The 140,000-nt window shown below is 36.2% G+C and overlaps 2 protein-coding genes across 3 annotated transcripts; one reads left to right on the top strand and one right to left on the bottom strand.

Annotated features, from left to right (window-relative positions):
• Positions 1–6,306: 6,306 nt before the first annotated feature.
• Positions 6,307–41,923, bottom strand: LOC140142536 (uncharacterized). 2 transcript variants are annotated; one of them, XM_072164527.1, is made up of 11 exons: positions 41,689–41,923; positions 39,557–39,932; positions 28,698–28,824; positions 22,443–22,630; positions 21,226–21,443; positions 19,317–19,497; positions 18,590–18,681; positions 16,277–16,502; positions 14,843–15,151; positions 13,048–13,190; positions 6,307–11,840 (listed from the first exon to the last, which is right to left on the bottom strand). In XM_072164527.1, exons 2-11 carry the CDS (start codon positions 39,633–39,635, stop codon positions 9,531–9,533), a joined length of 3,873 nt encoding a protein of 1,290 aa, XP_072020628.1. In that variant the 5' UTR covers positions 39,636–39,932; positions 41,689–41,923; the 3' UTR covers positions 6,307–9,530. The 2 variants fall into 2 exon arrangements, with proteins under 2 accessions (XP_072020628.1, XP_072020629.1); XM_072164528.1 differs by lacking the exon at positions 41,689–41,923 and having other exon boundaries at positions 39,557–40,117.
• Positions 41,924–59,007: 17,084 nt separating this feature from the next.
• LOC140142748 (twitchin-like) lies at positions 59,008–117,712 on the top strand. Its single transcript, XM_072164740.1, has 28 exons — positions 59,008–59,113; positions 73,267–73,317; positions 74,525–74,691; positions 75,058–75,175; positions 75,501–75,667; positions 76,607–76,742; positions 79,076–79,462; positions 82,690–82,767; positions 83,627–83,784; positions 84,354–84,489; positions 93,636–93,968; positions 94,800–95,035; positions 95,618–95,767; positions 97,738–97,912; positions 102,025–102,054; positions 103,066–103,362; positions 105,793–105,822; positions 106,155–106,184; positions 107,483–107,779; positions 108,733–108,896; positions 108,986–109,112; positions 109,972–110,135; positions 110,287–110,413; positions 110,752–110,912; positions 111,354–111,480; positions 112,644–112,804; positions 116,028–116,154; positions 117,395–117,712. The coding sequence occupies exons 2-28, from the start codon at positions 73,284–73,286 to the stop codon at positions 117,424–117,426; spliced, it is 4,149 nt and encodes a 1,382-aa protein (XP_072020841.1). The 5' UTR covers positions 59,008–59,113; positions 73,267–73,283; the 3' UTR covers positions 117,427–117,712.
• Positions 117,713–140,000: the final 22,288 nt, after the last annotated feature.

Here is a 140,000-nt window from a genome sequence, read left to right as displayed (position 1 = left end):
TTCTATTAAGTCGGTTGAAACAGGATTCATTTATAGAGGATCAGATGTTTTGCATGTGGACGCAGCAAAGTGTCATCGCCCCGATATCTTCATGGCAGAAATCGCCATGGTAGGTTGAATCCACAGCCACGCATGGCCATTTTGTTCTGACCTTTGAGACGCATAATGAGCCGAGGGACATCCGACTAAGGCTACTGACAATAGCCTGGTAATTGACCTCTCTGTGTGTGAGTGAGCATGTATACGCCATGATGAGGTCAATGGTCATCTGCTCTTAGACTGCATCCACGAGTGAGTGCAGCTAGCCTACGCTGCGCTATAGTTCGGCACATATAAAATCAGAATATTTTCGTCATTTTTGAGTTCAAGACGCAAGCGCATTCTCAAGACACAAGCTAACGACTATCATATCCGTTGAACACATAATGTGACTGGACACTACGAATCAGCCGTAAACTCGGCCCCGGTCAATTTTGTTTTATTTCGTGTTTAGAAAATATATATCATAAGCTTTAAAATAGTATATCATTTGACTTCAAACGATATCCAGAAGCGGAGTTATTGTGTGTTGAACTCTGCTCCTTCAACAAAATGGTACCCTTTTCGGTTCTATATGTGTCTCTTTTTCCACTTTGCTGGTAATAAAGTCATAATTGGCGGTCATTTCAAATCATCCCCGAGTCAACGAGGTACAGGAATTTCCTCTCATTGTTATTATTGTTGGTTATACATACCTAGACAAAATACAATGCAACGCACCACTTGAACAGGATTTAGCCAAAGCAAGCAAAGACTAGAGCTATTTAATGCTTTTATATGTAGAAGATTATTATCCTCTTCAGCAATAAGATTATTGATTGGTTTAAACGCTATCAAGTGAGAAACATGTCGCGCCTAATTGAGACACCTATGAATACGACTTGCGGCACAGTTTGCACTGTATCTCAGAATACAATTTGCCGAGTTTACGGCTCATTCGTAGTGTCCACTATTATATTCAAGTGCAAGGAACAAAATCTGGCTTCTTTAGACTAAATAAATTACGGGAGATATTCATCATTTTCTACCCCGGTATCCACAGATTTATCGTCTGAATATCAAATAGTGCATAGCACATTCACGTGCATCGATCCGGGGTATTCATTTCAGTGTCTCTGCTGTATAATGTAATTATTAACCGAGCGATGTCGGTGTGCGCAGCCCCCGCCGAACACAGCCTAGGACTATAGCCTGCACCGTACCGATTGGTTAAAGCGATGGTGAAATTGATGTCACACGTCCACGTACTATCGCGTTCTGTCTATAGTTTATTTCGTGGACGCAGTACGAGAACGCGTGACATTACTGATATAGACTGCCGCCCTCAATCGACAACACAAATACATGCGCAGTGTAGGCGACAAAGGATTTAGTCTAATGTGTGCATATAGTAGGGTCATTTTTGGACCTCCAGTGACCATTATTTCTGAACAGCAATTTTTTAAAACAAAATAAGCTCCTATGTCCCTCACCAAAGTGTGGGCATTAGCTGGGAGAGGCCAAAATCCAAAATGGCCGCCGGCGCTATTTTGAAAAAGTGAATTTTCGGTATCTTCTGAACGCTTTGGTCGTTTGAAGTCATTAAGGTGTCATTTTCGACTAATTTTGTGGTGAGAAATCCATTAAAGGCATTATTTTACCATTTTTGTCCATCTTCGTCATCAAATCCAAGATGGCCGCCTTTGGCTGTACTAGAAATACATTAAATTATACAGTACATTGAGAAACAACTCATAAAAATGTATTACAAGTGCACTTAATTCATCGCTTGTATTATAAATTGAACACCGATTCAATGTTTGTAACATTTATTCACAAATGAGATCGTCTGCTACTGAAAACAATCCAAAATGGCCGCCCATAGCAACCAAAATCCTCATAGCAACGCATTAAAATAACAAAAAAAATCAACGTTTTTTGACATATATGTGCATTTATTATACCTATATTCTTAGTAAATCAAGGTTGACTGATTGTAAGAAAGTGAAAGAATGGTCATAGGGGGTTGAGGTAAACAAAAAGTTCAAAATGGCTGCCCTTAGCAACCAAAAACATCACAGTAATGCAGTAAAACTACTATAAAATAAGTGATTTTTGACCTTAATGTGTATGTAATTATTCTTATCCTAGCAAATCGAGGCCTATTAATTAAATGAAGATACCAGTTTGATCAAAGGAGGTCAAACAAATCCAAAATGTTCAAAATGGCCGACCAAAGGAGACCATAGCAACCATATTTTACCTAGCAACGCAATAAAATGTCTATAAATCATGCACTTTTTGACCTGGTTGAGTATTCAATGTGTCTTTTTCTAAGTAAATCATATCCTATTGATGGAATGAAGATAACAATTTGGTCAAAGGTGGTCAAACTACTGAAAAAATATCCAAAATGGCTGACTAAAGACGGCCATAGCAACCAAATTCCACATAGCAACGCAGTAAAATTACTATAAATCATGTACTTTTTGACCTGGTTGAGTATCAAATGTGTCATTCCTAATACATGAAAGCACATCGATGGAATGAAGATAGCAATTTGATCAAAGAAAGCCAAACATATCCAAAATATTCAAAATGGTCGAATAAAGGTGACCATAGCAACCAAAATTCAAATAGCAACGCTGTAAAATTAATTAATGAGATTGTCTGCTATACCTCGTAAAAAATTTAGAAAATGTATATATTTTTTATATTTTAAAAGTCATTGCCCGTTTTAACCATAAGGGGTTGTTTCTGACTAATTTAGTGATAAAAAATCCATTCCAGGTACTATTGTTAGGTTTTCTGGCCATCTTCATCATTAAATCCAAGACGGCCGCCATCGGCTGCACTACTAGAAATCCACTGAATTTTGCAGTATGCATTTATTTAAATGAAACCGATAAAACCATGTTTTGAGTGCATATTTCAACTACGGAAACCAATCAGTGCTAGAAGTTTTGATTTAGGGATTCAATCATGTTTCACCGTTGTTCATCACCGTTTAACAACGACGCGGCCGCGTCGTCTGCGTGGTTTACTTCGCGAGGGCAGCTTTAGCTGCCCGAGCGAAGTAAACTCATCTGCAGACGCGCCAGACGCGAGTTGTTAAACGGTGATGAACAACGGTGAAACATGATTGAATCCTTTCAACAACGAAAAGAAGCTAAATATCGTATAATTCACGATTATTTTACGAGGAATGTCAGTTAATCATTGCCACTCAGCCTTACAAAAACTTCGATGATTTCTCTTTTGATATCAGCAATAAAACTACAGAATAAAACGGCAATGTTTAGCCGCTACCTGAAAAATACTGAATTCAACTTGTAAGCTGGCATACGCACAAAGGTTCCAGGCATGACGAATTTTACGCGCTCTCGCGTAACGCGTAGTCTCGCTCGCGTTCGCGTATACGCTACAGTAAAAGTGTGGGTTCATCACAGTTTAACAACGGCTGGCTCCTGTACAAAGGTATAGGAAGAGTTGTTGAATTATATTTCATCCACTTAGGTTTGGCTTAACCCACTAAAAGGTAAAACTTTAAGGCTGATCATTTTAATTATAAATGTAGTGTGTGTGTAAAAGTATATTTCTCAAAAGGGAAGAGAATAAAATAATCTATTTTTAGTATCAAAATTCACTGAAAACGTTAAATTACATTAAAAAAGTGTAAAAAAACACACTTTTTGGCTCAGAATCTTCATAATGGGCTACAAGATTTACTTCTTAATTAGAAATTCTAAAATTTGGTAAAACTAACTTTGGGACAATTGTCTGGGCGTTCAAAAGATACAAAATTGTTTACAAATTTCAAAATTGCCGCCGGCAGCCATTTCGGATGACTTAGCAGACGATCTTATTTGTGGATAAATATTGCAAGAATTGAATATAGCTTTTGAATTAATAGTGAAAACAGTGAATAAGTTGCACTCAAAACATGGTTTTATAGGTTTCATTTAAATAAATGCATACTGCAAAATTCAGTGGATTTCTAGTAGTGCAGCCGATGGCGGCCATCTTAGATTTAATGATGAAGATGGCCAGAAAACCTAACAATAGTACCTGGAATGGATTTTTTATCACTAAATTAGTCAGAAACAACCCCTTATGGTTCAAAACGGCCAATGACTTTTAAAATATAAAAATATATATACATTTTCTAAATTTTACGAGGTATAGCAGACAATCTCATTAATTAATTTTACAGCGTTGCTATTTGAATTTTGGTTGCTATGGTCACCTTTATTCGACCATTTTGAATATTTTGGATATGTTTGGCCTTCTTTGATCAAATTGCTATCTTCATTCCATCAATGTGCTTTCATGTATTAGGAAAGACACATTTGATACTCAACCAGGTCAAAAAGTACACGATTTATAGTAATTTTACTGCGTTGCTATGTGGAATTTGGTTGCTATGGCCGTCTTTAGTCAGCCATTTTGGATATTTTTTTTAGTAGTTTGACCACCTTTGACCAAATTGTTATCTTCATTCCATCAATAGGATATGATTTACTTAGAAAAAGACACATTGAATACTCAACCAGGTCAAAAAGTGCATGATTTATAGACATTTTATTGCGTTGCTAGGTAAAATGTGGTTGCTATGGTCTCCTTTGGTCGGCCATTTTGAACATTTTGGATGTGTTTGACCTCCTTTGATCAAACTGGTATCTTCATTTAATTAATAGGCCTCGATTTGCTAGGATAAGACTAATTACATACACATTAAGGTCAAAAATCACTTATTTTATAGTAGTTTTACTGCATTACTGTGATGTTTTTGGTTGCTAAGGGCAGCCATTTTGAACTTTTGTTTACCTCAACCCCTATGACCATTCTTTCACTTTCTTACAATCAGTCAACCTTGATTTACTAAGAATAGGTATAATAAATGCACATATATGTCAAAAAACGTTGATTTTTTGTTATTGTAATGCGTTGCTATGAGGATTTTGGTTGCTATGGGCGGCCATTTTGGATTGTTTTCAGTAGCAGACGATCTCATTTGTGAATAAATGTTACAAACATTGAATCGGTGTTCAATTTATAATACAAACGATGAGTTAAGTGCACTTGTAATACATTTTTATGAGTTGTTTCTCAATGTACTGTATAATTTAATGTATTTCTAGTACAGCCAAAGGCGGCCATCTTGGATTTGATGACGAAGATGGCCAAAAATTGGTAAAATAATGCCTTTAATGGATTTCTCACCACAAAATTAGTCCAAAATGACACCTTAATGACTTCAAACGACCAAAGCGTTCAGAAGATACCGAAAATTCACTTTTTCAAAATGGCCGCCGGCGGCCATTTTGGATTTTGGCCTCTCCCAGCTAATGCCCACACTTTGGTGAGGGACATAGGAGCTTATTTTGTTTAAAATACCCCAAAGTACAAGAATCCATCAAAAATTGCTGTTCAGAAATGATGGTCACTGGAGGTCCAAATATGACCCTACTAATAGGTAGACATAATTGTCTGTCAAACTGAATTACCGTACACGTATGCTACGAAAGTTCACTAGATAACCCTAATACGTCACATATAATTGACATTATGACGTCACGCGTGTAATCCTGCAATTGCCAAAGTGATTGACTAAATTTGTTCGAGTGGTCTACTCTCTAAATGTAAGAGTGAAAAAATCACTCCACACAAGAGTGACTCACTTATAAAACCACTAAAAAAGGAGTGAAATGTGTTTTTTAAGTTTAAACCCACTCAAAAAGGAGTGAAAACCACTCTTAAAAGAGTGAATTGCAACTCGTTCAAGGAGTAAAATGAAGGACAACATGTTTTTAGAGTTGTCCTTCATTTAACTCCTTGAAAGAGTTAAAATTCACTCTTTTAGTGGTTGTCATTCTTTTTAGAGTGGTTTAAAGTTTAAAAAAAACCCACATTTTACTCTTTTTGAGTTGTTTTATAAGTGAATCACTCTTTGGGAGGGTGGGGGGGGGGGGCACTCTTTTACATTTAAAGAGTTGGGGTTCGGTGCAGCACAACAAATTGAGATAATAGAGATGCAGTGCCCCCACCCCACCCCCAAATAAATGCTAAGTTGAATCGTGCTACAAATGGTACGCTCAATCGTCCGATATAATCATACCCGTGGACAAAACACAAGAAACAAGATTAGGCCTTGTACTGTTAGATGTATAATCATGATAATATTGAAAGTGCTTATAGTGCCCATATTATATCTACTGACTATTACTATTTACAAAAATACACTAAGATCACCATTAAATGCAACACAAACAACAAAGATAATTATGAGAGTATATAAAAAACCATGCATGGTTTCAACCAGAATTTATTGCACGTCTTTTAATGGTATAATATAACCCATTTCTTACTTAAAACATGTTAAACAGGCCATTCTCACAGTTGTCTAAATTGAACTATACTTATGCTCGACTTTAAAAGCACATTACTAGTTATGCATTGCTCAATTCTGATTAAAAAGGTCTTGACACTTCCCTTTAACCTTAGCAAGTGGCAACCCTTTTGCTTCTTTACTTTTTAAGAAAGGTAACTTGATTCTTAAATGTCATGAATGTGGGTGATATGATTTTACCATATGATTTGTTTCTACCTTTATATGGTATAGCCCCCTCCCTTACATGGAGTCCTATCGCTTAAAACAATCTGATTCCAAGTTTTGAGTTACCCTTAGGAGCAAAAACAATCTTATTCTAAGTTTTGAGTTACCCTTAGGAGCAAAAACAATCCGATTCTAAGTTTTGAGTTACCCGTAGGAGCAAAAACAATCCGATTCTAAGTTTTGAGTTACCCTTAGGAGCAAAAACAATCCGATTCTAAGTTTTGAGTTACCCGTAGGAGCAAAAACAATCCGATTCTAAGTTTTGAGTTACCCTTAGGAGCAAAAACAATCTGAATCTAAGTTTTGAGTACCCTTAGGAGCAAAAACAATCTGAATCTAAGTTTTGAGTTACCCTTAGGAGCAAAAACAATCTGAATCTAAGTTTTGAGTACCCTTAGGAGCAAAAACAATCTGATTCTAAGTTTTGAGTTACCCTTAGGAGCAAAAACAATCTGATTCTAAGTTTTGAGTTACCCTTAGGAGCAAAAACAATCTGATTCTAAGTTTTGAGTTACCCTTAAGAGCAAAAACAATCTGAATCTAAGTTTTGAGTACCCTTAGGAGCAAAAACAATCTGAATCTAAGTTTTGAGTTACCCTTAGGAGCAAAAACAATCTGAATCTAAGTTTTGAGTACCCCTTAGGAGCAAAAACAATCTGATTCTAAGTTTTGAGTTACCCTTAGGAGCAAAAACAATCTGATTCTAAGTTTTGAGTTACCCTTAAGAGCAAAAACAATCTGATTCTAAGTTCTGAGTTACCCTTAGGAGCAAAAACAATCTGAATCTAAGTTTTGAGTTACCCTTAGGAGCAAAAGCGTGTATCCCAATAGCCCCACAGAACAATATTGGTGGTAAACATGGTAAACCGTCAAGGGTGATTAGACTATCGCTATTTTGTTTATACCATAGAGGAAATGTATCAGACATAACTATCAGAATTATAATTATCGGCCGTCTTCTGAGGCAAACAATATCTCGGTTATGATCACGCATAGTGGGTGAGAGGATAAGGCTGTCAATCGGGTTACCCACCTTTAAAATGTTATGGTCCAGAGGGAATCGGTCACAGAAATAATACACTTGCAGTTCTGTTATGTACTGTTCTTGTGTAATCTCTCACAAGGGACGAACTGTTTTTCCCATCTAAATAGACCCTTGTATCCAGAATCGCAAAACACGTGAGCTGGAAACACAGCAACAGAATGAGTAAAATGGAACTCAATTTAAAAGTGTATACTCATTCAATTTGACAAATTTTGTTGCTCTGTTCTCTTTTTACTTCACATTGAGTGTATACATTGATACTATATAGGCCTATGATTTTATTTAGAATGTAGGTTATAGGTTTAGAGGCCTACAGCCTCTCAAATAAGAACCACGTGCTTCTTTTAAAAAGCCTCCGAATCTCACGATCATAATCTGATGATGGACCATGGACATGATGATGATGATGATGGCAGATGAAGACCCTTCTTTTTGGATTTCAGAACTCCGAAACACCCATAAATGTGACCAAAATAAAGCTCCGAAAGACCCCTGATTTTGATAAGACACTTAAATTGTTCATTCCTCACATTTCTGTTTGTTTTTTTCAAGCAATTTTCAACAAGAAAGCCCCTTAATTTTGACTTTTCACAGGTCCAAAAGACCCCCCCCCCTTTACTTTTAACCCTTCGTATTCGTACCATAACTCAAGTAACCGTCCGTAAAGTTACAAATACCCAATAATAGGCGTAACTTTACGAAGGGTCCCTGAGCAAATGAAACCCCTATTGTTTACGAAGGGTACCGTTCGTAAGCAAGTTTAGTGAAATGGAACTTACGACTCGTCGTAACGATTTCGAGACTTACGAAGTTTTTTAAAGTTTAGTGAAATGGACCCGGGTACTTCCACGTACGTTAAGGCCTTTCGGAGAAACTAAATCTTGAATGAAGTAATAGTTATTTTTAAATCAGTAACTAACTACACACTAGCTTACGAATTAATTGACTATAAACATGGCACTATATGAATTATAAGTATACACTATACAAACAGTGGAAAGAATAAATCGTGTATGCCAAGTTCACATGATGTATAACCAAACTGAAGGAGGTAAGATCCCAAAACGTCATTCAACAAATAACATGAAGTCAAGGAGACCCCGAGGAGACCCAACAAATTAATTTTCCGGCGTCGGGGGTTCACTCTAATCTGTAAATCCAAGTATTTAGGGTTTCTGTAACACTTTTTAAACACTACGAGGTGTTTAATTTTTCAATTACACAGTAAAGGTATAGGACACCTAAACACCAAAGTAAACACATAAACACAAAGAGTAAACATGAGACACCAAATGTTTACCAAGTAAACACATGTGCATTTACTTTCCGAGCAATATGAAAGTAAACGTGTTGAATGTTTAGAATCTAAATACGCTCATGTGTTTACTCTTTGTGTTTATGTGTTTACTTTTGTGTTTAGGTGTCCTATACCTTTACTGTGAAAATGAAAAATTAAACACCTTGCAGTGTTAAAAAAATGTTACAGAAACCCTAAACATTTGGATTTACATGTGCATATAGGCCTATCTGCTCGAGTCAACATCGTCTGAGAATAGTTTGGTTATTTAATTATAGATCTCTAACGACATGATCGATATGAATTCCTTCAGTTTGTTTTATATAATCATGGAACGATACGAACGTACCCATTCTCACCCGCACATATACCTTCACACACACACCCCCACCCCTCCACACTCATCCACGTACAATCATTCACATATACTGAACTGTATCATAAAACAATAAAAAATACTGCTAAGTAAAAATAACGTTTTGCTGTCCAATTTGAGACACTAAGTACATATACAAGTTGGCATATTTGAGCTAAAAATATTCAATCTTTTCCTGTCACGATCGAGGAACATATCCACCGTTAACAAATGCAGCACCAAGATCCAATCCAACTGGCGGACTCTCTTCAGTTTTTCTATTCTCCTCTTCTGTCTTTACATTGTCCTCAGTGGCACAATCACTACCATTAGGCGCCGTGCCCTCAGTTCTCCTACCTTCAATATCCTCATTTTCATCATTGTTCAACCTATCATTCACTACTTGAATACAATTTTCTGAAGCTGCAGTCGACTCGCTTTGGCTATGGGGTTCTGCGCATGCGTCAGGTTTGGGCGGTGCTGATTTAGAACTCCCGTTCCGGTTTTCATTATGATCCGCGCCATTTGGGACATACCCTAAATCATTGGTAATATTTGTCGGCCTGCGGTTTGATGATGAGTCTAATGACTCCGCATCACTTGTATCTGAATCGGATACGCGAACATCCAAAGCGCGGGAAGGTAAAAGCGGAGAACCGGGAACATGTATAATGGGAACACGTACCGATCTGTACGGAGGATCCGACGCAGAGCGTTCCCTCAAATGTCTTTTGTGTGTAAGTGGGCTTGAAGACAATGACGGTAAGGGTTGAATATTTAAGCTCGCATTACTACCGTCGCGACCTGAAGCGACAGGGTGCATATGTAAGTTCGCATTAGTACCGCCACGGCCTGAAGCGACAGGTGACGAATTCTGTCCTGGATGTGAGTCTGCCGGTGTAATTTGTATAGTTGGTTCTGACGGAACCACATTAGAAGCATCAGCATTTTGTAACGAAGCCTCATTTGAAGATGTACTTGAGTGCCTATCAGGTTCTGATGGCGTTACATTAGAAGCTTCAACATATTGTGCCATAGCCCCATTAAGAGAGGGAGAGGACGCATTTACGTGTCTATTAGAATCTGATGTCACATTTGGTTCTCTCCCACTTAGGGGAGAGGAAGTTCTAACGTATAATGAATGATTCTCTTTTTGCGTAGAGGCCGACTCACTGGTCCGGTTTTGCGTAGACTCACTACAATCACTTGCGCTCTCAACTTGAGGCACACCAGGTGATACTCCACATGTCCCGGATTCTGATGATCCGTTTCTACTTGGTGTTGCACTAGAAGACACCAATGCCGGTGAATTACCATTTAATTCCACATAAGGTTGAGAAACATTATCAGTTCTTGCCTCCCTTGCAACAGAAGGCGGACTCTGATGATTATCTGCGCGACCAAGTTGTGTGTACTCCTCCGTGCCACCTGTGCGTGGTATGTTACTATTGTTTTCAGGCTGCGATATTTGTGGATCATTTCGTTCAGCGTTTGCAATTCGGGAATATGGGTGGATGTGTGCACCATCAGTAGCTGATGGCATTGGTATTGCTGCTGCAAAGTTTACTGGCTGTGCATTTGCCATTTGAGCATATTGAACGGTATCATCAGAATGATCATTTGCATATGAACCTGGTGTATTTGGAACTGCAAAAGGTGCAGCAATCGACGGCTGCGCATTTGCCATCCGCGCATACTGAACCCGATCATCATCATCAACATCAGATTCGTGATGGGCACTCTCTTCAACAACAGGACCAAAGAGTGATGGGTTTATAACATTGATAATTGGTGGCGTACAACCTCCTAGGTCCGACGTTCCACTAGTCTGTGACGCTAAAGTAACGTAATTAAGCTTCTGTTTTGAACCACCCGAGGAAGAGCTATCGGACGAAATAAGTCTTGAATACATTAATGCACCATTAGGGTTACCATTATCAGTGGAACAGTTCGGAATAGGAGTGACTCTTCCACGCACGTCTGCTTCATCGAAATCTTCCGCTTTCGGTAAATCAAATGGATCATCTTCTTCATCGAAATCGGCTTCAAATCCACCAGCTTTCCACCTTACAACACGTGGACTACTACTGTCTCTAGGGACTTCGATAGTCAACATTGGATATCGACGACTTGAACCACCGCTACTAAAAGACACAGGTGTTTTAACAATAGGATTCGTTGTTGTAAGATTTCCACATTTTAATTTCTTAGTTTTCCTTGCAGATATTGGTGAATAGGTAATATTTTCTAGCAAGGCATCTCCTTCCCCTGGTTCCTCCACGTGACTACATAGCCGTGCTGGACCAGAGTCGCTGTGGGAAGCCAACCTATTCCCTACCGATGAGGATGAGTCACTTCGCAGTATCGATCTTGGGTTACTGCTACGACTTGGTCGGAATGACGAGGTTGACGACCTGGATGATCGACGTGACCCCGGAAGTGGATCGTATATTTCTTGTTCGGTGTGCCGGTAGTGAACTGGTTCCGGGTGATAGGCTCGAGCCACTTTCTGTGGAATCAAATCACAAATAAAATTCACTATAAAGGTACGTTAATATTAAATATTATACTGTTTGAACTGTGGGGTCATCAAGAAGTTTTTATGCCATCATATCGTAGACAAGTTAATATGAGTAGGTCATCCACCCAGCTGATCACTTGACCAAAGGTTTCACTAAGGATCACAATAGCCTCATCCCAATAGCATTGTTTAATAACCTTATTTAAACAATCATAGTGCAAAAGTTGACCTCCAGTTGTAGAGTTTTTATATTTTTTGAGTAATATTGTCGAAGGCCATTCAATGAATGTGCAAATGTATTGAAGTTAAAGAACTGTGCAATGATAGATGAGCATGTTGTGGATCCTAGTGTTTTGGTCGCAACGTCGGTGATTCCATCTGGTCAATAAGGAGTTTTCTGTTTGACCTGATTTTAAATCAATCACAATTTGAATATTTGTATGATATGCTTATTCACCACAAACCATGTTATGTGATGTGACGATAAATTTTACGATGAAAGGTTACTTTGCAAAACAAATAGATAAGCATTAGTATTAAATAGTAGGATCTAAAATCGGAAATTGATATTTCTGAAAACATGGAAATAGGAAGAGTTTCAGAGTAGCCATTTGAAAACAAACAAACAAACAAACAAAAAACCTTATTTTCTTAGTCGGTAAACTTTTAAAAACTGCTTTTGTATTAGTATTCATTACAAGCAACTACAAAGTGTTTATACTGGGATTTGTACCAGCGACCTCGTCATTTTCATCACAATGTTTTATACACTGGTCTGGAGTCTGGGTATTTGTGTATGGATACTTCTAATTGCCATGACTATGTTGTGTCAATATAACTGAACTTCCTTCTAATAACAATTCACGAATGAAAACACGTGGGCTGGTGGCCTTAATAAGCTAGGAGAATTATATGTACGAAGAATAGAACCATGACAAACATATTCAGCACACGTCTTTAGTAGCATATCATGGCATTATTATTTCAATCTTAACCCCCTGAGCACTACCTGCCGATCTAACATTGCTTCTGATTGGTCAATTGCGTAATAACGTCACTTTAATCACCAATCAGAATGGAGCTTTGCAAATAAATCACCCCAATTTTTTTGCGTGGTGAAATTATTCTAACATTGTTACTGATTGGTCCATTTGATAATGAAAATAGGCAGGTAGTTCTCACCAAGTTCACTTACAAGAGCTCTGGTTTTCTCCAGATGGAAATCAAACGGTCGTAGTATCCACTTAGCACAGATGACAATGGCTACGAGGATCGCACTAAAGACAAAGCTGAATGTGATGACGAGTGGTAGTATCAGATGGTTGGTAACGGTCTTGTCTGTAATAAACGAAAGTAAATGACAGAGGAAAGAAATAAGATCCCGGATGTCAACCAGCATTGAGGCCAGCACTATTATCAAAGACAGAGATAAAAAAGACTAGTTTGCGTCTGAAATTACTACTGCGCAGTTCCGGCAACCAATCACGGCGCGCCTTTAACGTCAGACACGAACTAGTCTTATTTATCTCTGCCTTTCATTATAAAAGATGTGGATGTGAACGTCTAACTGGTCCTATAATGTAGGCTGTATTGAGTGGCCTGCAGCGTGTGCAGGAAAATCAGACCGTAATTTTCCTGGGAAACAATGATTCTCATTGTGTAGCTTTAATATAGGGTGTCCGAAAATAACTACCCATGAGTTAGGTATAACTTTTTCTGTGGACAATGGTGGATGTGATATAAACCGTTTAGTCTCAAGGCAAAATTTTGTTTGACAATTACATTTCATATTTCATTGGTTGCATTTAATTCAGAAATGACAATGAGGGTTTTAAAAAAAAAACACTGACCCCATGTTTGCCATGTCATTGCGGTGTTATAATTAAAGACAGAGATAAAAACAATTTATTGCGTCTGATGTCACTGTCAATTACGATCCTTGATTGGTTTACACATGTTAATCAGCGCGTAAAAGGAAGACCGATCTATCTGGTGCTGATCGGAGAAAAGGAATAGCAGCAAATGGCTAACAATTCCGTACTTTTACAAGGCAAAAAGCAGCTTTTCTAGGCATTGTGGACGTGGTGCCTTCACCACAGAAAGTTTCCTACTATAAAGAATGTTTGCATGTCGAAAGGTGCAAAATTAACAATAAGGCGCCCGGTTATAAATCCGCGTTCAGCAAATCATCATCACGACACTTGTAAACAAACCGTGCTCGAGTTTGATTGACAGGTGACGTCAGACGCGATAAATTGTCTTTATCTTTGTCTTTCATTATAAAACATGTCACACTGGTCCAAGCAGCATATAACATGCTGTAAATGATTCAGCTCTTATATCAAGTACCTGCAATAATCACATTGCTGTTGATGGTTTTCCTGAATGTGTTGACAAGTGACGAATTCTCACCGAATGAATGTCAAATCTTAAAAATAGAGCTTAACTATTTCAACATGATCTGGTTCAGATAATCTCCATCATGAAATTACCTATTTTCTAGGGTAAACTTTGCATATGTCCCTATCCATTGCAACGCTACATCACCCAAACCTGATCTATGCACTACAAAAACTATGTTTAGCCATTCAACACATTCTTGTATTCACTTTGTAAACATGTTAAGAAACAAAACATTACGTATCAAAATCCCCGCAAAATCCTTAACATCAATGTTCAAAGGTTATACATTATGATTCATCAATACTCTAAACATGTTAAGTATTTAAACACGCTTACAAAGTGAAGGCAGGGGTGTGTTTAGAAAGTGTTTAAATGCTAAACACTGTTTTTGCAGTGTGGTATATTCGTCTCAGATCATAACACTTGCTGTTCAAGATGAATTGATTACTAATAAAAATACATCATATGATTCGAACCAGTATTTGGGGATTCAGTAAACATGTTAAATGCATTACCTCTTTACATCAAAGATGGTCGCCATTTCAATTGTTACTACGCGATACTTACGAAGTCTTGATCCAACTCACCTTCAATAATAAACTCCCCAATAGCCTCATCACCAGGTGCAGCACTATCAAATCCAGAACGAATAAATGTCTTTATAGCAACAATGTAGCTACCCGGAGGCAAAGTTTGATTGACCTGTAGCGATGTGTCTCCGGTAACCATTTCCCTGACAGCTGGTCGTTTGGCGCCATTTTCATCGTCTGTTTGAATGGTGACTAGGTATTGCGTGATACATTCGGTAAAGTTCGCCGGAGGTTCCCATGATATAATAAGAGTTTGGTCATTGCTATGATCAATGCTGATGTTTCTACATTTGGAGCCTTTTCGTACTGGAAAAACAAGCAGATTTTCGAGGATAATTAAGTTATGATTTATCATAATGGTTTATATTTGCAGAACTTGAGAATGAAGATTTAGATCTCAATTGCACGATAATACATTCATACATCGTACACCCCATTTACACCTACGCACATAATAGATCATAATGTTTTAAACCTAGAAACAAAGGTGGAACTCTAGTAGAGAGCACACCTAGGAAAAAGATTCATTATTAGAACCATTTGGGATTCTAAAGTCCATTTGGAGAACCTTTAACTGTTCTTCAAAAACCGTTCAAGGCTACTTCGGATGACAGTTGAAGAAACTTAGGCGCATTAATCAGCTTTTTAATCAATGAATGAGCTTCTCTGATGAACATCGGCGAGTTATGAAGGCGAGAGACAATCACAGAGTATGCCTGATCACCAGTGTACAGACCGTAATAGAAATAAGGTACCGATTATTTTCACCACTGTATATCCTAAACAAAGACAGATGTGTCGTAATTAGAACCAGCAAACAATAGCTGCTTCTTTTTGCGCGGAAATATCACCTCATTCGTTGAAATCGGTCAAGAAATATAGAAACGACGATCCAAAAATCCAAGGCAGGTGCAAATTCAAAAGTTGCAGTTTGCTCCATTGGATGCTCTATTGAATGTATACACGAAGCGCTCTCGTACAAGAGAATTACTAATTAGCATCGTGCTCTCCATAGATTAGACCATTAAAATGCAACTTTTGTTTTCGTTCCTGCATTGGGTTTTAGGTCACCGTTTCTTTTATTCTCAGCCGATTTCAAAAAACGAGGTCTTAACTCTTAACTTAATAATTTTGACATATTTGTCTTTGTTTAGGATATACAGGGGTGTTTTGCGGTCGGTATTTATGTTTTTGAGAATGAATAGGCTGGTTATAGCCTATCATGAGATGAACATGAAGAAAACAGATTAGACTGTGTGTATGAACAAGCTTGTTGTGCATCGATTCTATTCACGTAGTTGTAGAATTCATCAAAAATAAACATTTGCTGTTCATACCCTAATTTAAACATATATTCCTGCGTATCCTAAAATAGGTATGATCTTACGAAAGAACAAAATAATATAGGCCTAAAACTTGTTCATATCTTACATGCTTGTATATTAAACAGTGTCTTGTGGTCACTCTCCGTACAACCAGCAGAATTGCAGACCAGCACGGCGAATTCATAGGCTTGCCATCGCAGTAATTCCAGCTCTAAAGCTAGCATGCCAGCACTACAATTCCTCACGATTGCTTGCGAGAAGTCATACCCTGGGGTGTTATAACGGATGGAGTAATGAGTGATTTTGCCGTTCTGGTTCTCAAGCGACGGTGGCTGAAAACGAAAAAAAAAAAACATTTTAAAATAATTTCATCAAATTGCATAAGAATACCATAATTTATGATCTCAACTGTAGTAGTATGTTCCTCTACCAGTACATCAGTACATAGTTTAACTAAAGTTTGATCAGCTTGCAATCGGCGGGCCTTATACATCGCAGATTAATATCAATATATTTCATTTTCAGAATTGTCTTGTGATAACTCGCCGAAAGTATCACAAATTATTATTTCAATCCAATACTTTGTCTACACACTATTTAACACGCACAATATAGACCAAACAGGTTAACAAAATCACTCTTAACCTGGGTCTACTTTTCGGCGTAACAATTCCCGCCGATTACGAGCGGATCAAACTATAACCTAAATATCCTTGTACTCATGGAATGCATGAATGTGTTGGGTACAAAAACACTCTTGGATTTTAGGCACAAACTAAAATTGCCCTCCCTAAAAATCCTAACAGTAAGCCCTTAATTGGCATATTCAGAGGAGGGAGCTCTATTATTTGTACGTAAAATGTACAATGAGGCAAATCAGCTCATGTGCGCCATTAGGCGACTCTTTACGGTACATCATTGGAGATGACACTTTTGTGTAGGCCTACATTCTTTTTATACGGTATTTATAAACATCCCGTATCAAAATTATTTGGTACCCAACAGTTTTGATGTTTATTACATAAGAAAGCCCATTTCTTCCAAATGCAAGATACTCTTGAAGTGTCCAAAATGTTAATCTTCAAATAACGTGCAAGTACATTACGGATGACGTAACTCAAGTTTTTTTTTGTTGTTGATGTGACAGTCTTATCCGTGATCACAGGAAACGGCGACTCACAACCTTTGTGATAAAACGTGTATCTCTAACTAACAATAACATACAATTGTACATGTTTACACTCTCGGAGACCTCAATAAACATTCATCCAAGAACCAAGACATCACATAAGTGGAATTAAACCGGTGCACGTGGTTAATGGTGATCTGTCCCCTATTCCGGATGCCACCATACCAGCTTCCTTCAATTATTTACTTATAGTCACGAAACTGTTACCCGATATGACAAACCAAGTAGGACCGACAACATGCGTGTCGAATGAGTGACTCCATCGGTAGATATACAGCTTTTTGTATAATAATTATAAATTCCTCATAATTTATTCTTACGATAATTTACATACATTTTACAGAAAATCTGTACGGAACCGTTCCGACAAGTTTGCTGTTCGGACATTACCGTAACCATAGTAACATAACAGTACAATTATTGAGGAACCGTCTTGTGCCCATTATTAATATAATTCATTGCAAGACCGGCGAGTTTTATACTAGGCCTATAATTAATTATCATCTCATTAAGGCTAATTAATTATGACATTGGAATGTCTGACTGATATCTGACTTCGATTCCGGTCATGGTCAGGTCACCGGAACGAACCTTAAATACATGTGCCCACTGGGCTAGAATAGTTAATTACAGTCAGCTATGTCCAAGGCACAGTGGTCATGGTGGTCGAGGGGTTGCCTATAATAATTACAGTTTAAACTAACCCGGTCTCGATTCATTTTCTGCAGTGAAATGCTTCATGCTACTCCAATCGACCCGGCGAATACATCCATTACCACGAATCACGTTTATTAGTCCTACACAATATACATCGTTTGCATTTGAACAACTTTTTATTGCATCGCATTGCATTTTGCATTATTAATGGCACATTCCCGGGGTACATTAACATAACAATACATGCAGGGTACCTTGATTTTTTCGATGTTTATAGCAATAGTATCAATACTGCATTACATCAAGGTTTGCAGATGCTGGCTATTGCCTTTTGCATTTAGTGACACAAAGACGCATGTCCATTTATGTTGTATAATAGCTATACGTGTCTGTGATAGCATTATAGTACACAAGTTAAATTCTTGCAGTGTAGGCATATACCCGGTTTGCATTGCATGAGTGCATAACATTGTATCAGAGAACTCATATAGCTTTCATACACCTGCTAATGGACATACGTCTTTGTGCCACTGAGCCATTGGTATTCTTATAAATGATGTGATAATACTTTACCTCCCATGTCAAGACTACAGGGCTGACATCGGGTGAAGTACAATTTGCCGCTCTCCTCACGATGCTTGTAATGACAGGTCCCTCTGATGGCACTGTGATTGACAATGACATGAAATAAAACTTAGCCATGTATGATATAATGATCGAAAGGGCCTATAGGCCTATATTTTACGAGACTAGAAGCAGTGTGGAAACACTGATTTCATTTTAATCAAGCTGTTGTTGGGTAAAGTTAAAATCAATCAATTTGTTACAAACTGTTTCAAAATTTTAAGTTGCTCTATCAACCGGGCTGTAACTTGCGGAAAATGATCCCTGACAATTGGAGAGTATACAACTGCAATGGTCATCCGCGGTCAAAGGTCAGGATTTAATGATTATCATCACCGTTTTACCATGTTTACTCCGGGTTTACTAACCGCTCCCGTTTACTCAACTAGCGGGGCCCGCACGAAGCGCAGGACCCCGCTAGTTTATATTAAATAGACACATGTTTTAGCAAAAAGTGTCTACAGTTCGATAACAAAGTGTAGCCTACGCATCGCCGCGATATAACGCGCATTATAAACACCAGCAGCAAATAGCTCGATCTCCGTAAATTAACTTAATTCAATTTCCAGTTTCACTTCTTGACGTATTAACCTATAGCCTATACTTTCCTTAAAATGAACTTTGCCCATTTCTAAGTAAACGCCTTAATCCTTTGTGATTTTATAACGCCCCTTACCATCTTCAAGAGTCGTAATATTCACAGTTGCTTCTTCGCCTTTCTTCGTAAAATAAACGAGCCGTCCCCCCGTACGTCCCAACCAACTTGTAACCGCTAAGCGATAACTTGTATACGGATGTAGGCCATCGAATATTATCTCCTCATCGAGGGCAACCTCAGATTTTTCAGATTCCTCGCTCTAGAGATACAAATGAAAAACGTATTCAAATATAAATATATCATTTTATGTTACCAGCTTAAGATATAGAGTACCGAAGTGATGACGTCACAGAAAACTTTTTTTTTGCATTTCAGCGTTTTGAATACCATGTATCGGTGGAGCATGATGAAAAACATCCACAGTCCAAATTTGGTGGAATCGGATCATGAGGGCCCGAGATATGGCCGCATGAATACCTAGTTAGCCCCATTGAAATCAGTGTAAATTGGCCTGGTTCATAACTGTTTGGAACCAGGCTAATTTACACTGATTTCAATGGGGCTAATTAGGTAGGCCTATTCATGCGGCCATATCTCGGGCCCTCATGATCCGATTCCCACCAAATTTGGACTGTGGATGTTTTTCATCATGTTCTACTGAAATATGGTCATGAAAATGCTGAAATGCAAAAAAGAAAATTTTATGACGTCACACTTCAGTACTCTATACATTGACATTATATGAGTATTTCTGATCTGATATCGTCTCCTTGATTTATTTTTGATCATAATTATTAGGACAACTAAAAGTGGTTGTTGTTTTAATTTGCAGCGGGCATCATATCATGCATTTTGGACATTTTCTGTCGATAAAAACATGAAACGACAGGTGGTGAGATCTTGAACATATTTTGAACAATGGCGCAACAAACTGTGCCCAACATACACACTGCACACCTTGGTCTGGGGCGGACATTTAAAAAATAAATTTAGAAGAGCAGCAACGACATCACTTGCATTACATTCCAGATGTTAAATCTACATCATATGCAAAATTTGAGGAAATTCGCACGAGTCCGTTTTATTTTAGGGCCATTTGTCTATAACTGGTGTTTACATGTAGCCCTATGGAGAGAGTGCCCGTTGAGGGCGCTATAACCCCCATTTTAGGAACAAAAATGTGATTTAAAAAACCGGACTCGTGCGAATTTTCTAAAATTTTCAGAGTATGTAGTATGAACATGTAGAAATATAAACAAGTAGTTGCCCTACCTGCTCTTCTCCGAAAAAATAAAAAGTCCTATACCTCAATGATAATGTGGCAGTCCACAACATAGAAATCGGGGACAGATTAGTGTTTAGAACGTTTAATGTTGAGCATTTAAAAACTTTACTGTTTAGATCCTAAACATCTAAACACATAATCATATAAAATGCGTTTAGGCTCTAAACATCAACATGTTTAAAAATGCTAAACATTTTTTTCTAAACACCAATATGTCCCCGATTGTTCTTGCAGTGATGCATTTTACTAGTTTATTGGGAAAGTAAATGCAAATGTGTTTACTTTGTAAACATTTGGTGTGTTTACTTTCTAAACATTCTGAAAGTAAACACGTTGAATGTTTAGAATCTAAATACTTCCATGTGTTTACTCGCAGTGTTTATGTGTTTATTTTGGTGTTTAAGTGAATAAGTGTCCTACATCTAGGCTGTACTGAAAAATTAAACACATAACAGTGTTTAAAATGTGTTACAGAAATCCTAAACACTTGGATTTACAATACAATGAACAATCTATATGAGATGGAGTGAATGCACATTAAATCTGCTCTTTAAGGGGCATTTCGTGATCCACAGCCTCCCCCTTCCCCCCACTTTCACAAAAAAATATGAGATTTTTATACCACTGGAAACCTCTGGCTATACATCATGTACAAATAATTCTTTTAATTTTCAAATACAAATATCCTTGCCGTGAACTTACAATTTCTACCAGCTGGCCGTCAGGTTGAATTGCATACAGTACACTGCTATGTCCAAACCGGAATTGTCTAAACCCTTTCTTGAATGGTGCTAACTCATTTGTGCGGTAGAATTCACCCGTATTCGGATCCACATAAGGTGATAGCGGAGCGTGTATTTTGACTGTGAAAGAGGTGGATTCGATTGTTGTTATATTAACAACCGGGAACTCCAATGTGGCTGAAAAATGAACAAGAAAATGTTGATAATTATAATAATCATTCATAATTATATTAAGCTTTTTTTTTCTTTTTCTTTTCCCATTTTTTTTATTGTTGTCTAGAATGTTAAACCATTCTCAATGGTCTTGACTTCAATGACTTGTTTCAGTATTTTTGTTAGTGGAACATGTCATGTCAACATCGGAGTGGACACTGCGGTGGTGTCCCAGCGGTGGTGGGCCTGGCAGCGGTGGTGGGCCTGGTCCTCGGTGTGGTGGCATAACGACATGATATGACGGGAACACTCCAAAAAAACCTGTTTAGCCAAACACATGGTTGTCTTCACTTTGTAAACATGTTTAGGTCCGTATAAGCACAAAAGAGTTAGACCGGGTCTTACATCTAGTCTAAGTGGAATTTAGTTCCATCAGGAATTGTCCTTTACTATTATTTACTTCTAATAGCCAGCAAAATCTTAAGATTTTAATGCAAAATAGAAAAAATACTACAAAATAACTTAAGCAAATGTTAAGGAAAATGCCATTTCTCCTGAGACTAAATTCAACTTAAACCAGGTCTAACTTAAGACCCGGACTTTTGTACATACGGACCTTAGAGGCTAAACATTTCGTAGCAATTTCTTAAACGTCAATGTTTAATAGCTAAACATTATCCATCACTATTCTAAATATGTTTAGTTTTTAAACGCTTTTACAAAGTGAACATGGTGAAGGCAAGAATATGTTTAGAAAAGTGTTTAAATGCTTAAACACTGATTTTGCAGTGAAGTCAGAAAAAGGTCAAGCAAGTAACGTTTTCTATAGCCTATAGCTTTTATGTTTTCCATGCAGTGATGAAGTTCCTGAAATTGTCAGAAAATGCAATTCCCACACTAGATATGATTTTTTTATGAGGGTGTGCACTGTTTTACATTTTGCATTATTCCGTGAAGGCTTAATAATTAATATTAGGCCTACATAGCGAGTCCAGAAAGACTGGTTTGACCCGTTAGGCCTACCTTTAAACCTGGGAATAAAAGAAGGTTCCACTATGTCACTAGGTTCTCCGTTGACAACAGCCGACACTGCCACGAAATGAATGTCACCAAGCGAATCGATGCTGATGACGGAGACCAGATTGCATTCAGTTCCCCGAATGTTGACGCACGTAGGAATCTCAAAATATGTAGTGTTGTTTGGATCGTCCCTGTGGTGACAAGCGGGAAAAAATTATGTCAAAAATTAGGCAGAATACAACATTTGTCAAAGGCCCATATCTTTAGTATTGTCAAAACTATCAAATCAATAATTCATCAGTTGTCAGTGCTTATAGTCCACTTCGTCAAACTTGGATCCACTTGAAATGACCATCTGATAGTCTTTCGCTTGACCATAATGATGGTCACTATATGAGCTTATATGAACTGGTGTAGGTGTATCATTTTGGTTCAGAGGATGAGTTAAGGAAGCCCCATCATGCACCGTAAAAGTGTTATCACTAGAGTTTCAACTGCCACTTTACTTTTCAAATCCCATTGAACTCTGTGCAAAAGATGTTGTTTTAGAATTGCCCGTGTGTCGTCATTACTTGGTCGATTTTAGATCTAAAGTGATGTATGCATGAAGGATAATTCACACCTTCTGTAGATAACATAAAATGTGAAATCGACCAACCTTTAGAAGGTGTTTTTATTGTAAATATATCTGTCCAAATTCAAATTTAACCATGCACGTGTGTATGCAGTGGGCGGGCAGTGGTGTCATGTTCACTCACACAGCTGTGCTAACCGCAAGACTTCTGGGAAGTGCTTAAATCATCCTCTGATTTTGGTTCAACTGTAAAAGATACTTTACGGACTGTCTTAAATTAAAATCCACTTTTGACATTTTTTTAAAATTGTTATGCCTCTTTTTTTTAGTCGGCAGTACAAAAAATATGCAAGAACATGTAGGCCTAAGCAATCAAGTGACAGCACACAAGAAACAAGCAACCATGTAGCTTGTTCTTAGGGGGGGGGGGGTATTTCCAGGGATATTCCATGCATGTAAACGGGACTTGCCGCCCAAATGAGGTCTGGTTTTAATAGGACATCCCGTTACATAAATGGGGTGGGTTTTTCACAGAAAATCCATGAGTTCGTGTTTTGAAAATCGTTAAACACTTGATTTTCCATTTTCGTCTGGCCACCATAACAACTTAGGCCTACCTTTACTTTCAAAAATTGCATATTTATATTTTAAAGACACAAAACTAGAAACGGTTTTCTTAAATTTTAGAATCTTTCCTCGATTTCATCGATTTGGAAATTTCGGGTAGGCCTATAATAGGTTGTGATGGTAGACATAAAAAATCCTCAAATTTGGAGCTTTTCTCAAAAACCTGCTCATTTTAGTAGAAATCTGTCGTGCTAGTTGGATTCCATATGGCCACGCGTTTTGAACTCGCCACCCAAAAAGGGTGGTGGTGTTACGTATTTTCAAATTGTGATCTGTTCAATTCATCATAACTCGGCTAAACAAAAAGATTATGACATGGTTTTGGTCTCATTTAAAAGCTAAATAATACCACTAAATAACCTGTAAATATGAACAATATAGCTTCTCAACTAACGAAGCTGTGGTCGATTGAATTGCGAGTAGTCAGGGTGGTGGAGGGGGGAAGCGGAGGAGGGGGAAGCGGTACACACCAACTCTATGTGAACGCGACGTTTCACGTGTGTAACTTGAATAAATTCACTGCTACAGGGGCTATAAACTTGGTTTTGGTCTTAATTTACAGCTAAACAATTCTGCTAATTATTTTTAATCATTTTGAACTCTTAATGATTGGTTTAGTCTATAAAATTCAAACTTTCACGTACGAAACCACCCGTTTTCATATTAAACACTGTAGTAAGTAATACGGATGTCTTCAAAATCTCAAAGTGGCTGTAAAAATTTTTATTACTTATCCTATCATAGTCAAAGTATACATTTTCTGATAGGAAATGTGATGAGGAATCTAAATATGGACTTACTTTTCCTGTATGGGTTAGGGGTAAAATGATTCAGTTCAAAATATGATGAATTGTAAAAAATTCTAACATACTTTGGGACACCCTGTATTCCAGATTACCAAACAGCTGTGATTTGTTTATCTTCCAAAGTCTGTAGGCTCCCCCTATCCTCTAACTAAATAGATGTTATTTACTTTCAGTTTATTACTGCAAGTTAGTAATAAGCAATGCATTAAGTAACCCTTTTTGTATCCGCAATTTTTTTATTCCACCCTGTATAACTTCAAGGTCACCCTGTATAATGAGTTGAAATATGTATTGTTACATTCCTTATGCCTTCAGCTTTCCAAAAATGTATACTTTTGCTAGTTTAGGGTTGATAATTGTGGAGATATTCTAATTTGAAACTCAATTGGTGTAAAAATTCATATATTTGTGATGTAACGCTACGGGTGGCGAGTTCAAAACACATGGTGGTCATATACCCTTTCTGAAAATGTATAGCCTATACCTTATGCGTATCATCATTACTTTTAAAGATACAATACAAAACAATGTCTAAAATTTCCCAGTGATCCTGCGTGCCTCCATGAGACATTCTAGAATCTTTAATTAATTGAAAGTGTACATATACACTTATATAATTATCACGATTCCAATCAGCGATTCCAATCAGCAATTCTAATTGCAATAATTGTATCTGTCTGTTGCATAATTCTATTCGTTTGACTGACTGGCCTGACATTTAATTATCATGAACTTGCAGAGTTAATATCAACATACGGCTGATGAGGCTGATATCCTTATACATGTACCAATCACTATGTGGTTCCGAAGTTATGGGCTTTCATTTTGGAAAATTTTTACGTAAATAGTAAATTGCAAAATTGCTCAATATTTTTGCTTGCCGTCTATCGCCTGGATGGAAAAGATTGCATCACATTTACCTAACTAATTCGACTGCTCAGTGTCATAAGTGGGCAAGTGCAATAGCTGCCCAGTGAACATTTGGCAATTTACACACAGTAGGTCTATTGTAGGCTCATCTAGGCCTACACATGGCAGCTACACATAACACATTAAAGCTATTACTGCACATACCCACTTCTGGCACTGAACAGTCGAACCAATATCTCATGTTTGTAAAAACTTAAAAATATAGGCCTACGAGTACGGTAGCTGATAAACTTCCAGATTAAGACTTAAGGGCGTACTACACCCATATATTGGTTTGATTGGTCTAAAAAAATATTTTTTCATTTATAGCTAGGCGATATATGCACGGATCATGTGAAATTAAAAAATTATGAAAAACATCGTTTTTCACCTATTTGTCTTAAAAGTTGATTGGTTGATAAGGACGCTTATTCATCCCTTTTTAAGGGATTTTTTATTTAGCGAGAGTACGTAGTCAATCTTCATAGGGATGGGCGATACCAGCTTTTGGTACCCATTGTCGAACTAGAGCAGTCAGGGGGTTTGGGTCGAATTTGTAGAAAAAATAAAACAAAATGAAAAAAAAATGGCCGCGAAGCGCGCTTGCGCGACGCAGGGGGTTGTCTGAGGGAGGGTGTTCCCCCCTTAGAAATAAAAAAAAAACGTGTGCAAAATGAAGATCTAATTGAAGCGATTTGGTGGACAATTTTGGCACTATTATGCCAAGGCCTATATACTAGTGTAAAATTTTAGTTTGGCGGCCGAAAATTTGTGAGAGCCTTTCGTGGACAAGTTTCGAATTCCCTATTATCGTAGGCCTATAAATTGTTTTAAACATAAATCGGCGAAAGCAGAAGCGAAAATGGCCACTTGTATATCGATTACGCAGGGGAGGGTAAAATGAAGACTAAATTGAAGTGATTTGGTGGACCATTTGGTACTAGTGTGTAAAATTTTAGTTTGAAAAAGCCGCAAATTTGTAAAATGATGGTCCATGAAACCTTCCTTGGACAAGTTTTCCCTGTAAGCCTATACCGCAAATTGGGCTTAAATTTGCAAATGTTGGAAGAAGAGCGAAAATGATCATATGTTTATCCAATATCCACTACGCAAGGGGGAGTCTGAGGGGGATGTTCCCCCCTGAGAAGTTTGAAAAATTTGCAAAATAAAGGTCGAATTGAAGCCATTCGGTGCATTGTTTTTACACTACTATTTGAATCAATTGCTTTAAACAGAAAAAAGGGCCCGAAATCAATTTGCAAAACTTGAGATTGGCAATTACTAAAGCATGCATAAATCGATGAAGTCGTTATGGAGTCCGTCTTAATTTTTGACTTTGGTGGCAAAATGTGAGGGGCCCTGCATATCGGCGGACCCGCAGTAATTTTCACGTGCTTTTAGGACGAGGACCCGCCTTCAAGCAATGCCTAGTCGCAGGCCTCTATAGGACCTACTTCCAATCGTCCCGACTGTGCGGTTATTTACACATGGGCCTACTCAATTACGTGCAATTTAGTTTCTCTCCTCATTTTCTCTTCTCTTTTTCTCCTTTCTTCCCCTTCTCTTCTCTTTATTTATTTATTTGGGGGGGGGGCGTCAGCCACCTGAATCCGCGCCTTAATTGAGTCCATGTGTAGGCCTATGTTGGGGATTGGAGGGGGGTACTGAGGCCTACCACATTTAATAACGAACTTACTTACTCTTTGTGGGATTTCGAATCGCAACACAGGTAATAATAAAACCAGTAGCAAACTTCACTTTACCAACAAGATACAACAACTTTACAACTTTCTTTTTAATTAATGAAACAAAGCTTATTTTTGACTCAGAGTTTAAATTTAAGATGCTAGCCGAAGTCAATAACTTTGCACATTCTTCGGGTTCCTTTGTTTCCACTCTTGTTAAAAGAAGACATAAAACCTGATGATCAGCTGACTCTTTCTGTTGACAATTTAAGTTTAAAACATTATTAACACAATTTTTGTGTTGAAATTAATTGTAAACATTAAACAAAACCAATACATTGGCTATAGTTTCAAATCTTTCATAACATATAACCGTGGTGTTTGTAAAATATTTTGTAAAAGATTTGCAATTAGGCCTACTTTGATTGGATTCGAACATTGCAACTTTACAATGCTCAAGAACACGAAAACTTCGGGTGTGTGAAACATTGTTAAAAATTGTATGAAATGAGGATTCCTAGCGTAAACTAGTTTCTATACACTTTTAAATGTGAATGATAGGAGGTCTGTAGGCTAAAGGGGGCCCCGAAAATTTTTGTGATGAATTTTTTTGCTTCAGCAAGTGTTTGTGAACGGTCGACGGTCCCTATAGGCCTACCACACACAATTTATTCGCTACCTGAAGTCGCTAATAGAGAATGAAAGATTTTTATTTAATATTTGTTTTCAATTTTCGAATAATTATTTTTGTTTTCAATAGGCCTACGTTCCATAAAAATAAAAGTAGGCCCTATTGTATCGGAAATTGACCGATACCAAAATGGTATCGAATCGCCCACCGCTAGAAAAACCAAATCATGGCGTCCGATACAAAAATGTATGCGGAAGTCTTTCGGCAAGCGAATACAGTGAGTTTCATGGATTTATACTGGATATATAATGGATTTTCTTAAAGTGGAATGATTTCAGCATGCGGTACAGGTAAGTGACGAAACTGTTAATACACGTGAACTAGTAGGGTGTCCCATTTAGCTGTTATCATTGTGAACATACCGATTCACATTACAAATGCATTATAAATCATGTTTTGTAAGCTTCCCGTATGTCCTCAGAAAACTGAGCAAAAATTCACCTAATACTGAAAACCAAGGCATTTACTGTTCTTTAATTTCAACCTTATCAAACCTGAAACAAATATGCTGCCTTGCGAACACAAATTTTGCATATCATTGTCAACTAAAGGGGGAAATAAGTTTAATTTCATTGATAACATGAAATTGATGCATATTAATGTTTTCAAAGCTGTGCATAATTAATTAATTTCCCCCAAAAAATAATTTTTATACTTTTAGCGTCTGTCACAAATGCTTAACAAGTGTGAGTGATTGGATTAACGGTATCAATTCTGAAATTCTAAAGAAACTCGATTTTGTGAATCGAGGTCTATGTACCTCTTCCGAGCTTCTACCTTTAAAAGCATGTAAGCTACATTGATACCGATGCCACCAATAGAACGAGAAGATTTGCCCCTTCATTTTGCATACCACTTTGACCAATTTTTTTTCTCATTTCTCCACAAAATGCAGAAAACCCGCAAAAAAATCCAATGGGTGTAGTACCCCCTTAAAAGGTTAGACCATAGACCATTTAGACTTACCAATTTTCATATTCTACCGTGTATGTGACCTCATCTGAACTGGTAATATTTTCTGGTTCGCTCCATGATAACGTGCAGTTGAAGTTAGGGCAGCTCACAACAACATCGGTTGGCACTGGAGCTTGACCTATTGGGAAAAAATACATATAGAAATAAAAATAAGAAAAACTGAAAAAAAAAAAAAAAAAAAAACTGAAAAAATAAATAAATAATACATGTAGGCCTATATGTTATTCGGATAGTACCGTAAAATAACTTCGGTCAGCGGGGTAACTTTGGTCGGTCAAATATATTTTTTTAAATGGTCATATTTTCGTACAGCAATATTGTTTTTAGTCATATTTGGTGTCAATTCGTTAAAAAATATATTTGGAAGAAATAATAGTCGCTCATGTCCAATTTCCTAGATATATACAAAAAAAATCATGATTTTTGACCAAAAATTAGCATTTTTTTACATTTTTTTAGAAAAAATAAAAATCGATATTAATGAGCAAGGATGTGTGCTTGATTAATTTTGCAAGGATCAAATGTCACAAAAACAACAACTTTCCGTATACAACGGAGATCAATTTTGTTGATTTTTTTTTCTTCATGGAATGTATACTCTGACCAAAGTTGCCCCAAATGCGGGGTAACTTTGGTCAGGCTATTTTGAACCACTAGGGCACCCTTACAAAATTATTTTAAAATCTTTTTCAACTTCAAGGTGTAGAAGGAACCCTAATGTCACAAAAAGAGTTAATTAGAAATGTAATTGGTTTTGTTTGGAAGCAGTGATTTAAAAAACTCTGAAAAGTGCCCAAAGTTACCCCATTTTACGGTAATTCGAACGAAATCAAATTGTCATAAAAATGTCAAATCACGCAGTTGATAAACAGATGAGCAGGTTGCTGGGATTTAAATGAAGAAACGCTCCCAATTAAACCGCACATGAATGCAATTTATGCAGCTCAACAATTTTATGCCTTTTAACTATAAACTGGCTATACATTGTGTAACAAGCCTTTAACATGTTCACAATTGTAGAAAAAGACTAGAGTCAATAGATTCTGAGTACAAGCCGCCGGCAGTAAATATAACATTAATGGGTCAATTTTGACCAATTTCAAAATTTGACCTTCGACCCCTAAACTTTGACCGTCACCATTGACTTTTTGTTTTGTCTCACTAAGGTCTATCATATGCAGCATTCAGATTTGCCATACCTCGCTGTTTGACATTTTACACATTTTGACCTTTTGACCCCAAGTACAAAGAGGTCACCATTGACTTTTTGTTTTGTCTCACTAAGGTCTATCATATGCAGCACTCAGATTTGCCATACCTCGTTGTTTCAAATGTTACACATTTTGACCTTTTGACCCCAAAGTAAGCATTGTACAAAAAGGTCACCATTGACTTTTTGTTTTGTCTCACTAAGGTCTATCATATGCAGCACTCAGATTTGCCATACCTCGTTGTTTCAAATGTTACACATTTTGACCTTTTGACCCCAAAGTAAACATTGTACAAAGATGTCACCATTGACTTTTTATTTTGTCTCACTAAGGTCTATCATATACAGCACTCAGATTTGCTATACCTCGTTGTTTGAAATTTTACACATTTTGACCTTTTGACCCCAAAGTAAACATTGTACAAGGAGGTCACCATTGACTTTTGTTTTTCTCTCACTAAGGTCTATCATATGCAGCACTATAACTTGACATATCTTGTTGTTCAAATTTAGTTTGTATCGCATACGGGGTCAAAGGTCAAGCAATGGTCAAGCTGTGAACACCCTGAATACCCATGCCACTAGTGACCAACATGTATTAATTAGAGCTTCGGCGCATTTTGTTTGTAGAAGAAGAGGCAGATTGCCAGAAAGAAAGAAAGAAAGAATTAGCGTAAAACAGAACAAGCCGACTTTGTCGTCGGCTTGTAAAAATGGACAATTTGCCGCTATACATGTTCATCTTTTGCGTGGTAGATTTTTTCCTACTTTAAAATATGTGAAAGTCCATGCTCTTAAGGGCTGGGGTATGAACGTTTGGACAGTATTTATTTTGGGACATTAGAGCACAGCAGACATATCGAATTGCATTCTGAATACGAAGAATGTCATTCTGATATCAATAATTTTGATTTTTGAAATTCGCAATTTAATACACATTTTATGGCAAATCATTAAAATTGATATTTTGATATTTAACAGTACTCGAAGTAAACTTACTAAATCTGATGATTTATACTTAAAGAGTATGTAGGTGGGATGAAAAGCCGACGATCAATTGAAGATTTTGACCTTTCGTATTGAAAATATGGATTTTTTTCCAAAAAAAAAAAAAAAAAAATAGGTCTTTTTGGGAAAAAAATCCATATCTTCAGTATGAAATGTCAAAATTTTCAATTGACCGTCGGCTTTACCTCCCAGCCACATACACTTTAAGAATATATCATTAGATTTATATAATTTACTTCGAGGACTGTTATATATCAAAAATTTGAAAAATATCAAATTTTTATAATTTGTCATAAAATTTGTATTATATTGTGATTTTCAAAAATGAAAATTATTTGATATCAGAAAGACATGCTTCGTATTCAGAATGCAATTCGATAGGTCTGAGGTGCTCTCATGTCCCACAAAAATACTGTCGAAACGCAATAAACGCTCATTCTAGATCCCTTAAGGGTTGACGAGGTATTGTTGGTCGAAACAACCAAAAAATCGATTGTCATTATCTAAATCAATATATTATTGACAAATAACACTTTGATGTTTTGCAAGAGTGCATTCTACAAATCATATACTTTGAAAATGTGCTTAATTTATTGTTGCAAATGAGTTATGTAGGGGAAAGTGGGGTAATGCCGGACTGTGGGGAATCCCGGACACATCGATTGCAGCTAAACGGAGAAGGGTGGCACTATTATACTACCTTGGGGTATTAGCTACCTCAAAGTGTACCTCACGTGTACTATTACCAGCGCTTTGGGTCTCGTCTTTCTTTGTGAAAATTACGAAAAAACAGAAATTGTCATTTTTGACTTTTTATCTGAAAAGTGATTTATAAGCTGGGTGACAGTTAATGCGACAAAGGACACAGATAAAGTATGGATGAAAATTATGTTTGATACTTGATTGTTAGCTGGATGTATGAATTTTGGTTTATTAAAAATGGATTAGTAGAACAAGCACTGAAAAATTAAGTCAGGACCGTGAGGGGTAATCCCGGACACACATGCATTCTCTATACAGATGGGGTAATGCCGGACACTTGCTATTTCGAAAATATAGACAACAATGACAGCCCCATAGTTGTATGCTTGAGGTAACAGAAGTACCTAATACATTCTAGGGGATTATCATCCTTCTCCACTTTCCCTCTTAGCAGCAATCATTGTGTCCGGGATTACCCCGTGTCCGGCATTACCCCATCATTTTTTACCATTTTGTTTTTTAATTATAACTTATTAACTATAGATGTTGAGTTATTAACAACTGGTAACTACTTAGAACATTACTCCTACTTTGCATTGATATGATTTTCACTGATGAACTTTATTTTATCTTGTACCTGTGAAGCCTTAACGAAAGGTGCCCGGGATTACCCCACTTTCCCCTACGTTTTACAAAAGTGTTGTTGTTTCAGCCCTTTTTACAACATAACTCAAGAACCACAGGATCTACAAAAGTATATCTGTGATATTTGAATTCTTCTACACGCTCGTTATAAATTGAGCAATGCAATTTATGCCAAACCTCACTACCATTCGCAAGATGTTGTGAACTACCAAATCGCAACAATTTAAAATAGTTGTTAACCTTAAGGTTATTAATTATTTTAAACTGCTGTGATTTGCTAGTTCACAGCATCTTACGAATGGTAGTGAGCTTTGGCAAAAACTGCATTGCTCAATTCATAGCGAGCGTGTAGAAGAATTAAAATATCACATATACTTTTATAGGTGCTGCGGTTCTTGAGTTACGTTGTAAAGAGGGCTGAAACAACAACACTTTTGTAAAACGTACATACCGTAACTCATTAACAACAATAAATTAAGCAAGTTTGCAAAGTATACGATTTGTAGAATGAACTTTTGCAAAACATCAAGGTGTTAATTTTCAATAATATATTGATCTAGATAATTAAAATCGATTTTTAGGTTGCTTCGACCAACAATACCTCGTCTACCCTTAATACAAAGACTGAAAATCGTATATTTTAATCATACATTCGGTTACCTAATTAAGGCCCTAATCAACTTTTCTGAATAGTGGCCCTACATGTAAGTAAGGCAAAGTAAAAAATAAAACATGTTTCTCGTCCAGGTTTTGGAAAAATAGGAGGAAGAGGGGCCTTTTATTTTTTATTGAAAAAATGCCCTAAATTGCCCAATTTAGACGCTTTTTATCCTTTTTATATCGTAAAGATTAGAAGCTGAAAAACATGAAGAGGCTCTTTTTATTTTGTTGTTTTGAGATGTCAACCCCTCTGGTTATCACAAAACACTTCACAAATGCTTCTAATACTATTGTAAACATGGTAAAGGCTTATAAGAAGAAGTTGCAACTTCTCTAGTATCTTTATGAGTTATGACAGAAAGATTGCAAAAATAAAAAGAAGAATGCAAAATCTTCAAAAAAGGAAGCGGGAGGGGACGAGAAACATGTCTTTTTATTTACTTGGCCTGGAAATTATGCAAATTGACATTTGCAACCGTAATTTTGTTGCATCTTGTGTGAAATACCCATGCACCATGCCTCAGTAGGCCTTCCTTACTTGCATAATTCATTTATAGGCCTACTCGTATAATCACTGGACTTGTCAAAACTATATAGAAAGTCGTCGCCAATATCTTGGTTTTGCGCCACTTTGACAGGCTATATCTCGAGAATCGAAAGTGCGATTGAAACAAAATTTTCAAATTTGTAATCTACATGGCAATAGCTTTAACATATTTAAATTGAAGGAACTTTTAGGGTCACCTTAAGATAGAGTAGGCCTAATGTCAGCAAAATGCTTTCACGAGTTGCTTGACATTAATGAGAACGTGTCATAGATTTGCTTGATCGGTAGCCCTAATTGCTTTCCGTATTTTATTTTTTGCTATATACTCGGTGACGCGTTTATACCGTGCTTCGTACACACAATTTAAAACGGAATCATTTGCCTCCGTTTTCACGTCAAGTATAGGCCTACAGAGAGCAATGCTTACATCACAGTCACACGACATGTACGAGTTTCATTTCCCCCTCCTCACATTCCCTCCATCCATCCCATAAAGAAAACGAAATCTTGGACTGCGAAACTTCCGGGGGGGGGGGGCGCACGTGTAAAAGTTGTAGGGCCTATGTGCGGCATGCAGACAACACCTATGTTTCATTATCATTGAGGTATAGGACTTTTTATTTTTTCGGAGGAGAGCAGGTAGGGCAACTACTTGATAATATTTCTACATGTTCATACTACATACTCTGAAAATTTTAGAAAATTCGCACGAGTCCGTTTTTTTTAAATCACATTTTTGTTCCTAAAATGGGGTTATAGCGCCCTCAACGGGCACTCTCTCCATAGGGCTACATGTAAAGACCAGTTATAGACAAATGGCCCTAAAATAAAACGGACTCGTGCGAATTTCCTCAAATTTTGCATATGATGTAGATTTAACATCTGGAATGTAATGCAAGTGATGCCGTTGCTGCTCTTCTAAATTCATTTTTAAAATGTCCGCCCCAGACCAAGGTGACAAGGACCCCGTTTTCAGGCTCTCCGGAAGTTCCGAAGACCTGCAGAGGGATCATGCTCCAGTTCTTTAGCTTCACTATAGTGAAACTAAAAAAAAATACTAATTTAAAAGAAATTAGACCCCAAATTTGGCTCCAAAATATATTGAAATTTGATGCAGTTTGCCGGAAAAAAAATCAGTTCTTGGCTAGTTTAGTTTCCAAATAAAGTTGAATAACCTTTTCAACACGCTAATTCACATCAGATATTACAAATTCCCAACACGTCTCTCCATGGTTTTCCGCACGTTGTTCCACGAACTTGCTGTTGGATGGATGACAAATAACAAATGCCTTGCCAAGAACGGAAAAATCGTGTTCTTCATTCAGGATAATTTCGTTGTAAAATAAAACAAGACAAATATCATGAATAGCGGTCGTATAAACTGAGTCTTGTTGCATATGTGTCGACGCACATTTATCCCGGACATTTATACCGAATCTTTGAAACAAACTCGCTTTTTTCTTTGCCAGAAAAAAACAAACAGCAATAACAACAACTCCTGCTTCAAGTTACGTAATAAATACATTATCAAGATAAATAAAAATTCCCTTTAAAAGGGAAGGCCAGCCTCAATGCAGAAGAGGTCTTGTAATTAGTAAGAAGTTAATCAATGAGAACATGCACACCGAAATAGCAAAAAACATTAATTCCTATTTATAACTCCTGTCAACTCTGTAATTCATTACTCCAAATTGTTCTGTCTTTTTGTCTTTTCTGCTTTTGCGCATGCTTATTATTAAAATCAAGATATACACTGCAGTTGTTAGTGAATTCGCTATATAAACTCAATTTGTAAAATCGCCTTAATTCTGAATTTGATGTAGACTTTTGTCAATGTGCTTTAATTTTCCTATATTGCTGGTGCTCTTCTTTTAATTAATGGTCATGTGTCATATGATGGGGCACATTTGCGTTACAAGCACTGATTTTGATCATTTGTCTTCCTTTTCACTAAAATTGATGTATATCTAAAACTATACATCTCACACCAGCAAAACTATACATTTTTGGAAAGCTTATGTTCCAAGGAATCCAACTATGCAAAATTGAAGTTGGTATACAGGGTGCGTAAGAAAATATATAGGGTGATATCATGAAAAAATTTAATTTTACTAGTAAATTGATTATTTATTGCATTTGCTACTGATATGGAATACCTCAAATGAAATCTAATTTTGTGACAGGCTACACTATGAGCTTTAATAAAATGTATACTTTTGCTATGTTATGATTGACCAAAGTGGTGATACAGGGTGCGAAAATATACGTAACTTCATGCACAAAATGTTGATTACATTTTTGGAAATATTTTCTTTAGAGTGTATCCTACATTTATTTTAACTGCATATTTAGATTCCTGGGGTAAAATGCTTTCCAAAAATGTATACTTTTCCTATCTTAGGGTGTATAATTCTCAAGATACAACAATTGAAAGCCAAAATGCACGTTGTGACTGAAAATTTTGGCATTTGTGTGTAAGTGAATAGGACAAAATTGTGGGTCTTGTGACTTGCAGTTCTCAGTGAATACTTGTAAACACGATTAGATAAAATTAATAGCTGAATATGAATAATGAATAAACAAGCTTTCATTTGAGGTATGATTTGCATGTATAGCACACAATGTGACAATGATATAATTAAAATTCAAAAAGATATCATGTCTTCAAAGCATTTGCCATAGAGATTGTACATGCTCCTCTACCACTTATCCTCTACCACTTATCCACCAGGTTTACCTTCGTTAACATTTTAATATTTTTCACTAATTAAACGAATTTGAATTCCAAATTGTGAAACATATTTGAAAATTAGAATAATCAAGCTGTATAATGAGCCCAAACTTGATGTATTTGGACCAAGAATAGCTTTGTGACAACAAGTTAAATCAGAAAGGGGAGAGAAAAATGTAACGCCACCAGGTATTTTGTGGTCCCACCATAAGATACATGACCTAATATTGTTGTACATTATAATATAGCTTATAACCTATTTTATATTTTAAACCGTGTCATTGTGTTATGCATGCATGCTTGTTGATTTAGGATGAAGGTGCGCTATGGGAGTAAGATATGGGTGCAAGGGGTGTGTGGTGTGTGGTGGGGTGCGTTTGTAGTGCGAGTGTGAACTTGGTGAATGTGTAAGTGGTATTCAGATATATATGTTGCAATATAAGGTCTAGAACTTTTATTTTATTCTGGTGATTATATTTATCTTCTTGCCTGTTTTCTTAGATTTTGATGTCATACTGAAATGAGTTTTACTGGGTTTTAAAAATTTTAAAAATATTATATGTTCTTATGCTTTCATAATTTTGTAATATACCGACTATTGTTTGAATAATGTTTTAATAATTGTACGTACTAATTTATAATTCTGTTACTTTGATGTGTATATGCCACGGACATGTGGAAGAACAATGACTTTTATATTGAACATGTTTTACCGTGAATAAATAAAGATTACTTACATGTACATTTTATTTTTAAATGATTTTATATTAATTCGCAATGTATAATTTACTATTAAAGTAGATAGTGGCAAGCACATGATAAAGGACTGATCACTACAATCTTCACTTTTAAACTGTATTTTTCTAAATGTGTTGATTGTTAGTCCAAAACTCCTGCAAAGCTATGGACATGGCATCTTACCTACTCCATTCTGTAATAGTCTGCATTGTGTGTTTTCTCAGTCTTCAATCATTTTGTTCAATGTAATTTTATGAATCAAATAAAAAAGATAGAAAGTGGCCTCACTTTAGTTATGTGTCATTTTACAGTATTTATAATTAATAAAGTAAGACAATAATTTATTTATTTTCTATAAGTGCATGTCAAAATATTGTTCAATACTTTATAGGCTTGTGCCCATATTATAGCTAGCCCCTAAAAACTTTAATTTCCATCTGATTTTTCCTGTTGAAAAGACAAAACTGATGTTTATAGATAGCAATGATATCATCAATAACATTTAGAGTCATTTTTATCCATAAAACGATACAGGATATGATAGATAATGACTTCAATCATAAGTCAACGATATAATGAAGATTTTGATTCTACAACATTATTAGATCGGTTATCAACATATCAATTATGCACTCACAGGCAACCAAACATCATACTATGCTCAGTAGTCCACTGGTGTGACCTCATTGGTGATATACCCCGCGGTAATTACCTTGTTGACCATGTTGATAATGCTGATTGCTGAACAAGTTATTGTTATATGTAGGCCTTGCCCTAACCTATGATAAATTTTAAAGTCATAATTAATTCAAACATAACTTTGGCAATACTCAATCGTTTTCGTTCGTTGAAACGGCAAAACATACTTTCTTTTCCTTACAAATCGAATAACAATAATTTTAAAAAATCCACCACAAAAAGTAAAATAAAATAAATCATTCCAATACAATAAGTTAATCTCTTGAGCATACAAACCCGATCTATGAAACAGATACCAGCCCGCGAATGGGCTGGCGAAAAAAACCCATGAGAAATTTTGATATTTCTTGAGCAATTAAAAAAAACCCCATGAAATAAAACCTTAAGGGGTGGGGTATGAACGTTTGGACAGTATTTATTTTGGGACATGAGAGCACATCAGACATATCGAATTGCATTCTGAATACGAAGAATGTCATTCTGATATCAAATAATTTTGATTTTTGAAATTCGCAATTTAATACACATTTTATGGCAAATCATTAAAAATTGATATTTATTTAACAGTACTTGAAGTAAGCTTTATAAATCTGAATATTTATACTTAAAGTGTATGTAGGTGGAATGAAAAGCCGACGATCAATTTAAAATGTTGACCTTTCGTATTGAAGACGTGGACTTTTTTTCCAAAACTCCAAAAAAATTAGGTCTTTTTGGGAAAAAATCCATATCTTCAATATGAAAGGTCAAAATTTTCAATTGACCGTCGGCTTTTCCTCCTGCTACATACACTTTAAGAATATATCATTAGATTTAGATAATTTACTTCGAGGACTATTATATCAAAAATTTGAAAAATATTAAATTTTAATAATTTGTCATAAAATTTGTATTATAGGCCTATTGTGATTTTCAAAAATGAAAATTATTTGATATCAGAAAGACATGCTTCGTATTCAGAATGCAATTCGATAGGTCTGAGGTGCTCATGTCCCACAAAAAATACTGTCGAAACGCAATAAACGCTCAATTTAGATCCCTTTTAAAGACGTGCAAAGGAGATCTAAAATATAGGTCTTTTTTTCACTCAAAAAGTACAATGTAACAAATTCTGCAAAAAACAGGGTTTTCAAAATAAAATTCATGGTGAACATGCACCAACGTAACTGCAAGACAACTTAATTTAAGGAGCATGCAAACATCTTTCATTTGATACCAAATTTGCCATTTAAATAGCACTTGTAAATTTTTTTTTAAATTCTAAGCATTTTTCATGTTTTGAGCCATGTCCACTTTTGCATGGAATTGCCCCCGGGAATTGCCCACATGCATGTAGCTCTATGATGATATGGAGAGCTATATGGAAAGCAAAAAGTAAATAAAAGAAAATTCAATATTTCCGAATAATAGTGGTTTGAGTGGCTTACCCTTTTACCCTCCAGTTCGATGAAAATAGTATTGTACTTTGTTGACTTGTTGACTTTATTGAACCATTTCATTCACACACACACACACCCCCACACACAGGTAGGCCTATAGAAAACACATGGGCCTACCTTGTATTCATACATGTATGTATGAAGGCCTATATAGTATGGTGATGATGGTATTTTTGCTACTCAGCACTATTATTATTATTAGATTTGAAGGCGAGGTGTCTAAATAATTGTAGGTTTACAATTTGGCTGTGGCTTTGCCCTAATTTGCATGAACAGCTATAAAAAAGAACATGATATAATAATTACTCGGGCTATAGGCATGATATAATATTTAGTTTGATATTGTACATACTGCATATATACCACTATGCACTCACAGATGTGTTCCAATATCTGTGATGCACTAGACATGCCGTGTATTTGTGAAGTCAATACATGATAAGCCTAGACCTACTTTTAAATAGTACTTACCAAAGCAACAAGTCGACCATGTTAAAGCTATCATCAAAATGCCAACCAATCCAATATAGTTACTGGGGATTGACCCCATAACTTCATATCCATGTATCGGTAGAAAGAAGCGTCACAGCAACTATAATCCGGCACGGTTAAATCATATTCCTATGTTAGCCCCTATCCTTCATTCATATGTCACAGCCTTTGTTAATAATTATACCACAAAACTTCCACATGTTCATGTAGATATCAAATATGTACCATGTTGATACATGTGGTGGTATTATTATTAAACTTAAATCACGTGTATTTTCACCATGTTGTTCTGTGCAATATTCAGACGATACAAATAGGATATGAATGATGATTCATAATTGATGTCACCGCGTTCCTGGTAAATATATAAAACAAGAATTAGTAAAGCGAGTGTGCACGGTAATTTGTACACTGTACGGGACACTGTGCAATGAATAATTGTATGCAGATACCAGCTAGTCGCAGTATGTATGGTATACAAATTACTTCTAGGTCACTTCATTTAACGTCTGTTGACCTTTTGACAGCAAAAATACACATGCATACCGGGAAATTCATAGCAAACGGATCATCAAACAGTAAATTAAATATGAAGCAGCCAAATCCGGGAGCCAAATTTTCTTGTCCAGTATTAGTATAGGCATAGGCCCTAATAGATCTCATGTTTTTATTTATAATATAGCAATATTAAATCTGCAGGTCAACGACCCCTTTTTTTATTTTACAATATCATCAAAATGCCACAAAACTTAAATAGGCCTATTAAATGCGCAAACTTTCAAATTCTCTTTTTTCCTCCCCTATAAATAACGAACGGTCCCTAGGCCTATATGGCCAAATATAATATAAATATAAGGCCAAGTAAAAAAAGATACAAGTTTCTCGTCCGGACTTTTTCAAAAAAGGAGGAGGCAGGGCTTTACTATTTACTATTTTTCAATTTTGTGCTATTTTTTTCCAAGACAGCCGCCATGCTAAATATGGCTGTATTGTGCTATTTGAGTATACTGATGCAATGTATGACAAAACAAAATAATGATTTGTATCATTTTTAGTCCACTTGCTAAGCATGTTTCAAAATTTGTTCAGCTTGACAATAGGCATATTCGATATACCGAATTTCCTGGTTTGTATCGGTTTGAAATCAATACCGAAACCGATACCGAACATTAAAAAAAAACGTTTTCCTACCCTTACACAAACTCTAACCCACCCCAAAATATACACCCACCCAAGCTCAACTAACCTTTAACCTATTCCAAAACCCTTGCCCTTACTTGCTTACCCCAACAGGGAATTTAATAGGGGAGAAATTGATTTCACCTGAAAATCGGACCTATATTTAATGTTTTAAAATGCATGAATGTGTTAACGTTTTAATTACTTTATTTTGCCTCATTTCATCGAAATTGTTATTTTTCTAAAATTCTAAAAATACCAACAAAATACATTCGAGTGCAAAAGCTTTTTTTCTTCTGGGGAAGAAATTGTTTTCTTACATGCAACAGCTTTTTTATTGCAGGTTTGAAATTTGATAAATAGGTCATCATATACAAAATGCATGCATGGGCCTATTTAACAAATTTCTAACCTGCAAGAAAAAAGCTGTTGCATGTAAGAAAACAATTCTTACCCAGAAGAAAAAAGCTTTTGCACTTGAATGTATTTTTTGGGTATTTTTAGAATTTTAGAATTTTTTTTTAATTTCCAAAATTAATGTGAAAGGTTTCTCCTTCCTATAATTAGCCATAAAAATTGCCATTTTGATGAGATGAGGCTAAATAAAGTAATGGAAACTTTATAAATAAACATATTCATGCATTTACTAAGTTTAAAAGCTAAGTCCGATTTTGGGGTGAAATCAATTTCACCCCTAATTCTCTTTTGGGGGTTGGGGCAAGGGTGTTTGGCTAGTTGGGCTTGGGTGGGTTTGTGCACATATAGTAAGGTTAGGGGGTGGGTAAGAGTTTGTGCAAGGGTCGGAAAAACAGTTAAAAACTTTTTAAAAAAATTTAAAAAAATCTCCTTTAATATTTTGTTTTGGGACTGATTATTCGGACTAGAGTATTTAGCAAAATGAATTTAATTTTTTTTTATAATACCGTACTTACTTTTCTCTGTAGGCCTACGGTTCGCATGTAGTCCTAGACTTTGATACTGGAACTCGATCCCAAAAGGTATAGGGTCTATAGGCCCGAAAATATTGTAGGCATAATTTATTGAACTATTTGTAGGCTGCCGAGGCTTTTTCCAGAAATATAAAACAGCAACGTCAGTCACCATCATGCATTCACCATACATGTATTCTAGTTCTACACATGCATAGACCATGTAGACCGTTTTCACGCATAATCAAGTATCTTTGGTGTCCGTCTGAGGTTACGTAATAGTGCAGAATGCGAATAATTGGATTGCCGATATTAAAGTCAATAAGCCCCGGGAAATAAGCCACAATAAAAGGGCATGCACGGTGGCAGCAGACACATGAATTCTATAACAGCAGTGGGTGGCAGCAGACACATGAATTCTATAACAGCCAGGGGGGGCCGGCCAAGATTGGCTGAATTTTGACGTTGTCATTGGTTTTACACGTAAACACAAAAATGTCTCAAATTATTCCAAAACTGTACGTATGTTATTTAGCACTATTTTATCAGTCTAAATCCGTTGAGGTTCGCCAGTGAACCTCATTGTAAGTACTGTTTTTTGAATGTTTTGTATGAATCACGCACGGTATGTTTATGATATATACCTAAAATTTCCCCATTGTGTATCACGGTTCGCGTGGTCTAATGGTAATGGGTCCCGAGATCGAGTCCCGCTCACTCCCGGCTATAATTTTTTTTTTCTTCACATTTATTTTGAATCCAAAAATATTTATTTTTATGTGAAAATTTATACATTCACTGAGAAATATATTTTGTGCATTTTTTTTCTGTAACGGAGCCAATAGAGCTAAAAACACAACTCAGCACGGGGCGTCCAATGTCCAGGCAGTGTTGCCGTCATATTGTCTGTTTTGTTTACGATATTGGCTGTTGCCACAGTGAATAATGTAGTCCACCATCGTCTGATAACAGCAGTGGGTAGGGGACAGGATTACAGCAATAAAAGGGCATGCACGGTGGCAGCAGACACATGAATTCTATAACAGCAGTGGGTAGGGGACAGGATTACAGCGGTGGCAGCAGACACATGAATTCTATAACAGCAGTGGGTAGGGGACAGGATTACAGCAAAATGATTATTGCGAGCAAAAGTAACATTGAAGAAATTAAGGGATCTGGAATGAGCGTTTTGAGCGTTTCGACAGTAGGCCTATTTATGTGGGACCAGGGCCGTCGCTAGACCATTTCCTCAGGGGAGGGGGGTGTCGAGAAATAAATTTTGCTGGTATCGGCCTGTAGCCTGATTTACCTTTTGCTGGCATCTGCGCAACATGATTGCCACTGGCGCTCCTTCCCGGGCTCCAACGGTAACCCAAGTTTTCCCAAGCTGTCCCCAGAATTCTTTTACCGGCAAAGTATGTGAACCAACTATTGATAAATTGCGCGCGTAGCCCGCGAAAATTTGCTATTTGAATGCTAAAATTCAAAGGGGGATGTACCAGAGTCACCGGGCCAGGGGGCAAAATTTCCCACTGATCTGCTACTAGAAGAACATTACTGGGATAAATGCGCGCGAAGCGCGCGAAAAAGTTGCAATTTCAATGCTAAAATGCAACACAATGAGGACAATTGTGTCCTAAAATCGTGCTGAAGGAAGATGCATAGGCCTTTACAACTTTTGATTATTAGTCCCGGTGTTTTGATCCAGCTCGTACGCTCGTACGGGTCTAAAACAGATCAAAAGGGAGATGCAAATCGTTAATTAATTTGTCTCAACATTTCTGTCGACTGAGCAGGGGAGGGGACTGACTTGCCACCCATAGCCAGTGTCGTAGGCCCCCCTATATTTCTTTTTAACATGGGGGAGGGCGTGGAAAAATATTTCTTGAAGTGAATCCAGCACCTTTTGGTTACAAAATCAGTTTATTGCACAAAATTCGCGAAAATTTAGCATTTTTAAACTAAACTGGTGAAGTACGGTTCAAAAGCGGAATAAGTTCATGCTAAGCGCGCAAAAATTTGCACTTTTTAGGTTATAATCATAGCCAAATATGAGGTTAATTTGGTCAGAAACCTACAATACAGGTTGCGGTGTCAACATGTTGGGGTGATTGTATGGACCATTTTGGGGGGATTTAATTGTCACCCCATTCCCCTGGAATCTACGCCTATACCCATCTCCATTGGTGCTGATGAAGGGAGCGGTGCGGAGGCCGTCATGGGATGCGCACATAATTGTGTCGATCTTGCAAAATCATTAGTTCTTTGTGCACATCACCTCAACGCGCCTGGCCAACATCATTGTAAGCTATTGTAGGCCCCATATACCGGCCCAATAGGGCCTACACTGAAAACGAAAATTAGTAATTTTCCGAAAATAGTTAGTCAAGTGGGTCGAAATAATTAGTCTTCTATTAAAAACGGCACAGGACTAATTTCATGATATTGTCGACTAATGACGGACTAATTAAAGTTTGGTCGTCGAAATACTAACTTCGTCCAGACAAAACGGGTTTCCAACCCAAAGGTAAGCTTTCGTGATTTTTTTCTCCAGAATTACACGTAAAAAATCGTTTTAACAAGTACACATGGAACATAAATTAAAGGTGTACATTTTATTATATATTACGCTCGCGGTCGTGGCTTTAACTCAGATTTTAGTCCCACTAGCGGTCACCCGTATTTCGCGGTCACTGTGTTTATCGGTTACTGCCTTTTGCAGTACTGATCGGGGTACTGATATTTTATATTATTTTTAATGTACTGGTCAGGTGTAATGGGCAGGTTCAATTACAGTGTTTGAGTTAATTTTTTACACCCCATTTTGAAAGTTAAGGTGTAATTTCACCTGGTGCAGGGCAATTTGAGGTGCAGTCTCGGAATAATCAAAATAAATGTACAATTTTGTAGAACACTTACTTTCAACATTGGCAAAGTATTTTGCACAGACACTGATTATGCTGCTAAACCTGTGAGTTACGGTGAGCCTTACCATGCTTACCAGACTTATACCTGCATTGCTAAAAAGTCACCCATTTTTCTTAACCATCTGTCTCTATGGGACAGGAAATTGTCAAAAGTTGGGGATCTTAAAAAGTCACCCATTTCGGCTACTAAATCACAGTTTGGCAACCCTGTTTAATTTGAGTGATTTGGAGACTTTGACCTAATTCAATAAACAAACATTTAACTGTTGACAATAGGTTCTAGTTTGAACACTGACATGATAATGTTGACAAATTAGTTGAATAAACAATGCATGTTAATTACTCAAGTCAGATTCTCCTGTGTAATGGTATGAGTGACCCAATCTCAGCATTGATCAGATCAGACATAGGATTTGCGGGTGTTCATGTTAAACAGCATGACTGTATTGTAGTGTATTGTGACTGTTTACTCAGTGTTTACTCAGTGCTTAGCTCGCAAGTTGCTTGCTAGTGCATCGCTAGGGCATTTTAAACTAATTAACATTATTTGACACCCTTAACGTAAACAAAAACAAAATTGGATGTTTTATTGGGGTGCGGACAACTTTACTCTACGCAACGCAAAAATCCGTTTTCCGAAATAATGTAAAACGTAGAAGTTTTTAGCCTTACCAATTCGCCAAACTCAGTAATTTATTATAGATTGTTGGAGGTAATTCGAGTCGTCGTGTCTCATGCTGCATATTGTCATGATTATCAGCAGACGACTCGTTCCACGACGGTCGTCTCTTTGACATTGTGAATGTAAGTTTTTATGCAAGTCATCTGCCATTGTCTGTGTTGCCAGGGAATGTAGTTAAAGTCTTAAAATTAAATCTGTGGCCATTTTTATAGAAAATAGAAAGCATTGGCATTGCATGATTATGTACATGTTCATGTCAATCATGACATGAATAGGCCTACTACTGTTTTTGGATTTTAATTCCTGAACGCGTACTCGAGAGTCTTGAGTTGACGCGCACACCACGACCTTGAAAATGTACGCTCGCGTCAAAGACCATTGCGTATACGCTGCAGGCACTCGTTCACGAATTAAGACTTAATTATAATGCCTTTGACTAGTTGATAATTAGTCAAGAGACTAAAAAAGACTAACCAAGAGACTAATACAAGACTAATCGATTTTAGTGTATGACTAATTACGGACTAATTAATTTTGTGCTAGACTAATCATTTTCTGGATTAGTCAAATAAGACATAAGCTGAAGGACTAATTAATATTAGTCAATTCAAGAACTAATGACTAGTTATTTGTCAAATAAGACATAGCAAATGACTATTTTTTTAGTCAATTGACCAACTTTCGTTTTCAGTGCACTGTTAAAATTTAGTTAGTCATACAACACTAAAAATTAGTAATACACCCATAAAAGATTAGTCATTCACTAAATGACTAACTTTTCAATCTGAATGACTAATTAGACATGTGTAGACTAAGTTTTAACAGTCAATTACTACTTGCGATTTTGCAATGACTAATTAAAAGTTTTGTATTACTAATTAAGCTCGTTGACTAATTTAGATTGCACCGATTTACTAATGCAATTAGTCAGGTAGAATTACAATGACTAATTAACATGGACATTACTAATTGCATGACTAATATATCAATGAAAGACTAATGTGAATGCGAACAACTGGCCATATCAGAGCTTTGACTAATTAAGCTTAGTCAAAAGACTAATTATTTGGGTGACGGGTTGCCAAAGTTAACTTGCAAGGTAATTATCGTCTGCATGTCATGGTGAAATGTGTGTCCACTAAAGGGGTAAGAATTAGTGATTTTCTCTCAAATGTTTGATGTATAACTAGCTTGTATGTTTTTGTAAGATCACAGGTGTTACTAGATATTGAAATATACCATATTCAATACCATAATACAGTAATATCATGCATACTGAGCGGCAACATTGACTGTTCATGATGTGCATGTGTGTTAAGCTTTACATGCATGCCTTATACCATGATAACACATAGGCCTATTTTGTTTGTCCTGAATTTATTGCTACATGATGTACATGTATATGCTATTTACTGAAATATATTTAGGCCTATAAATACCGGTGATGTATACAGTATTTCCACGAGTGTGACTTGGTCGAAAATATTGGGGTGGCCATCAAGAAAGAAAGTGATCCACGGCACACCATGGGCGTGTGTGCGCGAATGACTAATTTTATTTAATGACTAGGCATAAATACATCTCGTGTGAAAGACGAATTATTGATGTTTTTTGACTAATCTAGTGTCTTGCTTGACTAATTAATATTTTTGCATGACTAATTAAATTTTGTGCATGACTAATTAAATTTTGTGCATTACTAATCTAGCAAATAATTAGTCCAATTAGACGTTTTTGAAAGACTAATTATATTTAGTCATTTGACTAATCTTTGATGTGATGACTATTTAATGATTAGTCCAATTAGACCATGTGAATGACTATTTTTTTTGTCATTTGACTAATTGATTCTAACAGTGTTGAGTTACGTTGTAAAGAGAGCTGAAACAACAACACTTTTGTAAAACGTACATAACTCATTAACAACAATAAATTAAGCAAGTTTGCAAAGTATACAATTTGTAGAATGAGCTTTTGCAAAACATCAAGGTGTTATTTTTCAATAATATATTGATCTAGATAATGAAAATCGATTTTTTTAGGTTGCTTCGACCAACAATACCTCGTCTACCCTTTAGTGACTTAAATCCGACTGTGTGAACAAGGCTTATCTTAGGAGATGTATTAATGAACCCTGGTCCGCGGAAACGCTTTGATGTAACCCGGGGGGGGGGGGGGGCACTTTTAACAGAATGATACGGGTATCGCTCCCCCGGAAAGGTCCCCCTTTTTGAATTTCGCAGCTCCGAAAGACCCGCCTAGTTTGATATAAAATTGGATGGTTTTAACCCAATACACAAATTTATTGGTCGAGCTATGAGTTTTATTCGTCTCGTCCAATATTTTTAAACTCATAGCGAGACCAATAAATTTTGTATTGGGTGAAAAACCATCCAATTTTATCATTATTATGTTTTCAGAATCTTTTCTTGGTCAAAACATGACTTTTGGTAAAAAATGTGATTTTTGGAAAAAAAAATGGTCAAAAATGTGATTTTTGGTCAAAAATGTGATTTTTGGTCAAAAATGTGATTTTTGGTCAAAAATATATTGGGGAAAAGGTGAGCCTATCCAAAACAGTCCAAGTTTTGAGTCCAAGTGTTGATTATATTGGACTCTTCAACTCTGTACAAAGTATAGGAAGGAAGATTCTGAGAACATAATAATGACCATTATTATGTTTTGATGGATCCAAGTGTGTAAAATATTGTATCCAACACATAATAATGATAAAATTGGATGCTTTACACCCAATATTAATTATTGGTCTCGCTACGTCTCGTCCAATATTTTAAAACTCATAGCTCGACCAATAAATATGGGATCAATCGATCCAATTTTATATCAAAATAGAGCTCCGAAAGACCCTTGATATTGCTATTTCAGCTCTAAAAGATTCATAAATTGCTCAGATCATTCCTCATAGGCCTATTCCTTGTTTTTTTAGGCGATTTTCAACAAGAAAGCCAAGAAAGACCCTTGCATGATCATGTTGATTTTGACCGTTCGCAGCTCCAAAAGCTTCCAAATGTCCCCATTTTACTTGTTCGCAGGTTCCAAACGACCCTCTTTTACCGATTCGCCACAGCTCCCAAAGACCAACCACCTCAAAAATCCGGGGGAACATACCCATCAAATTTTTTGATGGGCCCCCCCCCCCGGTGATGTAAATTGGGCAGGCGGGGAGGGGGCACTGACTTTTAACGGGCCGTTCGGGGGTAACAATTCCAAACGGCGTGCCAAAAACTGACCCCTCCTCTCAGCCTGGCAATAGGCCCACATTGCTTCCCCTCTCTTCGGCTCAAAATACCAAACTGCAAAAGAAAATCAAAAAGTTTGGATTCCGCATTTATCAGTGTAGAAGTTCCAATTTTATTGTCCATCATCTGAGATTCGCAACCTTGAGAATTATTTTGGATCCATCACCATGATCACTTATATGGAGAGCCACGTCACAGAACTATGGAATGAAACGACATTTTGCTCTATGCTGGTAAACTTCATTATTTCCATTATCAAATTGAGTCAGCAAGTTACCAATTACTAAAATAAATTATGACTATCGTAATAATGAAGAATTGAGCTGGCCTTTTACCTTGATCTTCTCATGATTTTAATTCACAATCTTCGACCAAAATGTAGCATTGAAAGAGCCGTTCAATATGTTTGAAAGAACAAAAACATATCCTAGACTGACAAAATATAATAGGCCTATAATAGTAAATAATGAAATTTACACGAAATGGAAAGAAACTTCAATCGTTGAAATTTCTAGAAAACAACGTCATTGAAATTAGCAAGTAACATTTAAATATTCATGATTGCATAGAAATTATGTGAACCGTATCTGCATTCTTTAGATTTGACAAAATATAGAATCGCTAAAGTGTATACTTGACATTCTACCTGTAGACTGCGGTGATATGTGGAACAATTCATGACAACTCACAGGCCTATGTTTAAACATGGAATGAATGGACGCAGAACAAACTTAGAGGCTGGATTCGGGACTGGGTGATTATTAAGGTAAATGTCTCTCTTGCGACAACTTTTTCTTTCTTTATTTATTTATTTATTTATTTATTTATTTATTTATTTATTTATTTATTTATTTATTTAGTTAGTTAGTTAGTTAGTTAGTTAGTTAGTTAGTTAGTTAGTTAGTTAGTTAGTTAGTTAGTTAGTTAGTTAGTTAGTTAGTTAGTTAGTTAGTTAGTTAGTTTATTTTGTTTATTTGAGTATTCATTACAGGGTAGCCCCGTCAGTGTAGACACTGCTATGCTAAAGCGCCTTTTTACACTTCCCGGTTCCTTGTAAACATGGTAAAGATACAAACCTTTGAAATTGAAGGTAGGCCTACGAACCCCTACATGTTCGAGGCTTCAGGCTTCTTTTGGCGCGGCTCTCAGATCCTATTTAAAACAAAAAAAAGCCATATTCTCATGCCCCCTATAATTTAGGTCCAAACTGTCAGTCTCTCACTGAATGACCCCATATTTTGTATATTTTGGTTTTAGGCCTACGCAATGCCTGCAAAAATTAAAGTGTTATTTTTCAATAATATATTGATTTAGACCATGAAAATCGATTTTTTTTGGTTGCTGCGACCAACAAAAGATCGCGTCGCCTTAAGGTTAGCAACTATTTTAAACTGTTGCGATATGGTAGTTCACACCATCTTGCGAATGGTAGTGAGCTTTTGAAAAAAAAATCATTGATCATTTCATAGCGAGTGTGTAGAAGAATTCAAATATCACAGATATATGCCTACTTTTGTAGTTCCTGTGGTTTTTGAGTTATGTTGCAAAGAGAGCTGAAACAACAACACTTTTGTAAATCGTACATAACTGATAACTCATTAACACCAATAACTCAAGCAAGGTTTCAAAGTATATGATTTGTAGAATGAACTTTTGCAAAACATCAAAGTGTTATTTTTCAATAATGTATTGATTAAGATCATTAAAATCGATATTTTGGCTGTTTCGACCAACAAAATTATACCGCGTGACGCGTCTAACCTTAATTCCCCACATTTTGAAACATATTATCAGGTGGTACTACACCCCTTGATAAATTTGTGACTATCTTTTTGCATTTTTCTCAAAAAAAACACAACACACTGGTAACAAAAGTTATGTATATAATAGGAGCAAGGAATCCAGTAACTACACTGGAATTTCAGTGACTCAAAACAATATGATTAGAAAAGAGGTAGGCCTGCCGCTAAAATGTACCTCATTTCTTAACATCATCATCATCAGTCAGCTGCGGAGCTTTCTCCAACTAATGCGACCTTGGGCAAGCGAAACAATTTTGTTTGGCTGCAGCATCCCTTCAGTATCTCCCAGGAGGTGCTGGACATACTGTAAGTACAGTGTGCGCGGCCGTCCCGGTTTCCTCTTCCCATGTGGTGGAATATAAAGCGCATATTCTTTCACAGGCTCGCCATCTTCAAGACGCAGTATATGGCCGAGAAATTTGAGTTGATGAATCTTGACTTTGGCAACCAGTGGAGTGGTGTTGGTCAGGTTGTAGATGGTTTCATTTGGAATCCGATCCACACACGCTTGATGTTTAACATGACTCTGTAGCAAGATGTTGCAAATGCGTTGATCTTGTTTTCCATGTCCTTGGTAATTACCCATGACTCGCACCCGTACAGAAAGACAGTAACACACGTTGTCTGAAACAGCTTGATTTTGGTTTCGATTGGCAGGCACGGGCTTCTCCAAAGGCGTTCCAGTTTCCAGAAAGCTGCCCAGGCTAGTGCTTTTCTTCTTTTTGGTCTCCAACACTAGAGCCCATCTTGGAACCCAAATACTTGAAGTCTGTGACATGATTGATGGTACTACCATAGACTTCAAGTGCTGGTTGGGCGTTACAGTTTGCAGTCATCCCAGCAAACACAAAAACGTTTTAAAAACGTTTTAAATAAGTTATATTTTGGCTTTTGGTTTAGGTAAACACGTTTTAATAACATTAAAATGTCATGATAACGTTTCAATTCCATCATTTCAGATCAGAAAGATATTCTCAATGAATTACACTCTTTTTATGAAACCTTGTACACTTCCAAATCTTCTCCTAGCAATAAGGATGATATACTTTCATATTTAGATAAACTTGATATTCCCCAATTTATGGATGAAAGTAAAAATAAGCTGAATAGGCCTATTTCCAAAGCTGAAATTTTAACTTCTTTAAAGTCGTTGAATATGAATCGTAGCCCAGGCTATGATGGTCTGCCAGCTGAGTTTTACATTGTTTTTTCTATGACATTTGCGACATGCTTTTAAATTGTTATCACTACTCTTTTGAGCAAGGTTTCATGTCTAGTTCACAACGCAATGGTGTGATTACCTAACAAACAAAAAAAGATAAGGATCCTCTCTTTGTGAAAAATCATCGCCCTATTTCGCTTCTTAATACAGATTATAAAATCATTGCTAAACTTATGGCTAACCGTCTTAAGCTTTTTTTGCATGAAATTATCCATGATGATCAAACTGGTTTTATGAAAGGGAGGAATATAGGCAATAATGTTAGAACTATTATTGATTTGATTAATTATTGTGACTCAAATGACATTCCTGGCTCTATAGTGTTGCTAGATATTGAAAAAGCATTCGACTCTGTTGAGCATGATTATTTGTTTCAGGTCTTGGAGGCCTTTAATTCTGGCTCAGATTTCATTCAGTGGATAAAAACGTTTTATTGTAATAGGAGAAGTTATGTCAGTAATAATGGGTTTCTCTCCGAAGGTATTTCTATGGAACGTGGCATTTTCAAGGCTGTCCGATTTCGCCTCTGTTGTTTCTTTGCGCTATCGAAGTGCTTGCAATTTCAATCAGGAACAATGAGAATATCAATGGCATTAAGATTGGTGATGTTGAGAAAAAATTGAGTCTTTTGGCTGATGACACAACTTGTTTTTTGCATGGGGATTTTGAGTCATTTAGAAATTTGTTTGATTCTCTTAGGACTTTTGCTGGGTTATCTGGATGCAAGATAAATATGTCTAAATCTGAGGCTATTCATATTGGTAGGTTGAAGGGTAGTGAATTTAAGCCCCTCAGCAATGAGGGTCTTGTATGGAAAGAGAATACCTTTAAAACACTTGGTGTTAATTTTTCATTACATGTGAATGCTTTGTATGAGTTAAATTTTATTCCTAAATTGATTCAAATTCAGCAAATTTTGAATTGTTGGCGTTCAAGAAGTTTGTCTTTAATTGGTAAAATTACTGTGATAAAGAGCCTTTTGCTGCCACAGCTTTTATACTTATTTTCGGTTCTGTGTATTACAATTCCTAAGACATTTTTTAAGAGATTGAACACTTTATTTGGAATTTATTTGGAATGGTGGGAATGACAGGGTTAAAAGAAATTATTTATTCAATGACTACAGTGATGGAGGGTTGCGTATGATTGACGTTGAGGCTTTTTCACAAGCTCAGAAATTAGTCTGGTCAAAACACTTATTAGACCCCAATTATGATAGCTTTTGGAAACTTTTAGAGACACAGGTTCTTTTAAGGTATTTCATAATGATACTACAGTTTTATGGAAAGCTGATGCGCCAAACTGTGTTCTTGCTTTGCTAAAAAATTCACAGTTAGCTGAATCCCTCAGGGTTTGGTATTTGTTCAGAGATAAGGTGAAAGAGAACCTAGGGTACTGTGACTATCATCTTCAGAATTCCATTTGGTGGAACCGAAAGGTGCGTCTTAAAACTAAGAAGTTCTTTTTAGCAGGATTGGTTTGAACATGGTATTTGCACTCTGAATGACCTTAATAGAGGTCATAACTTAGTGAAAACATTTGAAGATCTTGTTATGGAATTTGATATCTCTATTAAGGACAGAACAAAATACAACTCTCTTATGAATGGTATTTTAATTGATTGGTTCTACAGTCCCAAAACGGTTCAGGTGAATATTTTTGATAACATAGTTGCTACTTTGTTTGAAAATAGCAAAATTACCAAGTATTCTTACAATATTTTGAAAGCAAAGTACAGTCCTGTAAACACCGAACTATTTTGGATTGATGCCTTGAATCTTGAAGACGATATTGAATGGAATAAAATTCATGATAACAACTTTACTTGCAGTATTGAAACTCAGATGAGAGCATTTTACTTTAAAGTTTTTCATAGAGCTGTTTGTACCAATAAATTTCTTCATAAGATTGGTAGAACTGATTCTCCATTTTGTTGTTTTTGTAATTATATGATGAGACCCTGGTACATTTGTTTTGTGAATGTGAAAAAATTACTTGTTTGTGGGATAGCTTGAGTGCCTTGATTGAAAGTAAAACCGGTGAGTGTTTTGGATTCTCAAATTTTCAGAAAATGTTTGGTTTGATGTTGAAGAATCTGAGCACAAAATGCCATCAACTTTCTTGTTTTATGTTTGAAATATTATATTCATAGATGCAAATTTCAAGATGTCAACCCTAGTTTTCAAGCTTACAAGAACATGGTGAAAGTTAAATTTGGCACAGAATATAAAATTGCGGAAAGCAAGGGAAAACTGGGTAACCATTTTAAGAAATTTTCCTTTGATCTTGGTTTTTAATGGGATGCAATTTTCATTTATCATGGTGTGTTTTATATATTTTTCCCCTTTTTCAATTTTCTTTTCTTTTTTCTTGCCATGGTGGACCATGTTATTTGCACTGTGATATGGGAAAGTTTTCAGTGTTTTGTCTTGTCACTTGTCCTGCATGTTTGTGTGTGGGGTGTCTGGGGGGAAGGGGATTTGTGTTTTGTGTAGAAAATCCCTGGTCTAATTTTTTGATGCACTCTGTAACCAACATGAGTTGCTTGATCTTATTATGCATGTTGTATGGTGCTGATTCTGCCCACCCATGGCAGGGGGACCCAACAGTTGCCTTTGTGTTTTCATGCTTTTGCTGGGCTACCACTTCTTTTTCTGCTTGCCTTTTTCATCACTCTTGGTAGCGTAGCATTTTTTTTAAAATAATTTTTTAACAGAGGTATTGGTTGGGTCCTGTTGTCGTGGTGGGGCGGTATTATTTAAATCTCATTGTCATAATCTGATTGTATCTTTGCATCTATCTTGGTTACCGTAATTAAGTTGGGGTCTGGTGGACCATGTCTGTATGTTCTTTTTCCCTTCCACCAGGCCCAAGTACAGGTGAATAAAAAAGGAAAAATAAAATAAAAATGATAACGTTTCAAAACGTTTTGTATGAAAACACACTACAACAATATTTTTAAATGTTTTCAAAAATGTTATTGTAAACTATTTTTGCAAACATTTTGGCCAAATATTGTGTCAATACTTAAATAACATTATGTTAAAATGTTTGAACCCAGCAAACACAGAAATGTTCTTAAAATGTTTTTTCAAAACATTTTAATAACATTTAAATGTCGGGTTATATAAAGGTTGTGAAAACGTTTTTAAAACGTTATTTAAAATATTTTGGGCAAACCTTTTTCGCAAAATATTTTTTCAACCCCAAAATAACATTCTATTTAGAATGTTTTGTATCAAGTTTTCAAGAATGTTTTTGGAATGTTATTAAAACGTTTTTATACCCTTTATATAACCCGACATTTAAACGTTTTCTGTAAAACATTTTTGTTTGCTGAGCAGTAGATTATCAAAATGTTTTTAAGGTTATGAAAACGTTTTATACTCTTAATATACCCTTTATATAACCCGACATTTAAACGTTTTCTGACAACCTTTTTATAACCTTTTGCGAATGATGTCGAAAACGTTTTGTATTTGCTGGGATTATTCTGTCTTAGGTGCGCTGATGACAAGGCCTAGATCTGCTGCTGCAGTTGCAGTCCTAGTAAGCTGTGACTGGGCCCGGGCTATGGAAGATTCCAGCAGGGCAATATCATCAGCAAAATCCAGGCCATTCAGCATCTTGGCAGGATACCTGCTTGACCGACGTGGGTAGGTAACAATTCCAGCGTCAATTCCAGAAGTTGATTTCTTCAGAAGTCTACCAAGATAATGAACAGGAATGGTACCAACACATCACCCTGAAGCACTCCAGTTGTTACTTGGAAAGGCTCTGAGATACTGCCATCTACCATAACGGCACTATTGGAGTCCTTGTAGAGCACCTGGATGGCATAGACCACAACCTTCGGTATTCCATAATGCCGCAGCACTGAAAACATGACGGTCCTGTTGATGGAGTCGAAGGCTTTTTTGAAGTCCACAAAAGTGACTGTTAAGGGAAGTTGGTACTCCTTGAAGCCTTCCATGATCCTCCTCAAAATGTGTATTTGATGAGCACAGCTGCGACCCGATCTAAAGCCAGCTTGGTTGCTTCTCAGTAAAGGATCAATGTGAGGTTGGATCCTGTTCAGAAGGATCTTGTTGCATACTTTTGCGGCAATGGACATAAGCGAAATACCACGGTAGTTTGTCATAAGAGAGGTCACCTTTCTTTGGTAGAGGAATGATTACATTCGTAACCCATTGACGTGGCGCGCGGTGTCAGCGTTGAGAATACTTCCATACAGAATTCGAGAATTATATCAATCATGCTATTCCCTCCTCCCTGAAGTGCTTCTGCAGTTATAGCACAGTCCAATCCTGCTGCCGTGTTGGTCTTCATGGCTGCTATTGCTTTGACTACTTCTTCACGAGTTGAGGGCTCAGTGATAATAGGAAGATCTTCAACAGCTGGTGCAGGAAGTTCTGAAGCTGCTGTGCCACTGTCGTTGTTAAGGAGTGAGCTAAAATATTCCTTCCATTCCTCAAGCAGTTCATGGTCACTGGTTGGAGCTGATCCGTCTCTCTTTTTGACTTTCACCCCTTTCCTTGAGTTCTTCCCAGAAAGCGAGTGTATAATTTTCCAGGTGGTGGTATAATTTCCCATCTCGTCGGCCAGCTTCAGGTCTTCCATCTGCTTATTGAGGGTAGCAAGCTCATCAGATTTATAAGAGTTGTTAAGGCTGGTGTTCAAGTTCCTCCATCTTTCTCTAGATTGACGAGACTTTGAGATGGAGTACCGCCTTTTGGCCTCATCCCTTTCAAGTTTAAGTCTGATGGTTGCATCTGACACCCAACTTGGTAGTCCGCATGGCTCTTGCTTTCCAATAACCTTCTCAGCAACTTCACGAACCGCTGTTTCGAAGGTCTCATACCTATCAGAGATGGGTGTGGTGTCATCCATGCTCAAGACCTGGAATCTGTTTGATAGCTCCAGCTGAAATTCCTCCTTTGTATCAGGATCTTGCAACTTCTTCCAGTTGAATTTTGGTCTCTTGCAAGGTTTTCCTTTGGTAGTTCGCAGACTGGCAGCTAGACTGATGCTCACAATACGATGATCGGAGTCCACTTCTACCGAGTTGTATGCTCGACAGTTGCGGAGAGAATTTACCCACTTGCTGTTTATTAGTATGTGATCTAACTGTGCATGGGTTGATCCAGAGACGGTTCCTGGGTTGCGGGAATCACATCTGTGCCGGTCTGAGATTGTACTCCTGGCAAGTGTTGACCAGACGCTCACCATTGTCATTTGTTGAATCATGGTAGCATTGTGGACCAATGACCCAAGGATGGGAAAGATGACTATCAGTTCCTATTCTGGCATTAAAATCGCCGAGGATGAGATGGATGTTGTGCCTTTTCATACCATCCAGGTGGTCAGATAGAGATGAATAGAATTCCTCCTTGTCATAAGATGTTGCACAGTCAGTGGGTACATATACAACAGTGATGCTAAGCTGAGGGTTGCCATGGAATGTTACAAAATAATAGTATCCTCTCGGAAACAGCTTCAACACTCTTAAGACATCTGTGAATGTGCTTGGACATGACCAGACCATTCCTATCATCTGACCAAAGTTCATTGGTTGGACTTGGTGTAATGAGACGATGTTCTTGAATTCCGGCAATGTCAATACCTGCATCAGCACAGCCCATGAATAGCTGATGCATTTTCCCTTGTTGGTTTACAGTACGGACATTATAAGTAGATATTACAAGAGGTTTGAAGGTAGACAGGCGACAATAATCAGGACCAACAGTTCGTGATGGTGTGCTGAGTTCCCGCTGGTCCGTCATGAAGTCAACAGTAGACTGCCGCTCATCTACCCTCGGTATTTTCGAAGATTTGCTTGTAGTTTTCGTAATCATAAATTTCGTTGGGAATTATTTTGGTCCAGTCCCAACAGCTTTACGGGTGATCAGCCCTGCTTCAGCTTATTTCTGGACACACAGCAGCCGATATCTACCAATATGCGGTAGTTCGCCCCTGATCTGGAACATGTTGGCCAGTGTTGGAAGGTTGACCAATGATGACATGTTCAACACCAGCCTAATGACCGTTGAGAAGTCCCGGTGAGAAGTAAATCTTCCTCTTCCGCTCATTAGCCCATGATGAAGATTCAGAGCCATTGGGATAGGCTACTCCAATATGAAGAGAATCACTACCGTCATTGACCCCTTAGAATACTCAAGAAAAATGAAAATGGAGTTTTGATGTTCATGGCAAGGGACCTTGGAACTAAACTATAGCCCTTCCAGAAAAACAGCACCCGATCTTAATACCGCACTGTTCTCCAGTAGTTTAAGGACAAAGTCCGGCCGGAACATAACTCACAAGTGCTCTTGAAAGACCTGGTATTAAACCTAATCCTAACAAATGCCATGAACACCATAATATATGAGTAAACTAGAAGGAGAAAGAACAGAGCAATATCTCATCATGATTGTGTCGCTGGCTGTACTGTCTATACATCATTACAGTAGCAAAAACTAATGGCCAAGACATTTGAACATACTGGCCGTTGAACCTGATGAGCTCTGATGGTTTCCTCCGCCCTAAAGCTGGCATGCTCAGCAACTGAGCTAGGAAGGTAGAGGGCGCTCATTCCCTCACTCTAGTAAAATACCAGCCCGCACCTGGGAGCACCCAAAAGGAAATCCAACACCAGAAACAGCACGTTAAATACTGATTCTTTGCAACGGGGTTGCAGGTGTAGGCAAAGGTAATTTTCAGCTCCCCGACACTGCAGCAGTGTCCCCCTTCTGTATTCTAACATTTCTTAACATTATAGCCTAATGAACCACTTGTCTTGAATCACTGAAATTTCAGTGAAGTAATTGGATTCTTTGCCCCTATAATATACATAACTTTTGTTACCAATGTGTAGTTATTTTTTTTAAAAGGGAAAATAGTACAGAATAGTTCATTTACATAAAGTATAAAGAGTAGAGGGCCTAACCCTTGTGGAATACCGCAGATAATATCTGTATGTTCAGACTCACGTGAGTTATATGAAACATGTTGTTTCCTATTACATAACTAGCTTTTAAACCATTCTAATGCAATTCCACGAAATCCGTAATGTTCCAATTTATGCAAAAGTATATTATGATCAACGGTATCAAATGCGTTTGATAAGTCAAGAAAGATACCTATTGTAGTTTCGTTTGTCTCAACGGCATTGTTGATCTTATCTACAAGTTGTAAAATAGCCATATAGGTTGAGTGCTTGCTAATATGAAAAGCAAAACGAAATTGAAACAAACATGATTCTGTCGAAATTTCTGGAAAACACTGCCATTGATGTAGTATAGTAATTACTTTTAAATATTCATTATCCCACACAAATGCTTGATTTGTCAACCGTAAAATCACAATAGATCTACATTCGTTACACTTGGAAAAGTAAAAGAATTAGTTAAAGCTAACTTGACATTCTAATTTGACTAAGACTGCGTTGATATTAGACAAGACAGAAACCCACAGTGTTCAAACATGGGATGGGCGGACGCAGAATAAACCTAGGACTAGGAGGCTTGATTTTAAAGGTAAATAACTTTATCTTTCTTCTTACCATGCTTTCAGCAACCTTTTATAGATATAGAAAACTCAAAACATGGTTAAGGTATGGTGAAATTAAGTAATTTTAAAGTTGGTTTAGTAATTCTATATTAACAGGCATAGTATGCCTTACAATTAGGATTGCACAGTTGCATGTTGTATTGTCTGCATGTAGTCATGCATAGCTCTGGTCATGCATAATGTTACACCACTATAGGCCTATAAGCATGTAATAGTTATGTGCATGATGTTGTCGCGTCATGAAATTATTCTGCATTTTTGGATACGACCGTTCACTATAAACTCCTTAATACTAATGTACGTCTTCAAGTTGATAAACTGCCACAGGCAAAAATAAATCATGGGTATTCCCAAAATTGGCTACTGGTTGCTATGCCATGTTCATGCCAAGAACATGGCAAGACATTCCGATTCAAGGCTTTTTTTTGTATGCCGGCATGAACATGCCATAAAATCCTTTATCAAGGATTCATGGGGGTGAATTTTGAACCCATTAAAAATGTAATTGACGCCCTTGAATAAAGAATTCATGGCATGGAAGTAGAGAAAATTTGACATTGACCATGATTCATGCCCATGATTTACCCATGAATAAGGATTTTATGGGCATGGAAATAGAGAGAATTTGACATTGACCGCGATTCATGCCCATGAGTTACCCATGAACATGCCCTGAACATGTCAAGGCTCTGACCAAACGCATGCCCGTTGCCAGCGAAAATAGGGCATGTTCTTGGCATGTTCTTGGCAAGATCTTTGCATGTTCTTGGGCATGACTCATGCCTAAATTTTTGCCGGATGCAATTTAACAGGTTCAGATAGTCTCATCATTTCAAATTTAAATTTATACAAATATTGAAAAGGAAAGCAAGTAGGGGCAGAGGGCTGAGTGGAATGCCCGGCCCCCAACTAAACACAAAAGTTGACAATGAGCAGTAGACTTCGGTTATATATATATAAATGTGCTTTTATAAATGCGCACGTGACCAGATGGCCAGCTTTGCATTACGTCACTGTCAATCACTGAAATGACGACCGTTGAAGGAGTGGCTACAGTTGTGACCTTGTTTCGTGGCTAGCACTGGCAAGGAACATTGGCTGGAGGTTCGATGCTATAAATTTGCAAGGATAAATCATGGATATCGAAGGATAATGATTATTGCACAGCACCCCCCCCCCCCCATGTACAAACATAACTAATTTTTGTTTTTGTTTATTTATTTATTTATTTATTTATTTATTTATTTATTTATTTATTTATTATTACTTATGTACTTAGGCGACGAAAAAAGAAAACCCTGTTCTACGGGCCCGACCGACCCAGATTTTTAACAAATTGGGAAATAAATTTTTTCGGTACAAATGAATGCCGACCCAAATTTCGGAAATTTCAGGAATAATTTTGTCTTTATTTTCTCACATTGCAAATTATTTACAGATTTTGGTGATTTTTTTGTTTATTAAAAAAAAAAACACCGACCGATCGACCCTACTTGAAAGGTCTTTCCGCCCGTAGAACAGGGTTTCTTTTTTTCTTAGCCTTACTAGGCAAAACCCACCCTCCCCTTTTTCACCCCCTTTTACACTCATAAATTAATTGTTTTTTTGCTAAGTTTCCCCTTCCGTGTAAAGTAAAACTTTATAAGCCGTTTGAACCAAACTGAACAAAATTGACGTATACAATTACAATATATAATACCATGACAATAATGTGTATGACGACCATAGTAGCCCAATAAACCATGCATAACATACGTGATTGTACGTCAAATTGTCATAATAACGTATGAGCGTGATGTATAGTACAGGGTGTCCCCAAAAAAAGAGGCCCCACATTGCGCCCTCTTTTCTCCTATTTTGAAAAGTTGATCAAATATATTTTAGTATGTAAAGAAACCTTCAATCGTTAGCTTTAATAAACCAAAACAATTGAAAAGTGCATATACCATGCATGAACATATAAAACATTCCTCGATGATAACTTTATAAAATAACAACTTTATTTAAGGGAATGGGCTTTACCGGTGGGCTTATGGGTTATGGATTTTGTTAAGTGTCATTAATTTGGGCGAAATTGATGTGGGATGGGACTTCTTTTGCTATACTTGCAATTACTTATGTTTTTCTTGTTTCTTGCTTTCTTTTTATTGACAACATAAGTCATTTCTCTTTTTGGAATAAAAGGTAGCCCTGAAAAGGGCTGTTTAGTTTGTCTTTGGTTCTTTTGAAGTGAGTTTACTGTGCTGCTCTGCCCTCTACCTGGTTGCCTCCGTGACGAATACAGGTTCAGCCCTAGTTCTCATTGCATTAATTGCGTTGCGTACCATCCTTAAGGCCTTGTGCGCCGGATACTTGCAAATGCAGCAGTAATACAGGGTTGCGAAGATGTTTGAAGCTAGCTGGTGATCCTCGCTTATAGTGAACGCTTTCCCAAGATTAATGCTATTATCTATCCATGTCATTAACCGTGTGTTTCGTTTAAATCTTTGATGTAGCCAAACTTCATCCGTGGACAGAGTAAAAAACGGGTACATTTCTTAAAGAGGGCATATCTTCAAAATTGTGAGCCGATTGAAAGAATTGTTTTGATTTATTAAAGCTAACGATTTAGGGTTTCTTTACATACCAAAATATATTTGATCAACGTTTCAGAAATAGGAGAAAAAGAGGGCGCAATGTGGGGCCTCTTTTTTTGGGACACCCTGTATATGAGTCTTCTTCAATATATCTTCCAGCCGGGATGATTTACGGTGTCTGATCTCCGCCAAACTCCCCCTTTTATAATTCATATCCCCAAATTTTTAGTTTTCCCCTTTTTGCGAAATGCTTTCCCCCTTTTTCAAATATTTCACCCTTTTTAACTTTCCCCGTTTTCAAAAGTTTCCCCTTTTCGACTTTCCCCCTTTTCAAATAGTTTCCACCCTTTTCGACTTACCCCTTTTCAAATAGTTTCCCCCTTTTCGACTTTCCCCTTTTCATATAGTTTCCCCTTTTCGAATCACCCTTTTCAAATAGTTTCCCCTTTTTTAATTTCCCCCTTTTCAAATAGTTTCCCCGTTTTCGAATTACCCCTTTACAAATAATACCCTTTTATTTTCACCCATTTTGTAAATAGTTCCCCTTTTACAAATAATCCCTTTAACTTTCCTCCCGCTTTTCACAAATAGGTTCCCATTTTAAATAGTTTCTCCCTTTTAAAATAATACTCCCTTTAAGGGATCCAAAATGAGCGTTTATTGCGTTTCGACAGTATTTTTTGTGGGACATGAGAGCACCTCAGACCTATCGAATTGCATTCTGAATACGAAGCATGTCTTTCTGATATCAAATAATTTTCATTTTTTGAAAATCACAATATAATACAAATTTTATGACAAATTATAAAAATTTGATATTTTTCAAATTTTGATATATAACAGTCCTCGAAGTAAATTATAGGGAGGAAAAGCCGACGGTCAATTGAAAATTTTGACCTTTCATATTGAAGATATGGATTTTTTCCCCAAAAGACCTAATTTTTTTTGGTGTTTTGGGAAAAAAAATCCATATCTTCAATACGAAAGGTCAAAATTTTCAATTGATCGTCGGCTTTTCATCCCACCTACATACACTTTAAGTATAAATCATCAGATTTATAAAGTTTACTTCAAGTACTGTTAAATATCAAAATATCAATTTTTAATGATTTGCCATAAAATGTGTATTAAATTGCGAATTGCAAAAAATCAAAATTATTTGATATCAAAATGACATTCTTCGTAATCAGAATGCAATTCGATATGTCTGATGTGCTCTACTGTCCCAAAATAAATACTGTCCAAACGTTCATACCCCAGCCCTTAATACTCCCTTTTTGTTTGGGTACTCCCCGTTTTCCGTGCGTAGGCTTTACCAGTAAGCCTGGACCCTGGAGAGTACCGTGCACTCACTAGAGCTCATTCCGCTACATCCATTTTTGGAAAGGCGTTCTACATGAATTTGGATACCAACGTAGGTAGATTTATAGCCTGTTGTGCAAGCGCCCGCTAAATTCAATGGGTTAGGGATCCGTCAACTTTTATGTACGTTTATAGAGGGCTGTACAAAGAGCAAATCCGATATGATTGATAAACCAAATGATGTTCAGAATGTTAAACGGGTGAAATGGCATGCATAAATATTTATGCTGGTCAAATTCATAGCAATGATGTTTGAAAGTATGTGAAGAACTTGTCTATAAACAGGGATATGTCAGAGACAACAAACAACTGGCTGCCATTGTTACAGAAGCCTAGATAGGCCTAATAAGAATTGTTTGTGCTATATATTCAAAAGTTGTTTTTTAAAGTTAGCACCAAAGTTTAAAACAAGCGGTCTTAACAGTGAAATGACAATAAAAGCATACATTTATAAAACGGGCCTGGACAAAATGGGCATTGCATATTTATGACAAGTGTGGCTGTGTGATTTTACAGGGTGTATCAAAATGATTGGTACCGACGACTTCTCATTTTTGCCGATTTGTTAAACTATTTTTTGTACCAGTTTGGGGTTAATTGTTTAAATATTTGTAATTATAGTAGTTTTATCTTCTCTAAGAATTTTAGATCATAAAGATAGCACATTCTGTTCAGAAGTTATATGATTCTAAAGGAAAGTAGGTTTTTTTACACTTTTCATCGCAACGCTGGATCAGTAGCGCACCATTTTCAAAGCTCTAGTTTGCTTCAAATACCTAGTGAGAATGATATGTTGAAAACCATGGAACAGTTTAATTTTTTTCTTGCCTATTTCTACATAATATATTATATAAATGTTCTAATCAATATTTATTAGTTGAGAGTAATATTATTGACTTGAATAATTTAGGTGGGGTGAAAGAAGTTTGTGTATCAACACCTTCCAGGGCGGTAATTTAAATTGTAGTATTGAGATTACTGTAACTTGTAAGTAGATGGTGTTGCAGAATTGCTATAGACTGTAGACAGTGTAGGTTAGGTTAGACTTGGTAAAAGTTATTGGAATGGCTCCAAAGTACTCCACACTTCAGAGCGTGCATACATAGTAAATAATTACCGGTTGACACGAAGCTATGGAGAAGTGCGGAGAAGATTTAGAAGACAGTTTCCTAGAGCAAGAAGTCCCGGGCAAGAAGTATCCCATGCAAACATGCTATAACTTCCAATGTTTCAAAATTTGATATGGGCAGTTTCAGAATGGATCCATGCCAGGTGTTATGTTCATTCGAGATAGGGCTTTACCTCAAACTGCCAGAGTCGTAAGGCAGGGACTTCAGGAACTATATTTCTAAAAGCATTTGTAAAGCAATTTTATGTTATAAAGACTGAGGTGAAATATTGAAGAGCATGTATGCAATAAATACTTCAAGCAGTAAACCTATTCATCTTGTGTTGTGTAAGTAAAACCATGATTACGTCGATGACAATAGCTCCCAGATGCATGAACCTATCATCTTCATATTATTAGATCAATAAGTTAACATATGGCCCTTTTTATTTATGTTACAAAAACTATATTAATTAGCAATTCTATATTTTTGATATATTTTTGAAAAAGTCACATAGCCCGGTACCAATCATTTTGATACACCCTGTATGCAACTTTATTTTTAAGCCAGTTCCGAGTAATTTTCGCTATTCTTTGTTTGCCAACAATCCCGTTAACAATAAAAATGTGCTTTCTAATCAAAGGCTCTATGGCATATATTCAATTGACCAGACAAATGAACCAGGGACTTCGGTCAGTGGTGCACGCCTCAAAAATCCAAAAAGAATTAGTAGGCCCTCCCTATATGTTAGATGAAGAATTAAGTAGCAATTAAGCCTAGTCTTTTTTTAAAGTCGAGACAAGTCCAAAATAATAACGATTAATAAGGCAATCTAATTGATTCGAATTCCAATCTCCTGGCCTTTTCCTGGGTCTATATTTAGTTGCATGATATAATTCAGATTATGATTTTTCTTAAAAGTAGATCTATATCCTATAGAATTAGAATTCATAAATTACATAATAAGTATCATTTTATTCATTTTATTTAGCTCAAGAATTTGTATCAGACAATCACGTGCTTTCAACGTGTAGGCTGGACCTATTTCAATATCGAAGTACATGTATGCACGATCGAAGCATGAAGGCTGGCACTATAGATGGTCGGTGCCTACTGGTAAAGCCTACGCATCGTCAAACGGGGGAATAAAAAAAAGGGAGTAAAAATGTAAGAAGGAGAAACTATTTTAATGGGGATATCTGTTTTAAAATGGTATTATGTAAAAGGTGAAAAGAAAATTCGAAAAGGGGAAACTATATGAAAAGGGGTATAGTCGAAAAGGGGGATACTATATGAAAAGGGGGACATTCGAAAAGGAGGTTCTATGAAAAGGGGGAAATTCGAAAAGGGGGAAACTATATGAAAAGGGGGAAATTCGAAAAGGGGGAAACTATATGAAAAGGGGGAAATTCGAAAAGGGGGAAACATGAAAAGGGGAAATTCGAAAAGGGGGAAACTAGGCCTATATGAAAAGGGGAAATTCGAAAAGGGGAAACTATATGAAAAGGGGAAACTATATGAAAAGGGGGAAATTCGAAAAGGGGGAAACATGAAAAGGGGGAAATTCGAAAAGGGGGAAACTATATGAAAAGGGGGAAATTCGAAAAGGGGTTACTATATGAAAAGGGGAAATTCGAAAAGGGGAACTATTTGAAAAGGGGAAAGTCGAAAAGGGAACTATTTGAAAAGGGGGAAAGTTAAAAGGGAAAATATTTGAAAAAGGGGGAAAGCATTTCGCAAAAAGGGGGAAAACTGAAAATTTGGGGAGATGAATTATAAAAGGGGGAGTTTGGCGGAGATCAGACACCGTAATGATTAGATCATGTACAGTCATCTACGTGTTTATACTCTAAATTGTACGTCAAAGGGTGTACAGATTACGGATTTAGCATGGGGGACACAAAAAGGTGCTTAAAAACACATTTTGAATTTGTTTTTTGTCCATTTTGATACTATTAATGTGAGCGAGCGAATGATTAATTTGGGGTTGAGGAGGTCGGGCGGGGACATCTAGCCTATTTAGTTCGAGAGGGCCGATTATTCCGAAAAGGGCTAAAGTTATAGTTTCGTCAATTTACGTTAAAATTAGAGTTAAAATTAGGGTCAGGGTTATGCTCAGTGCCGGCACTACGGTGGGGGGGGTGGCTAGGTGAGTGAAAATATTTATCTTGACTCCCAAATAAATAAATCCATGACCCATTCCTCCCGAAGAAAATGACAGCCCCTTATTAAAGTTCCCTATCATCACATGCAAACATTATCAAATAACATCATCGGCAGCTACTCAGTTCTGACCTTAATGCCAGTAAGAATCACATTTCGTCATCAATACGGCCAATTGCCACGCCCATTTAGCACGGAAATAATGAAATACAAGTTTTTAAATCAGATATATCTAGCTTTTCCGTCATTAATTTTTTTTCCGTAATGGAAAATCCAAATAAAGAGTTTATGTTTCGGGTCAAATTATTTTGCCCTTTGCAATCAATGCCACTATTTTGCAAAAACAATTTTCCTTGTAACCTGTCATTTTCGCCTATACTTTAGCGTGTGGAATTTGTGTACATCCGGGTACCTTACATCGTAGAACACGGTAGGCGACTTGTAGATGTCACGTGCGCATCTATAAAAGCGCATTTATATATATACCCGAAGTCCACTGATGAGAGTTACAAAATCTTTCAAAGGCCCCCTTTGCAATGATTTTTCATCAAATTTACCCCCCTTTTTCATACAAAATCGAGGACAAAATTTGGCTAAAAACAACCCCTTTTTTGTAGTTTTTAATGACCAGAATTTCAAACACCCCTTTTCAATAATTAGAATTTCAAACACCCCTCATCAATGACACTAAATATTGACATAAAATTTCTGGATTTTCTCAAGTACCCATTTTATCCAAATTTCGCGGACAGTGCAAATTAAATACCCATATTTTTTGCTGATTTCACTGTCGAATTTCACGGACAGTGCAAATTAAATACCCGTATTTTGCCAATTTCGCGATTCTTGCTACTGGTAAAACAAGTATTCCTGAAAAAAATTGGTGTCAGTTCCAATTTACAATGTAATTATTATTTGAATGTAATGTTAAAGAGAAGTTTTGCACTGTAGCGCTGACAAGAACATGAGTGGTAGTTCATATATCATTAAATAGGCCCACATGTTTTGGCGCAACGTCAGCCTTCTATTCTTCAAATCTTTTCAGAGGGCGCACCACCAAATCACTCCACGATTTATGTACCAGTGAAATTCGGTTAAAATAGTCCACCGCTTATTTGAGCTTGTTGTGGCTTTATTTTCAAAAGATAATTGTCAAAATTCGCCCGTTTTCAGCTCATTTGCTTCTGGCAAGTGTCTACATGAAGGAATCTGAGAAAGAATCCCAATATTTTATTTCAGAGCTGAAGTTTTGGCGCAAATTTGAACAACGTCCGGTTTCAAAAATGAGTGATTTTTTAGGTTTAAATTTGAAATGGAGCCTTGATCTTTGGTTCGAGTTGTATTTTTTCCTGAATGTATTTTATGCTTTCTCTCCCCCACCAGCTCCAAGTACAGATAAAATACAAAAAGCTGAAAAAGGAAAAAAAAAAAAAGATGTGGACACCGTCGGCTTCCCCAGTGTATTGATCGGCCGGTGCCATTATCACGTGACTGTAGAAAAATGCTGTTGCCACCAGATATAGGCTAATTAAAACAGCGTATTACTATCAAGACTTATGTTTGAAAGCTGTCCTCAGATCGATGCGTGAAGTTTCCAGTCCATCACACTACGTGCTCTATATATTAGTCCATGTCGATATTAGCAAGACAGAGATTGCGTCTGATGACGTCATCTGTCAAAGTCGTTGATGATGAACCGGCGGTAACGGCGTCTTATTTTAAGCTTATTGTTAATTTTGCACCTTCAAACCGCACAAACCATCTCAAAAGTTATGTCTTTATAGTATGAAACTTTCTTTAGCGGGGGCTCCATGTCAACAATGCCTAGAAAAGTTGCTTTTTGCCTTGTAAAAGTACGTAATTTTTCGGCATTTCCTGGTATCAGGTCGATTCGGCCCAAACCAATTCGTCCACAGTTGACTTGGCCATATGCCAATTCATGTATTGGCCCCAAGCTAAGTCAGCCACAAACCAATTCGATATCGACCAAAAGGGATAAACGATTTAATATGTTAATGAATATATGTGACCGTCCATCACGAAACAGCTGTAAAGTCGGCTGGCGGTCAATTTTGTTTTATTTCGTGTTTAGAAAATATATCATAAGCTTTAAAATGAAAAATCATTTGACTCCAAACGATATCCAGAAGTAAAAAACAAGGGGGTTAAGTGCACAACGTACAAAAAAAAGTGACTATATCTCATTAACCGATGATCCTACAGATATGCGACCACTGACTTTTCTGTTCCTTTTTGACATATGGCACGACTCTCTAAGATATTTGGTTACAAATTTTAAAAAAGTGGCTATATCTTATTAACCAATGATCCTACAGATATGCGACCACTGACTTTTTTTTGTTCCTTATGACTAAGGGAAAAGTTTGACATATCTCACGACTCTGTAGGAAATGATGTACATCATCATCATCATACATCATCATTTTATTTTCATACAAATCGACATACAAAATATATATAAAAGACACAACATTTGAATGAGGAGATGCTCAAAAGGCCTGAAGCGAGCGCCCCCTTACACTGCCTTAAGTTACAACATACAATTATATACACAAAGCTAACAAATAAAAGAAAGAGGAGAAGAACATGCAAAGAAAGAAGCAATATAAATATTTATAACATTTCATATAGACATTCCACAGCTCACAGAAGAAATTGATAGTTGGGGTGGAGATGGGTGGGGATGGGTGAGGTCATTAAATAATGCCTAAATATTAGATGTAATTTTTTATTAGACTTTTCTTTATTTGTAACTTAAACTGGTTTACTGATTTTGCCATCTTTATATATTTATCAGTAATATTCCATTTCCTAGGACCGGCAGCTCACTGGAAGCCCGTGTTGTGAGGGCCACAATAACTGCGGCTACGTACCCGGGCTACGTACAGATACGCGAACGCTGACTTTTTTTGTTCTTTATGACCTGAGGAAAAGTTCGACATATCACACGACTCTTTAGGATATTTGGTTCAAAAGATAGAGGGTTAAGATTGGTTTGTGACCGAATGCAAGACATCAAGGCATCTAAATATACAGATTTGGTGTAAAAACAGCGGTTATGGAGAAAATCACGAAATAGTTTTGGCCAACTTTTTTTGTACTTCAATATACAGGGTTCGAATTAGCATGTGGGCGAATTGGTTTGGGGCTGAATTGACGAATAGTATTGATATCGATATTGATATTTTTACCCACGTGATATTTCGATATGATGATTCGAATTGTCACGTGATCGTCAAACCTGTACTAAAGGTGTCAGTTCTGCAGGAACTGACACAAAAATAACCCCTTTTATGCGCAATTTGGTAACCATGGTAACTCTCATGGTTGTCAACTTTTGTGTTGAGTTGGGGGGCCGGGGTGGAATGAGACGAATAAAATGGCTTACGTTGGTCCACAAACTGATGATCACGAGTCGAACCATGCACAGCACAGACCCTAGAAAGAATTATTCTTTCTAGGGTCTGTGGTCAGTCACGCCGCACTACAGGCGCGTACGCAGGGGGGGGGGCGTTAAATTTCGTATCGACCGTATAGCAAACAAGGTGCAGGCAACAGGGCGGAGCTATATGTATTGTAGACTATCGAAAAAATTGTTTTAGATAGTTTTGTCCAGTAACAAGAAGTTTCTGGTATCTGCCCACGTTGGGAAATTACCTGATTTTAAGTTCGACGTCATCATGGTATGGAGTAAAGAATTGTTTTAAAAAAGGCAGTTCAGTCAACTCTGAAAACCGTAGGCCTACACATAGAGATTCCCGAATGCAAATTATTTATGGCAAGTTTTGCCTGGTAACAGAAAGAATATGCATATTTTGAAACTGTCGAACAGAGCGTATACCATTGTTTGGCGTCTAAGTGCATGAAGTGTAACCATTAGACTATACAATAAAAACTTGACATGGTGAAGATTCCATGCTCATTGTGTCTGATTGTGACGTCTACTATTATTACAACTGAGCTAGCAGAGCGAATCCAGCTTAAGGGTAGACTCGGTATTGTTGGTCGAAGCAGCCAAAAAAAAAAATCGATTTTCATTGTCTTAATCAATATATTATTGAAAAATAACATTTTGATGTTTTGCAAAAGTTCATTCTACAAATCGTATACTTTGACAACTTGCTTGATTTATTGTCGTTAATTAGTTATGTATGTTTTATAAAAATGTTGTTGTTTCTGCCCTCTTTGCAACATAATTCAAGAACTACAGGACTACAAAAGGCCCATTCTCAGATAAAGCGTCCAAGTTTGGGCTCAGGAATTGCAAAATGCCAACCACGAAGAATTCGTGAAAATCATTCAGAATCGTAAACTTTAATAGTTTCAGAACACAAAACAATGCATGGGTGATTTTTCAACAATACTTCATTTTTGAGCAATATTACTTGTACGCATGGGGATAACGTATCAGTGGTAACGTATCTGTGAAGCCCTTTCCCACTTTTGTCTTAATCGTGCAAGTGTAAAAACTTACCGACTTAATGCCCATACTTGATCAGTCATCACCCAATGTACTAAAGTCTGATATGGTATTTGGCTTCATTTATCACAGCGTTTTTTCCGAGGGGAGTAGAATTTAGGTAACGTATCTGTGAACGCATGAACGTAACGTCAGGATTTTTTGCCATTAGTAGACCTGATTTTTTTACTTTGAAACCATTGTGTTATGTACCACATATATAATATAACTATAGAGCCTGCTTGATCCATAACATATGGGAACATTCATATAGCCAGTTATTTTGACAGATTGTTGTTCATTAGAAATATGGTAACGTATCTGTGAACAATTTTGGCGACATAGTCTCAAAGACCTGTTGGAAAAATTTAATAACTTGCGTTGTGATGTTTTATACTTTATTATTAGGGCATGATACCACTAATGAAAAGTACCTATAATCCATTATTATGCGCGCATGTTTAACGAACAGGGACACATTATACGGAACGTACCTTGGCTGGCGACATGGAGGAAAACAATGGACATGCATAATCAGCTTTATTGTTTTATACTTTCTAGGCATGTTACAACCTCCAGCCCCACACATTTTAGAAAGCAACTCCTAAGTATTAGTTATATTAATAAAAGTCATTTCTTTCTGACGAAACAAGTCTGAATACGACTTGACACTATGGGCGACACAGATTTGGCTTTTTGGACACTTTATCGGAGAATGTGCCAAAAGTATATCTGTGAATATTTGAATTCTTCTGCACACTCGCTATGAAATGATCAATGCAAATTTTGCTAAAGCTCACTACTATTCGCAAGATGATGTGAACTACCAAATCGCAACACTGAGTTGAAAATAGGTGCTAACCTTAAACTTATACACGATCCAAGAGCAATCACATTCTGGATATTATTAATTGTTTCTTTTTGATTTTACAGGACTTTGTTTTATTAGCTAACTAGAAACAAGAGGTTTTTGTATCAGATAAAGGTTGAGAAACAGACCATTACCAGACTGTTGATATGTTACAGTTGGTTGGAGGTTGAGACCCCGATATACGATAGGGGTCGAAACCTTATCAACCAACCAACATTTCTGGTAATGTTCTGTTTTGAACCTTTTAACTTTGCACCAAAATAATGCAATAATAGTTCAAAAAGAAATTTAATGTCAAACTTTAATTTCTTGAATAAAAAACACTAACACACATCAGAATCCATCATTATCAAATCAATACAGGATTGATCTCAATTAGCCTTTTTCTAGATATGGCGGACATAATAGATGTGGCGCTGCACGAAATGGGTAAAGTCTTTAGAATTTGCCGAGTTTTACCCATATTGAAGACTGCCCTCCTACGCCATATCTCGAAAAGGCTAATACGCATATCCCGGGTTTCTCTACCGGATATCGATTTGCACCAAAATGTCTTCCCAAATTATGCGTATTGCATACCGAAGAGATGGATTAACCTTTGAACTGTATCTATTGTTAGGAATATGCATATTACCGTGCTAGAATAAGACAATTTTAATGCTAATTTATTGCACATGCTGAGGAAGCCTGATTACCTTTTTAAAATAGCCGAGTGGGAGGGTTTTCAATGAAATATTTTTGTGTAAAAACTGAAGTATCATATGTATAAAAGAATATTTGAATATTAAATGTACATCATAACGATTCGTGATAACCAATCGTGCTACAGTTTATGGGGTTTAGGAAACAGAGATTTTATTTCAATTTTATATACGCAAAATATTTTCTGAATTTAGTAAAAATTAACACTGAATTGATGGTGAAAATTTTATGTAAAATTTACATTATGTCCCTACTAAAGATTACTGTTTCGTCTTTATGGGAATCTAATCTTTTAATATCTTAAAAACTTTGGGGACCTATGTGGACTTATTGCAAAATCCAGAACGTTTTCATAGATTGAATACAATACCGCTCTTTTCAAAGATACTAATCTTACAGGTGCGAGTGATCAGCCTTTCTTTGACATCTATTGTTCAATGCATCGGTGCCGTGTGAACGTTGTAGTGCAGGGCTGCAGGGCGATATAGTCAAAATTGTATTCATCTATTGCTATGGTAGTTAATCCGATTAACTACGTCACTTCGACGGCGAATAAGGACTTCTGTAACTTTTGAAATCCGACCCGTTACCATTGAAATGCTTTTAACTTTATTAGCAGCAACAAATGAGGTGTAAAAATTCGCAGTATGAAAAGATGCGAGTTTATTAATTTACTCAATACTCTTTTGGTTGTAAATTGTGGCGACTTTTTCAAGTGTTTACGATATTTTTTGAGCAGTGCAGTTTCTCTAACTGTGACACAGACCATGGATCAGTTTCAGTTATTCATCTTATTAAATAATTAATGTCAAAACCAAAGCAGTTACATTATGCATATATTTTGCTTAATTGCCAGGTGGACTTAATGTTGCCATGGCGTCTTTTATCTCGAAATTGCTCGGAAAAGGTGAGTGAAAAGTTCTTTCTGCATATATTCCATAAAAGAAAAAACAAAACAATACAAAACAATGCAGAACAAAACAAAAACTTTTTTTTATTTTTTTTTATAAATTAGGCCAATAGGTTCTAAAATCAATGATGACGTTGCGTTGTGACCAGAATCATTATTATCATGATTATGGCACGCCTGGCACGACAAAACTTTTATTTCAAGTTCTAGATAGATTTTTGGTTATTAATACTCATAATGTGAATCACTTGTCTCAATGTGACTACCCAGGCAGCCTAGGATCTGATTTAATTTGAAACTAACAGTTACGATTAAGGGTATGAGTTTTTATTCTGTTTTAGTACCATGCTAAGCATACGGATAAACCGGTTGCGGTGCACTTTTCTCAGCATATAAACTGACTGTCATGGAATTTCTGAATACCCAATCTAAATTCTCATCAGGTGTGACACCGTGGAATTTATATTTTTGTTTAATACGTATTCGGTTTTGTCAGTGGTTCTCGTATCCCTGCTAAAAAGAAAGAAATGTTTGAAAGCGTAGGTATGGCTTAGGTGCTCCTACCATACCAGTTCACTGTATTTATCAATTTGCGAAACCAAACATCATTTTTGAGATCCGTCACTGTCAATCACGTCACGTTTGCCAATTTTTCTGTTCACCGTATAAAAAAATACACATCCCAAAACGTAATTACCCCCTTCATTATGAGAAAATAACTCAAAGCTATGCATCAAATTTTAATTGCAAATTTTGATGACTCATTTGTCTTCATAATGTCAATAGCAGGCAATTTGTTGACATTGTGACCCTTTGAATGAAAAAGATGGCAATTTCAAACACATAAGCCCATTGAAAATGTTGCTTTTGTTGCTAGAATGCTTGTTCATCACTGGTCACCACTGGTCATCATCGACCAGTTATGTAAAAATTGTAATGGTACACTGACTTATTGAGTATCTTTTTTTGTGCAACGTTTGATTGAGCATCTTTTTTATTCAAAGAGTTACCATGGCTACCAATTTTGAGGTATCGAGACAAATATGGTATCTAAATTTTGGATAATTTAACTGGGATACTTTTTGCTATTTCAGTTTTAAAAATTGGATGCAAACATTTTGAGTTATTGTCTGATAATGAAGAGGGGTAGTAACTTTTTGGGATGTGTTCGTTAAATAACGCACATGTATGTATGATTTAGCAGACAAACCTTCCGCTCCAGGACAACCTACCTACAAACACACAGGCGACTCGTCGGTCAAGATTACTTGGTCAGCACCCGGAAGTGACGGTGGTTCTCCAATAACAGGATATATCCTGCAACAAGAAAAGTTCTTGAATGGGAAATGGGAAAAACTGCAAGACTTTGAGGTAAAAGTTGAATCCGTTGTTTTGGCAATCATGATTTTAGGCTGTTGATTGTCTGCAGATTTTAATTATTCGAAATGACCATGTGTAGTTATGTTGGTGTCGATTTTCGCTTGATCCTGAATTATTATTATTATTATTATTATTATTATTATTGTTATTGTTATTATTGTTATTGTTATTATTATTATTATTATTATTATTATTATTATTATTATTATAGTAGTAGTAGTATTGGTGTTATTATTTAATATTATTATTATTATTATTATTATTATTATTATTATTATTATTATTATTATTATTATTATTATTATTACCATCAATATCATCATCGGTATTACTTACTATTTCATTTTCCAAACCTAGGTTACTGAGACCATTTACGATATCCATAGACTGGAAGTAGGGGCTCACCAATTCCAAGTATCAGCAAAAAACGTCAATGGGATCAGCGAACCAAGTCTACCTTTAAGACTGACTCATGGTAAGATTTCTTTCTGACAGAGAATCCATATCAAATATCTCAAACAGTTTCCAATTTCCAAAAGAAATCGCTTTACCATGTAGGCCTAGATAATTATTTTTATTAACTGAAAAATGAAAAAAAAAGAATTCCTCTTGATCATTTTGAACTGCTTGTAAGCGTAGAGTCGTAATTTTTTGTTTTATACTTGAAACACACCCATCCGCTTCAATGTTAAAGATGACATGACTAAACAGAATTTATTTACAGGCATTTCACGAAAAATCTCTGACCTATCGAAACTTAAAATATTCGTTAAATAACCTACGCATGCTTTATTTAGCAGACAAACCTGACGTCCCAAGACAACCTGCATTAAAGTATACAGGCGACACGTCTGTCCAGATTACATGGTCAGCACCTGAAAATGACGGTGGTTCTCCGATAACAGGATATACCCTGCATCATGAAAAGTACCTGAATGGAAAATGGGAAAAACGACGAGACAAAGAGGTACTAGTAATCAAAGAGGTTTATATGAGAAGCATGTAAACACAATAAATTACGCAAAGTATTGTTACTCTGATGACGTATTGATTTGCCCACAAGCTAGAAGGGGAGAGAGCGAGAGGGAAAGGTGTAAAAAAGAAGAAAAAGATGAAACGGAAAGAAAAACGAGAGTAATAAATGGAATAATGATTATTTAATATTGAAACTAAATACATAACAGCATAAGGTAGCCATTCGATGTGTGCGTTACGTAATTTTACGCACAGTCGGGTATTTCACATAAGTCACCAAATTCTACAATATGTTAGCGCTCAATATGGAAAATAGCTGAATAAAAGCTTTAGTTCATTTGAGGTAACAGTTCGGTTCATTATTTGTGTATGATCTTTGTAGTTTGTTTCTTTATTGTAATTTTCGAAGAGAAAGAACCTTTGGTTGCCATTCACGAAGTCCTTGTTGTGTAGCAGAACAGACCGCTGTCCATTTACTTGCAACCCTTGATCTAACTTGGATTAGGAAAGCCCAAAGTCCGAGTTTCACACTCAACAACAACAATAACAATACAACAGCAGCAGTAATAATAATAATAATAATAATAATAATAATAATAATAATAATAATAATGATAATAATAATAATAATAATAATAATAATAATAATAACAATAATAATAACAATAATAGTAGTAATAATAATAATAATAATAATAACAATTTTTTCGTTCCTCAAAAGAGGATTTTATTGCAGTATATATAAGCCACTGGCCAAAAAATGCATTGATAATAATAGTAAATAATTTATTAAAATTCACTTAAATATTTATCTCTTGTCTTGCAGGCGTGTTACAGATGTTTTTCCAAATTATCTAAAATATTCTTATTTGTAGCATGCAATAGTATGCAAATTTTAATAATGCTCTTCTTTTTACATTTTAATGACAAGCTTAAAAGGAACATCGTCGATGTTGTTGGCATGCAAGCAGGCGCTCAATACCGATTCCAGATATCAGCCAAAAACGTCATGGGGGCCAGTGATCCAACTCAACCCTCATTGAGTGTAACAACACAACTTACACACAGTAAGACAATTTTCATTCGACTGAAGAACGTCTATCACGCCATATGAATTAAGGGGGTACTACATCCCTGCCCAATTTTGTGCCTATTTTTGTATTTTTCTCAAAAATTATAGGGCATTGGTGACAAGTAAGATATGTATATTATAGGGGCAAGGACTACAACTACTGCACTGAAAATTCAACTCATGGCAAGTATCCAGCAAACACAAAAACGTTTTTAAAACGTTTTAAATGAGTATTTATTGGCTTTTGGTTAAGGTAAAAACGTTTTAATAACATTAAAATGTCGGGTTATATAAATGTCATGAAAACGTTTTAAAACGTTTTGTATGAAAACACACTACAGCAATGTTTTAAAAATGTTTTCAAAGTGTAATTGTAAACTATTTTTGCAAACATTTTTGCCAAATATTTTGTCAACATTTTAATAACATTATGTTCAAATATTTGCACCCAGCAAACACAGAAATGTTTTAAAATGTTTTTTTCAAAACGTTTTAATAACATTTAAATGTAAAATATTTTTTCAACCTCAAAATGACATCTTGTTTAGAATGTTTTGTATCAAGTTTTCAAAAATGTTTTTGGAATGTTATTAAAACGTTTTTATACCCTTTGTATAACCCGACATCTAAACGTTTTCTGTAAAACATTTGTGTTTGCTGGGCAGTAGATTATCAAAAAATGTTTTTTTATGTTATGAAAACGTTTTCTGACAACCTTTTATAACCTTTTGCGAATGATGTCGAAAACGTTTTGTGTTTGCTGGGTAGTTATTGATCAAATATTGGTTTCCCCTCATTTTTGACCGTAACTCCACAACTGCAACTGTTGTCTGTGTTGAAATAAAATTTCCAGTGAAGTAGTCCTTGCCCCTATAATATACATATCTTACTTGTCACCAATGCGCTATAATGTTTGAGAAAAATGCAAAAATAGGCACAAAATTGGGCAGGGGTATAGTACCCCCTTCATGTGTTAAAAATGGCTGTTTAAATATAATTATTTAAAGGATATTTAGAATCAAAGCTACGCAACCCTATGTGTGCGCATTTTCGATCAGCAGCTGCTGTATTACACACATGGCTCATATAATGCAGGTAAAGGTAAAATTCTCTTTCCCATGTACGCTTGTTGACAAACATTAATTGCTGCTGTCTGGGAGCACGATCCAGCCAGACGGCAACCGCAGTTGCCAGTTAAACAACCAAACACAGGCTACTACCACTAGAAGAAGTTTTTGATGAGAAAATGGACATTTCGATGAGAAACGGCCAAAATGGTGAGAATTTAAATTTTCTCATTCTTTTTGATGAGAAAATAATAATGTTTATTTTGAGCTCAGCGGGGAGTTTTAATAAGACAATAATGATTGATACACACACCAGGAAGTTTCTCATCCAAAAGAATGAGAAAATTTAAATTATCTCCATTTTGGCCGTTTCTCATCAAGATGTCCGTTTTCTCACCCAAAACTTCCTCTAGAGTACGTAATACCCACTACACACTTATAACAGGCAAAATAATTAGAACCATGGTCATTAGTTGTTTAGTATTGTATCAAAAGCGTATCCAACTATAATAATCCTGATTTAGTACATTTTTGATACACGCCATTTGATATACTTTTGATACATCTCGTTCGATACATTTTAGATACATGGCATTTGATACACTTTTAATACAGGATAAGAATTGGAACGCTGATTTGATACACTTTTGATACATCTCATTCGATACATTTTTGATACGTGCTTTTTGATACAGAATAAGAATTGGAACGCTCATTTGATACATTGTTGATACATCTCGTTCGATACATTTTTGCTATTTTTTGATACATGATTAGAATTGGAACGGTCATTTGATACTATATTGATATGTTCCAATTGATACATTTTTGATACTTTATCAAATGAGCGTTCCAATTCTTATCCTTTAATTTCACACATTTTTGATACGTATCAAAGTGTATCAACTTTATGCTAGGGATAACCATATGCGGGTCATTTCGGGGGCCATTTTGCAGCGTCATAAACTCGGAATAATGCTTGATAAACCCCATTTTTGGATTCAGCAGGTTCCAATTATTAAAGATACCTAGGTTATGAACGTTTACTAAAAATTGCTTCAACAATCGTACAGAACATAATTATTTTCCTCTAGTCTACATCATCAATTTGAATTTATTTATTTGTTTAAAGGTCTATTATTAACAGAATTTTATTATAGTATACAATAATTGAATCTTTTGTTGCATCTTATAACAGAAGATTTTCAAATTCATTTGTAGTAGTTTTTAAAATCTACTTTGCATTTGTTTTTCTTGACAGTCACTAGATCAAGTACAGAAACATTGATCCCTAAGCCACAACACAGAGGAGAACAGGAAACCCAGCCTGAATCTACCACTCCTGTCAGTCCAGGTAAATCAATAACAGAAGGAGAAGTAACACAACCTGAATCAACTACTACTGTTGTCAATCCAGCTAAAGCAACTACAGAAGAAGAGGTAATCGAGCTAAAATCGGTCAGTCCAGATGAATCAAATACATATACAGAAGAGGTAATCAAGCCTGAATCTAACACTTCTGTCAGTTCAGCTGAATCCACTACAGAAGAAGAGGTAATTCAAACAGAACTCACTACTCCTGCGAGTCCTGCTGAACCAACACGTGAACACGTGACTGAAGGCCTGCCAACGTCTGCATCAACACAAGGTACATTAAGATTTTTCCATCATTTACTATTTCGTTGTTTGTTTAAGGAATTTAGAAAGTGTCAAATACGCAAGGGAATATCAAACGTTTTCCACTTTTTGATTTCATGAGTGAATTTCCTGAAATGTTCTAATAATTGTAAATAATTATGGAGTATGAACCTTTGTCTTTCAAACCATATGTTTTATAAGTAATGATGTATGCTGTATACTTGCAAAACAGCACCACCAGGTTACAGACACTACCTGAAATATGGTACAATGTAACTGGAAAAATAACAAGCCAATTTAGACATTGCTTTATTTTCCTGAAACTATCTGGAACAGAAGTTTGGAATCGTTTGTCGTTTGGCGCGCACAACGGTAATCATGGCAATGTGATAAGACGTGGTTTACGCCATACTCTCTTTAGACCTAATTCATTTCTAGGCAATTTGCAGGATCATGTGAAATATCTTGACTATCCCATCGCAAACCCTACCATCATATTTTTCTTAGAAAAATTTGTTTGCTTTACTTAAAAATATCAACTGCCAATTTATGATACGGACGTGCCACTAAACCTTGCTTCTCTCTTTGAGTGCGGTGCTTGAAAGCTATAATAAACCGTTTAATTATCTCCTTGTAATTTTTCATTTTGAAATCATATGCTATGATGGGTAAAATGAGTTTAGAATTATCCACTATGTAATATTAAACATTGTCGATTCCAATGCACATGGTACAGTACGTCACAATATACAGGGTGTCCCAAAAAAAAGAGGCCCCACATTGCGCCCTCTTTTTCTCCTATTTCTGAAAAGTTGATCAAATATATTTTGGTATGTAAAGAAACCTTCAATCGCTAGCTTTAATAAACCAAAACAATTATTTCAATCGGATCATAACGTTTGAAGATATGTCCTTTTAAAGAAATGTATCCGTTTTTCACTCTGTCCACGGAGGAGGTTTGGCTACTTCAAAGATTGAAAATTGCATATACCATGCATGAATATAAAACATTCCTCGATGATAACTTTATAAGTTAACAACTTTATTGAAGGGAATGGGCTTTACCGGTGGGCTTATGGGTTATGGATTTTGTTAAGTGTCATTAATTTGGGCGAAATTGAGGTGGGATGGGACTTCTTTTGCTATAATTGCAATTACGTATGTTTTTCTCGTTTCTTGCTTTCTTTTTATTGACAACATAAATCATTTCTCTTTTTGGAATAAAAGTTAACCCTGAAAAGGGCTGTTTAGTTTGTCTTTGGTTCTTTTGAAGTGAGTTTACTGTGCTGCTCTGCCCTCTACCTCCGTGACGAATACAGGTTTCAGCCCTAGTTCTCATTGCATTAATTGCGTTGCGTACCATCCTTAAGGCCTTGTGCGCCGGATACTTGCGAATGCAGCAGTAATACGGGGTTGCGAAGATGTTTGAAGCTAGCTGGTGATCCTTGCTTCCAAGACTAATGCTATTATCTATCCATGTCATTAACCGTGTGTTTCGTTTAAATCTTTGATGTAGCCAAACCTCATCCGCGGACAGAGTGAAAAACGTGTACATTTCTTAAAGAGGGCATATCTTCAAAAATTGTGAGCCGATTGAAAGCATTGTTTTGGTTTATTAAAGCTAACGATTTAGGGTTTCTTTACATACCAAAATATATTTGATCAACGTTTCAGAAATAGGAGAAAAAGAGGGCGCAATGTGGGGCCTCTTTATTTTGGGACACCCTGTACGTCTGCGATGCGCATCAATTGCATGTTTCGTCTCAATGTTGCACTACATGGTGACGCACCATATGAGCAATGGTACTAAGTTTTTGTACCATACGTCAGAGCATAGGCCACTATGTGATGCGAAAATTGTTGCCAATTCCGTTTTTCTGAACTGAAATACTAACGGATGGTCCATACATCACTTAACTATTACCGGGTGTCCCAAAAAAAGGTTACATGCAGATTTTTGAAAATAATCTAAGCTAATGTTAACCAATATAAATATCCTTTTCATGGCATAATCTATGTACCCTCTACTAGTACCCCTGTGAATGTCAAGTTCACAACCTACGTACTTAACCCGCATTCCAGGCATTCCTGGCCAAGCTCTTTATGTGACATAATACAACACGAGGTTCATTATACCACTGTCACAGCCACCGTGCATTTGGCGGGACACTTGAGCAGGTCCAGCCATAGTATGGCAGATGCAGTCAGAAATGTTAAAACAAACATCAGCAATTTCAAATCAACAAAATCCAAGCAATGCCTAAATGCAAAAGATTGGTATTCATTTCACTATGTTGATAAGGGAGATACAGCGTGCAGAACTGCTTTCACCAAAACATGTTCTTCTGTAATGACCATCTTCCTTTTTAACTACCAAGAGTCAAGCAGCTCTAAAACTTAGCAAACAGTTACTAGAGGGATGAGTAAATAACATCTGAAAAAAATACATTGTTTTGTTGTACCATCACAAAGTGCGGTTCATTTTCTACACGTAACCTTTTTATGGGACACCTTGTGTATGTAAAAACAGAGATCATTACTTAAATAATCTTTTCCATACGCCACATTAATTAATTATTACTAATTGTAATGTGGTCTGTGAAAACCCTTCACATGGGCCATTTTAAATTTGTGAGTTTGGTAAACAAAGAACATGGATTGAAAAAATAAAGAAATATATAGTTAAAGAGTTTTAGCCTTTATTATCTTTATAAAACAAAATATGATAATGCATCACATGAAGGGTGTTCACAGATTACATCTCAATTAATTAGACAATTTTGGACTTTGGCAAATTGGAAGATAACGATATCTAAAACCGGCATGCTAAATATCTTATAAATGGCAACAACAGCAGCAGCAACAACAACAAAAAAAACCCTTGGTAGACTCCAGTAGTAAAGTGGCATAATGTGTGACCGCAACCTTCAACATGGGGTCTTCCTGGGACATATTGTATGAAAAATAGGGGGGTTCGGTGGCAAATGGAGGTCTTTTGCGGGCAGATGATAAGAAAGTGGAGTCCTTAGATGTAAGATACTAAATGAGACATTTCGAGGAAAGATACTAAGTGTTTACCGTTCTACCTCACTTTCTGATGAAATCCCATGGATGTTGGATGAAATATCAAGCAAGTCATATATTTGTTGGGAGAACTAAAATCTATGTTGATCATACTAAATATTGATTCTTTCGGGAGGCAGATTCTAAAAGTTTCTTACATTATCCTACCACCAGACATGGCGACCGGCGCTCTACCACCAAGTGAGACGGACGTCGCTCTACCACCAGGTGAGACGACCGCTGCTCCACCAGGTAATACACGGTGCTTGGGCTGAGATTGTCATATTGATTGTATTGTACACTTCAGAGTACTCCTTTGATCATGAAAGATATAGTAATATATCACAACTTGTTTGTTTTTGTTTATTTTTGACTTTGAGTGTCCAAGACAAAACAGTTTTTCAACTGAATGTTTTGAAAGTTTTCAAAAGGCACTACAATTGTGGCCAGAAAATCACTTCATCATTGGCTTCTAAATAAATTGCTTAACCATTTTGGAGTATAGTATGGCTATTTCCTGAAAACGACAAGCATGAGTGTACATATTTTTGATGTTTTACTTAAAGGTTCTATAACCAAACAGAATTGGCCAATGCGAATATTCCACGAGATATCTGAGTAGCCGACCTCATTTGCATTTAATCTTAAATGTTCGTTAAACTAACATACTATAATTGAAAACAGAGATACAAAGACTATTGTGCGTCTGACGTCACTGTCAATCAAAGTCCCTACGATCCTTGATTGGTAAATTAGCGCGTAAAAGGAGGTCGATTTATATGGTGCCGATCGGAGAAAAGGAATAGCAGAGAGTGGCGAAAAAATTACGTACTTTTTCAAGGCGAAAAGCAATTTTTCTAGGCATTGTTGACATGGTGCCTTCGGGAATGAAAGTTTCCTACTATAAAAACCTAACTTTTGAGATGGTTTGTATGTTTGAAGGTACAAAATTAACAATAAGGCGACCGGTTTTACCGCCGCGTTCAGCAACTCATCATCACGACACACTTGTAAACAAACCGTGTTTGAGTTTGATTGACAGATGACGTCAGACGCATTTTAGTCTTTTTATCTCTGTCTTCAATATATGTATGTTTAATTTACCAACCAGAAGCCCCAGGACAACCTTCCTCTGAGTACAGCGGGGATACGTCTGTCAATATCACTTGGTCTCCACCTGAAGGTGACGGTGGTTCTCCGATAACAGGATATATCCTGCAACAGGAAATGTACATGGATGGAGAATGGAAAAAACAACCAAATATTGAGGTAACATAGGCCCTATTGAGTACGTTTTTGTTTTGGTAAGGCCAAAACAAAAATTGTTGTGTTGTCCTCAACCGACCGACCCTAAATCCTGAAAAATCAGGGTCGCATTTTTTTTTTCATTATGATTTTTACAAATTTATTCAAAAAATCAATGTTTTTCACTTAAAATTTATATTTTATTGAGTGACTAGTCTTAAATTGGTTACCTAACATGTCTAACAAGTATCCAGAAGTCAAAATTGACAAATGTCTCCTATTTGGAGAAGCATTATTTAAATATTTGTGGGATTAAAAAAACCTGAAGGTTAAAAAAAAAAATCCGACCGACCGACCCAACTTTCCAATTTTTTCCCACTTGAGGGCAACACAACAATATTTTTTTGGGCCTAATGCATGTTTTATTGTGTTTTTGATCGTCTGTGGAGTTAAAAATGTTCAAAGTGACATTGTGTATATTTGTGATTTTAAAGAGAAACAACGGAATATTGTAAGATTGTTATTATTATTATAATAAAAAATCAATATTGATAAATTAATTATTATTTTATGTTATGTATTTTAATTACAAGGTTACTGATGCCACCTTCGACCTTTGTGACATGCAAGTAGGTGCTCAATACCGATTCCAAGTTTCAGCCAAAAACGTCAGAGGGATTGGCAAACCAAGTCAACAATCTTTGATTGTTACACCACGACTGACTCATAGTAAGATTGTATTTCGACAGAATCAATCACGTCAAATGAATTATTACGTTATAATAAACCCCTCAAATAAAGAGAGTCCGCAGTTATGTAACCTGTCCTACAACACCTGATGTTGTTATGACAATATGTGATTGATAAGATCATGTGCAGAATCCTGTTAGCCCCAATTTGTACCAAATTGGCTACCAAACACTCTAAATTGACAAAGATTGATACCAGTATAATACGTTGGTGCATTTTCAAAAGTTGCAAAAACTTACTTGCCCGCGATGGGCCCCTGCCGACTATTCCAGGTGGCGGTGCAATGCCCGGTTTATTCAATTGTTAATTTGAAACGCATATGAATGTTCAAGTCCAGGATAAAGTTTAAACAGCCTTACCCATGCTAACCAAATTACAACCATAATACCCGCGCTCTAGAACTGTTTTAACGTGTATCTGGGTATTAAGATTTGTGGAAGCATGTATTCAGATTTTATTAAAACAGTTAAAAACATAATCAGTGTACTTCGGTTATACAGTAAGCCAAAGATTTAAGGTACCAGTTATGTTCACCCCTGTATATCCTAAACAAAGACAGATATGTCAAAATTAAAACAAGCAGCCACTACCTGTACTTTTTAGCTATGATTTAAGACCTTATTTGTTGAAATTGGTTGAAAATTAAAGAAACGGTGATCTGAAACCTAAGGAAGAATCGAAATCAAAACTTGCAATTTTGTGTTCTATTCAATGAAAGCACGACGCTAGTTTCAACGTGCTAATCAATGGAAGCACGGCGATTTTATAGTTCCCTTCTTCGATGACGCCTTGTGTACAAATCAATAGGGCTTGCAATGGAGCAAACTGCAACTTTTAAATAGGCATCTTCCTTGGGTTTTGGATGTCGCATGATGCAGTCATGTCTACAGTAGAATTCACCACCACCTTTGCAGGACTTAAACCCCATTAAAAGCTATAAACCAAGAACTACCAAGATAACACTCATTGAAAACAGATCTTCTTTGGTTATATCCACACTACACATGTTTATGTTTTACCTGTGCAATGAGCAATGAGCTGGTATTATAGTTTCAGTTGGGTGAACGATTATAAAGCAAACGCAAGGTAACAATACTGTGTGGGCCTTTGTTCACGAAATGAGACAATAGTGTGCATATTGTTAACCAGCATTTTTTAAAATGAGAAACATAATGGCTGTGGTCCGTAACACGGTTTGGAAATAATTTCTTCATATTTTTGGTGTTATCTGTCGTTTACATATCCTTCCTAAAACACCAAAGTGCGAATATTTCCAAACACCTAAATTAGCTAAAAATTTAGGACATGTTACAAAACTATATTTTCTAGAATTTCAGAAGAGTACTTTAAATATTGGCTGGTTATTTTTCACACAGTGACGTTAACAAGGCAATGTCCTATTACCTATAACATACACTAAAACACCAAAGTGCGAATATTTCCAAACATCTAAATTAGCTAAAAATTTAGGACATATTACAAAACTATATTTTCTAGAATTTCAGTACTTTAAATATTGGCCGGTTATTTTTCACACATTGACGTTAACTAGGCAATTGCCTATACTTCTAACATACACTATTTGTAGAGGTCACGCGTCAATGGGTGAGAGCACTGTGTATTGTGTATAGGAAAACGGACAGTAACTGCAGTATGGTGTCTTTATTTCTTGAACGTTTTCAACAAACAAGGTCTTAAATTCAAGCTAAAAGACGCAGCTATTGACTCTTTGTTCCAATTATGACATCACATACCTGTCTTTGTTTAGGATATACAGGGGTGAACATATAAACTGGTACCTTAATTTTTTGGCGTACTGTATTTATAAATGCGCTTTTATAAATACGCACGTGACCACCTCCGCGCTGCCATGTCAGTTCGGGGGCACTCGTAATTCAAAGACGTCTCTGATATCATAATATACGGGTCAGTGATTTCACATACGGGGAGTCTGACGGCGAGCTTTGTTGACAGCTGCGCACTCGATGCAGCACATCGGAACGAAGCTGAGTGTATTTATTTAGAATAAACTTTCCTATGTTTAGCAAATATCTACCTGTGCAAAAAGTATATCAATCTGTGCAGATTCCTACAAAAGGTCCCAGAAAACACTTATATTGCAAAATCGAGCCATTTATGGTCTAAATCCAACGTTTGAAGTTAAAAATGATAAAAATTAAAAATCCCAAGTCATTTTCAGATCGAATGTCACAACAGACCCTGGCCTGTGTCGCTCTCTAACCAGGGGCGTAGCTAGCTTTGTTGGTCGGATGGGGCAAAATATAAAATATATATACTTATAGCAGGTTTTTCAGAGAGACTGTAAAAAAGGACTTTATTAGGGACAATGTATGCGCGTACACTGTAAATCTAATGTGTTTAGGTTCTAAATGTTAAGCTGTAACACTTTTTAAACATATACACACTTTTTAAACACATAAATGTGTTTAGGAATAACTGAAAATATTGTTTTCCAGATTTTCAAGAAACGATTGGTATTTTTGGAAACCCCTACTCTTAAGGGAAGGGGTATGAAATTTTGGACAGTATTTATTGTGGGACATGAGAGCACATCAGAAATATCGAATTGCATTCTGAATACGAAGAATGTCCTTCTGATATCAAGTAATTTTGATTTTTTGAAATTCGCAACGTAATACACATTTTATGGCAAATCATTAAAATTGATATTTTGATATTTAACAGTACTCGAAGTAAACTTTATAAATCTAATAATTTATACTTAAAGTGTATGTAGGTCGGATGAAAAGCCGACGATCAATTGAAAATTTTGACCTTTCGTATTATAGAAGATATGGATTTTTTTTGGGGAAAAAATCCATATCATCAATATGAAAGGTCAAAATTTTCAATTGATCGTCGGCTTTTCCTCCCAGCTACATACACTTTAAAGAATATATCATTAGATTTATAAAATATACTTCGAGGACAGTTATATCAAACATTTGAAAAATATCAAATTTTAATAATTTGTCATAAAATTTGTATCATATCGTTAATTTCAAAAAATGAAAATTATTTGATATCAGAAAGACATACTTCGTATTTAGAATGCAATTCGATACGTCTGAGGTGCTCTCATGTCCCACAAAAAATACTGTCGAAACGCTCAAAACGCTCATTCCAGATCCCTTAAACATCACATAATTATCCAAAATAAAATCAATACTGTCCCTTTGGTTTACAAGTTATTGCACTTTTGGATTTGTATCTAAACGCATCCTAAACACTTATACCCCATCCTAAACACCATGTTTAGCGTGTATTTATATTATATATATTTAGATATATGGGTGAACTTTGGTGGAAAACGGGCTCCTTGCTCCTTTTCATTTCCTTTGCCTTCCCGATTTTCTTTTTCATTTTTCGTCAGAGGGGCACTGTTCTCTTACATTTTTGTCGGGGGGGCACTCTGTCCAACCTGCCCCACCGCTGGCTACGCTACTGCATCTAACTGAACTGAACATCCCATAATAATACTAATGATGTAATTATTTTATATAATGGGCGGGACTCACCGTGTTTTTGATGAGAAAATTCAGGGACCTACAAATATTTAAAAAGTGCGAATAATTTATACAAAAGTTTGGGCGACACTGCTCATATTGGATCCGACTTGCAATTAATAACATGTTAATAACAGTAACATTATTTTGCAAAAACCTATTGACGAACAAGGCCAGTCTAGACTAGATAAGGCCTAGCCTATCTGTATACATAGGCCTATGTCTATGGTAAAGGCCTTGTGTTTCTAATATTTAACCAAACAATGAACAAAGAATTATATTAATAAAGGATATAAATCAAATATTTACTGCTCTAAATTCAGGATCTGGTGGAATCTATATTGGTCCCATGGTGAATTGGAGAACGACGTGGGCCTATATTTAAAATATTAGGCCCACGGTCTCCAGTTCACCACGTGGATCAATAGCTTCCACCTGATTCCTTTTGAGCAGTAAATATTTGTATAACCAACGCCCGGGGCATGAAAGTTTTGAAAAAGGGGCGTATATTACAGAGGAATTTTCAAACTGAAGTTTTTTAATCTTAGAAAAGCTTTTTAAGGTTATTAATTATTTTAAACTGTTGTGATTTCGTAGTTCACAGCATCTTACGAATGGTAGTGAGCTTTGGCAAAACTGCATTGCTCAATTCATAGCGAGCGTGTAGAAGAATTAAAATATCACAGATATACTTTTATAGGTGCTGCGGTTCTTGAGTTACGTTGTAAAGAGGGCTGAAACAACAACACTTTTGTAAAACGTACATAACTCATTAACAACAATAAATTAAGCAAGTTTGCAAAGTATACGATTTGTAGAACTAACTATAGACGAATCCAAATCCACGCATTCCTACACCTGACTAGCAGCCTTTAGTTGGGTACCCGTCGGCTACAATGCACCCAAAATGTGAAATGATTTGGCCTTGGCGGAAATTTTAAACTGCATTCCATCACCCGTTTTACACCTTCCGCGAAAAGACAGGTAGACAAAAGAATAATTAAAGTTTACAACACAATAGGCCCTACAGTTCCCTTCGGCAAAACACACAGCTTCTACCTGGTCTATTCGCTGTTGAAGTGACATAATAATCTGATTAACTACACGCGGTATCTATGCATTGAACCATATCATTCTGATTACTCGCACCTGTACGATAAGTATCTTTGAAAAGAGCGGTATTGTATTCAATCTATGATTGCAGACATACACAGGTGATGAGTGCAACCTGCTTGTACAGTACGACGGCAACTTCGTGACCTCTTTTGTTCGATAGAAAATTTTTACGGGTTGGTGAACACGGGTTCCTAACTAAATGTTGAAAATTTGGCCGGCAAACATGTTTTAGCGAAATAGCTCCAGAAATGGGAGACACGGGTCGTTTTTTGCTTAAATTGCGTACCATGACCACGGATAAGATACCAAACATTTAATGTGCAAAGCAACAAAAAACGAGTAAAAGTTGAATTATATTGAAAATAAAGAAGCTTGAACATGTCCAAAGTTGCCGGGAAAATGAAAAAAATTGCATGTCACGATCACCAAAATGGTTATATCTACAACAGTGAGTAAACGCCGGTCGTATGCTTTTCTGTAATGATAGATATTAACTAACGTGAGCTTGTATTAAATTTTCAGGGAAAATGATTGGTGGACTAATCGAGTCGTAGGTTGGAAAGTTACTCTCAAAACGGCCCCGCGTCGCAATCTTGCGTGACCCGTTGGTGACAAGTGTCACTAGCAAAATATCAGCCGGTCTTGTACATATTATCATGATTATATCGAATAATAATCGTCCAGTTGACTCCAGTGATATTTATATATAGTTTTTGATCTAAAAAATGTGACGGTGCGTCAAAACAAAAACAAAATTCAAAAATCTACTTCCACACTTTTTTTTACAAAAAATAAAACACACATTCTGTGAAAATTTAATTCAAATCCATCGTAAAATGGCCTCAAGTTACTCTTTTGAAGGCGTAAAAATGCAAAAACGCGAAAAATCCTAACAACATCTAGAAACACCTTTTTATTTTTTTATGCAAATTAGATGGCAATTACATACAACATGCTTATTTGCTTTTTGAGATACAGATTTTTGACTGTAGAAATGTTATATATCGCCACTTGAAAAACAATAAAATACATAATAAATATCACTGCTTGAAAAACAATAAAATACATTAATAATACATTTGATCGCGCAAGATGCTTCCCTTCAAATTGCAGTTTCTTGGGAACCGTAAGTGCGATTTTTGTGGAATAAAAAGTATGTGAAGGCAAAAAGTCTGATCTTTTACCTGGAATGACAATGAAATATGACCATAAATGGGTGTTTCATACTGCAGTTACTGTCCGTTTTCCTATACACAATACACAGTGCTCTCACCATTGACGCGTGACCTCTACAAACAGTGTATGTTATAGGTATATGGGCATTGCCTAGTTAACATCACTGTGTGAAAAATAACCGGCCAATATTTTAACTATTCTCCAAACTTCTAGCAAATATATTTCTCTAACATGACCTAAAATTACAGCTAGGTTAGATGTTCAGAAGGGGTCGCACTTTCGTAGAATATGAGTGAGGGCAAAGCATAGCTAGCTCATAGCTAGCCAACTCCCCGTGTTAATTGAATGGAGATTTGACCGAAAATATTGAGCTATATTGGTAACGGACCGCTCCGTTCTGAAGGATGCCACAACAAAACGGTACAAGCTACATTTAAACTATTCTAAATAGGTTCTAGAAAATATAGTTTTGTAACATGTCCTAAATTTTTAGCTAATTTAGATGTTTGAGAGGGTCGCACTTTTGTGTTTTAGGAAGGATATGTAAACCACAGATAACACCAAAAATATGAAGAAATTATTTCCAAACCGTGTTAAGTCAACAATCATTATGTTGCTCATTTTCAAGAATGCTGGTTTACAAAAAGCACGCCATTGTCTCATTTCGTGAACAACGGTACACATACCATTGTTTCCTTTCGTTTCCTTTATAATCGGTTTATTTATTTATTTATTTATTATTTATTAAAACTTCTTTTGCCTGGGTAACAAAACTCAGTGTAAACACTGTTTTTCAGTTTGGCCCAGGGTCAAACGTAAAACATCAAAAAATAAACAATACATTTTAAAATACATTACATAAGCATATATCAGATTGCACAATTTAACAAAATTAGTAATACAATCAAAAACTAAACTTTACATACAAACAACAATGATATATAAAAACAGTGATATTGCACTATAGGACATCAAATTAGTTGGTTACCCAACTGAAGCTATAATACCAGCTTTATTGCGATGTCGCACATGAAAAACAGACACTTGTGCACAACCAGAGAAGATCTGATTTAATCAGTTGAGCTGCTTCAATGAGTGTTATCTTGGTTTAATAGCTTTTAATGGGGTTTAAGTCCTGCAAAGGTCGAGATGAATTCTACTGTAGACATGACTGCATCATGTTTGCTGCACTTCTTCGCTTAAACCATATGAAGAATATATTAATGAAGGGTATAATTTTATTCAACTAAAAACCTATTGAAGATCATTGTATTATATATATATATTAATATATATAGTGTGAGAGATTTGGTCTTGGCTTTTTTACGACTTGGTTCATCCATTCGTGAAATATATAGGCGTAAGAAATTTGAACAGACGACAACGTAGCTGTGTAACATTAACTTTTTATCCAAGCTTTCGCCCTCAGGGCTTCATCAAGGATGGCATATGTGGTATATTTGGTTAAGCTTGAATTATAAGTTAATGTTACACAGCTACGTTGTCGTCTGTTCAAATTTCTTACGCCTATATTAATATATATATATCCAGGGGCGGCGCCAGGGTATTTTGATAGGGGGGGCAAAACAATTGTAGAAATTCTTTTATGCGGCGCGATAGCGTTGGCCGTCGCGCTTGCGCGACGCAGGGGGGTGTCTGAGGGGGGATGTGCCCCCCTCAGAATTTGGAAAATTTTCAAAATGAAAGCACAAATGAAGCCATTTGATGCACCATTTTCACCCTTTTTAGGGTTATTTATTTACTTTCCAACCGCATATTTTTATGGATTTCATTCACGGGCCGGGCCCGACTTTCAGCCCGCTGGTTTTAGGCATAGACCTACTCAATTAGTAAATCCAGCACTTTTTGGCAACAAATTAAGTTCATGGTAAAAATGTGCACGAAGTGAAATATGGTGGAAACATTAACGAAAGTCGCGCGAAGCGTGAAAAAATGTGGCACTTTTAAGGCTAAAATGGCCAAATATATGATGTTACTTTGGTCAGAAACCCACATACAGGCGTCAACATTGGGAAATGATTGTAGGCCTATGGACCATCTACCCTATGGGGGATTTATACCCCACACCCCGGGTCGGATCTACGCCTCTGATCGAAACGCGGTGTATGTTAAGTCAGTTGCATTGTATATGATATGCCGGGTTTTTTTAAAATATAAATTGGTACGATAAAATGATATGAATGAGGGGTGTCTTGAGGTTGGAAATATTTCAAACTGAAAGCCGTAACCAGGAGCGTAGGCGGGAGGTAGTCGCCCCCTATGATCACTAAAAGCCGAAAGGTCCTCTTTGCGAGCGTAGCGAGCAAAACAAAAAGTTTTTTATGCTTTTTCACTCAGAAAAGGACAAAATTTGCCCATTCGCGAGTGTAGCGAGCGAAAAAATTAGGTTCTTTATGCTTTCTTGGTCAAAATTTTAGGAAAAGGTCCAAAACAGGTCCACCTTTTCAAAATCAGCCCCAAATAAATCATGGCTACACCGTACCCCTGGCCGGCCGTAATGAAGCCAATTGCATATTTTTAAAACTATTTCTGAGAGGGACGTTCTAGTATAGGTTTTGGATAATACAATGTGATGAAAACTTATTTATAATGATTAGGCCTAATTGCTGCATGGCACAGACTTGCATGTGTTGCCGCGCCAGGAAAGTGACGTAGCCAGGATTTTTCCAAAGTAGTTGATAGAAAAGGCAAGAGAGGCCATGTGACTTTTATGGGGAAAATTTGCCGAAAATGGGCCCAAAATATAAGAACCAACAACTTTAAAACCGCGTATAGGTCATTCCACAAGGGGCAAGATGTCCGAAGGGGGAGTTTCCTCCTTCTAACCATGGCCAGGGAGGGGAATGGCTCCTTTTCTTTTTCTCCCTCCTCTCTTTATCTCTCCTCCCTTTTCTCTTTCTCTTTTTCCTTCCCTTTACCCCTTTTTTGAAAATCATAGGGGGGGCATTGCCCCCTTTTCTGTGGCGCCGCCCTGTATATATCGTAAAATTCCGTCTACAAGCATAATGCCTCTAAACGAGGTTTTTTTGACACAAGAGACAAGAGGCAGACACTCTCAACAAGTACAAAAACGTTATTTGGAGTTTGAACAACTATATTACTGATAAAGGCGGCTGTACAAACATGTATATTTGTAAGACCAATATATTGCAATGTTTTTGAGAAGGGTATTGGCCTTTCATATCTTTCGTTAAAAAAACCCCTCGTTTAGAGGCATATATGCTTCTAGACGAAATTCTACGGTATAATATATTATATATATTTTTTACTTATCTGCTTTTTTAGAACGATTACTTGAAGATATGACTAGAGCTCATTGTGAAATTGACAAGAATGGCGGGACATTGTGGCTTTCCAAAATCAAGGCAAGACTAGAGATTCCAGAAGGAGCGATAAATCTTCCAAAAGGCCAAACCTCAGTTAAAATTGACATATCTTTATATCGGGAGCAGAAAAATCGTCCTCAGCTCGACAACGATCACATGATGATTACTCCTATTATCCGTTGTGGACCTAAAGACACGGAGTTCAACAAGCCAATCACTTTAGTTCTTCCTCACTCTGGCGTAACATGTGCAAACTTAGGTGACATTAAATTGTGGTACATGTCATCAGAAGGTATGTTGCAAAATGGGACTATGAATCTTCGATCGTATAATATTATACAGTATTAAGCAAATGAATGAAGGTACCAGTAATGTTCACCCCTGTGTACCCTAATCAAAGACGAATACGTCAAAATTAAAACTAGCAGCCAATACATGTACTCTTTACCTCTGGTTTAAGACTTTACACTGCACAATTCAAGCGTTTAGATTCTAAACACTTTTTTGTAACACTTATGAAACGTGTCACAGTAATTATTTTCTAAACATGTCACAGTGTTTAGTTTCTTTAACAGTCAATACCATGTTTAGAAACTAAACACTATAGTGTCCAGGTCAACTAAACACTATAATGTTTAGTTTCTAAACATGATGTTGACTGCTGTAAAAACTAAATATGTCGCAGCATTTAGAAACTAAACACTGTGACATGTTTAATTACCTGTAACACTTATTACACACTGTGACACGTTTAGTTTCTACCGCAGTCAACACCATGTTTAGAAACAAAACACTATAAACTTTAGTTGACCTGGACACTATAGTGTTTAGTTTCTAAACATGCTGTTCAACACATTTTCATGCACATACCTAATCTTGAACATGTGACATGTTGAATGTGATTTCAACCAAAACATGATAGATTTTCATTCCTACAGTCAAACATAGTGTTTAGTTGACCTGGACACTATAGTGTTTCGTTTCTAAACATGGTATTGACTGTTATAGAAACTAAACACTGTGACATGTTTAGAAAATAAATACTGTGACACGTTTCAAAAGGTGTTTAGAATCTAAACGCTTGAATTTTGCAGTGTACTAGCTGTTTAAATGTTCATATCAGGTACATGGAAGACACTTCCATCTGAATCTAAAAATGGAAGCAAGGAAGTCGCGTGGTTGAAACAAATTGAAGATAAGGAAGCGATAGTTAAGGTCAACCGATTTTGCGGGTATTGTTTATCTACATCTGGCATACACAAGAGACAGATGCTGATGTTCATGAAACCAAAGGATATAAAGCCCTCAACAAAGAAACTCTATATAACTGCTTATGCTGTGCGAGATGATCAGTCTGATGTGAGTATCACACCTGATTAAAACATTCCGTGCTCTTCATACGATATTAATAGTTTGTATAAAATATTACTGCTTTATATTATTATTATTATTATTATTAGTATTATTATTATTATTATTATTATTATTATTATTATTATTAATATTAGTGTTATTATTATAATTAATATTAGTGTTATTATTATGAGTATTATTATTATTATTATTATTATTATTATTATTATTATTTTATTATTATTAATATTAGTGTTATTATTATAATTAATATTAGTGTTATTATTATTATTATTATTATTATTATTATTATTATTATTATTATTATTATTATTATTATTATTATTATTATTATTATTATTATTATTATTATTATTATTATTATTATTGTTATTAATATTTAACCCGTGTGGTTTATGCTAACCCCTTCCAGACCAGTTTTTGCGAAAAAATATTCCATACTAAATGTCAAGTCTGTAGCTATTCATCTTTAAACGGAATTCAAAAAGTTAAGAATTGCGCAACATTAGCATCCTTGTATAACGCCAAGTAATTTAAAATATTAATAATATTAATAATTTTTTTCAGGTAATAACAACAGAAAAACACGCAGGCGGTTGGGTCCTTTGTGCAGAGAAGAGGCCATTTAAGATAGAAAGCACAGATACAAAAGATCTTACCGTTAAAATTACTGCAATTGATCAAGACTCGGGATGGAAAGTCGATGATGACACTGGGGTAGGTGGATGTATAATAATAAACCATATTAAAGTACAGATATCATAATTATTTAACATGTTTAAGGCGGTCGGAGGCGAGTATGACCTAGCGGTGCTTATACTCAAATATTAAAGCTGTTACATGAGAGGAATGACATGGGTTCAATAAAGGCTTATAAAGGCTAGGTCATCATCATAACGGGTGTCATTTCCGCACTTTGTGCATGATATTTCTCGATGGGTGGGAAAACGCTCAAAACTTTGTTTTTATATCTTATTGGCCTTCATTCAAGCACCGCAAGACCTATGGACATATAAAAGAAAGAGTGTAACTGCTCCAACTGCCTTTCGGTAGTTTACCGGGCGAACACGGTGGTCTAGGTACTCTGGAAGTCCGACGATAAGCTTAACTCTCCTATCATAGATAATGGCTATCTCTACAAGGACACAGTAGACGACAGCTCAACGAAGAAGCTGTTGGCCTGCTGTCCGGGCCATGTTAGCGACAAAAGGGTTCCACGATAGATTGCTACTCGGGGTAAGACCAAGATGATATACACTATCTGCTTCCTCTAGCCCTGTACCAAAGACGCTGAGCTCAAGGTGGTTTTCCTCTATGTCCCTACGCTTGGAGATTGTGGTGGAGTTGCATTTCGCAGCTCCGATCAGGACTTTTCACTTTGTAGCCCATGTCTCAATCTTTAGATCCTGATTGAGAGATGCAGCAGCTTGGCTCTGGGCAATTTAGATTTGATGAAGGACATTATGGTAACATGAAGATTGAGTGTTCTAAAGCATCATCAGCATATAGATTGGAATGCTTTGCCAGGTTTGCAAACATATCATCAAGAAATGTGATGAGCAATAGGGGTCCACATATGTAACCCTGAGGTACACTGATGTTTTGCCATTTAGGACAACCTTCAGGGATCTACTTAGGTAGTTGGTTAACCAGGCATTGAGAACCAGGCATTGAGAACAGGAGACCAGGATGCCAAACACGATCAAATGCTCTGGTGATGTCTAGGCAGACAATGTGAACTTCTTCCTTGCTATGTATTGCGTGGGAGAGTGATTGTTAATGTATGTCGATCTTGTTGAGAGATATATCAAAATACTTGTATGATGACAAGGATTATGAAAATGTATTGTTCTATCTACGATCTATTGTTATTGAATTATGTTACAAAATTTTGGGGCAAAAATGACATGTTTTTGGTTGTACGGTGATCAAAATGAAGTCTCTCAAATATCACCATTTTATCACCCATAGTGGGTAGGAGAACATGAAAACTAATATGAGATACTGTATTAGGATCACATATTAAGTATCATGTGAGAGTATACTCTTGTACTCCAGAAGACAGGATCACATATTAAAGTGTGCGACACTATGGAATATAAAAAGCATGATATGGGTATGTTAAAAATTGAAATGGGGTATGGGGCTGGCTGGGGGTGGCTACGGTGCGTTATCTCAAGGACAATATTGTTCAAGGTTGCGCCGCAGGCTTACAAAGAGACAATATTGTTCAAGGTTGCGCCGCAGGCTTACAAAGAAACAATAGCAATCAAGCTTAAACATTAAATTAGCACCCGATAGAGGGCAGGGCCTGAAGAATGAGGGAAATTACGGGGTAAATATTTAACGGAATAAACTGCATAATCATATTATTTAGATTTATTCCGTTAAAAATCTTATCTTAACTTATCAAATTACTAGTTTTTATATTCTATGGTGTCAAATTTTTATTCACAACGTTGTAAATACGCATTAAATACGATTAATAACAACAGAGGGCGCTTTTTCTTTAATATGTGATCCTGTCTTCTGGAGTACAAGAGTATACTCACATGATACTTAATATGTGATCCTAATACAGTATCTCATATTAGTTTTCATGTTCTCCTACCCACTATGGGTGATTTTATAGCCTACCACTACTATAAAAAAATCGTTTCATATTATTTTTCAACGATCTCTCACAGGAGATAAGTCACCGTGATCTACAAAGTGGTGATGACTGTTCACAATGCGAACTTAGCTTTACCAAGCTTGACAATCGAACAACGGATATAAGTGGACGTTATAATGCCGAACAGGATAGGATTCTCTTTAAAAAACAACACTTCAACAGAAGTCTGTGTAGCGTCCAGGAAGATAGTAAGTATTGCGTAATTAGTAGCTTTTCAGCTGCGATGAACAAGGAAGTAATCTATAGAATTATTATACTGCTATTAGAACATGTATACTTATATAATATTGAATGGCTTTGAGTGTGATACAAGAATATATTGCACGAGATAGAAAAATATTGCACGAGTCGAAGACGAGTGCAATGTTTTTCTATCGAGTGCAATATATTCTTGTATCACACGAAAATAAGCCATTCAATATTATTATTATTATTTATATCAGGCTTTTGCTATGCGGTAAAATGAAAATGTAAGCTTACCTAGCCACCGGGTTTAACCAATGTGTATTGTAATGTAAGCTTACCTTTTGACCTTCTTGTTTTCTGCTCTTTACTCTCCAAAGATAATTTCGGAATAATTATATATAAGTTTATTTGTAGATGTGGATTATATTTCCTAAGGTTATCATCATCCAGAATTGCCGCGAATTAAGTTGGTGATTTTACTTGTTTATACAGTACGAAATCTCCTGTGAGCCGTTACAGTGTCTGTATTGTTGTGCTGTTGTATCATGACGCGTGTTGGTGCTGTCACCATGTTTACGCGCGACGCGTACGAAATACGAGTACAATATTAAAAAAATATTGTATTGCATCCGGGTATTTTGCAAATATTGTACAATATACAGTTTGATTGTATCGCTCAAAAGCCTGATATAAATAATAATAGTATTTATTATGTTCTAATAGCAGCATACTGATTTCTTAAATTGAGCCATTTTTAGTTCTGATTTCTGTTTTCGTTTTTGGCTTCGGATCTCATTGTATACTAGTATTTATTATGTTCTAATAGCAGCATAATGCTTTCATAGATTTCTTCAATACATTGAGCCATTTTTTTAATCTTTTCAGTTCTGATTTCGTTTTTTGGCTTCGTATCTCATTGTTATTTTGAAGTATGTCAGGTAGGGGATTGGTCACAATGAATATTATTTGTATCCTCGCAGGTGAACACAGAAGTGAACTGTCGGTTCAGGATCTGAGCCTTAGTCTTACTGTTGCTATGTACAATACCAACACGCTTGAGAGGTGCCACACCTGAATTGTCGCACTTCTTGCTCTTGATGTATCGCCAAAACTTCTTGGAATTGGAGCTAAGGCTCTCACTTGTCATATTATAAAGCTCTCACGTGTCATATTGTTAACGTAAGAACGGTACCTTTGGCGACAAATTTGTGTCAGATTTGTTCAGCTCTTTGTAGTACTGCAAGTCAGTTGGAGATTTAATTCTCTTGGCTGTTCTATAAACTCTTTTCTTACGTCTCGAAAGTTGCTTCACAGATGAGTTGAACCACGGTTGGCTAAAGCACTGAGAAAAAAAAGCTCGAAGGGCACAGTCTTCCATAACTTGACAAAGCTTTTTATCAATGAGATTCCAAAGCTGCTCCACTGGAGTGGATGTGTCATTATGAGAACAGAGAATTCTTTAACATCTTCCGTAATTTTGTCTAACATGGCTCTGTTCCAGAGGGAGATCTTCCTCTTCATGGGCCACTGTGTCCTTGCTCTTGTAGCAGAATCCACTAATACAGCATCATGGTTACTGACCCCGGGGATTACTTTAAACTTACTGACGAAATTAGGTATGTTGGTGAGGAACAAGTCGAGGATATTTGTTCCGCGGGTCGGCTCATCAAGCAGTTGTTCGAGACCGACAGTATTGATGGTTTCCACGAAAGTCTCATTTATTACATTGCGGTCTTGGTAAGGCGAAGCGTCCAAACATAACCCTAATGTGTATGGGAAATCCGTGAGTCAAATCATGGAAAGGAATCTTAGAGGTTTGAAAAGAAGATTTTTGCTCTACGAATTGATATAAGTCATGAACACATTTGCGGACTTGACCAAGGAATCCGTTAACAAACCAGTAATTACCACTTTCTTTCATGTCGGGAATTGATTGTCTACGACCATTAAGTGCCATGCACTTGAGCGATTACAACGGGCGACTTGTAATGCATGACAAAGATCAATTATAGTACTTCTCCACAGGATCAGGATCCGGTTGTACAGCTACCTGATAACAATACCTCTAATTGGGGTGTCTGGCCATCTCAAGTGGCTATTATGTCTTATCACTCGAACTCAATATCAACCTTAGGAATTCGAAGCCTTCTAGCCACCATCCATACCCGTATCAACCTACACAAGTCTTACAGATTCCTCAAAAATATTAAGGATTTCTCTTTAGGGATTTGTTAAGGGATTTCCTTTACACATGATTGAGGAGTTTTCCAGTTTATATCTGGTAGGTTGATATCTCCAGCTACCCATACAAAGTTGATGATGGATAATATATAATTATATAATTAATCTTTTTCGTGAGCACCCCCCCCTCTCCCCTTCCCTTGTCTTTTGGTTATGTTATGTAATGTTGATTTATTTTGTTAATTTCATTTGATTTCAGGGAAAGGCTAACTTTCAGACCTTTTTGGTCTTCCAGCCTTTTCCTCCATATGTACCGTGTTTTTATATATTTTTTTGTAATGTCTTTGATTTTTATGGAAAAATATGAATGAATGAATAATATTTGGCTATCGATTCAATGTCTTGGACCAGTTTTAGAATATAATCAACATCGTTTTTGCTAGGTCTATAAGCTATCTGACTGGAGGTTCGCATGTTGAATTTGAGATGATGAAAATGTTTGAGAACCAAAATCACTGCCGAGAGGTGACTGGGGTGATTCTGATGATACAGGACCATCAAAACTCTCAAAGCTGTTATTTGTCTCTAGCGTGATGTATCAAATAGATACAGGGAGTAATGTGATGTCTCGTAAACAATATATGTCCAACTTGCTCCAGCACTGACAATATCATGATATACAGTTTGAAGAACTACTGTCATGTCACATGATGATCCTGTTCTGGGACCTGGGTTTATACATGAGTACATAATTAGAAGAATGCACATGTTTGTATATTTGGAAGAAGACCATTACCATGGCTGAGGATTTTATAACTGGCTAGGAAGATAATCTGTTTGAGCTGCATATCTTTGAATTGAGTATGGCATGATAAATCGCGAACTATGAACCACATTATATGTAGTTTAGATTGATGAGATGCCACGCCCTGATTATCTGTAGTATGCCACAGAATCACGGTTGAGAAAAGTCCGCAACAACAATGGCTGTAAACATAATCGGAGTAAACACCGCTGACCTTAGTGTAGTCACAAGGTATCTATGCCACCATAGAGGGTGCTGATGATGCGAGAGAGCGATGTTACCCGGTATCAAAATGCAGCAACCTTGTCATCCCATATCCTACTATAGGTGTTCAAAACAGCAGCAAAGGATATTGGTCCAGATAAGTAACACACATTTACAATTCTTCATAACTTAGTTGTTATTGTTTTATCTGCACATTAAACATACATAACACTTCTAAAAATGTTTCAAGATGATAATATGATTAAGTTTCTATCAGTACCTTTTACAAATGGGATCATGTTTCAAAATGTGAGCCGAGGTGGTTTTTTTTAAACTTGTTGCTTTCTTTACGTTGTCAACGGTTTTTTTGGTAGATTACAATACTACTCGTGTCACTGAAAGTACTTTAATCGACACTGGTATCAGTGATCACTCATTTTTCACATAGAGACGACTCCCATACTTGGCTGTAAAGAGCAGGTTGATCTACGTCGTATAATGCAGGTGGCACCCGGGTTTTATATCTTATACTCCTATATTTGACACCAATGTGAAACTTTTATAATAGGCCTCTATTCAGTGATATCAGAAAAGTACAGACATTCCCACATGATGTCGTTATGACGTAATGCTGTAAGTGTGCCCTCGCTTTTTTCTGCTTTAAAATCCTAGAACCATGCGGTTCATAAAGCCGAATAGTTGTAAATATCTGTTTTCATGGCTATATCAATTGTTTAAGAAAATAACGTATTGTTAATAAATTATTCACATTTACTTTTATGATATACATTTCAAATGATTGATCATTAATGTCTTATTTTTTTTAAACGATGGAATTGTAGGAAAATGTTCAAACGCAGTTTTCACAGAATACGGTACTCTGTTAAACTCATGTTTGCGTTTTATCTCCTGTTAATATTACAGGTACATTGCAGAAAGAGGTAGAGACGTGTGGTAAGTATTATTGGCCACTGTCTACGGATGAAGTGATGGGTACTACATCCCTGACAGTGTAGGATCCATACATGGGCAAACTGCCATGGTATCTACAATGCTTACGTGAAAGCGACCTTATTATGTAACTTGTGGCAGAAGAATCATTTTCCCGAAATTCCTTCACCACAAGACAATTAAGCATATTGCATAACAATAGATACAGCTCGGTGTTTAATGTATCTTCTCAAATTTGTTATTGCAATACGCGTATGTTTATCATAGTATGATTATGATCGTTCGAATTGACGTATTCATAGTCGAGCACTGTCACACATATATTGGTTTTGAGTACATTCAAGTAATAGAACATCCAACTAATGGCGTATTTATTGTAGTATTTAATAACTGTCTAATAATATCTCGTATAACTGAGAGTTTAAGACCGTGCAAATATATATATATATACCAGAAGCATGCGCGTATTTTTTTTGGAGGGGGCTTTAGGGCGCCAGCCCCGGGGTAAAAGCAGGGGCGGCCAAAATGAAGGGCGGCGGATGAAGAAGGGGGCAAAAACAGGGCGGCAAAAACGAAGGGGGCGGCAAAAAGAATTAGTAAATAAAAAAGGGCGGAAAAATTTGATAAAGCATAACAAATTATAAAAAAATGGGTACTATACATCACAATGTGCTGCTTTTAGGGCGAAACCCTTTTTTTTTTTTTTTTGCTCTTCACTTTTTCAAACGACCGAGAAAAAAATTTTGGGCGGTCACTGGTACGCCACTGAGAAGGCATAAATGTACAATGTATAACAATGTATACTGTCTTATAAATTGATGAATGTTTTCAGTCATCCAGTTGTAGTATATGAAGTTTGGAATTAAATCAACCAGACCAGTCACATGACCAGTCCAGCGGGTCAGTTGCCTGATGAAGTGTGATGGTATCACACGCAACGTAGCTAATTTGCTAATAAAATAGTAAGTCCAGTATTTTGATTTAATTCCAAACTTCATATACTGTCTTATCTAGGTAAAGAGACGGTAACTGACAGTGACATCAATGATGTAGCATGCAAAGCTAAACTGCAACATAATCAGCTAAAGCATCTATTCAATGAACTTCACATAGGAAAGGCAAATATTGAGAATGCTGAGCGCATAGCAGACACAAAGGATTTTAAACTTCAGTCAAATGAAGTGTTACAAACCTGGCGGCAAATAAATGGAAAGAATGCTACGAAACAGTCAATCCTCGAGGCTTTAACAAAGTGTAATTTGATCGAAGCCAAGGAGATTTTGCTGGTCAAATGGACCGTTACTTCTCCAGGTGAGTAGTGTATGTACAGTGGCTAGTTTGGTGCGAAGTAAATCGATCCATTTAGTTACCTCCTTCCAGCCATTACTCCTAGATAGCAGAATGCTGGGCTAAGTAATGGGATACCTCATCCACCAAGGCATTCATCGCCGATCCCTCTTCTAATCTGAATGACTGGAGTCGGACGGATTGTAAAGCACTTCCTACGCAAGCTTGCATGGTGCGGCTTCATTGACCGGCTATGAATGTGATGAAATTCAAACGATGGAGCACATCATCGTCTGTCCAATCTACAAGTCCCTACATGTTGCCCCTGAACCTGTCCAGCTATGATGTATTTGATGGACCTTACACACAAGAAGAAGAAGAAGAAGTATTATTTTTGAAATGCACAGAATAAATTTTAGGTATTTTGTTCCGAATTTTGCAAACAGAATCCACATTTTTGCATCAGAATAACCAAACAAAAAGTAACTATGTTTTTTAGATTGCAATGAATTGACAACTATAACGCAATTGCAGTCATAAGTATACCAAATTTCGATCAAATTGAATTTCCAACAATCTCGGAAATAAGTCTTGGAACGCTTGCGTGTATAGAAGGGCAAACAGTTACCCCTCTCCCCCGTGCAATGTTGTGAAACGCCAATGTCATTGATTGATGGGGAGAAGAGAAGAGTTAATCATTGTTGTAGATGTCATGTTTGTTCCCAAACACAATATACGTCATTTCCATAATCATAAGAAATTCTGCACGGACATAGTGTACCAAGTGTTCTAAGTACGTTTTCCCCCAAGATTGTCTCTGCCGAATTTAAAATATTTCATCTAAATTTTGTTTTTGTCGTAAAACTCACAACCGGAAAGTCGTATGAGCTTCATATTGCACACGATTTCGGAGTAGATTATATCCTTGTGAATTATAATGAAATTGTTGATAAAGAAATTGGTTTATTTAGGAAGTGGTCACTAAAAACACTTCCTATGCCAAATTACACACATTTCGTAATTTGGGCTCTAAACTACATGATACTGAGTCAAATATTCAAATTTTAGATGTCTCTTGGACAAACATTAAAATTGGGTATCGCTATAAAATGTGTCATAAAAAGAAAACGGTAAATGCTAATTCCTTTATTTCTTCACACAAGGTTGCTGATGAATATATCATGTATAAAATGTTTGTAAACCTAAAAGATTCAACTCGGTTCTTTAATAAAAAATGGATTCTTTTCTCTATTGCACTTTTTTTTGACTCACCCTGTATAATATAGATATAGATATTTATTTCAATTCGAAATTACAAATTGTATTAGAACATCGTCAGTTCCATATCAATTTGAAAGCGCTCTTTAGCAAAGTTATAGTTCATTGAATTTACAACCGTATGACAAAACAGGCGAAACTTTTTGCACAATATTTGTAATTGAAAGAGAATTGCCCATTGCTCATTCGAATGAGGCTTGTATATGGACAATATAAGTGCGCTCTTTCATTTAATGACATAAAATTTAAAAAATGTATTTTTGAGCAATATTGGTTACAAATTGTGCTGGGATAGGTCGTTTTCAACAGATATACCACATTCGCCTTGCTATAAACATTGAATTGCGTTATCTGTTGACCTAATGAGAAAAAGTGTTTTTAGGGGAAGTGTTTGCTTTCGTTCGATATAAAAAAATCTGATTGGATGAAGGGAACACTTCAGGATTTGACAAAACCCAATCACAGAGGCCTATTTTCTCACACAGCTCCTACGATGCTATGCACTCAACCGTGTAATGTAATCAAAGACTGTGTAGACACAATTCACTGCTTGCTTGGAAGCTCTTGGACGAAACTGTGTGCCCAGGTGTATCTAGGTGGCAACTGTACATATATGGTTTATAAGAGAATCGTTTTCGTATAGAAACCTTTCCATATGGTGTAGTTGTTGTAAATGAACGTCATACCTCATACTCATACGTGACGTTTGACCCCAAATGGGTCATATCAACTATAAAGGCTGGGGTAGTGGAGTTTTTGCCCACATTTGATATAAAATTGGATCGGTTGAGCCCATATTTATTGGTCGAGCTATGAGTTTTAAAATATTGGACGAGACGTAGTCGAGTCCAATATTTTAAAACTCATAGCGAGACCAATAAATATTGGGCGTAAAGCATCCAATTTTATCATTATTATGTTTTGGATCCAATATTATGACAACTTGGATCCATCAAAACATAATAATGGTCATAATTGGTCAAATAATGAAGGAGCTAGAGTACATTCCGACAAATTGACAGAAGAAAAAAGAAACCGCTGAAATATAAGAATCCAGCCGACATGACTTATCGGTGAAATACAAGTCCAGCTATTTGATACACAATACTGTTTCTCATTTGTAAAATATTAGTTGGGGTCCGGTCAATCTAAATATTTTTGGACTTTATCATACAGATGCAGAAAAAAAGCTGGAGCAGCAGACAGGTAAGACGTAAATTTCTAATGATACGAGTGAATCCGAGTAAAGAAGTTCTCAGCGGGTAATGCGTTACAGAGAGACTATCCAATATACATCATATTAGTTTTCCTCAGCTTAGAAGAAGGAGGAGGAGAAGGAGCGGAAGAAGAAAAAGAAAAAGAAAAAGAAAAAGAAGAAGAAGAAGGAGAAGGAGAGGAAGAGGAAGAAGAAGAAGATGATTAAAAAAAAAGATAAGAAGAAGAAGAGGAGGAAGAGGTGGATGGGAGGAAACACTGTTTAGTTGGGGTCCGGTCAATCAATAGAGTGTATTCAAATAGTGGTTTATTTTATTTTACAGACGCCAAAGAGAAGCCGGAGCGGGAGATAGGTAAGAAGAACATGAAGAAGAATGTAGCCCGCATTCAGTTTCGATAATAGTATGGTCTTCTATAATTGACCCCTATTGAAATAAGCTTGACAACGGGCTTTCTTGGGTTATCCAGGGTTTCAAACTCGATCAAATCAAGTCAAAATCGGGTTTTAGCAGGTTTGCCGTCGGACAATTTTGGAACTGTCAAGCTTTCGTCAGGTGTAGCTCTGATTTCTTCAGGACAAAGTACCTAATAATGAGACATAAATGCTGCCACTTGCCTTCTTGATGGCTCTGAAAAGTTCCGTTCACTGAAGACTGCCCCTTGTCAACAGAGAACAAGCAGACCTCGCCTATCTACTAGCATGAAGCATCAACAAATCTGAACCAAAGGGTACGTGTCCAGTGCTTTAGTTTCAAAGACAGTGTTCCATGAAGATATTTGATTTTATTTATGAGAGGGGTGATATCATTGCCTGACCCTCTTTTTGTTAAGAAAATGTCCCTGCCATTCGAAGTACATAGATGTGAGCCATAACTTTTGTTATGAGTGTTCTTTTTCAAGTGTATCATCATCACGCAAGATATCTGCTGTAATTTTATTAACATCATCAATTGGTACATTAGTGTGAAAAATGAAACTCGGAACTGACCAATAAGTCACCTGCCTTTTAAAGTGTAGCGAGTTCTTGAAGTAGGAAGTGCCTTTCCCTGATAAGGTCAATACACCAATATTAAGAAGTACACTGCAGTTTGCTAAAAACTAAAAATTAGGTAGTTTATTGTCTTAGATGCTCAAATATAATGTAGCTGATAGAAACTGATAGCTAATAAAGAGCGGGTAGGTGTCGTGGTGGGTTAAGCGGTACGTATCACGGTAGGCTAAGGAGTGTTAGGGTTGCACGGTTTGTCATGGTGGTGAGTTCAGAGTGTGTCAGGGTGGATTAAGAGCTGGCATGGGGTGTCACGGGTATAGATATTCGTCTTTGCTCAAACACATTGTGATATCGTCATCATTTTCTGATAGTTTGATGACAGATTTTCCACGGGCTCCAAGTGATATTTATTATGCATATTTTGTACTGCATTGATCTATATACTAGTATATTGATATTGAGTGGTGAGTTAATGAGGGGTCAAGTGAGGAGGTGAGTTAGTGAGTGACTTAGTCAAGTTGTATTATGTATCATAACTATGTCATTACTTGTTTTAACTTGTACAATGTATTTAATTCAGTCATTCGCTGTGTTGCGCATTTCCCTAATAAACCTTGAATATATATGATCTATAACATGTAGTATTACTGCTTCATCTAGGTGTGGAGGTTGTAACTGACAGTGATATTCAAAATGTAGCTTACAAAACTGAACTTGGACGAGATAACCTAAAGCATCTCTTTAAACAACTTGGTATAAAAGAGCCAGATATTGAGAAAGCTATTCTCAAAGCAGACACAAAGGATTTTCAACTCCAGTCAAATAACGTGTTACATTACTGGCGACAAACTAATGGAAAGAAAGCAACGAGAAAGGCAATCATCAAGGCTCTAGAAGAATGCAACTTGAACAAAGCCAAGGAGATTCTTCTTGCCAAATGGACCGTTACTTCTGCAGGTGAGTAATTTACAGTGGCTAGTTTGTAGGCCTATAGCCTAGTAGTAGGTCCTATGAAAATAATTGTAACCGCAATCACCAATGCTTCGCGAATTGTTAAATAATATCGCCAACCCATGGCACCCATGCATTCTCCTCTATCCCTCTTTTATCTGTCCCTCTGGCTCTAGTTCTTATTCCCTATCAACTGCTAATAAATATGTGAATGTGAAAACATAAAATGTAAATTGTTTTTTAAAAAGTCAGTATAATTTTATAGTAGGTCAAAAATTATAACGCCTATAGGCCTATTTTTTTGCCATATGTTCGCAAAGCTTGATGGTCACCCATGTTTCGCGGATTGTTCAATAATAATAGTCAACCCGTGGCACCCATACACTCTCCTTGTTCATTTTGATATTCCCGTGTTTATTCTACCCGGTTTCTTTAGCCCTACTCAACATGCGCAGCTTATTATGGCGCAATTAAGACTATTAAGGCAGACAATCGCGTAAATACGCCCGAAAACCAATGCAACTCGCGGTCATCGCGCAAATCCCGGGGCGCAAATGCACGCGCACACAGGGATGCTCTAGATATACGCGATAGCTTAGTAACCGTGCCCTATTTTTTGGACCTGGATATATATTTTAGGCTGTTTTTGCTAATTTTTGGACTTTTTGGAATCGCTAAGGTTGAAACAATAAGGTGAATATGCAGCGTAACTCTGTGTATGATTAGCTTTACAAAAATGCAATTTGCAAATGCATCACCACCGTTCGAGTTTTTATCACAAAAAGTTTTCCAACTCGGTAAATTGTTATAGATAATCATGGGTAATTTCAATATCCTAGCACGTAAGATAACAGAGATGTGATGGCGGAGGTAGATATCTTTGAATGACCCTCGTATTAAATGCAGAAGGAGTAGATGGACAAAGTGGTTTTGACCCAATTCCATTCATTTTGACATAGATAAACCGATCGCACCGAGTGCACCTACAGTTAAGAACATTGGCAGCAAGAGGATTGAAATTACCTGGTCACCGCCAACTAATGTCAATGGTTCCACAGTCACTGGATATGTCATTGAGAAAATGGATGACAAACATGGACACTGGGAAAAAGTCGAACATGAGGTATGTTATACAATCAATATAGTTCGGTAAAATATATATTTTCATGTTAGTCCTGCGATATGTTTATACTATTTTGTTCCATGGAATAGGACACCTCTACCAAATGTATAGTCACAGATGTAACAGCTGGCAACCAGTATCAATTTCGTGTGGCTGCTATAAATGAGGGAGGTAGCAGTGATCCAAGTCAACCATCAGACCGCATTACACCCTACGGTAAGCTTTGTGTTTTCTATAATTATAGCGCTATTAATTTCGGAATTGAAACATTTGTTTCCAGGAGATGGCATAAAAGTCAAAATGCTTAATGGCAATTTTCTTTAAAAAAATATATATTGTACCATAAACATGCAACTATCAATTTTAATGTCAAATTAGTGCAGGGTAGATTTGACATTAAAATTTTTAATATCAAAATATTGTAATATTAACATTTGTAATATTAAAAATCAAATCAAATTAGTGCAGTGTAGGCTATGAAAAGTTTTTGGAGAATAATAGATTGATTTTTGGAAGATTTATTTATCTTATAATGCTTGTAAGCCAAAGGTATGCGACAAAATTCTCGGCAGTAATGTATTTCGTGATCTTATGTTGCTTGTGAATTAAATGTATGAAACGAAAAACTGTACAAAATGTTTTCCTAAATGAAATACTAGTATAAACCACAGAATAGACGAGATCTGACAAAATCTAACATTCCAAGTAAATAAGCATCACAAATGTAGGTCATTTGTCTCTTTTGAACAAAATTGTAGCTGTTCAAAGAAATTTGGACTTTCACAAAACTACCCCTAATAAGCCTTACTACCTGTAGCCCCAGCCGGATGTAACTTAATTATTTTAAACTTGGGCTAGTTGTTCATCTGACTAGGTTTGGTGGTAATGGCATGTTATCTACAGTAGGATCAGCATTTTTAAAGATTTTCACAAAATGTCCCCTAATTATCCCTATATGACCTTTGACCCCTAAAACGTGGGTCAGTGCTAATCTAATCTTGATAACTGTTTAAAAAATGCAAAACGAGAATCTGGACTAAGTCGTTTTGACACAATGCCATTCATTTTGATATAGATAAACCGAGCGCACCGAGTACCCCTAGAGTTACGAACATAGGCAACAAGAAGATTGAGATTACTTGGTCGCCACCAACTAATAACAATGGTTCCACAGTCACTGGATATGTCATTGAGAAAATGGATGGCAAACATGGACAGTGGGAAAAAGTCGAACATAAGGTACTCTTATACATTCAATATAGTTGGATAAAATATAATATTTTCATGTTAGTCCTGCAAGTGAAATGGCTATTCATAGTAAAACATTGCAAGGTATAAAGCAAATTGGCTTCTGCAAGATATATCTATATTGTTTTGTTTGATGAAATAGGATACCGCTACCCGATGTATCGTCACAGATGTAATAGCTGGCAACGAGTATCAATTCCGTGTGGCTGCTATAAATGAGGGAGGTAACAGTGATCAAAGTCCACTATCAGCCCACATTACACCCTACGGTAAGCTTTGTGTTTTTCTATAATAGCGCTATTAATTTCGGAATTGACGAAACATTTGTTTCCAGGAGATGACCTAACAGTCAAATGCTAAATATCAATTTTCATTAAAAAAAAAATTATAATCGGGATTATCGTAACATAAATTTGCAATTTACAATTTTACTGTTAAATCAGTTCAGGGTAGATATGACATTCAAATTTGTAATATCAAATCAAATTAGTGCAGTGTAGATTATGAAAAAGTTTTTGGAAAAAAAATTAAATGTACTGTAGAAATAATAAATGCAAAAGAAGTCGGATTAAGTGGTTTTGACACTATTCCATTCATTTTGACATAGATAAACCGAACGCGCCGAGTACCCCTACAGTTAAGAATATAGGCAGCAAAAAGATTGAGATTACATGGTCACCAGCAATTGGTAACGGCTCTCCAGTCACTGGATATATCGTTGAGAAATTGGATATCGAACAAAAACAGTGGATCAAAGCCCACGATCAGGTAAGCATTGACATAAACTTAAAGTTTGAAATTACTTGGTCACCACCAACGAATGTCAATGGTTCCACAGTCACTTGATATGTCATGGAGAACATGGATGACAAACATAACCTGATCCACATGGCTTTACGGATTTTTCTAGTGAACTGATGTGAGTCTTTGTCTATGAAGCCATGTGGATCAGGAGAAGGGGCAACAAAACCATGAATCGAGACATTGGGATGTATTCTCTGGATCACGTCTACGACTCGCTGCTAAGCCAATCAAGAACCTGTCGGAATGAGACTACCAAGTCCCATGGCGGGAAATGCAGTGAGCCTGGACATATGTGATTAAACTGACATAACCGGTCATCGAAAGCTCAGAAAGCGAGTACCATTTTACTTGATTTGCCTACCAAAAAATCACCAATCTATAATATTGTTTTGTTTGATCGAATAGGATACCTCTACCAAATGTATCATCACAGATGTAACAGTTGGCAACCAATATCAATTCCGTGTGGCTGCTATAAATGAGGGCGGTAACAGTGATCCAAGTCAGCCATCACACCATATTACACCATACGGTAATTTGCTTTAATTGTCGTAAACTTTGAATAATACGAGTCCAAATGTACATACTCTGTTTTTCAACAATTGGAAAATAAACAGATTTTTAACTGCTGAAACAATTAGATGAAAATCCCAGTTTGTACAAACATCAAAACAGTAAAGCTTTATGAGTAAGTGTAACTAAGCTAGTTTCATCCAATTTTGTTCATCACATAAATTTAGATAAACCAAACGCACCGAGTACACCTACAGTTAGTAACATTGCAAGCAAGACGATCGAGATTACGTGGTCACCACCAAGTGATAATTGCTCTCCTGTCACTGGATACATCGTTGAGAAAATGGACGTCGAAGAAAAACAATGGATCAAGGTCCAACAGGTATGTCTTGAGATAAACTTGAGGATTGAGATTACTTAGAGGCGGCTAATGAATATAAATGATTCTGCAGTCATTGAGAAAATGGATGACAAACGTAAACAGTGGGGAATACTCAAACATTAGGACCGTACTCGTATATCAATTTACGTGGGTAAAATAGAAATATTTTTTATGTTAGTCCTGCAAGTGAAATGGCTATGATATATACATAATTAAATATTGCAAAGTATAAAGCAAACTTCCTACTGCAAGATATATCTATATTGTCTTGTTTGACCGAATAGGATACATCTACCAAATGTATCGTCACAGATGTAACAGTTGGCAACCAGTATCAATTCCGTGTGGCTGCTATAAATGAAGGAGGTAGCAGTGATCCAAGTCAACCATCCGACCACATAACACCATACGGTAATTGGTTTTAATTGTCGTAAACTTAGTCCAAATGTACACACTCTGATACTAACAATTGTAAAACAAATGGGTTTTTAAACTGCTAAAAGGTTTTACACATACGATGGTAAACTTTGTTTAGACATAGTCAAATTCTAATTCTAGCAGCACTGAGTGAATTGTATCCCAGTTGAATCAATACTCTTTCGTTTGTGTTATATTTCTCACTAAATTAAATTGTAAGACAACGTTCCTTCATCAAAATAATTAGATGAAAATTCCAGTTTGTACAAACATCAAAAGCAATAAAGCAAATTGCGTAAGGTGCATTGGGGAAAATCATATTACTATCTATGAGTAATTTGAACTAAGCTAGATTTAACCAAATTTTGTTCATTACATAGATAAACCGAACGCACCGGGTACCCCTACAGTTAGTGAAATATCAAGCCAGACGATTGAGATTACTTGGTCACCACCAAGTGATAACCGCTCTCCAGTCACTGGATATATCGTTGAGAAAATGGATGTCGAAGAAAAGCAATGGAACAAGGTCCAAGAACAGGTAAGCCTTGATATCAACTTGAGGATTGAGATTACCGCTAACGAATGACAAAGGTTCCATAGTAACTGAATATGTCATTGGATATGTCATCCGTGTTTAGGTGCGAAGTTATGGCCCTCGGTATTTTTCGAAATGTCCGTAAATGTTCGTAAATTTGGACATATTTCTCTATTTTGAAGCCTAAATGGTGGAAATGTGATTCTTTCATCGTATTAAATGATTGATATTAAAGACTAACATTAATCAGATGAAATCAAGAAAACGTAAAATTAATGGGATTTTATTTCTGAAAATTACACACGAAAGAAGTTTGTGTTTCAAAAAATTAGTAAAACAGTTTTCGAGCAAAATAACATCAATTTGTAGCTCAAAAAGTTTGAGGTATCTAAATATGTTTTTCTATTTTTAGTGTGATTTGACATTATCTTTCAAGTGCATCTTATTTTCAAACAAAGCTGAAAGTGAATCAAAAGTGTTTGTTTCCTAAAGGGATTAAACAGACTTGTGTCGGTAAATAAACGAATGCATAGAAAATCAGAAAATAAAAGAATGAAACCAGACCGGTTTTTAAGCTTCAATTTATGAAGAGCTTGTTTGCAAGCCATGTTAAGTCCACAACAACCACATGTTTCACATTTACTTGTGTGATACAATCACAATTACTTTGACAAGTTTGGCATTGGCAACAATGAGTTGTACCATCATCAAGTCATTATTTAGCGCAACAATGCTGCTTAACAATATGCAGACTATTGTTCTTATTTGGGAATCAAAGGCCTCACACAGTATTGTTACTGTCTACTGTTTGCTTTGTAATAGTGCATCTGAAAGAGCATTACAACCCATTGCAATATCGCACAGGTAAATCATGAACATGTGTTTGTGGGCTTAACATGGTTTGGAAACAAGCTCTTCATATAGCTTCATTCATATGGGATATATTCCTTGCAACATCCTTTTTATTAAAAAATCTTAACTCATAGCTAGGTTGTAACAAAACATTTTATACAATTTAGAAAGTAGTATTAGGCAAACATGTCACTTATTGATTGTATTGAGTTTAGCTTGATCGTCAAGGTAACGTAACTTGTTAAGCTAAGTACTGCATAAGCTTTGTTTCAATACAATTGGTGGACTACAAGTGAAGATATGGTCAATAGTGTAAAGTAGTTCTAAAACAGCATGGTCCACTTTCGTGTCTTTGCGTAGGAAAAGTGACCGAATTGAGTTAAATCATGAACCATCTGGTCGCTGCTATGGGTAATTTAAACAATGGAGCATTTGAAGTGGCATTTTAATTTGTAAATTTGAAATAAATATATCATTTGATTTATTTATGTAAATTAAGTGAAGAAAACCATGAAAAAACCTTTGTTTTTGTTCTGAAATCTTTGACGTTAAGCATGAAAGTTAATTTTATGCGGTACAAACTTGATACGTGCGAACATGGCAAAAGGTTGCGATTAAGCAATCGGGCATAGCGTTTGAACCAGAACTAGGAAAGAAAACAATTAATGTTTTTCTATTAGCCAAGATATTACTGATTCTACTGCATATTGCATTTACGCCATGACCTTTGATTTTTTTTTTCTGAAAAGCAAGAATGCAATTATTGCTAATCATGAAAGCCAATATAACGCAATACAAGCTTGATATGCGTAAAAGTGTCAAAAGTGGCCCAGTTAATTAAGCATAGCGTTTGAACTCCAGGTAGTAGAATAAAGTGTTTCTGTTAGGTACGGTGTTACTGATACCACTGAATATAATTCCGTAAATAAATTCATCAGGTTTGCAGAAATTCAGAATACAAGGTTCGTTTTTCAAAACCAAAAAATACTGTTTTTCACTGACCTGACAGTTTCGAGTGTCTTGGGCGACACTCTTCTTCAGAGTGATCTATGTCCACACACCTCCGGCGGAGGTTGTAAATTTGGAGATTGTAAAATCTGATCAAGTTGACAACCTCACGGATCACCTCAACAGCACAGACCCCACGGACAGTATAAAATTCACTTACGAAAAAGAACATGACGGCAAAATACCATTCCTCGACACACTCATAGTCAGAAAGTCAGACGGCTCAGTGAAATTGCTCATTTACCGCAAAGCTTCGCACACAGACCAATATCTGAATTTTGAGTCTCATCACCCAGTTCACCACAAGCTGGGTGTTGTCCGAACGTAAGAATGACAGAATGAATAATTTAGTTTCGGACGAGGATGACAAACAACAAGAAGAGGAAAAGATCAAAAAAGCACTTAGTCTCTGTGGCTATCCAAATTGGTCTTTCAAGAAGGTGAAACAACAGATTGCAAATAAAAAGACTATGAAAACCTCTAAGAAAAGTGAAAATAGCGAGAAATCCAAAGGACTGGTAGTTATACCTTTATCAGCGGATTATCGGAGAAGGCCAATAGGATTTTCCAAAAACATGGAATCGCTACAGCAATGAGACCCAACTCAACATTGAGAAAAATGCTCGTCCACCCCAAGGACAAGAGGGATCCAGACTCTACAACAGACTGTGTATATGAGATCCCTTGTTCAAATTGTGATCAGTCATATGTGGGGGGAACGGGGCGGCGTTTTTCCACAAGATTAAGTGAAAACATGAAAGAAACGGACAAAGTAACGCGTTTGAAAAAGAACTACACCCGTCAGACCAGAAAACAGTCGGAAAGTGAGCTCAGCAAATCTGCCATAGCTGATCACTCTGTACAACAAAATCACGTCATCGATTGGCAAGGGTCCAAAATCCTTAGTAAGGAAGGTGACGCGAGATCAAGAAGAATCATGGAATCCATCTGGATAAGGAAGAAATCCCCGCAAGTCATGAACAGAGACGAGGGGGCCCATTTTCTAAGTCACATCTATGACCCAGTCATCTCCGCGAGTAGTGCACCCTCTACAGGCCGAAATCCGCCGGAGGTGTGTGGACATAGATCACTCTGAAGAAGAGTGTCGCCCAAGACACTCGAAACTGTCAGGTCAGTGAAAAACAGTATTTTTTGGTTTTGAAAAACGAACCTTGTATTCCACTGTATATAATATTGTTGCCATAAACAAAATTGCAATTGTATAATATTTATTATTACATGTATACAAAATGATTTTTTAAAACCCTTTTGGAAACAAATTCATACATAAATCAATTGCAAAGTATAAAGCACAAGCGCTAATACAAAATAATTATATCTATATTATTTTTGTTCGACCGAATAGGATACCTCTACCAAATGTATTGTCACAAATGTAACAGCTGGCCACAAATATCAATTCCGTGTGTTAGCTATAACTGAGAGAGGTAACAGTGATCCAAGTCAACCATCAAACCCCATTATACCCCACAGTAAGTGTTGTGTTTTTAATTGCCATAGAAATAAAAAAAATAAGCTAAAACTGTTTCTTTCCTGTTTAATGTTTGTATCATAATTATTTTTGTTGTTGCATTTTTAGAGTAAAATATGGCACAGATTGCATACTACATGTTTTTGAAGTGTAGCACTGCTGATATTATTTAAAAACAAAATTAGATTAAAGCTAAGTTCTTTATAGTTTGATCGTTCTATCCAAATAATTTAACTATGAATGTTGCACTAGTACTTTGGTGCATTTTAACCCCCAACCCTCATGTATGCTACAAAATACTACTTGATATATGCGCTGTTCGTGCGTGCATCCCACGTGGTGTGATGACGCAATCGCCCTAAGTGATATAATAGGCACGGTTTCGCTGGCCAGCGAAGCCCAAGATCCGTGGCAAAGTGTCGCCGACCGAGTGCTTGGCATGCGATGGGTCTCGGGTTCGAATCCCACCCAGAGCAAACAACTTCTTTCTTTCTTTTCTCTCTTTATTCTTTCCTTCTTTCCCTTCCCGTCGCCAAAAAGCCCTTAGGCGGTTAGGGTTAAGTTTGTTTTGTTGAAATATTCAACACGCTAGTTAATGTGGTCTGTGTTTCTAAATACGAACATGCATTTCTCTTGTTCAAAGTTGAACTGTACAACACCTTCTTGATCTGTTTAACATTGACCTGTCCCATCAATTATCAAGATAATGTGACCATCGTCCACATTACTTCATTACATTACAATCGAAAGTTGATCAGACTTTGAACAAAAGATAAACAATGGATAATTGAGCAAAAGAGAGAAAGACGTTTATTTATGGTGACTAGAATGGCCAAACATTAAATACCAGTTTCACATACGCGTCGGAAATGGCATCAGAATGTTGCATATGTTTGAGCATCTTACACTAAATGACAGCCATTGCTTTCCACGGATTCACTGAACCTCCTCGGCCCTGACCGACGCATCTGAAATTGCTTAACTGTGAACTCTTGTGGACAAGAGCTATTACTTATGGGGAGGGGGTCTCGATTTTGATTTAGGTATGGACGTTCGACTGAGATTTCAAAACCATACCTCTAAAATACACCAAAGTTAACGAAAACGATTATCGTAATAGGGCTTGCTCAGTTCGTTCCCTCGAGTGGAGGTGGTGTTGACAGTAGTTGGTGGTAGTGGAGGTGGTGGTGGTAATAGTAGTTGCCATGTTAAATTTCTTATTATCATTATTATTTATTTAGACATCTGGAAGTGGAAACAACCTAAGACCTAGGAATAGCCGCTGCTCCAAATGGTACTTTTGCCATGGATGGCACAGTTTTGGCACTTGAATCTAAAACATCCGGGCAGCGTACAAATACACAAGCTTACTGGAGAATTCGTAAAATATCTGTAGATAGCAAATATGACCCCTGGAATATTGTAGAACTACTTTGTCAGCAGCTGTATACAACAGGCACAACTTCGCTTCTTGATACGCCTATACCTGGTTGGTATCACGTCAGCTCGCAAAGGTGCCGGGAGCTAACATAAGGGTGTAGCAGTCCCGTGGGGGTGGGGGGGGGGGTGGGGGGTGGTACTCAATTTTTTTTTTGGGTAGGGGTGTGCCTCCGAAAATTTTGAAGTATAGGACCCATGGCTATACCACTTCAAACCTGATTTTTACTACCGATGCATATACCAACATAGAATAGACGCACATGACTATACCAGTTAAAAAGACAAAAATACCACCCATTGATATACCAACCCCATATACTGACCCATCCATATACCACTGTACATTTAGAATACCGTAACAAATTTTCATATCATATTTTTTATTTCTTGTTTACTGTATTTTGTATTTTTTTAATTCTATTTATCAAGGGTCTATCATTTATTAATTATTATTATTTTGTTTGTTACAGGTGGTGCAATAATTATGTGTACCCCCGGAGTGGTGAATTATAGGGGCAAAGATGTTTTGCCAGGCCTAAAGGGGGGGGGGGGCAATTTTTTGGTAGAACATTTTGAGAATTCACCACCCCGGGGTACACATAATTGTTGCACCACCCCTTATTTTGTAATGAATACAAATCTAAAATATATTTATTGTTGTTTTGTTTTCTCAGTTTCCTAATTTATGTTCGTTTGTCTTGTAGGGGCCAAAATCTAGCCCAGTTTGTAACAAGTAATGTGTAGGCAAAGATGATTCTTGCACTTATTTAAATTTTATTTAACAACATACAAAAACCACGAAAACAGTGTCCCCCGCTCATCATGGCCGTTGGTTCATGCAAGGCAGTCGATTAACGGAAGATGTTTGTGAAAAAAATTGGGTGAGCAACAGACAATATTTGTACCCTGCATTGTGAAAGAAGAAAGAAAAAAGAAAAGAAAAAAATAAGAAATTAATAGAATTTTTTATTTATATATATTTTTTTGTACGGCACATTTTTTTCTTTCCACTCATGGTTTATTAAAATTTTAAACGAATTTAATATTCATGCATTTTTGTTCAATGCAATTGCAATTATCATTGCATTATCGAACCAAAACAACATCATTTTGACCCATGCATATATCGATCGTGTATGATCTTGGCAGTGCTGTCGCGTGTCATGTCAGCTGAATTCGGCACCAAAAACAAAACTCAACTTTACACTAAAAACTTACCCGATTGTTGAAAAACCTATTTATTTGCTACCAAAGCTCCGAAAATTGACACAAAGATCGATACAGTAATGAAATTTGGTGCAGTTAAGTTTATTTCCAAAAATTAAGAGGAGCAAATAGAGAGGTTAATTGCTGCCTGAGAGTGACCATGTCATTGCCCAAAGCGACCGTTAGGTAATATCGATCGCACCATGCCCACGTGTCTGGCCCTGACCGACGCATCTGAAATTGCTTAACTGTGAACTCTTGTGGACAAGAGCTATTACTTATGGGGAGGGTCTCGATTTTGATTTAGGTATGGACGTGCGACTGAGATTTCAAAACCATACCTCTAAAATACACCAAAGTTAACGAAAACGATTATCGTAATAGGGCTTGCTCAGTTCGTTCCCTCGAGTGGAGGTGGTGTTGACAGTAGTTGGTGGTAGTGGAGGTGGTGGTGGTAATAGTAGTTGCCATGTTAAATTTCTTATTATCATTATTATTTATTTAGACATCTGGAAGTGGAAACAACCTAAGACCTAGGAATAGCCGCTGCTCCAAATGGTACTTTTGCCATGGATGGCACTTGAATCTAAAACATCCGGGCAGAGTGACCATGTCATTGCCCAAAGCGACCGTAAGGTAATATCGATCGCGCCATGCCCACGTGTCTGGTCACAAGCACTAAAATCAGCAGTACTAGGAATTGAAAATTCGGCAAAAATTAATTATTCCCAAACTAATCCTTATTATTCACAAATTAAAAGGCGGTCCTTCCGAGATTTATTCTGGAAAATATGAACCATACTAATCTGCACTCTTATCGCCGATATTAAGAAAACGCTGTTTAGGAGAAAATTGTTTAAAATTTTTTGCCCTGATTACGATTTTTTATTTTAAACAGCATATATTACTCGTGTTTTCTTAGGGTTAATCAGGGGCTATTGATATTTGCGAAGTAAATATTTTAATCAACATGTTTGATTAAAGAAATAACATGAGTTGAAGCAACATCTGTTTTATTTCGGCAATAAAGTTCGCGCAACCCTTATTTTGATCGAAGATTGATTAAAGAGTACAATAAAATGGCGGATGACATCGACAAGGCATTGCGTGGCGGCTGTCGAGCAATGATCATAAAAATTTGCCGGAATATCTACTTTAATTTCTATCTACATTATTCAGATGTGTAGCCAGGAAGCCCAGGGTAATACTGAAGTACATGGCAGGCGATTATAGAGAGGTTTTGGAAGTTTTACAGATCGAACTTGGTTCGAATCTGTGAGCTCAGTGCAGTGTAACACGGTACACGGCATTCGATACGCGATCGATGCATGCATGTGCTGTGTTGTGTGAAGGCATTATGTGCAACGAAGAGACATTTCTCTACATGGATACCTGTGGATATACGGGACGGTATCTGTCTGGAATTTTGTTTGTTTGTTTTGGTCTGAGCCTTCCCAAATGAGTGTCTTGCTTTATGTGTATATGTCCGGTGTACATGGGACGGAAGACATGTCGAAGGAATAGCATGCAGTGGATATCTAAGCACATTTGTGATCATTGCCTGGCTGCTACTTTGATGTCAACACAGTTGGAAATGAATAGGCCTACCTAATTTCACGGTCCCAATACAATCCATTAAATAAGTAAACAATACCTAAATAAAACTAAATATATTTAAACAATATGTGCTTAATTTTTGTAAACAACTAAGTTGTTTAGACGTTTAACTCGGGATGATTAACCCCGCTGTATAGTATGTCAAAAGTTACAAATATAACCAACCATTAATTAGAGGCCGTCAGCCTTTCGCCATCTTGTGGGTACAATAATGAAACGCGTGTTCATGCGCCAGACACTACGCGCAGGGCGCAGCTTGCCACGCATCTCTTTTCACGCATCGACGCAGTGATTTTGCTGTTCACGCATGGAGATCGAACGACCATCGCAGCGTGTACCCACAACATGATGGCGCCGGCATATGACGTCACGCTGACGGCCTCTATACTTCTATGTATGACGTATAACAGACAGAAGCATATTTATGACGATATAAATTCTATATTATACAGCCTGTGAAGTGTAAGAAACAAAACATATGATGAAAATATAGATGACTCCATAAGGTAAAACGGGGTAACTGGCATGGTAGGGTGAATGGGGTACGAATACCATACTATTGCCTCCTGCGGCATACAAAAAGCGAGTATAAATTAGGAAATTATGATTGTTGGTGGTGAGAGATCAGAGAAGGCCCTTTGAATCTAACAAGCTATAAACATATATTATTTCACTGCGTGTATGTGGCTTATGTTGAAACGCCAAATCTGCTGTTTTGTTCTTAGGTATATTATCGTCTAGTATGACACGTAGTACAGGAGCAGCAACCTCAAAAAAATGACTTCGTTCATCCCCCACTACATACAAGGTTTGACACCATAGGTAGTAAGTATGGACCCTCTAGATCACTGCTAGGTAGGTAGTGGACTCAAATTGTGGTATCACTTTTTTTTTTTACAGGTCATTTTATGTATGGACGTAAAATCGCATAAAATCACAAAAAATAGGACAAAATTAAGGGGTAGGGGAGATATAAACTCCAAGAACTCAACTTTTACTCATGATTTTGAATTAATTTTGGTATCAATATGTAGCTAAATGATTTTTCTTACTTTCTAGTATTATTTTTAAACAAAAACAGGTTTCATTTGAGCATATTTGGAAGTATATAGTCCATAAATGAGTGGTAATCTGATTTTTTTAAAACCATATGTGTAAAGTTTGACATTGGCCTCAAATCCCACAACTATACCACTTTATATTTTCAAAATTGATTCAGTTTCCATTTTTAATTGTTTAATTTAAATTTTAATGTTTTATTTTGTTTTTAATGTTAAGCATATCAAGGGACACATCATTGTAACAGTTCCAATCATTATAATATGTATGAGTTCGTTGGAGTGTCTGTGGGACGAGGTGTGTGTGTGTGTGTGGGGGGGAGGGGTGCGGGTGTACATAGGGTATGTGTGGGGTGAGGGGATGAATGTGCGTGTACATGAATATGTCACTACACTGCACCAACTTCCATTTACAAAATCCGTTAAGATTCCATTGATGTAATATTTGGAATATTTATGTGTAGGACGTGAGTAACCACTGGGAAAAAGACAAAAATGTTTTTAAAAAACCAAAAACCCCAAAAAAACTGATGTTGATTTCCCTCGTATATCAACATAACATAGAAAAATATTAAGGGGTAGGGGAAAATAAATCATCAGAACTCAATATTTTACTCATGATATTGACTTCTTCTTGGTATTAATTCTATTCAATTCAATTCAATATGTATATCTAATTGATTGTTCTAACTTTTAGTATTATTTTAAAGCAAAGCGACCATTAGTTGTCAGGTAGATACACAGAAACTGTGAGAAAAGGGTACATTTTCTATGTCTAACAGCGTACATATGACAATATTAAGGGGTAGGGGAAATATAAACTGCCATAACTCAACTTTTACTCATGAAATTGAATTCATCTTGGTATCAAAATATATCCAAGTTATTGGTCTAGCTTTCTAGTATTATTTTAAAGCAAAGCGACCATTATTTGTCAGGCAGATATACAGAAACTGTGAGGAAAAGGAAAATTTTCTATGTCTAACAGCGTAAAATGACAATATTAAGGGGTAGGGGAAATTTGTAACTGCCATAACTCAACTTTTACTCATGAAATTGAATTCATCTTGGTATCAAAATATATCCAAGTTATTGGTCTAGCTTTCTAGTATTATTTTAAAGCAAAGCGACCATTATTTGTCAGGCAGATATACAGAAACTGAGGAAAAGGAAAATTTTCTATGTCTAACAGCGTAAAATGACAATATTCAGGTGTAGGGGAAATTTGTAACTGCCATAACTCAACTTTTACTCATGAAAATGAATTCATCTTGGTATCAAAATGTATCCAAGTGATTGTTCTAACTTTCTAGTATTATTTTAAAGCAAAGCGACCATTATTTGTCAGGTAGATACACAGAAACTGTGAGAAAAGGGTAAATTTTCTATGTCTAACAGCGTAAATATGACAATATTAAGGGGTAGGGGAAATATAAACTGCCATAACTCAACTTTTACTCATGAAAATGAATTCATCTTGGTATCAAAATGTACCTAGTTGATTGTTCTAACTTTCTAGTATCATTTTAAAGCAAAGCAACCATTAGTTGCCAGACAGATATACAGAAACTGTGAGGAAAAGGTAACTTGTCTATGTCTTAACAGCGTGAAGATGTCAATATTACGGGGTAGGGGAAATGTAAACTGTCATAACTCAACTTTTACTCATGAAATTGAATTCATCTTGGTATCAAAATATATCAAGTTATTGGTCTAGCTTTCTAGTATTATTTTAAAGCAAAGCGACCATTATTTGTCAGGTAGATACACAGTATTTGTGAGGAAAAGGTAACTATTCTATGTCTAACAGCATAAATAAATATGACGATATTAAGGGTAGCGGAAATATAAACTGCCACAGCTCAACTTTTACTCATGAAAATGAATTCATCTTGGTATCAAAATGTATTTAAGTGATTGTTCTAACTTTCTAGTATTATTTCAAAGCAAAGCGATCATTAGTTGTCAGGTAGATACACAGTAACTGTGAGGAAAAGGTAAATATTCTATGTCTAACAGCTTAAATATGACAATATTAAGGGGTAGGATATATAAACTGCCATAACTCAAAATTTACTCATGAGAATGAATTCATCTTGGTATCAAAATGTATCTAATTGGTTGTTCTAACTTTCTGGTATTATTATAAAGCAAAGCGACCATTATTTGTCCGGCAGATATACAGAAACTGTGAGGAAAAGGTAATTTTTTTTATGTCTAACAGCGTAAAATGACAATATTAAGGGGTAGGAGAAATATAAATTGCCAGAACTCAACTTTTACTCATGAAAATGAATTCATCTTGGTATCAAAATGTATCCAAGTGATTGTTCTAACTTTCTAGTATTATTTTAAAGCAAAGCGACCATTATTTGTCAGGTAGATACACAGAAACTGTGAGAAAAGGGTAAATTTTTACTCATGAAAAGGAATTCATCTTGGTATCAAAATGTATCTGATTGGCTGTTCTAACTTTCTATAAACAAAGCGATCATTAGTTGTCAGGTAGATACACATAAACTGTCAGAAGGGACCGTTCACCAAACACTTGTAAGGGGGAGGGGCCTGATGCAAAAAAATTTCATCGCAAAAATGTTTCGCCCCACCCCCCTTTACAGACCTCAAAAATTTTAGGGTTGAGATGAAAATTATGGGTCAACCCCATAGAAAATCATATAAACTCAATTTTTCCAGGAAAATTTTTGGTCACTTTTTTAGGCCCCCCCCCCCCTCCCTTAGGAGGGCCAAAAATTTTCACTTGCATCACCCCCCTTACAAGTGTTTGTGAACGGTCCCTAAATATGACAATATCAAGGGGTAGGGGAAATATAAACTCCCATAACTCAACTTTTACTCGTGATAATGAATTCATCTAACGTTCTAGTATCATTAGTTGTTATGTAGATACAAAGGAAATGTAAGAAAAACTCCCATGTGTAACAGTGTCAAATATGGTAATATTAAGGTTAGGGGAAATATTACCATAACTCAACTTTGGCTGCATTAACTGTGAAGGGGAACACGGGAATACAAATCGTTGCACCAAAATTTAAATGTAGTATACGATTGAGGTTTCTTACGTTAATTGGTGCAATTGGACCATTTTTAAAATTTGACCTTTATTTATGATATTTTTGATATATTCGACGTTATAACCCCTGAACTAAGCTTCGTAGAACTATGACAATTGTCTTTTTTAGAGGAACAATTTGAGATTACAACATGATACATGTAGGATCATTTTTTAGTATTGGCCCCATTATGACCTTCAACCCCTCGTGGGAAACTTAATTGATTTTAAAATAATGCCAGATAAAAATTCCCTTTAAAAGGGAAAGCCAGCCTCAATGTAGAAGAGGTCTTGTAATTAGTTTTGGTCAATGTGAAAGGCATTTTTAGGATCACGGCTTACTACATCCATGTTACATGACAGTCCACCAAACCATCAACGGTGAGAAGATGTACACTGAAACTGCAGAAAACATTAACTCCTAATCTCCTGTCAACTCTTTAATTCATTATTGTTCATTATTATTAATTCATTATTGTTCTCTAAATTGTTCTGTTCTGGTTTTATTTGTCTTTTCAGCTTTTTACCCACGATATTTCAATTTCCAATTTTTAATACCATAACTTACGAACTCAATTTCTTCGCTTAGGAATGTCCGATTTTATTGGGGAAAACGGCGTTGTGGAGCAAAATAGCTCTTTATGTGAAAGCCTCCAAATTTATAAGCTGTCCAAAAGATGTCTGTTTTTGACATGATACGCCACATTTCTTAAAGACCCATTCAGTGATCCCAGTGCAAGAGTAAAAAAATTAAAATTGTTTATAAATTGCTTTAAAAAAATAAAAGAGAAGGATAGGCCTAAGTCATTCAAATTGTCATTTTTGAAATGCCAAATTTGGCAAAAAATGAAGAAAACAGCAGTACTGACGAAGTTCAAGCCCCACCATTCAAATACTTGTAGCTAATTTTAGATACTGTCAGTATCTAAAAATACAGATTCGTGTAAAATGTCTTATTTTGTCTTAAATAGGCCTACACGGCTTTTGGCTGAACCGTTCGCAGACTTAGCACATCTATGTAATAACAAAGGTACGGTACCAAAATTTTGATGATTTTTACAATCATCCGGATGAGCAAATCACTGAATGGGCCTTTAATATTAATAATAGATAAGCTGCCTTTAAAAATATTATTGAGAATGTTGAGAGTAGAGGAATTATCTTGAAAAAAGTCTAAAAAATACAACATGCCAGTTATATTCCGGTCTGAAACGATCAGACAATATTTTAAACATTAATAACATCATAAACCCAAATCGTGAAAAAATCACCCCGGGTAGATTTTTGGCTATTTCTCCATTTACGATCCTGCCCAAAAGTGTCTGCTTTCGATATACCACTTCACAAATACTACACTGCACTGACTGCAGGTTTTAGTTAAAAGGGCATTTCGTGATCCACAGCATCATCCCCTAACTTTTCTCAAAAAAGTTGAGATTTTTATATCACTGGAAACCTCTGGCTACATAATGTTTATGTACAAAATATTTCTTGCAGATTAATTCGTTAGCAAAGTAATCGTGAAATTTGAATTTCGTTCTGGTATACCAGAACAAAATTGCAACACATTGTGTACACATAACCATGCATAACTCGTAAAGGCAAAATCGGAATCAACTGAAATTTTTAGAATAAGCTTTTTTGTGGATATCTACTGAAAAATGTCATAAAAAGAGGATGCTAGGATCACGAAATACTCCTTAAATTCGCCATATAACACAATATAAACTCACCTTACATGTACATTTTTTATTTTAAAATAATTTGATATTAATTCGCAATGTATAGTTTACTATATGATAGATGGTGGCAAGAACATTTATAAAGGACTGATTACTCACTGCAATCTTCACTCTTGTGTGTTTTGACTGTAAGTTTATGAATCAAATAAAAAAGATAGAAAGTAGCTTCACTTATGTTATGTGTCATTTTATTTATAACATAGAAGTTATTAAATTAATAAAGTAAGACAATTTATTTATCTATAAGTGCATGTCAAATGGGTACATTGTTCAATACTATAGGCCTACATGCATAAATTATGCCCATATTATAGCTAGGCCCTAAAAACTTTATTTTGCATCGGATTTTTCCCGTTGAAAAGGCAAAACTGATGTTCATGATAGCAACTATTTCATCAATAGCATTTTGAGTCATTTTTATCCATAAAACGACACAGGATAGGATAGATAATTCCTTAATATCATGTGCTTGCCACTATCTACTTTATAGTAAACTATATACATTGCGAAATAATATAAAATTATTTTAAAATAAAATGTGCATGTAAGTTGAGTTAACATAGCGAATTAACTAACAACTGCAGTGTATTTCTTGATTTTAATAATAAGCATGGGTAAAAAGCAGTAAAGACAAAAATACAGAACAATTTGGAGTAATGAATTAAAGAGTTGACAGGAGTTATAGGAGTTAATGTTTTTGCTGTTTCAGTGTGCATGTTCTCACCATTGATGGTTTGGTGAACTGTCATGTAACATGGATGTAAGCGTGATCCTAAAAATGCCTTTCACGGTGACCCAAACTATTTACAAGACCTCTTCTGCATTGAGGCTGGCCTTCCCTTTTAAAGGGAATTTTATTATCCATAAAACGACACAGGATAGGATAGATAATTACTTTGACATCAATATGGTCCATATGATGAAGATTTTGATTCTTAGATCTGTTATCAACATGATATCACGCTGTTCAGTGGTCAAGGACCCCGGGTCAAAGACACTGAAATGACATACTTTTCTTCTGCTGACCATATGATGCTGTATATTAACTATTATAGTTACATTTTAGGCCTATACCTAAAACTTTTAAAGTCATATTAATTCAAACATAACTTTGGTAATACTCACTCGTTTTCATTCGTTGAAACGGCAAAACATACTTACTTTTCCTTACACATCGAATTAAAATATTTTTAAAAAAATTCAACAACAAAAAGTTTTAACAAAAAGTCATTCCAATACCAATAAAAATTAATCTCTTGAGTAAACTGACCCCATCCCAGAAACAGGTACCAGCCCGATGGGCTGGCGAAAATGAGAACAATCAAATAGCTACATATTGATACCAAAATGGAATTAATTTTCGTCAGTGAAACTTGTGTTTTGGTGATTTGTATGTCCCCTTACCCCTTAATATTGTCATATTTTACGCTGTTAAACATTGAATATTAACATTTTCATACATTTTATGTCTATCTACCAGACAACTAATGACTTAATTGTTTTTAAAATAATACTAGAAAGTTAGAACTATCAAATAGCTACATATTGATACCAAAATGAATTCATTTTCATCAGTAAAACTTGAGTTTTGGTGATTTGTATGTCCCATACCCCTTAATATTGTCATATTTTACGCTGTTAGACATGGAATATCAATATTTTTCTCATATTGTATGTTTAACTACCTGACAACTAATGGTTTAATTGCTTTTAAAATAATGCTAGAAAATGAGAACAATCAAATAGCTACATATTGATACCAAAATTAATTCATTTTCATCAGTAAAACTTGAGTTTTGGTGATTTGTATGTCCCCTACCCCTTAATATTGTCATATTTTACGCTGTTAGACATGGAATATCAACATTTTTCTCATATTGTATGTTTAACTACCTGACAACTAATGGTTTAATTGCTTTTAAAATAATGCTAGAAAATGAGAACAATCAAATAGCTACATATTGATACCAAAATGAATTCATTTTCATCAGTAAAACTTGAGTTTTGGTGATTTGTATGTCCCCTACCCTTAATATTGTCATATTTTACGCTGTTAGACATGGAATATCAACATTTTTCTCATATTGTATGTTTAACTACCTGACAACTAATGGTTTAATTGCTTTTAAAATAATGCTAGAAAATGAGAACAATCAAATAGCTACATATTGATACCAAAATGAATTCATTTTCATCAGTAAAACTTGAGTTTGGGTGATATGTATGTCCCTTACCCCTTAATATTGTCATATTTTACGCTGTTAGACATTGAATATTAACATTTTCATACATTTTATATCTATCTACCAGACAACTAATGGCTCAATTGCTTTTAAAATAATACTAGAAAGTTAGAACTATCAAATAGCTACATATTGATACCAAAATGAATTCATTTTCATCAGTAAAACTTGAGTTTTGGTGATTTGTATGTCCCCTACCCCTTAATATTGTCATATTTTACGCTGTTAGACATGGAATATCAACATTTTTCTCATATTGTATGTTTAACTACCTGACAACTAATGGTTTAATTGCTTTTAAGATAATGCCTGAAAATGAGAACAATCAAATAGCTACATATTGATACCAAAATTAATTCATTTTCGTCAGTGAAACCCGTGTTTTGGTGATTTGTATGTCCCCATTACCCCTTAATATTGTCATATTTTATGCTGTTAGACATTGAATATTAACATTTTCATACATTATTTTTATGTCTATCTACCGGGCAACTAATGGCTTAATTGCTTAATAATACTAGAAAGTTAGAACTATCAAATAGCTACATATTGATACCAAAATGAATTCATTTTCATCAGTAAAACTTGAGTTTTGGTGATTTGAATGTCCCCTACACCTTAATATTGTCATATTTTAGGGTACTACACATGAAAAATTGACATTTTTTAACATTTTATGTCTTTCCAGCTAACAATTAATGGTTATTTTGCTTTAAAAGATTACAACAACCAAATAGCTATATATTAATGCCAAAATGAATGAATTATAATGAATAAATATCGAGTTGCGTTGGTTTGTACGTCCCCTAACCTTCAATATTGTCAAATTTTACGCTGTTACACATTGGAAAATTAACATTTTTATCATATTTTATTTCTATCTTATGGTTTTTCTGTTAAAAATAATACTGGAAAGTTAGAACAATCAATTAGCTACATGTTGATACCAAAATGAATTCATTATTATTAGTAAAGGTTGAGTTATGGTGGTTTTTATTTCCCCTACCCCTTAATAATGCCATATTTGACATGGTTATACATAGAAAAGTAACCTTTTCTCACATTTTATGGCTATCTACCTGACAATTAATGTCTGCTTTGCTTTAAAATAATACTAACACGTTTGAACAATCAATTAGCTACATATTAATTCCAAAATGAATTCATTATCATGAGTTGAAGTTGAGTTATGATGGTTTATATTTCCCCTACCCTTAATATTGTTACACACGCTGCTACATGTGGAAAAGTAACTATTTTTTTACATTTTCAGTCTATTTTCCTGACAAACAGCGGTTGATCTCACCCCACACATATAAATATTCAAAATATTACATGAATGGCAACTTACCAAACAAATTTTGTTAATAGAAGTAATATAGTTCAGCCGAGTGACATATTAAGACACGTAAAACACCCCAACCCTGAACCCTATACACACCCCGCACCCACCCCACATACCCACACACACGTACCCCAAACCCACACAACACAAACCAACATACAAGCAAACATGCACATACATAAATATTTGAACCAGAACATCAAAGTTTGCCTAGATATGCTTGATATTAAAAACAAAATTAAAAAATGGAAAGTTAATCAATTTTGAAAATAGAAATTGGCACAATAGTAAAATTTGAAGCCAATGTCACAAAAACACCCAACCTACGCATTGTTGTGAAAAATCTGATTTTTCACTAGCGTATGGATTGGCCACTTCAAATCATGATCAAATGAAACCTAGGTTTGCTTTCAAATAATACTAGGCAGTTAGAACAATCAATTAGCTACATATTCATACCAAAATAAATTCATTATTATGAGTAAAAGTTGAGTTATTGGAGTTAATATTTCCCCTACCCCTTAATTTTGTCATATTTTTGGTGAATTTATGCGATTATACGTCCATACATAAAATGACCTGTAAAAAAAAGTGATACCACAATTTGAGTCCACTACCTACCTAGCAGTGATCTAGAGGGTCCATACTAACTACCTATGGTGTCAAACCTTGTATGTAGTGGGGGATGAACCAAGTCCTTATTTAGGCCCCCTGTGGGATCTTGCTCCTGGACTAACGGAACGCTTTTCATATTGAGGCGCGATTGATTACGCGTTTGCTGCTTTAGATTTTTAGGTATATACTCCATTGATATGAACATGATGAATGTTAATATAAAATAGGATTGCTTTCCCGGGATGGCTTAAATTTCAATTGTTTTAGAAACTGGTAAGATCTTTAAAAAAAAAGCTTATAACGGTATATTTTGTACAACAATTCTGTCAGATCAAGCATTCGCTATATCAAACGCTAGAAAAGAGCAAGTTTCTTGCTCAATTTAAACAATTTTAATATTCACGCAATATAATTATAGAGATAAGTATTGATATTTTAGCATATTTATATTTACTCAGAATTCAACATTTCAGTGCTTATTCGTTATAATCTCTACATTGCAAGGGAAAGAAAATATTACATATTGCTGTCCTAAAATCCAGTGTCGGCAATAAGTACATCTTTTACACCATATATTCCGACGCAACAGTTAAGATTTAGATGCAATTGCCTTAACAGTATTGATCACAACGTTAATCCTTCCAGAGGTATTGAGGTTACCAGATCACCAAAATAGCTAGATGGGTCAATCAGTTACATGACCCTGTGTGGTTATTAGTTACCAGGAAGTGAGTTTTGCCCAAGGCAGTTGTGGTCAACTGTTGGCGGCTCACTACAAGAGTTATTACCGTCAATTGTGTTGAAAAAGGATGTGAGACGTGATCAATTATGTTAGGGCAGTGGAACCTAATGAGCGCATTTTGAATCCAGCTTAATCATGTTGATTATTACATTAAGCTATAATTATGTAGGATTGCACCACTAGGTCACCAGTAGTAAATTAGCTACAGGGTGTCCCAGAATGATTTGTACCGTGTTTGCAAAAATAACTACAAATAGAAGACGGGCAGTGTATCCAGTTTTGATACCAGCATTATAATGTTGGACATGTCTCCTACTTATTCTGTTAATTTCAGCACGCTACCTTTATTTGTTTTGGCGTGGCATGCAATAATGTAAAATCGATGAAAAACGACTCGCATACCTTTGAAAAATGGCACGATACGATTAAATGAAGAACGTAGGATGTGTGGCACAGCATTTTGACGACAACTACTGTTGGGGTTGCGCCTTAAAGCTTGCCGGACAGCTGCAATGTTCGCTCTAGTTCTTACAGTCTTACGAGTACCTGAAGCTTCACTCTGCCGATTCCTGACAGTTCCGTGCTCGTCAAACTTCTTTACGTTATACACTATCGTCTAATGAATCTTCTTTACGTCTCAACATAGCTGCCAGTTTGCCAGTAAGTTTTTGAATGAAATCCACGCTGCTGTACAGTAAATTGAGGAGCTGTCTTTTCTGTACCACAACCAGTTCAAATGACATGGGCCTCACACCACAATAACTATATTTAAAACTACCGCCAAAGAGAGCATGGGATTAGGCCACAAATCCTTAATTCCATATAATGATTGCTTCGTAACGTCATAAATAATAGATAGATATCGGCTATTTAGTGGAAATATGAACAGGGCACAACCAAAATACCTGCATAACTTTTTCTAAATAACTTTGTGCTGAACGGTCAGTAATGTTACAGATTTTCAAAATAGGTTGCGTTGTCAAAACTTAGAATTCATCATTTTTACGCAATCTTCTATAACTTCTACTAGAAACGTCCAATTTTTAAAATCTAAAAAATCTGAGAAAGCTAAATATATGTAAAACTTAAAATGCAAAACAATATGACCATTTAACATTCCCTTCATACCTAAAAAAATCCATCTTTCCCGGTACAGATCATTCTGGGACACCCTGTATTAATCAATGTTTATTATGTCTCCAAAAGTGTAATAGGGGACATAAAAAGTGGATAAGACCACAATACGAATTCCGTGTACATTTGTTGAAATTTGTCTACTTAAAGTGAGCAGAATTTTGCTGCATCTCTTGTGTTTAGTTGCTTTGAGTTTTTATTTGTTTTCAACCTTCAAAATAGTCGTCGTAGTCGCTGTTTATTTGGTGCTGATTAGTCGATTACTATAAGTCTTGCAACCAAGATAATAACTTAAATATGTGTTTCAGTTTAAAGAGTTTAGGAAGTAAAAAAATGAGAAAATGCATTTACGCAGAGTTACAACCAAGGCCGGTTAAAAAGTTGCTTGTTGTTTTTGTTTGGCTAGATTTTACAATAATGTACGCCACCCACGGGGTTCGCTTTATTCCGTGAGTATGCACCGTTTTCAAGATAATCAGATGGTCCTTCCCCAGCGAATACACACAAAAATGGTTTTAAATGTTCTAAAATGTTATAACATTTAAATGTTGGGTTAAAAAAGTCATGAAAACTACTGAAATAACGTTTTTAAATAACGTCGAAATGTATTGCATAATGTTTTTGGCAAACACTTGTGCAAAATATTTTGTCAACACTATAGAATGTTTTGCATCAAGTTTTCAGAATGCTTTCTGAATGTTTCTGAAACGTTTTAGTACCCTTTATATAACCCGACATTTATTTTTTTTTCTTTGAAACGTTTTGTATTTGCTAGGTGGCGTACCATATTCTAAAGTTTATCAAGAGTCAAGTAATAAAAAATGTCGTGTTTATTGAATGTTAATTAACGTGGAATGTTTAGGTACTGTGTTGAAATTCAATAAACAACGACAATAATTTGTTGAGTCATTGTTTAATTATTTTCAATATTTTCATGTGTATTTTATGGACAAGTGTAGTTAAAATGAAATTAGAATTCTACCCGAATACCACTTAATGTGCCGTTGCAACACTAGTGGTCTTGAAAACTTAAGCGGGTCGGAGTGGAGCATGACCTAGCAATGTTGCCACTCATATAATGTGACCCGTTCCGACAAAACCAGGAACAAGTCGCATTTTTGACAGTTCTTGATAAGCATGGGACAATAAGCTTCAAAATGAAATCAAAATTATATACATAGCATCAATATTCTTCAAGATATGGATAATTTTGTAAATGATACCTTGATATTTTTGAAAAATTGCTAGTCTATGTGCTAATTTGTTGTCTGCCTTACACAGGATTGAATAGGGATTATCATAGTTCAACTGTCAATTATTGATTAGATAAACCTCTTTTTATAAGTACTTTCAAGGATTTGAAAGTCCACTCAGTCCCAAGGTCAAATACAATGAAATTAAGAATTCCAAAATTTGATTTTTCTTATGGGAATGCCATCTTTAAAAGCCTAACTCAAAAACATGCCTGGCGACTTGTTCAGGGTTTTGTTGGAGTTGGTCACATATAATCTAAAAAATCCCAAGGTTTGATATTTAGGTCACATTTACGCCCCACATGCATGAATTTTCACGGGAGGGGAAAAACACTGAAAACATTAGTTTCGATGTATTATTGGTCTAATCGATGGCTTTAGATTAGGAAAAATACGAAGAAAACGAAGTTTATCAACTCAAAAGGTGTCCCTATGGGACAACAGGGGTCAAATTTTATATTTTCAAAAATGATGAAAAGTATTCCTCTGGTCATAATGATTCAGCAAAAGTAAGTGTGACCGATCTGCGACGTACCGTTCTTGAGTTATAAGCAGAAAGGTCAATGGGCATGGTCACTTTTTTTGGCCACACAGGGGTCAAAACTAAAAGTGATCCGATTTCAATGAAAATGGTCTCAAATTGTTCGTTTTTGGAGATTCTCATCTGCACAAGGAGTTAAGTCGTCGCCAGAGTGCTACACTATCGTAAGTGACATTTTTGGCCAAAATGAGATTTTGACGAATTATGAAAGGCCATATAAAAACGCACATTTTAAACCAGGTTTTAAGTTTGAAAATTGCTTAATCATTTTTTAATTAATAAAATAAAATATCGTAAGTGCAATTCAATTTTAATTAATGCATGCAAGACTATCGTATGTGCCACTTATGATAGTCTTGCACGCTAATTTTGTTTTTCATTTGCTGCAAGACCATCGTATGTGCCACATACGCTACTTTATTTGGCCTAAACAGCAAAATCACGGAATGCTACACCATCGTATGTGCAAAACAGTCTCTAACACATCACTGGCTGTGACGCTGACGGCTGTATGCGTTGTCATCATGCTGGCTAAGTTCATAGCCCCCACGACTGGTAATAGAGACGATAAATCCAGTGTTTTTAGTTTTAGATTCAGTAATAAATCTTGAGAGATAACATTACGGCAAAAGGTGTCTTGCTATTGTAAATATTATGTGCCAAAATAAATAAATACTTGTTAAGAAACATAAAATAACAAAATATTGGATATTTGAGCCGATATTACGCATATCCTAATTTAGCAATGAATGCTACACTATCGTATGTGGCACATACGATAGTGTTGCACTCTACACTTATGTCTATTTGAGTGCAACACTATCGTATGTGCCACATACGATAGTGTTGCACTCTACACTCATTTCTATTTGAGTGTAACACTATCGTATGTGGCACTTACGACATTTAAATCAGTAAATCAATCATAGATTTATTAATTTTAACACCATTTATATAGTTTATATTATTAAAATCAAGTTTCTTTACATTCCCATGTCATTGTATGGCTACTTGGAAACAAACGGCTACACTAAACACAAAAATGCTCCTCCTGTAAAACTGTCCAAACTGCACTTACGATAGTGTAGCACTCTGCCGACGAAGTGGATTAGGGTTAGGGTGAGGGTTAGGGTTACGGCATATTGCCGTAAATATGGCTGGGAGCTAGGAGTTGTGCTTCGAGTATATGATAGGTCTGATGAAGGACAGTATGGATCCCCGTTGGGTTTTTGATACTCCAATTAAAAATACCTAACCCTAGGGGTCAAAGTTTGTACATAAGTCTATGGAAAAATATTGAATTGAATTGAACCTATGGAGAAAGCTAAAGAGGTTGTTCACATCTACGTTTTGCAAAAAAAATCAGGTCCGTTAAGGAGATATGGCTTCTAAAGCCCTGGGTGAGTATGTAAATTAAATGGAACAGCCGCCTATATCTAACAAACTAAAAACCTGACGAACATATAAATTTGACGACCCATGTAGAGCTCGTCGAGATCTACTTGGATCTCAATTTTTAACCAAATCGGATGACGGGAACCACCTCAAATAGGCCATATATATAGGCCAAAAACCTTGGCTGTTCCATTTAATTTCAAGTGCGCGCTATTAGCCAAGTAGCGACTACCAATTTATTAATTACTGTATAGGTTGTCGTTGAGCCAAAAATTTAAAAATTGCCACATTGACTTGTTCCTTGTCTCATATTATAGGTCTGCTTGAGTAGATCAAAAGTGACACTCGATCTTGTAAAACAGTCTCTTACACTGCTTGGCAACGTTGTCGCGCTCGGAGCGATCATGCATATCACATTAAAATGGCCTATAGAGGGGGCGCAGCACTAATTCAGCGTCCCATAGGATAACGTGTGAATTCGGCCTACTTCAAGCGCCATTTCTGGCGTCCCTGCAATACTTGGCAAAATAAATTTGGTATCAAATTAAAGCTCTGATTCTCTAGATTCCAAAACTTTTGTCGGCATATATCGATGACCATTGACTTTTTTCGCTATTTTGCGGTGCAAATAAAAATAGCTAAAAATATACTAAACTCACCACTCACATTTCAAAATTGGGTTTTCTCTTAATCCGCCACAGAGAATTGCTTTTGAGATCAATTGTCCAGTTTTTTTCTGCATGTTATCATTAAAGACACTTGTCGAATTCATATGAGCCAATATTGAGTGATTTAAAGTGAACATGTCGGTAGATATGGTCGCTACAATCTCATATTCACTGTGGACTATATTAGCCGAATTTCGTTGTTACATAAAATGCGGAGTGATTTAGTGTCGCGCCCTCTTATAAGGTGTTAAAAGTTTTCAAAATCCAAATTTATTACTCATTAAGTAAACTAGAGAAAATTTGAAGCTCAACACCGAAGATTTCATGTCTCTGCGACATTCCGTTCAAGAGAAATGATGTTTTAAAGATTAGTGCCGAAATGCCGACAATCGAATATTTCGACTTTTCCTCCAATATGCGAAAGTTTATACAAAACTCACAAACTTAGTGACAGATGACAATTTGAGCACGTCTTTGAACCAAGTTTAATTTCTTTTCTAGATTATCAGTGTTCCCATTTTGTTTTGGAAATCATTTATTACTAAGTCTGAAGTATAAATACCCCCCCCCCGTTCCAGTGGTAACAATTACGATCTTTTTGCGTAGGCCTACTGAATATTCAGCAAAACGGCTTCATGCAGATTAACAATGTCTGTTAACCTTAAAATCCATTTTTGAGCCTTTTTGAGTATTTGTGGACGCATATCTAGACTTTGCCGGCGCCTACTCGGCCAATAAAGTGTGTTTTCCAATAATTTTTTCATGGGGATGACTTTTTGTAATCTTTGTTTATCATCATGATTGAAATAGAACACATTTTGTGAAGCGTATCTCTTATTTTGCGCGAAGAATGTAAAAGGAACGCTTTCATAACGACGGCCGTTACAAGGGGGCGCAGCACTAATTCAGCGTCCCATAGGATAACGTGTGAATTCGGCCTACTTCAAGCGCCATTTCTGGCGTCCCTGCAATACTTGGCAAAATAAATTTGGTATCAAATTAAAGCTCTGATTCTCTAGATTCCAAAACTTTTGTCGGCATATATCGATGACCATTGACTTTTTTCGCTATTTTGCGGTGCAAATAAAAATAGCTAAAAATATACTAAACTCACCACTCACATTTCAAAATCGGGTTTTCTCTTAATCCGCCACAGAGAATTGCTTTTGAGATCAATTGTCCAGTTTTTGTCTGCATGTTATCATTAAAGACACTTGTCGAATTCATATGAGCCAATATTGAGTGATTTAAAGTGAACATGTCGGTAGATATGGTCGCTACAATCTCATATTCACTATGGACTATATTAGCCGAAATTCGTTGTTACATAAAATGCGGAGTGATTTAGTGTCGCGCCCTCTTATAAGGTGTTAAAAGTTTTCAAAATCCAAATTTATTACTCATTAAGTAAACTAGAGAAAATTTGAAGCTCAACACCGAAGATTTCATGTCTCTGCGACATTCCGTTCAAGAGAAATGATGTTTTAAAGATTAGTGCCGAAATGCCGAAAATCGAATATTTCGACTTTTCCTCCAATATGCGAAAGTTTATACAAAACTCACAAACTTAGTGACAGACGACAATTTGAGCACGTCTTTGAACCAAGTTTAATTTCTTTTCTAGATTATCAGTGTTCCCATTTTGTTTTGGAAATCATTTATTACTAAGTCTGAAGTATAAATACCCCCCGTTCCAGTGGTAACAATTACGATCTTTTGCGTAGGCCTACTGAATATTCAGCAAAACGGCTTCATGCAGATTAACAATGTCTGTTAACCTTAAAATCCATTTTTGAGCCTTTCTAGACTTTGCAGGCGCCTACTCGGCCAATAAAGTGTGTTTTCCAATAATTTTTTCATGGGGATGACTTTTTGTAATCTTTGTTTATCATCATGATTGAAATAGAACACATTTTGTGAAGCGTATCTCTTATTTTGCGCGAAGAATGTAAAAGGAACGCTTTCATAACGACGGCCGTTACAAGGGGGCGCAGCACTAATTCAGCGTCCCATAGGATAACGTGTGAATTCGGCCTACTTCAAGCGCCATTTCTGGCGTCCCTGCAATACTTGGCAAAATAAATTTGGTATCAAATTAAAGCTCTGATTCTCTAGATTCCAAAACTTTTGTCGGCATATATCGATGACCATTGAATCCGCCACAGAGAATTGCTTTTGAGATCATTTGTCCAGTTTTTTTCTGCATGTTATCATTAAAGACACTTGTCGAATTCATATGAGCCAATATTGAGTGATTTAAAGTGAACATGTCGGTAGATATGGTCGCTACAATCTCATATTCACTATGGACTATATTAGCCGAATTTCGTTGTTACATAAAATGCGGAGTGATTTAGTGTCGCGCCCTCTAGACGAATCCAAATACACGCATTCCTACACCTGACTAGCAGCCTTTAATAGTTGGGTAGCCGTCGACTACAATGCACTCAAAATGTGAAATGATTCGGCCTTGGCGGAAATTTTAAACTGCATTCCACCACCCGTTTTACACCTTCCGCGAAAACACAGGCAGACAAAAGAATAACACAATACAGTTCCCTTCGACAAAACACACAGCATGGTCTATTCGCTGTTGAAGTGACATAATAATCGGATTAATACACGCGGTATCTATGCATTGATGTACTTGTGAACAAAAGGGCTATATGTATGAATAGATGCGACGGGATTACCTGCGGAATTATCTCCATTATATATATTATTAGCTATTATTCTATTAACCCTCCTCGTCCTTGCATCTTCTCTAGGTGTTAGGCGGCTTTTATTTGCACAATTGACGCTCAAAGCACCAGGTTGGTGCTAACGGCTACCCAAAGATGTCCGACCAAATCCTGACCATGACTTGGCTACTTGGATTCGTCTATACTTGATTTTTGTCAAAATTGTCGTACGGAGTTGAAAAATGTGTCATATCGTTATGAATACGGCAGACGGCCGAATCCGGATTCGGCTTTTGGTAAATTCATTTTACACATGCATTACATTTGAATTCGAGAACAAGGGATCAATGCTGTACATGATAGAGGGCAGCATATCAATTTTTTAACGGAGACCAGATGATAACAGCATAATAAGTAATCAAAAGAGGGCGGCATACAGGGTTAGTTGACGGTGCATCACAGTACGGTCACCGACGGCAACCGTTAAAAAATCGATATGCTGCCCTCTATAGGTATAGCATTGATCCCTTGTTCTCGAATTCAAATGTAATGCATGTGTAAAATGAATTTACCAAAAGCCGAATCCGGATTCGGCCGTCTGCCGTATTCATAACGATATGAAAGCTGATGTTGAGTAGAACAAAAGTTGCCACAGGGTCAAAATTGTTAGATGTCAAATAACCTGTCAAAATGGCGCCTAAACATTTTTAATAGTCATAACTCAAAAACCCTTAAAAAATCTTGGATTTTTTAAGACTTGACTTTTTGACTTTTTAAATATTTTCCCCATATAGCATAAAAATAAGCTTTCCAAAAATACCATTTTCATTAAGTTTGGACAAACTTTATTTCAGTCGCCATCTTGGATTTTTGAAGACTTGATTATTTGAATTTTTAAATATTTTTCCCATATAACATGAAAAATTAGCTTTCAAAAAATACCATTTTCAATAATTTTGGACAAACTTTATTTCAGCCGCCAACTTGGATTTTTGAAAACTTGGTTTTTTGAATTTTTTAATATTTTTCCCATATAGCATAAAAAAGTAGCTTTCAAAAAATACCATTTTCATTAATTTTGGACAAACTTTATTTCA

Source organism: Amphiura filiformis, chromosome 20 (genome assembly GCF_039555335.1).
Source record: "Amphiura filiformis chromosome 20, Afil_fr2py, whole genome shotgun sequence".
Taxonomy (NCBI): domain Eukaryota; kingdom Metazoa; phylum Echinodermata; class Ophiuroidea; order Amphilepidida; family Amphiuridae; genus Amphiura; species Amphiura filiformis.
The sequence above is the reverse complement of the archived record's forward strand: the minus strand, read 5'-3'. Positions and strand labels throughout refer to the sequence as shown.

What these genes read in the sequence shown, in the direction of transcription:
- LOC140142536 (XM_072164527.1), bottom strand. Translation starts at nt 39,635, where the DNA reads ATGGGGTCAATCCCCAGTAACTATATTGGATTGGTTGGCATTTTGATG. An exon ending in ACTGTTTAATATACAAGCAT is followed by an intron (nt 15,152 to 16,276) that starts GTAAGATATGAA and finishes TTGTTTTTCCAG; the next exon opens with TACGAAAAGGCTCCAAATGT. An exon ending in TGGAGAAAACCAGAGCTCTT is followed by an intron (nt 11,841 to 13,047) that starts GTAAGTGAACTT and finishes TTGATTCCACAG; the next exon opens with AAAGTGGCTCGAGCCTATCA.
- LOC140142748 (XM_072164740.1), top strand. Translation starts at nt 73,284, where the DNA reads ATGGCGTCTTTTATCTCGAAATTGCTCGGAAAAG. An exon ending in AAAAACTGCAAGACTTTGAG is followed by an intron (nt 74,692 to 75,057) that starts GTAAAAGTTGAA and finishes TTCCAAACCTAG; the next exon opens with GTTACTGAGACCATTTACGA. An exon ending in ATGGACCGTTACTTCTCCAG is followed by an intron (nt 103,363 to 105,792) that starts GTGAGTAGTGTA and finishes TTTATCATACAG; the next exon opens with ATGCAGAAAAAAAGCTGGAG.